At 36.0% G+C, this 138,020-nt stretch overlaps 4 protein-coding genes and 1 pseudogene across 4 annotated transcripts; all 5 read right to left on the bottom strand.

Moving 5' to 3' along the window:
• Positions 1 to 12,391: 12,391 nt before the first annotated feature.
• On the bottom strand, positions 12,392 to 13,982 carry LOC108679481 (luminal-binding protein 3-like). Its single transcript, XM_018168098.1, has 2 exons — positions 13,899 to 13,982; positions 12,392 to 12,769 (listed from the first exon to the last, which is right to left on the bottom strand). Exons 1-2 carry the CDS (start codon positions 13,980 to 13,982, stop codon positions 12,392 to 12,394), a joined length of 462 nt encoding a protein of 153 aa, XP_018023587.1.
• An 883-nt stretch (positions 13,983 to 14,865) lies between these two features.
• LOC108679483 (heat shock 70 kDa protein II-like) lies at positions 14,866 to 17,986 on the bottom strand. The gene is made up of 2 exons (XM_018168099.2): positions 17,924 to 17,986; positions 14,866 to 16,960 (listed from the first exon to the last, which is right to left on the bottom strand). Exon 2 carries the CDS (start codon positions 16,955 to 16,957, stop codon positions 15,101 to 15,103), a length of 1,857 nt encoding a protein of 618 aa, XP_018023588.1. The 5' UTR covers positions 16,958 to 16,960; positions 17,924 to 17,986; the 3' UTR covers positions 14,866 to 15,100.
• An 11,769-nt stretch (positions 17,987 to 29,755) lies between these two features.
• On the bottom strand, positions 29,756 to 32,911 carry LOC108679480 (annotated as a pseudogene).
• Positions 32,912 to 41,160: 8,249 nt separating this feature from the next.
• LOC108679479 (heat shock protein SSA2-like) lies at positions 41,161 to 44,048 on the bottom strand. Its single transcript, XM_047882373.1, has 2 exons — positions 43,997 to 44,048; positions 41,161 to 43,105 (listed from the first exon to the last, which is right to left on the bottom strand). The coding sequence occupies exon 2, from the start codon at positions 43,100 to 43,102 to the stop codon at positions 41,369 to 41,371; it is 1,734 nt and encodes a 577-aa protein (XP_047738329.1). The 5' UTR covers positions 43,103 to 43,105; positions 43,997 to 44,048; the 3' UTR covers positions 41,161 to 41,368.
• A 20,378-nt stretch (positions 44,049 to 64,426) lies between these two features.
• Positions 64,427 to 136,474, bottom strand: LOC108679478. Its single transcript, XM_047882376.1, has 13 exons — positions 136,277 to 136,474; positions 91,614 to 91,749; positions 90,559 to 91,478; positions 88,653 to 89,882; positions 87,201 to 87,352; positions 82,200 to 82,344; positions 77,658 to 78,136; positions 74,660 to 74,816; positions 73,197 to 73,887; positions 71,513 to 71,709; positions 67,303 to 67,509; positions 65,973 to 66,118; positions 64,427 to 65,669 (listed from the first exon to the last, which is right to left on the bottom strand). Exons 1-13 carry the CDS (start codon positions 136,356 to 136,358, stop codon positions 64,626 to 64,628), a joined length of 5,586 nt encoding a protein of 1,861 aa, XP_047738332.1. The 5' UTR covers positions 136,359 to 136,474; the 3' UTR covers positions 64,427 to 64,625.
• Positions 136,475 to 138,020: the final 1,546 nt, after the last annotated feature.

The following is a 138,020-nucleotide window of genomic DNA, read 5'->3' as shown; positions in this document are numbered from 1 at the left end:
GTCTGGGCTTGAGACTTCTTTCACACATTGTTAATATAATCCTAGTTGTTGAATCAAAGTGTTATGTATGGTCGCCTTTGTTTTCCCGTCTACCTTGAACTGAGGGAAGTGTGGCGAACCTGGAGTTTGTTTGCGGGAATTTTATTGTTGTTAATAATCTCAAAAGCCCGAATGAGCTATTTCAACTCTAGAAATAATCCAAATAACTAAACCAGCAGGAAGTTTCACCATCTAGTAATTAATTAAATATTGTTTAGAAAAAGCCGAATAAACTAATGTAGGCTCCTATTATTTTCGTATATTGCAACATTGCTGAGACTTCATTACACAATTCAAGGAGCTGCTATGAATGGGGATGAGATCGAAATCTCTAAAATTAATTTGTATGCAAATATTTGATTTTATACAAGAAGACATTATTTAAAGACAGCTAAGTAAAGGTTATTGACTACGATCAATGTGATCTTCTGATGCACTTGTTAATTAGGTTGAATAGGTGTGAGTCTACAGGTCAGGGGCTATGTTGATCTATTGAATACCAAGAATAAAGTGTGAGAACTCTACAGTAAATCAGAAAAATCATTATCCAAAGCATAAATCACCCAAAGGGGAAAATGTTTCATTAAATTATTTGTTTCATAGCTTCCTTCAATCAAATAGCCCTGAGTAAACTCTGAAATTTGATAATTTTTACCGGATGAAGCGAATTCCGAAAAGTTCTAGAATAGCTCGGAATGCCCTTGTAATAAAAAAGTTTAGAATGGTATAGGAATTTGCAGTGTAAGTATAGATTAAAATTAATCAAACCGCAGTTTAAAAGAAAAATGAACACTTTTAGATAGTCGCAGCAACAGAAAATGTAACAAACTATTGTTTTAACAATAAATCATGCACTTTAAGAGTCTAAGATATGCAGTGATAGAAAATATATCAATATAGTTTGAAAGAATAGGTACTTGCGATGAACACTATTAGGTGTGCACGCCTGCACGGTAACATAGCCAACAAGCTTTCAACAAGACAGACAAGCTTTCATTAAATCTGCGAATGTTGGGTTTTGCAAAACGGTTAGGTACATGTCGGCGAATGTGGTCGGTTGAAAATTTTGAGTTATCTTCAAAGTTCGAACTTCGAATCACTATAAACTTGCATAAAAAAAATCAAGCCATCACCTCTAAAATTATTGATATAAAATGATTTCATTTCGTGTGATAAGGGTGAAGTGAACATTGGGGATGATTGAATATCAGCACTATTGAGACATTGTCTTTAGGAAAAATTAAATTTATTTAAACGAGGCACGATGGAGTAAACCGTAAATGCGATACCACACCATGATATAATTTTGCTGAATAGGATATAAATTTTCACGGATTCACGATGAATCGAGTAAAAAATGTCGAGAAAATCTGATTTTACGTATACTATGGCTAATGATATGAAGCCATCGAAGAATCGAAGTTCGATAGTTATAATCAATGCAGAGCGCTGCAATACTGTAGTCTGAAGACTGAATAGAGCACCATAGCATACCTATTTAACAACTGAGTGAAGTCAGTACTTAACACAATCATAGACAGCATCTCAACTTCTCAAGCATAAATTAAATCAATTTCTCACATAAAATAACAAATATCTCTGAAAAAACTTACCCAATATTCTCGTAAACTTGACACAGATTTAAGAACACTCCACTCGCAGCCGTTCTTCTCTTTCAATGGCTCTCACAATCGTTGTTATCATGCCAGGGCTCAGGTTGCAGATGCCAGACACCACCACACAGAAACATATCACCTTTCACATTGAAATTAAATGATACACCTCGAAGAAAAATATCTCACAGACACACGATAAACTTCCAAGCTACTATTTGAGGTATGAAATACCGCATTGGCCTCCGATTAGCAAAGAAAAATGAAGTTATGCGCTTCTGTTCGATACGACAGCAATACGCGTTACAGACGAGTCACGAACGACGTTCAGTCCAGTGTGTTGCGGCTGCCGTCGCCTAGCGATGCTTGCATCACTGAAGGAATTTCACTTAATTATATCGTGTTATTGACCTCATGACTCGATATTTTCTCACTCTGATTACTCATAGTAATATTGATATAGTACTTTTCTTCAGGAAGAGGTTTTATTTCTGACAAAAGATTTGAAGCACTTGAGAACCACCATGAATGTGAAGCGTTCGATTAATGCCTTACTTCCAACATCCGACCAACGTCCAAATGCAGTTTATTGAATGCGGGATTTAAATAAGTTTCTCAAGCTTCCATTGATAATGCAGTTAATTACATGTAAAATTATATTCCTAATTATCAATGTGTCAAAAGTTGTCAGTCAAGTAATCGTGAGCAGAGGTATTATCTCGGTTTCATATTATTAGCATATCATGTCAGCGCTGAAGAAAATGCCTGATGTGCTGATGTGGACTTTCGCCTATTCTAGTACTTTTCGTATGTTCACAGGAGATCTAAATTCCCGCCCTGGGATTTTTTGAGAATTATCGAAGAAAAAATTACATGAAAATAAATGTTCTGTGTCCTAATATTTTTACTTTGAATTACTGAAAACTCTCCATTCTTCCATGAACAATAACACTATTTGATTATTATTGTAAATGCAAAATGCTTGTACCGGAGAAATAACTAGCACTTGATGTTAAGGTTTTAGAACATAATTTATTGTCAAGGATGTACTGAAGGACCACTCCACTTTCCTGCATAAGAACAAATACAAAGGTACAACATGAGAAAATGGTAATTAATTATTAGAGCAAACAGTATTTAAAAAGGTGATTTTAGATGCTGGTTTAATTTCCAGAATCTTCAGATGTGTGATCAAAATGTGGATCGAACGTCGCCGCCTCTGAGGAACCTGCAGGCTAAAGTTCCATCACGTCGAGAAGCTCTCAATAGCAGAAGTCCGTCTTTCGCTACTGAAGTTTGAAAGTTTATATCTTCGGATCTCAAGAAGTTGTGAAATATCTAAGACGACGTTTTTTTTCAAGTGGTAATAACATTATTTTAACCAAGGGTGTTGATATTTCGGTTCTGACCACGGTTATACTTCAGCATGATTCACCAGGTCGTCGCAACATTTCGGCTAAAGTTGATTTCCTCTGTTTCTAATAATAAAATGCGGTATTCGATCATAAATCTACATTTTCACACGTCTCAGGATTTTCGTCGCATGATAACAAAGATTCACATGAAGACTGCCACTTTTACATCTGCTACTTCTCGAAAAATACAGTAATCTATCAAAACCCCTCATGTGGCTTTGCCTTCGAAGTCGTTTTCTGCCAAGCTAAGAATGGCCAATTGGATACGTTTAAAGTGCCGCCGCCTAAATCAAACACCAGGACGTTCTGCTTCTGCTTCAAACACCACTACTTTCTTTTGATCGAAGCTGTAGGCGATGGCGGCAGCTGTGGGCTCGTTGGGACGAGACGCGACGTATTATTATGTAGTGTTAAGACATTTTGCGACTTTCATTTTGTAATAAAATTATGATTTACCTTTACCTTGGCAACACCAGTAGGAAGTTAACGTCGCGCACAGAATTTTCTCGTTAGTCATTATTGTTCGGCTGATCCCCGCTGCAGGTTAGTTTAAGCTNTTGTCTTGTCAAGAATAAAAGAGTGATCATTCATGAAAAAACTTCTAAATTTAATGTTGAACGTCGTAATGACGAAAATATTTACGGCCTGGCGCCGTAAATATATAAAGGCTATTAACTCTTAATAACTCTTAATATAACTATAACTCTTAAATACATATTTTTGGGTAATAAAATATTTTCAGCTGCATTCAATTAACCGGGAACCAAATTACTCATTTAAACTGGTACATTAACGCACATCCAAAATGGATCTTACCGTCTATTCCGTTGAAAACGATACACTTAACGAGATATTTGAAATACATCCGTCCTCAGGCTCAGAAGCTAACTAGAGTTTCAAAACTGATAAATATGATAAAAATAATAAAATTTATTATTAATGTGATATCCCTTGATGACTCATGCAGGGATTAATTAATGGGATTTTATCTACTGGAGACTGGACCTGACATTCAAACTCTTGAACATTCAAACATTCAAAACTCGAAATTAATATGAAGGGCGCACTGAGTTAACTGCTATTAATTCTCAATTATTTCATTAAATTTTGAAATTAGTTGAATTACATGAAATCAGAATACATCTGAAATGTAGAGAACAGATCGGACATTCTTCGCTTTAGAAGCTGATGTTTTATTACATTATAAATAACTGCTGGGAACATTTCACTAAAAAAACGCGTTGCTGCGCAAAGTGCAAAATCTGATTTAGGGCAAAAAAATATCAGTGTTTTGGCCATAGATATTCTTATTGCACCTTGTATACAATTGATTCAATTATTATTATTACATTATTTATTGTCAGGATGTAGTTTAAGTTGTAAGTATTCAAGACAGAGTGATGTCCATTTGCAGGTTCCCAGATCGGCGGTCAAGTTGCGCAACGCATGTCACCATCTTTGAGGAACTTAAGACAGAAAGTTACAGCTCTTCGACCAGCTCTCAATAGCAGAAGTCCTTCAAGGCTGAAGTTGGGGAGTCAGTTCATGGATCGGTTGGAGTTGAGCAGGTCTAAGATACCGCTTTGTCCGGGACTTACTCATCAAGTTGAAGCCTTTTTAGTGATGAGAGAATTCAAGTCTGGCTCCCATTTATTCGGAAGTAAATTTACGCTTTCGATGTTTTTTGCTAAGTGCGACTCGTAACTTTAAATGATATTGCGGTACGCGATGTCGAAACGATTTTCTAACATTGCGAGAAGAAGCACAGCCATTACTTAACTTCAAGATTAACGATTTCACAGTTTAAAATCCAACTTTCGTCTAGTGTTCTCCCATTCTTATCGCAAATTGATCACCAATCATTAATCTCTATTATCTCTAACCCGTCGGTCTATCGTTATCTTTACGGTACTTGGTCGGCGAACCGGAAGCCATTCCAGCTCGTATTCCGAAATCTCGGTGCTTGGGAAGCTCGCTTGCCTCAGCTGAGATGACAATTTATCTGTAGCTGATGATGCAATAAAGGTGATTATCAAGTCTTCGAGGGTGGCGACGTAACAACGTTGAAATTTATGCTCATAGTTTTGTGAAATTAATTGAAAAGACTAATTAAAACTACAATATCTTCGTAGTTTAGCTTTCAATATACAATAACTCCAAAGTTTCATTTAGTTTTTTCTTCATGATTATATTCAAATGGTAGCACTAATTAAAGGCTATGTTTATGTTTATAACTTTTTAGATGCATTCAATTTTGTTATTTACTTTCCGTTATAAAATGCGCGAAGATAAATGACTTTATAGCTTTATTATACTCATCTTAGTTTTAACCCGGACGAGCTAGAGCTTCGGATCATTCAATACTGTAGCTCCACTTAATTGTCACTTCAAATCGGAGATTAGGTGAAAATTTTCTACTTCTTGTATAAGCTCCAAACTAACTATGCAATTAAAAAACCGTAGAAAATGAAGTAGCGTCATGTGCTAATTATTAAGTATTGAGATAGTGTAATGCTTGCTGTAATGGTCAGCTAGTGTAATGTACTCAAGTCGCGCAAGATCTTTGAGTAACGTCCTGTGCTAATTCCTGCATTTGATATGCATTCCCTGCAATCGAACAGCTCCGGCATCAATCACAAGGTCTGCATGGAAATTGGATGGTCACTGTATGAATAATTTATTGGGCTCACTAAAAATAATACAATTTTCGTTTTTGTTATCTTCATACTTTTACTGTTGTAATCTTCTTTAAATTGTTTCTAAAACGCTTTATGAGCAGCAGAGTCAGTACTGTGAATATCTCTTATACACATCTTCGGGTNATCTGTCTCTTATACACATCTAGATGTGTATAAGAGACAGAGTCAGTACTGTGAACAAAAACACATTAACCATATCATTATTGGTATTAATTATTGTTAACTATTATTGTTAGGCTCACGCGATATAATTTTCTGGAATTCAAGATTTCACGTTGAGAATTACGAATAACTTGTGTCCATATTATACTCTGAAGTAAAAGATTTGGAGATCCGCGTAAGTGAGAATTTAGAGACACTCGGCCGAGTGAGTTTCGTAAACTCGGTGAGTCTAATATGCTTCTGTATTAACGTATAATAACTTCAAGACTCGAATTATCATTAATTCAATTTATTTCGAGGGAAAGACGCTAAATGTGTTGACCATGCTTTCTTACTTGACACTATAGAATTAAATATTCACGTCTAATCCACTGCAGCATTCCGGCTCACGTCGAAACTTTTGAGGAAGGCTTCGCGTTTACAGACAAGTCTGAATCGTGGTGGTTGTTCCAGCTGAAATCCATTTGAAAACTTGGGTGATAATTTATTCAAACGATGATCCTGAAATGTGCTCCATGCTTACCATTAAATCAGTTTAAAATGGCATTGTCTTTTTATCTAACGTTCTCTTTCAGATAGATGTTTTAGTTGAGGTATATGTTCAATGGTTCGTGATATATGTATATCTGGTTTAACTGCTGTTATAACTATAGAAGACGATGCACTGAGATTTTACTTTTGCTCAGACAAATAACTTAGTATTAGGAAGCACATTATTATTTACTATAAATTGATTTATGACCTTTGCCGAGTCGTGGCGGTGATAAGAAAGATAACGATTATAGATAAGATTTCTCAACTGAGTGATTATAAAACTTCTCACGGAAAATATTGTGCTTTCAAATTACTGAAATCGCTGTCAATTCCATCTTCGTGTTACTCACCAAACTTGAGCATATATCGTCATGAATCAATCACATGCTGATTTGATATAAATAAAAATCTCAAGCTTAAAAATTATTAGTATTACAAAATATTTCATCTGAGTATCTTGTTCATTAAATTTTCATATCAAGCTTTCAAGAATCTCAATTAAAATAATGAAGACACCAAAGTTAACCCACTGCATCTATTGTTCCCATGAAGTCTTAATGCAACTAACACGTTTGTATGATATAACTCACTACCGATTTTCATATCGTGTCAGCGCGTATGAAAGAGTTTATGCCGTAACGCTGATGATATATCTCATTATTTCAAGTGCGGATTTGGTAAGATCGAACAAACTTTACTTGAATCATCGATAGCAGAGTTGACATTGGATGCGTGTTGTGTCGTGTCGGTGGTCTCTGCTCTCAGGGCCGCGCCACGGCCGTAAGGGAGCAAATTAGCGGCGGTGAAGGCATTCACAAGATGCTAATGGGTAATCAAGGCAAAAAACTTGCTGCTTCACGGCCGTGATCAGCGATGCTGCGAACACGCAGCCTCTGCCTGTTACTACCTTGCCGTGCGTGCAGTCGAAGAGTAAAGTAATCTCCCAGAAAGTGTTCTGACACCTAACGGAAATTCGTTAATTATTTTAATTTTAAATACCATAGAAGCCGGAACAATAAAAGCTAAATGTGTGGTTTGAGCGAAACTTATAAAATTTTATTGAGGATTTTGCTCGCAATTAAAAAACATAATTGGATGCTAAAGGCCTGCTTAATTGGAAGCCTTTATTATTGTTCGAGCTTCTATAGTGTTTCAATTAAAATAATTAACGGATAAATGGTCACATAGCAACAAAAAGTAAGCCAAAATAAAACCGTGAACATTCAGTGTCGTCACATTAGCTGTTCTGATTGTTTCTGAATTGCCTATTGGCTAGACATTTTTCGATTATTCGGGATTTGACATCTTCGGACCCGATTGTTCTCCTGACATCACTGTCAAAAGAAACGTTTTAACCAATATTAAAATATGGGTTATGAAATATAACTAAGAAAAATATGATAGTTTGCTTAAAAATTTCTTTAATACTAATGATAATGTTCCATTTTACACCGAGCAAATTTTGCGCCAATTCGTCATATTATCCGACAGCATGATCCTGTTTTTAAAATGCTTGACGTTTGAATAATAAATTAATCGTGTTGATTTATTTGCATTCTGAAGCAAGAGAAACATGGATTGCAATATCTTCCTGATTAAGAAGTTATGAGATTAATAAATAAAAATTTTCTCTACGTCGTTGGGCATTTCAGAAGGCACTTGAAAAAGCCTACGACAACCACAGAGTTTATTCGAATATTCACGGGCATTGAACATTCATTGAATATAAATATTCAATATTCATATAAAATATATCCACGAATATATTTTAATTTTAAATTTTTCAAATTTTAACGTTATAGACAAAAAATAAAGACGTCAGTCTTCCTGTACCTCGTATTATGCGAGTACATGGACTCGTATGCCCCATTTGGGACGCATACATCGTCCCAAATATGGGCGATAAATTCGACTAACGGACGATATAACCAAGAACTCGGGCTTTAAGAAATTGGCCGTGTTCTCTGTCGGCCAGGATTCTTTCAAATCGCCGTGATGACTGCGCACTCGGAAAAAGATATGGCTCATATTGTCCAAATAGTGAAATATTTGCTGTGTGTAGCACTGATACGTCCTTTTTTCTGGCCAAACTGGTTCAAGATAACCACATGAAGGCAGAAGTTCAGCGCTATTGGGACAAAGTCTCATTAATTTCTCTGGGTGCCGATGTCGCATCAGCCACAAACGGCTGTGGTTGGCCCAGAAATTTCGAACAGTCATTGGTTAGTTGTCCTCAATTTGTTATTATCTTACTGATGGTCATTTTATGCGTTAAATACATATTTGGAAAACCTTTGCTCGGAGGCCGTTATTGTTTCGGAGAAGAAATTTTTCTTCATTCAAGCTACTAAGATAATAAAACGGGACAAAGAAATGAAGGAAATAGTAGACTCGATGAATGATTCTTCTAATATCTAAACAATTCTTTTGATCCTCCCGTTACGTATGTTCACAGCGACGGTTAAGAATTGCTCTATTTTCTGGAATAGGGAAGTCTCCCCTCGCTTTGTCCATCGAGTGGCTCGATGAGAGGCGAGTCCAATATCCAAGAGTAGACAAGAAGACGGGGCGCTCAAGTTACTGACGTCCATTGACATTTCACTCACGTTTCTTCTAGACAGAAATCACGACTACGGCGCAATGCAGCCCGAGAGAAATCCATACTTTTATGCACAGTAAAAAACAAATCGATTAACTTGAGATGCGGAATGCAAATCTCCGCCTCGGATTGTGTTCTCTCGTCCCACGTTTGTATGCGTTTTGGCCATGTGAATAATTAAACTACGGATTGTCGGATCAATAGTAATAGATTGAGCCAGAAACTAAAACAATGAGTTCAAACACTCATTGTTTTAGTTAGTGACGAGTTTTGACTATGAAGCATTTTTCACCTCAGGCGAGAAAAGATTGAGGACCTCTGCTTTAGATTCATGAAGCAATTTACAGCGAATTTTTCGTCACAAGAACCGGTAAATCGATTTGCGTATCTTTCAATGAGACTGTCATTCGATAGGCAAGACATCAAACAGTTGGTTGCAACGTTCAAGAAAGATATGAGTTTCTGAATTTTACCCATTTATTGGCAATAGGAGATCAGAATTTTAAGTAAAAGTTACGACTTTATTATGAAACTGCCGAAATATCATCGAGATACAGGCGTGCAAAACACACAAATAACGGCCAATTAAGAGTCGTCGACTAACTTGTTCCTTTCAATAAAACCTGCATTGCAATAAATTTAATTTATTTCGAGGTGTTGCTTTATTTAACATTCATATACGTTAATTTTGACAAAACTTGGAGTCAAAATAGCTNACATCTAGATGTGTATAAGAGACAGCATATGTTCAGTCTTAAAATGCCTAGCAAATTACGGACCAGGCAATAAGTCCAGCAGCTATCTCAATCAATCGTCAGCTATGGAAAGATCGGGTTCCAAAGGCCGGATCCCTTGTGATTCAAGTCACGAAAAATTCAAGAATCGGCAACAGGCCATGGGCCTATTTCTTCAGCGCCGACACTTCTATTCTATTCTATTCTACTTATGTCATGACCCTGACGGGCATGAGAAGAAACGTACAGTTGAAATCATTTTTATTTTACTCAGTTAGCTTTTGATGTAGGGCTTATTTGAAACACTATAAGCAACGGCAGCAAGTAATAAACAAGAACATCTAACGCTAATAAACATCAATATTCAATAGGGTAAAAACTACTTTTGACAGTTTTAATCAAGTGACTTTAATAATGGTCTCTTTTACAGGCCCAAAAAACATCAGAACGATTAATTCACAAATATAATGGTTATCTTGGGCAACCTTAAGATGGCAAATAGCTACTGTTAAATTTCTGGTTCTTAAATGCACTTTTCTTGTATATTTCGTTCGCCTGAAGCATGCGTGTCACAGACACTGTACTTGTGTTTTGTTTAATAAGCAACTAGCGTTTCAGTTTCGGTGTTTGCTGTAGGGAGAAGAGAAGGGAATGTTTGGTACGTGTATTTTAATTCTGAAGACCCGTGTGGCCATGTATACTTGATTTTTATCGCGTTATATGTTCGAAATAAATGATTTTCCTGCTCGGTCATACCTTATGTGCAATACAAACTTTATGTTACCATTTTCTGCCTTTGTATGTTATTTATCTTTCAGAAATTGATTTTATAAAGAAAACGGAACAAAAATCGCGTATTTAAATCCTTCGTAAAACGAATACTATACGTATTACGTAATAGTGACCTTACAGAGAAACAACTATATTCAGAAGTTGTGACCATCACTCGATGCATAAATCACAAAATATTACAATCTAAACACGAAAAGAAACTAAGAAACTTTACGAAAAATAAATATTAACAAATGATTCTTACAGATGACTGAACCGTATCGGAATTTATTGTATCTTAATAATTAAATGTTTCAATAGTGAATTAATAGCAATAGTAACCTGTAATAATAAATCAAGACATTAGAATATATTAATACAGCTGAATAAATCACTACATCGTAATAAACTAATACAGCTGAATAAGTCGGTACATCGTCACAAATTAATACAGCTGAATAAGGCGGTACATCGTAATAAATTAATACAGCTGAATAAGTCGGTACATCGTAATAAATTAATACAGCTGAATAAGTCGGTACATCGTAATAAATTAATACAGTAGCACTCATCATCTCCCATTGCCTCAACGAGTAAAGCGTGGCAGGTGGCAAATGCCAATAAATGAGACGCCTGCCGTCGTGCGTGGATTTCCCATTACCACCGATTCCGATCAAGCAGAGACACATTAAATTTGTAGTATCGTAAAATTAAACATTCTTAAATCTAAAATCTGTTGAACAGGATGGGGTTAAACTAGAGAGATAGAAATCATTATCTGATGTTGTTACTCTTTATTTACGGCGGCACAGAAAGAAGGTGCATGTCATTCAATTGACAGGAGATTTTCACACAATTTCCTGCTACAAAAAAAATGCTAATAAATATATTATGGTTAAATAAGCTTTCAAAATAAAAAATGTGATTATGCTTACAAGTTATATTATGATTGAAATAAGCGTCAAAATTACGATAAGAAAACTTAACAATAATTTATATGGTAAAGCAATCAGGTGCGAGGCACAGCATTTGGCTTAGACACATGCAAATGCTGTTCTTAACATAGGAGTTCAAGACAGCAAAGTCAGAACAGTTATCATCGAAGTAATTTTAATGCTATAAAATTTCTGTTTCGACTTTCAAATGATCAGATAAACAACAAAATGAAAGCAGGAACGTAAAATTTTTGCTCACCATTATTAAGAACTAAACTGATGATTTGGGTAGCATCGTAACATCGACAGTTCTATTTGGCCTTACACTGCGGCAAAACGCCTGGGCTTGTTGAAAGGGAAATAAGTGAACTTGTAGCATATAGTACTGGTTTGATAACGATGCAAGTTGAGTAACAATTGAGTTCATCCGAGTATTTAATAATTTCCCTTAATCTGACCTTAAAGCATTATTTCTCTGACCGAGTTGTCGACCAGGTGTTCTCTGACCGAGTTCGGTGTCCTGTAATTACAGTCTCTGGCTTCTGAGAATATTGTGCCATATCTTATTACATCGTAAGTGAAAATATTATAAATTAACGGGACATTCCTTATTCGTTTAAAATAGGAATAGAAATAAAATAAAATGAATTCCAAATAATATCAAGCCTGTGTCAAACTGTCAACAAACATAATCTATCTATTCTATATGGATCGGTCCATGAAAAAGTATTGCAATCCAGACAGTTTTAATAATAAAGGCTCAATTTGGACCATTAAAGCACAATACATTGCGGAGGATTTGAAAACTGTTAAATTTATCGTGTGCACGCAATTAAAAAAACAGAGGAGTATGACCCTCGTCACAGTGAAGAAACCTAGTAAGTTAGTAACTAAAGCACGCGCTCCTTGATTTTAAGAAGAGCGCTATGACGGGACCGATATTCTTCCTCTGCAGCCTGTTCGTTTTCGTCCAGCCACTCCTCAGTTTCCCTGCAGACACCCAAGAAGCTGACGAAATCTTCTTTTTCCAGAAGATTGTTGTTTCTCTGCTCGCTAATTAAGTCCTTTAGTTCAATACAGAGGATCTCAAGTTCGTGTCGAGAAGCTCGGAGTTTTTTCATATTTTTGTCACATTTCTCGAGTTCTTTTGCTTCAATGATCATTCGCTCAACTTCTTTCTTCGGCAGTCGGCCTTTGTTGCAGTGGATGACGATCTCTTCGTTGCTGCCAGTGGCTGCGTCCTCAGCTGTCACAGTCAAAATTCCATTCTTGTCGACATAGAATGTTACTAACTATAATGCTAATATTCTGACAACTATAACGCTAATATTTTGGCAACTGTAACGCTAATATTCTGACAACTGTAACGCTATTATTTTGACAACTGTAACACTAATATTCTTACACCTATAACGCTAATATTCTGACAGCTATAACGCTAATATTCTAACAACTATAACGCCAATATTTTGGCAACTGTAACGCTGATATTCTGACAACTGTAACGATAATATTTGGACAACTGTAACGCAAATATTCTGACAACTATAAAGCTCATATTCTTACAACTATAACGCTAATATTCTGACAACTATAATGCTAATATTCTGACAACTATAATGCTAATATTCTGACAACTATAATGCTAATATTCTGATAACTGTAACGCTAATATTCTGACAACTATAATTCTAATATTCTGACACTATAACGCTAATATTCTAACAACTATAACGCTAATATTCTGACAACTGTAACGCTATTATTTTGACAACTGTAACGCTAACATTCTGACAACTATAACGCTAATATTCTGACAACTATGATGTTAATATTCTGACAACTATAACGCTAATATTTTGGCAATATAATGCTAATATACTGACAACTATAAGCTAATATTCTGACAACTGTAACGCTAATATCTTGACTACTATAATGCTAATATTCTGACAACTATAACGCTAATATTCTGACAACTATAACGCTAATATTCTGACAACTATAACGCTAATATTCTGACAACTATAACGCTAATATTCTGACAACTGTAACGCTAATATTCTGACAACTATAACGCTAATATTCTGACAACTATAACGCTAATATTCTGACAACTATAACGCTAATATTCTGACAATATGTAAACCTGTTTTAATGAGCTAAGCAAGGGTCAGAGACACTTTTGATTCCAATTAACTTTGACCTTGAGGGACAAGGTCGTGAAATCAGCCGCAGTTAAACCAAAAATATTGACAGGAGCATTTCTTTGATTTATCACCTTATGGCAGCACGATGACTGCGTTAGCCTATATAATGAAATTAATAGCATGACGTTAACTGATTCATGTGAAGAGTAACTGGGAAGTGAAATAACTTATCGTTTATTCGACGTACTTGTAAATTATCTAACCCCAAATTTGAATACGTTTCGGTAAGTTCCAAAATATTGTAGAAAAGCTCAGTCCTGTCGGCAGTCATCGTAGATAAGAACTCTACAAGCGAAAGGAATGAAAAGTGAATGAATTAACGCCTGAAAAAAAGTATATATGTAATACGCGTCAATTGCATATTATAATGGTGGATATATGATCATGCGATGAGCGTATCATTATACGCATCTCACACGTTACTATACGCATCCCACTCGACATTATACGCATCCCACTCGACATTATACGCATCCCACACGTCATTATACGCATCCCACACGTCATTATACGCATCCCACTGACTGCGAAATAATTAGCGGGCCATCATTAAATATTTTACTAATTAAAACTTGTATAATAAATTTTGATTAACGACGTACTGCGTATGAAACGAAAAGTCTTTCATTCTGGTTTCCGTTTAAAAATAATTAAGTTTGAGCTCAAGGTATCGAACTAAATATAACAAAAAATGCCACGACTGCGAAATTTTTTCCACGCAAATATAAGAGGTATGAAAAAACTAGGGGGCGGCGCAGCCGTAAGCCACAAATTTAAATCGTAAATAATCCTTGGAGTTAACGCCAAGCGTCACCACTCAGCATCAGAGCCAAACCAATGGGGTTTGGTTAGGTCAGCTTTTGGGCGATGGAACGTTGCAACGCGATTAGGTTAGACCGGAGTAGGTTAGGCCAGACCATGCATGGTTGAACTATTTAGTATAAGGTTGAAATGAAAAGCTCATTTTTGCGGATGTAGTGTTTTTCGTTTGTGACGTCACTGATCTCAGTGACGTCACGGGCATTAACCAATCACCGAAATGCGATCAAACCGGTTAACCAATCCGTCATGAGAATGACGGGATTGTTTACGTTTCTCGATCTACGTGACGTAACAAGAAAGCTGAACTGAAAGACGGAAATCCTCGTGGGTCAACCTTATGTAATTCAACCATGAGGCCAGATGCAGTATGAACATGCTTAACTTAGCATGCTTAAGCGATGCTGTGAGTATACGGCCCTATGGGTTTAAGCACTTCATTACATAGGCGGCTATATATGTATATCCTCTAGCGTGCTTACATACGGAAAGGATATAAACTATAAAGTGTGAAGTTGGAGAATGCTATCCCCCAGCATGCGCCGCAAAAGCTCGAAACATCGGAGAAACCTAGTTACTAACCATCCGCTCTTTGACTTCAACTAGAGCATCATAACGGGAACGGTACTCTTCTTCCGTTGCCTGTTCGGCCTCGTCCAGCCACTCCTCAGTATCAGTGTAGACGCCCCAGAAATTGTCTAACTCCAAATTCTCAAGATCGTCGTCTCTCTGCTCGCTAATCAAATCCTTTACTTCAACACAGAGGGTCTCAAGTTCATGGCGAGCAGCTCTAAGCTTCTCTTTCTTGTCGTCTTCTTTCTGAAATTCTTTTGCTTCGGTGATCATTCGCTCGACTTCATGCTTCGGCAGTCGGCCTTTGTTGCAGCGGATAACGATCTCTTCGTTTCTGCCAGTGGCTGTGTCCTCAGCCGTCACAGTCAAAATTCCATTCATGTCGACAACGAAAGATACCTCTATTTGTGGGATGCCTTTTTTAGCTGGTTGGATATTTTCGAGAGAGAACTCACCCAGCAAGTTGTTCTCGTCACTACTGAGTCGTTCTCCTTCGTACACTTTGATATCAACTCCTGACTGATAATCGACCGTGGTGACATACTTCTTCATCACAGTCGCAGGAAGTTTGGTATTGCGAGGGATAATTGGGCTCATCAAGTTTCCAAGAACATTTATCCCAAGTGTCAGTGGAGCGACATCTACGAACTTGATGTTCTCAATTGTTTTGTCACTTGATATGGAGGCGGCATAAACGGCTGCTCCGTAAGCCACAGCTTCATCAGGGTGGATTTTGTGGTTAAGCTTCTTGTTATTGAACTTTCCTTGCAGGAGCTCTTGAATTTTGGGAATTCGTGTGGAACCGCCAGCTAGAACTATTTCGTCGATATCATCTACTCCCATTTTCGAGGATTCCAATACTGCTTCAACAATATTTATGGTTTTTGTGAAGAGATCAGAGCATAGTTTAGTCAATCGAGTTTGACTGAGGTTCGCCCGGAAATCAATTCCATCAAATAGGCTTTCTGAAAGTACTTCTGATTGTGTCGAAGAGGAAAGATTTCTCTTTGCACGTTCACAGGCATTCCTGAGTTTTGTTAAAATTTTTGAGCTATCCTCTTCATTCTTTACCTTAATTTCCTTGTCTGAAATGTCTTTATTGTGTTTTTTCTTGATTTCTTCAATGAAATGCACAACTAGACGTTCATCGATGTCGCTGCCCCCGAGAGAGGTGTCTCCACTTGTAGCTATGACTTCAAAGTCATTTTCTGTGATACTGAGTATGGCTACATCGAAAGTGCCGCCGCCGAAATCGAATACTAAAACGTTCTGCCTCATGCCTTTCTTTTGATTGAAGCCGTATGCGATGGCGGCAGCTGAGGGCTCGTTGAGAAGAGACACAATGTTCAAACCAGCAATCTTACCCGCATCCATGGTCGCTTGACGCTGGGAGTCGTTGAAGTAGGCAGGCACTGTAACTACGGCGTCTTTGACTGGAGAACCGATGTATGTTTCGGCAATGGCTTTCATTTTTTGCAGAATCATTGCTGAGATCTCTTCTGGGGAAAAATCTTTCATTTCATTCTTGTATTGAACGCGAAATCTCGGATGTCCAGAAGATTCGACAACATTGAACGGCCAAAGTCGAATACGATTCTGAATATTTTCGTCATGATATTTCATGCCCATGAGTCGTTTAGCATCAAATATTGTGTTTTTGGAATTGAAAATTGCCTGGTATTTTGCAGCATGACCGATGAGGCGCTCTTCTTCTGTGAATGCGACGCACGATGGGGTGATCCGTTTTCCCATTTCGTTTGCGATGACCTCAACACGCCCATTGAGAACAACAGCCACGCACGAGTTGGTGGTGCCCAGGTCGATGCCTATCGCCGGTGTCTGGACGTCTGACATCGTCTGAAAGTCAGAGATTCCATAGAAATTCTTCAAAACCTCTTCTGAAATGCTAATGAAATTTTGAAGTAAAAACAAGGGGATGAATGGATTTGACTGAGTCAGGAAAATTCGAAAATATTGCCATCATGAAGCATGTGTTTACGAACGCTCTACATTTCTCACTTCTGACGAATTTGAATATTTAAAAGATGACATATTCTTAATTAATGTTTTTTATAACTTGATAATGAAATAATGCTTTTTCAATATTTCTGCGTACTGTTTTGAATAAAAATAAGGAATCTGGACAAAATTTCATGTAATTTCATGACCACATTCGTGAAAATAGTTTCTGAGCAGCATAGAGGTTGTAATTTTGTACAATAAAAACTTCTCAGAACGATTTCTTCAGCCCATAAGGAAATTATCATACGAAATATAAAAATAACTGTCTGAAAAGAGATGAATCATCATCAATTACGATTGATTAACTTTACGATTGATTAACTACGATTAACTTTACTATAAAGTATTTTTTATCTTCCGAGCAGCACTACTGCACTGTACAGCGTTGACTATCGGCGCCGTAGAATTCATTTGGTGTTCGTTCATCACTCGGCTGCTTGCTACATATTGTACTTATCAGTGAAAATGTACAAGATTATCCATTGGAGATTTAGTGGTTCATTGGAACGTAGAGAAGAAAATTACAGAAATTATTTTTTATGGTTTAAGAAACAAGTAATATACTATCAATGCATTGCTTGTTTGCATCCCATTATCAATTTATCAGCAACCTTGGTAGCACTTTCACCGTACAGTAATAAAATCACAGGTAGAGATCGGCAACTGATAAACGGTAATTGTTGATGTTATCTATCAGTGTCAGTGATGGTAGGGACTACAGTGTGTACAATTTTTCCTGGACTCGCGAAAATAATCACACATCGATTTTATTCGAAATAATGAGTTCTGCATACTTACTATATAGGCTTCAGAAGCTCTTGCCACAGACTTTACGGACTTCTACTCCTTGGCCGTCACTAGCCAACAATGCGGTGATGATCGATGAAATGCAACGACAAGCTTCGGTTGAGGCGATGCTGGATGCCAAATACTACCACAAAATATCACAATATATCATTCTGGTCGGTAAGTTAATGCTCGATTAAATATGAGTATATGATAAGAGATAATATAAGTTTTAGATATGTTACTATATTTCTCAAAATGCCGTTATGTAAAAAATAAACAAACAAATGTGAAGTTATTCTGAACTAGACGTCGACTAAACTGGTTCCAAACGAGTCACGAACGTTCATCATGCACTCAAAGAAATGAGCGGGTCTGAACGTCATTCGTGAGTAAGTCACGACAGATATGCTTTTTCGATGTTTACTTCCGTATTATAACTCAACATTTAGCTTCAAATTTTAAATATGGCTAAAATTAGATGTGAACACCAAATTGTCTCAAGTCTACGTTATTTAGTGCCCAGATTTAACCTGACATACACATAGAATGCAATATTGACATTAGTCGAATTCAGTCTGTGGAAATGTTGATTACCATTGCTTCACCTAACATATTTTAATAGTTTGATAGTTTTGCTGGAGTTTTTATATATGAAATTACAGGCAATTGTTAAAAAAAACATGAATTCTTATGAACTTAGTAATCATCACTGCATCAACATATTACATACACACATTTATTTACGGTTATTCGAAGTGTAAATGTTACGAAGCTCGCACTATATAGAAATGAAAAATGAGAATTAATGTAACCCGACAATGCATACCATACATATAATGTATAATTAAATGCCGTCTTAATCGATTTAATAAATAATGTGCAACAATTTTCATAATATTGGCAACTATACAATGGAGAAATTTATCAACAAGTAGAAGCAAAAACTTAAAAAAACAACTAATGGAACAGTATTACCTGCCTATATCACTTTACTCCCACTCAGAGCAAATACAGTCAAAGCAGAGCAAGATTTCAGCAAGCAATGGCTTTGAAATGCACCATTAATTAGCTTTCAAAAATTGCGCTTGTAAGAGGATAATTGCCTACTTTTAACCAATATTTATGCGCTTGGAAAAGGATAATGAAACGCAGTACACCGATGTACAAAGTAGTTCTGAAAGACCGTAATAAGAGTAAATTTTTTTTAAAATTATACTTAAATTTTCAGAACCGTTACAAGACGTTATAATCGATTCATATAAATATATTATAGAGTTTCCATCCACCCAATATACAAGTGAGATGCATCTGAAAAAGCCAAGACCAGAAAACACATTCCTGTTGTGTGCGGAGTATTTTTTGAATATGAATTAATGTCTACAAATATAAATGAAATGATAATAATTATGAAAAGATAATCATGAAGAAGAGTTTTAGTTGGAAAACATGCCCAAAATATTGGTCAATATAATTTTAAAAAAGTTATTCCCATTAAAAACTTTTTTCCCAACTCATCAAGCGGTCTATAGTTTCCAGGCAGATCATTATTTATTCCTTTGTTTTTTACGCCATCGGATCATTAAATATCAGAAAGCTGTCATAAACTGGCGACTCTAGAGTGGTGATAAAATTTTGAAAATTGGTTGCAACTTTCGTTTACATTTTGACCATATAGAAAGTGAATGGCATTAAGGAGATGGTAATTAATTGGATAGATTGTTAATGGCTGATTCGCATTATTTATCTCACAAATATAACCTTTAAACGAGTCTAATAACGGCTTAACATTGAAGTAAATCTGAACAATAATATATGATTAATAACCCAGAGTAATATTTATTTCAATTTCAATATGGCTCGAATGATGATTTGTAACAAGAAGCGAGTAAAGCATTAGAGCATGTCGAGAAATAAAGAAAAATAAACATTTAACCTTATCATTATTAACTTTTAATTTCCTTGCTGTCATATCCAAAAAAAAATTCTAAGCAATAATCATACTCTGCTACTTGATCGAATTTGAACCACTGAAAAGATTCCAATCAGAATTTGTTTCAGATCTGCTGCAGTCTATCGCATATTCAAACAAAAATATTCTTTAATAGGACGCTAATACTCGGTCAGGACTGACGCTAATATCTCGACAATAGAGACGTTAATATCCCAATAGTAAAGTTAATATACCGACAATAGTGACGTTAATATTTTGACAAAAGTGGCATCACTAATATTGTGATATTAGTGATGCTCCTATTCCGAATATTGCTAATATTCTGACGATAGTTATGCAAATATATTGATGATAATGACGCAAATATTCGGGAAACAGTGACGCTAACATTTCGACAATGATGACTAGTGTGATGCTAATATTCTGACAACTGTAACGCAAATATTCTGACACCTATAACTCAGATATTATGACAACTGTGACGCTAATATTCTCACAATTTTAACGCAAATAATCTGACAAACTTAACGCAAATCTCTTGACAACTGTAACGCTAATATTCTGACAACTTTAACGCAAATAATCTGACAAACTTAACGCAAATATCTTGACAACTGTAACGCTAATATTCTGACAACTTTAACGCAAAAATCTGACAAATTTAACGCAAATATCTTGACAACTGTAACGCTAATATTTTGATAACTTTAACGCAAATATATAAACGAATGAAATGTGAAGCTTAAATGAATTAAAGCACGAATGATAAGTTGTTAATGTATCACGCGTCAATAGCATATTCTGGCGAATATATGATCGCGTGATGACTGTTTCACTATACGCGTGCTACGCGTCATTATAATTATATAATAAAATAATTATATGCATATCAAGCGCCATTAACGCATTTCACATCCCTTTATACGCATCCTACACGTCAATACACGCATCCAACACGTCATTATACGCATTTCACACGTCATTATACGCACTTCACACGTTATTTTACTCATTTTACACCACTTTATATGCATCCCATACGTCACTATACGCATCCCACACCCCTTTGAACGCATTTCACACGTCATTATACGCATTTCACACGCCAGAACTTGCATCTGCACGAGCAAGACGGCATGGACGGTATATTTGATATGCGACCAGTAGCGTTTAATTAACATTACACGGGCATTGAACTTCAGTGCAGTTCCACAGAAAATGGGTGGACATTTTTTTCGAGAATCCAAATAGTCAAATCATGGCCGATGTACCGAAAAGTTTCTGCGATTTTATTGACGTTTCTTTGGCATAAATTTTTATCGCGCTTGTGGGAGTTTGAGGGAGTTTGCTTGTGGCTGCGTGGCGAACGGACGTTGGTGTCGTGCGCGGTCCCGGTTACACTTAATTTTGCTGGTTTAACTCTGTTACTGCATTCTGTACTGCAGTGTTCCAGTGAATAGTCTGGAATTAAGTAAAGTTAGTAAAAATTGAGTGCGCGTAACAATTGATTGAAAAAAACTGAGCACAGTCAGTAAAAACTGAGTGCGGGTAACGATTTATTGAAAAAAAAATGAGTACGATTTAACTCCGTTGACTCATACTATACTGAAGTGTTCCAGTGAATAGTCTGGAATTAAGTAAAGTCAGAAAAAAGTTAGTGCGAGTATCAATTGATTGAGTAATCATGGCAGCGAAAGTCTGTGTTAGTAAACCTAACGGAGAATGTCTGGAATGCAACAAATGTAATTTTTGGACAATTGGCACTAAGATGTAACACATTGTAACCGGGTTACTTATTGAGTTTTATCGCAAAATAAATCCGCTCATTCATTATTTATTCATAATATCTTGTATCAATATTTTTGTAATTTAGGGTAATAGTTATCATGTATCATTTTAGGGTAAAGGAAACCGACTTCTAGGACCTTTAGTAAACAATCGGTCTTGTCATGTTCGGCGTCGCTGGCTAAAGTAAGTTGTTGGACCGATTGTGCAGAATAGGATTGGCTAGTCGGATTTCTTGAATTATTAATGTTTATTTAGCAGTTACCTATATCCAATTCACTATTTTGTTCAATACAAGTTTGTTTATGTGTCAATGTCTAGTTGTTGTGTGTATAGTTCAGTTATTTTACTTATTTTGTAAGTCTGATCACCAATACACATCTATCTTTCCGTGTTATTTATTCATGGCCTCTGCGCTAATAGTTTACTAAAGTTAGTTGCCTGAGAGACAGAAGTAGGTCACGTAGGGTTGACCTCACCCGCAAATGCGCCGGCAACAACATGCAGATAATTTTGCCAATGTTCACTACTTCCAGAATATCAACTTGCAAGATATTTAAAAACGAGAACATCATTCATGTGTAGAAAATGCTTTATGAGCGAGATGTGGGCGAAAGAAAGCGCAGAGATTGTGCTAGCAGTACAAGCGTTCGGGAGAACAAGGCCTACCATGAATGGGCCTCTATTCGACGACGACGCTGTTACCCTCAACTCCCCTCACTCCCTCAACTCCTTTCACTCCCTCTACTCCCTCCCCCGCATCCCCCACTGCTGCCCGACCTACCCCGCCTACCTCAACTCTTGACCGCAGCGTTACCCCTCCCCCCTCCTCTTTAAATGTCTCGAACAAGAAGCATTTAATTATTAAGAAACGCTTTTGCTGGAGATATCTTCAGGGCAAGTGCGATTGGGAGAATAAAGAAATTAACTGTAACTATTCTCATCCTGAGATCTGTCACAAATTTGCAACATTTGGAAGCAAAAACGAACGTGGATGCAAAAACGGGAGAACGAAATTGGAGAACGACAGGAGAAGACAGGAGAACGAAATTGGAGAACGACAGGAGAAGACAGGAGAACGAAATTGGAGTCATTCAAGAACTTCCAGGGGAGCGGGAGCTGATGAACATTGAGTTTGAAACACCGGATCTAGAGAGGAGGATCCAAGAATTATCTACGTATTCGACTCCCTGGCCAGATGGGGTCCCTGCAGTATTACTAAAAAAATGTGTCGGTGCACTAAAGGCCCCTCTGACTTTTCTCTGGAAAACATCATTGACAGAAGGAAATGTTCCAAGTGACCTAAAATTAGGGCTAATTACCCCTATCTACAAAGGAAGTGCAAGAGACAAACACCCAAATTACAGGCCGGTTACATTAACATCACACATGTAATCAAAGTATTTGAGAAGGTTGTTGTCAGAAGGTTGGTGCAGTACATGGAAGACGCTGACCTTATCAACAGACGGCAACACGGTTTCAGACGAAATCGTTCCTGTTTGTCTCAGTTACTGGAGCATCACCACCAAATCCTGGCCATGCTGGAGGGGCCGGGGTGGACGTGGTGTATTTGGACTTCGCGAAAGCGTTTGACAAAGTCGACAATGGAGTGCTCTTCAGAAAATTAAGACTGCTGGGAGTCGAAGGTGAATTGCTTGCATGGATCCACAGCTTCCTAACAGAAAGACTACAAGCTGTAGTTGTTGGAGGCTCGAGATCGAGCGTGGCTAAGGTGAAGAGTGGAGTACCACAGGAAACGGTACTCGGCCCAATCCTCTTCCTCATTCACATCGCCGACATAGATGTGGCTGTGAACCACGCCACTGCATCGTCATTCGCGGACGACACAAGGATAATAATGACCATAACGGATAGGAGGGACTGCGAGAGGTTGCAAGAAGACCTCTCTGCAATATATGGTTGGGCCCAAGCGAACAACATGCAGTTTAACGGGACCAAGTTTGAGGTTCTGATTTACAGAGGTAGCGGAAGAGCTGGTATGGAGCATCGCTACCTAGCACCTGGCAACTCGGAAATCGAAGAGAAGCGACTTGTTCGTGATCTAGGAGTGTTGATGAATACTCAGGTCAATTTTGGTGATCACGTTACGGCAATAACCGCAAGAGGAGGCGACAGATGAGGTCGATCAGGCGGACGTTCAGAACAAGAGAAGCGGAACCGATGATCACACTCTTTAGAGCCCTTGTAATACCATTTCTTGAATACTGCTGCCAGCTCTGGACCCCGTTCACACTCGGCGCAGTGCGGCAACTGGAAGGTCCAGCGAACCTTCACTTCCAGGATCAGAGGGATGGAAGAGTTGAACTACTGGGAGAGGTTGAGGCGCCTGGGTCTGTACTCACTGCAGAGGAGACGGGATGCATCGTGCATCAGGTGGCCCAAATGAGGGCGGATGAACGATAATCAGAGGCGGCGATCCATCGTGGCCTGGGACTGCTACGTCCCAAACAAGTACCAAGATTACTAAGAAGACATAAATTTCACACTATAGCGCTGATCGAATGTTTTGTTTGAGTAGAGGTAAATGTTTAATGGGTCGTGAAAGATATTTGGCTTAACTGCTGTTATAACTACAGAAGGCGATGCATCGCGATTTTACTTTTGCTCGGACAAATAACTTAGTATTAGGAAGCACATTATTATTTAATATAAATTAATTGATAACCTTTGCCGAGTCATGGCGGCGATAAGAATGATAATAAGATGAGATTTGATAAGATATGATTTCTCTACAGTGTGATTATAAAACTTATCACGGAAAGTATTGTGCACTCAAATTACTGAGCTCACTGCCAATGCCATCTTCGTGTAAGACTCACCAAAATTGAGCATATCGTCATGAATCCATGAGTCAATCACATGCTGATTAAGGATAAATTAAAATCTCAAGGGTCACATGCAATCTTTTATAAATTATTGGGCATTAAACAATATTTCCATCTGGGTATATTGTTTACTAAGTTTTCAAGTCAAGCTTTCAAGAACATCAAATAAATGAAGACGCCAAGTTGACCCACTGCATGCAACTATTCTTCCCATGAAGTCTATATGCTACTAATACGTTGCTATGGAATAACTGAGTTTTATAGGCATGTCAGAGCGTATGAACGTGTTTAGGATATAACGCTGATAATATATATTTTAAGTGCGGATTTGTCCGCACAACGCACAATAAATTGAACAAACTTGAATCATCGATAGCAGAGTTGACGTTGGATGCGTGGTCTGTCGTGTCGGCGGTCTCTGCTCTCAGGCCGCGCCGCGGCCGTAGAGCAAATTAGCGACTGTAAAGGCATTCACAAGATGCTAACGGGTAATCAAGGCTAAAAACTTGCTGCTTGACGGCCGTGATCAGCGATGCTGCGAACACGCAGCCTCTGCCTGTATTAGTTCTCGAGGAGAATTTCTCTGCGGCCACTGGCCGTGAATTGCTTGCTAATAACATAAAAAATATGAAATCCTGTTTAGCGGCGGGATTAAGAAGGCAATTACAAAGTTTCGCCAAGAGTCTTTGAGACGTTGATAACTCTTTAGAAAAATTATGTCATGGAGCTGGTGAGTCGTGAACGACTGAGATGCCCTTTTTTTGCCTCTTTACGTCTTTAAATCTGATTATAAAAGCCTATAGTTACTGTGGGCGCAACGACAGTTATTCAGCAGATATTTAGAAGCTTCAAAAGATCCCTACTCAAAAAGTCTCGCCATCAGCTTCTAAAATACAGAAAAAAACGATTCTTTTCGAAGAAGAACTTCAAAGAGATTATTCAAAGTGTTTTTGTACAATTTATTCAAATTAACGCAGATCAACATAGCGCTCATCGAAACTACCTTGCCGTGTGGGCGGTTGAAAAGTAAAAGAATCTCCCAGAAAGTGTTCTGATACCAAATGGAAATTCGCTAATTTTTTTAATTAAAACACCATAGAAGCTGGAACAACAAAAGTTAACTGTGTGGTTTGTGCAAGACTTAAAAATTTTATTTAGGCTTTCAAACGAGCCCGTAATTAGAAAATATAATTGGGTGCTAAACTGGCTAAATGGCCACTGACTACCGAGAAGTAAGCCAAAATAAAACCATGAACATTCGGTGACGTCACATTATCTGTTCTGATGTGTTTCTCAATTGCCTATTGGCTAGACATTTTTCAATTATCCAGGATTTGGCATCGATGATGCCAAATTTGATTTGGCATCGTAGGACTCTGTTGTTCTCCTGACATCAGTAGGCAATCGACATGTTTTAACCGATATTAAAATATGGGCCATAAGATATAACTCCGAAAAATACGATACTCTGTTTACAATTTTTTTAATACCAATAATGATTTTCTATTTTGCTCGCCATGTCCGTCTGTCTGCCTGTCCGTCCGTCCGTCCGTGACTTCACGTTTTCGTCGATGAGAAAATGCGCTGTCACTCACTGCAGTGAGTACTGAGTTATATTTTACTTTTTACCGTGCGAAATTTGCGCTCATTCTTCATACTCTGTTAGAAAAATTACCGTTAAGCGGTCTCACCGGCGGTATAGTGGCCGGCCGGTACGTGAAAAGAAACACCGTATGGCCGTTTTTATTCAAATTTAACACTAGAATCCCGTAAAACATCTAAAAAAAAAACAGATAACTGATAAACGGTTCATTTTCACGTGGCGGCCGGTCACTAGAACGCCGGTGTGACCATTTTTTTTACAGTTTTTTTCTAACAGTGTTTTAATCGACAGTTCCTAAATTTTAAATGCATGACGTTGGAATAATAAATTAATCGTGTCGATTTATTGACCTTTCTGAAGCAAGAGTATCAAGCTTGAATTGCATTAATCTTAATCTTCCTGATTAAGAATTTATTGATAAATAATCAAAATTATCTCAACGTCTGTGTACTTTCTGAAGGCACTCGAAAAAGCCTAAGACCACCTCAACGTTTCTTTGAATATTCACGGCATAATTTTGCGCATTTTTTATTCGAAAAATTTTCAAATTTCAACGTTATACGCGTAGACAAAAAATAGAGACGTCAGTCTTCCTGTACCTCATATTATGCGAGCACATGGACTCGTATGCCCCATTTGGGACGCATACATCGTCCCAAATATGGGCAATAAATTCGACTAACAGACGATATAACCAAGAACTCGTGCTTTAAGAAATTGGCCGTGTTCTCTGTCGGCCAAGATTCTTTCAAATCGCCGTGATGACTGCGCACTCGGAAAAAGGTATGGGTCATATTGTACAAATAGTGACACACTTGCTGTGTACTGATACGCACTTTTTTTGGCCAAACTGGTTCAAGATAACCACATGAAGGCAAAAGTGCATTGCTATTGGGATAAAGTCTCATTAAGTTTTTTGAGTGCGGATGTCGCAACAGCCACAATTAAACGGCTGTAGTTGGATCAGAAATTCATTGATTAGTCGCCCATTATTTGTTATTGCTATCTTTATGATAGTCATTTTATGCGTTAAATACAAATTAAAAAAACATTTGCTCGGTGACCGCTATTGTTTCGAGGAGAAAATTTTTTATCTTCATTCAAGCTAATGGGATATTTAAACAGGACAAAAAAATGAAGGAAATAGTAGACTCGATGAAGGGTTCTTCTAATATCTAAGCAATTCTTTTGATCCTCCCGTTACGTATGTTCACAGCGACGGTTAAGAATTGCTCTATTTCATGGAATAGGGAAGTCTCCCCTCGCTTTGTCCATCGAGAGGCTCGATGAGAGGTGACTCCAATATCCAAGAGTAGACAAGAAGACGGGCGCTCAAGTTACTGACGTCCATTGACATTTCACTCACGTTCCTTCTAGACAGGAATCACGACTACGACGCAATGCAGCCCGAGAGAAATCGATACTTTTATGCACAGTAAAAAACAGATCGATTAACTTGAGATGCGGAATGCAAATCTCCGCCTCGGATTGTGTTCTCTCGTCCCACGTTTGTATGCGTTTTGGCCATGTGAATAATTAAACTACAGATTGTCGGATCAATAGTGATAGATCGAGCCCGTAACGAAAACAATGAGTTCGAACACTCATTGTTTTAGTTCTTGACGAGTTTTGACTATGAAGCATTTTTCACCTCAGGCGAGAAAAGATTGAGGACCTCTGCTTCAGATTCATGAACCAATTTACAGCGAATTTTTCGTCACAAGAACCGGTAAATCGATTTGCGTTCATTTCAATGAGACTGCCATTCGATAGGCACAAGATCAAACAGGTGGTTGCAACGTTCAAGAAAGGTACATGAATTTTATCCATTTACTGGTAATAGGATCAGAACTTCAAGTAAAAGTTTTTACTTGCCTATGAAACAGCAAAAATATCATGGTGATGCAGGCGTGCAAAACACACAAATAACGGCCATGAATCGTCAATGAACTCATTCCTGTTGAAAAATCCTTTCTATGAAACCTGCATTGCTATAAATTTTTGCGAGCTTCGTTTAATTTATTTCGAGGTGTTTTTAGCATTCATGTACGTTAATTTTGATAAAAACTAGGTGTCAAAATAGTTTAGGTTACTTTCCGAATTCGGAGCACACAAACATTAGCAATACGTGGAAAATCTTAACTAAACAGTTCACATTTTAAGGTCGTGTGTGCCTGAGCAATAGTTTCAGGTCTACGATCGAATAGCGTAAAAGTTTATCTCGATACTCGGTTTAGTTTAGAATAATATAGTCTCACGTCCTAGAGAGATAAATGTTAATCTAATATAATGATGTAAGTTGAACATGTACAATGATACAAAATAGATGAATATTGTAAATAAATGTGCGTTAGTGTAAGAGTGCAATTGACAATGAACAAAACTTCCCCTGAATTAAGGAAACTAAAAGAAAGTTACTTACATAATCTGAAATAACGCAGCATTGAATGACAAACAAATAAAACAATATTATATTCCATTAATATCGCTGAAACGTAGGACGAGCACCTATCGGATGAAGTATAATGCCCACTAGTCAGCAATATCCCTATTTTGAATGCACGAATTATGAATGGAACGTACAATCACTTATTTTAATTAAGACGTTTATAAAGAATAATATTTAATCGTGGACTCTACTGACAGCTTAAATGTAGCTACTTAATTGTGACCCTGACGGGCACGAAAAATACGTGCAATTGAACTAATATTTGTTTTCAAAGTGCAGTTAGTCTTTGATGAAGGTCTTATTTGAAATAAGCAACGGCAACAAACAATCATTTAACAAAAACATATAACGCTAATAAACATCAATAGGGTGAAAACTACTTTTGACACTTTTAATCAAGTGATGATTATAATGATCTCTTTTACTGGTTCGAATACCATCAGGGCGATTAATTCACAAATATATTATATATCTTGGCCTTCGTTATATGGCAAATAGCGACCTTACCGAGAAAAACGATATTCATAAATAGTGAACATAACTCAATGCATAAATCACGAAATCTTACAATCTAAACACGAAAAGAAACTAAGAAACGTTTCGAAAAAATTTTAACAGATGATTCTTACAGCTGACTGTATCGTATCGGAATTTATTGTACCTTGATAGTTGAATACTTGAATAGTGAATAAATTGTAATAGTCACCTGTTTTATAAATCAAGACATTACGGTGCGTATAATAAATTAATACAGCTGAATATGTCAGTACATCGTAATAAATTAATACAGCTGAATAAGTCGGTACATCGTTATAAATTAATACAGCTGAATAAGTCGGTACATCGTTGTCTCTGGCTTCTGAGAATATTGTGCCATATCTTATTACATCGTAAGTGAAAATATTATAAATTAACGGGACATTCCTTATTCGTTTAAAATAGGAATAGAAATAAAATAAAATGAATTCCAAATAATATCAAGCCTGTGTCAAACTGTCAACAAACATAATCTATCTATTCTATATGGATCGGTCCATGAAAAAGTATTGCAATCCAGACAGTTTTAATAATAAAGGCTCAATTTGGACCATTAAAGCACAATACATTGCGGAGGATTTGAAAACTGTTAAATTTATCGTGTGCACGCAATTAAAAAAACAGAGGAGTATGACCCTCGTCACAGTGAAGAAACCTAGTAAGTTAGTAACTAAAGCACGCGCTCCTTGATTTTAAGAAGAGCGCTATGACGGGACCGATATTCTTCTTCTGCAGCCTGTTCGTTTTCGTCCAGCCACTCCTCAGTATCCGTGCAGACACCCAAGAAGCTGACGAAATCTTCTTTTTCCAGAAGATTGTTGTTTCTCTGCTCACTAATTATGTCCATTAGTTCAATACAGAGGATCTCAAGTTCGTGTCGAGAAGCTCGGAGTTTTTTCATATTTTTGTCACATTTCTCGAGTTCTTTTGCTTCAATGATCATTCGCTCAACTTCTTTCTTCGGAAGTCGGCCTTTGTTGCAGCGGATGACGATCTCTTCGTTGCTGTCAGTCGCTGCGTCCTCAGCTGTCACAGTCAGAATTCCGTTCTTGTCAACAAAGAAAGTTACTTCTATTTGTGGGATACCTTTCTTTGCTGGTTGGATATTTTCAAGAGCAAACTCCCCAAGTAAGTTGTTCTCGTCGCTACGGGGTCTTTATCCTTCGTACACTTTGATCTCCACTCCCGACTATCAACTGTTGTCACAAATTTCCTTGTTTTCATAGCAGGAAGTTTGGTATTGCGGGGGAATAATGCTTTTCGTTATATTCCCAAGAATATTTATCCCCAGTGTCAATGGGGTGACATCTACAAGCGTTATGTTTTCAATTGTCTTGTCATCTGATCTAGAAGCCGCGTAAAGTGCTGCTCCGTAAGCCACTGCTTCATCGGGGTGGATTTTTTTGTTTAGCTTCTTGTTATTGAACTTCTTTTGTAGGAGCTCTTGAATTTTAGGAATCCGAGTGGAACCTCCAGCTAGAACTATTTCGTCGATGTCACCCACTACCATTTTCGAGGACTGTAGGACTTCTTCAACGAGGTCAATCGTTTTGTCGAAGATATCAGAACATAGTTTATACAAACGAGCTTGACTGAGGGTCGACTGAAAATCAATGCCATCGACTAGGCCTTCTACGAGAACTGGCGAATGTGTCGCGGATGGAACATTTCTCTTTGCACGTTCACATGCATTTCTAAGTTTAGTCAAGGCCTTTGAATCTTTTGAGATATCTTTACGACTTTCGTCCTTGATTTTCTTCATGAAATGCTTGATCAGACGTTCATCGATGTCGCTGCCACCAAGAAAGGTGTCACCACTAGTGGCTATGACTTCGCAGTTATTTTCTGCCAAACTGAGAATAGCTACGTCGAAAGTACCGCCTCCAAAATCGAACACCAGGACGTTCTGCCTCATGTCTTTCTTTTGATTGAAGCCGTAGGCGATGGCGGCAGCTGTGGGCTTGTTGAGAAGAGATACGATGTTCAAACCAGCAATCCTACCCGTATCCATGGTCGCCTGGCGCTGGGAGTCGTTGAAGTAGGCTGGCACTGTAACTACGGCGTCTTTGACGGGAGAACCGATGTACGTCTCGGCAATGGCTTTCATTTTTCCTAGAATCATTGCTGAGATCTCTTCGGGTGAAAAATCTTTCGTCTCCTTCTTGTATTCAACGCGAAATCTTGGATCTCCAGAAGATTCCACAACATTGAACGGCCAAAGTTCTATACCTACGTTTTTGAACATTTTTGTCATCATATTTACGGCCCATGAGACGTTTGGTATCAAATATGGTGTTATAAGGGTTGAAAATTGCCTGTGCTTTAGCAGCATCACCGATGAGGCGCTCCCTACGCGTGAATGCTACGCACGATGGGGTGATGCGGTTGCCCATGTCGTTGGCAATGACCTCAACATGCCCATTGTGAACAACAGCAACACACGAGTTGGTTGTGCCGAGGTCGATGCCTAGTACCGGTGTCTGAACGGTTGCCATTTCTGAAAGTGAAATATTTCATTGAAATTCACTTCAAAAAAGGACGTTTGATAGTTTTGAAGTAGAATATTCCGAAAAAGTGTGAGATTATTAGCTATTATTTTGAAAACCGGAGTAGAGAAAGGCAATTGAAATATTTTACTTCTATAGCCAGAAAAGATGAAAGTGACTGCAAGATCACAATATAACGTTTATATCTAGGGTTGCGAGAATATTCATAAAACTTGTTTCAAACTAGTCCTTTGGGAACGCTTAATTGACTATTCCAAAAGAGGCATCATTGCGGGATAAAAACGAGTATACCATAACCGCATGACTTACGGTTTCTTGAATAAAAATGCAAAGGAAGTACATAATTAAATGTACATGGAATACCGAACGATGTATACATGAAATGACAATAAATAAACTAAGACAACTAAATAATAAAGAAACGGGAGATAATCAATAAAACCAGTGTTCAAACAATAATTATAACTATCCGTATACATAGCATGGGTCCTCGGGTACTGCATGCATATAGCCACTATAGGTCAAACAATGAATGCTGTGGCGCAGTTGAAATTAACTACATCTAGTGGGTTAATTATATTGCTGCAAATTCCAGTGAACATGGAAAATGGCGGCTACACAGTATGTATTGTAAAAGTTCACACAATTTACCCCAATTCCTACGACATTGAGGGTCTCAATCAACTCGATGCATACGAGTAAAGCTTTCCCTTAAGAAATACAAAAAAAGTAATAAATAGAATTAATGAAAAGAAAAACATAAAATAAATATTAGAAAAATAAATAGAATCATAAACAAATAAACATAAAATGAAAAAACACGAGCTTATTCGCTCACAGTGATACATTATCTTGTGATATAGTTATAAGGTCCGAGACATAGCGACCTACGTGTATATAATATATACGGTAGTGCGTCAGTAATTACGTAGTAGCACCTGGTAAGCTGAAGCGGCGAAGACGTCAAACGAGAAGCCAGAGAACTGCAGTTTCTGACACCGTTCAAGTTGTACGAGAATTTATAGCATAAATTGACAACTATTTTCCGTCATGGCTCAATTAGCATGAGGTTCTATCATTTCAACGCCATACTGCGGCCACAGCAGCAAGCTCGAGTAAAAAAATATTATCACCTTAGAGAGAATGACGCTTTACCTTTACTCGCATAATATACAAAGCTCTGACATGTTACTGGCTTAGATATTATTGACTATCACCATAATGATTTCGAGACGAAACTTAAAAGTTTCGAATATTTACACGCTTACCTTGTAACAATTGACAAGTTCCCATTCCTTGCAACACATAGACAGCAGTGTTATGGCTCAGTGCTTGTGATCACTGCAATCATGCAATGACTAACTCCAAGCCCCAAGGTCGAGGCCTCGAGGGCGAGGCTCGGAGGCTGTGGCAAGCCCTCGTTGCCATACACCGCCACATTATAAACAAACTCTCATTCTTAGTTGATATTTGAGAATGAAATTATTGTAAAAATACGATGAACATGATAAACCAGTTGTTATTATCACCTTTGTCATAAAAAATTTTCATCACTAAATACCAAATACTATGCCTCTGAACGAGACGTCGACGAGACTGGTTCCATACGAGTTGCAAACGACGTGCATGATCAGATGCTGAAAGAAATGCATAGGTCTAATTGTCCCATCATAGGTAGACGAATGTTCGGTATGAAAGCGATGCATCTTTTTAACTCATTGCAGTCAAAAGATTCTCTTAATTCTGTTGGACATGACTCAAATACTTTTTTCAAGGCGGTTATTGAAAGCCGAGATCGTCGAGAATTGTCTTCAACTTGCCCCTGCGCTTACCTCTTCCCTTGTCAATAATTGATATTCTGCCTTTGTTTTGATTTTATTTGCTTGAATTAAACTTGCACAAGTATTTTCTCAATAGAAATCCTTATCATTATATTATCGTATCCTTATTTCAGGAGAATCTTCGAGTTTCTTCGTTCACACCCTTAATTATTACTGGCCTCGAGCCAGGTGTGGGATTCCAATGGGTTTTTCGATCTTTTGTGTTTCATTTCATTAATTTGCTCCACTAAAGTATCGGAATCTGAAGGATAAAAATCAACTGCAATTATTCAGTTCAGCTTTATGGAATCGACATCTGAGGTCAAAATTTAGCAAAGCGGTGCGCCTCCAACGCTCCTAGTACAAATTCACTTTCAAAACAACTGAAACTGGGGGATTTTATATTGAGTGATAGACAATCTTGTCGGGCCTGTCAGCTGCCGCATCAGCTGAGGCACCGCATATAAGCCTATAGTGATCGTTCTTTAGCCAATTGCGTTGTTTAACTGTTGATTCTATAACCACGAATTTAAAAAGGGCACTTGCAGACGTTTAAGTTCAATAACTTTAATCACGAAGTAGGTTAATACAATTAATCACAAATCGGTACAACAGAAGTTCATTTAGGACTATAGCTTATTGATTAAATAGTTCGGACACTGGACACGTAAAAGGCTAGCGTATCAGGCTGCTATAGTAATCTCTGTATTCGGCGCCACGTGTCTCTTCCAACTGATTCTCCGACTATCCTCCCAACAACCAACAGTTTCCGTTTTCTAATTTTACAACACAAAACAAGTCCAGATATTTAAGCTTAATGAAGAATGTGGAAAATGCTTTTTCCAACATAGCTCCCCTCCAAGTGTCGGATACGGCACTGAACAATCAACACAGAGCATGATATGACTTTACATTTTAAGCAACGTATCTGACTATTAACCTATTCTTTAAAATTATTATATATACAGATCATAAGACGAACAGTTTAATATTTTACATGTATGCCAACATTACAGTCTACGTAACATAGACGCGTATTTTCTATAAGCATCATTGTTTAGACATTCAAAAGTTGAACACTATTGCAAATATATAGATAATACATTTTTCCGGTCTATTCAAGTTTGCTACTCTTCGCTTCGGTCTAATTCATTCAACAGCGGTTACTAAAGATGGTCTCTATTCAGAAAGTATATTAGAGGCATTGTCATATATAATTTCACACGTTAAATATTAGCTTATTAATTCGATTGCTGAAGTTTACGATACTCTAGAGTTTGCTTTTGGACGTTTGGTAACTCTGGAACAGCACCTCTTGAACGCAGGGCTCTAATTGGCGTAGAATCCGTAGATGGCTGTAGTCCTGATAGTTCAGTGAGTATGTCGGACGCTTCACTGCGCCACAGCGTATCCGAGACCCCTGTCGCACTACCTGTACTCATCCTACGCAATGTCTCGAACCGTATTTCTCGACTTCGTCGCCTCCTCTCCGCTATAAATCTCCTTGATTCTCCTACTAAATCCTTAAACTCTCTCAAAGCTGTACACGCCAGCGAAAAGGATGTGTCGGTTGCTCTTGGTCGAACCTGGTTGTTCATCGTCAGGCTCGGCTGTCACTGCACCTACTAGTCCAGGAAAAATAAGGTTTGACCCGGAACAAATTGCAAAAGAAATGATTTTTTCACCAATGCTCCAGAAGGGCATTAGAAACAACATACTAAAAATCCTCTAAAATGCAAGTAGTGGAAGGGTGTCAAATTTAAGATTTAAAAAATAACCGCCGAATGACAATATAAGCCCAATAAGACATTTTAAAAATATGACCGACAGTTATTTTTGTGACTGTATGTATGTTTTCATGTAAGGGGTATTCACTAATAATAACTATAATTCATCCAAGGTGGTAGCAATCTAGTATTTGCAAAAACAGGCACCCATAAAGTGAAAAATTGTGATTATATAGGCATGTGGAATAATGCCTATGATATATACAGGCATGCACATGGAGTGTGTGTGTGATGCAGGGTGAGTGTGCGTGTCTATATCATAAATGGTGTGTTGCTTGTAGTAAGGGGGCAGCATTGTCTAGAGTCTAGACCCTCTGGTGTAAGTTTTTAGAACATGACCAGCAAGAGCCCAGTAGTTACGGTTCAGAGTACCAAGATTGGCGCAGAGAGGTGCGGGTTCGATCCCAGCTCTGTGCGCCAGTTTCTGGTCAGAATCGGCGAGGAGGCCGGGCGGTTAAGCACAGCAGAATTGTAGCAGTGAGTTGCGAGTTCGAGACCGCAAAATGCTGTGAATGTTCTNTTGTGAAGCATCTCTGTGCGGTTAGTTCCAGTACCATTTGATGTCCACTTTGTGATTCTTGCAGTGCATTAGGGCTAGAACCCCTAGTCTTTGCGGCTGGTCGTTGGCATCTCGGTGCGGTTAGTTCCCTTACCATTTGCTATTCATTTTGTTATTCGCAGCTGTGTATTAGGGCTCATACTGTGTGGTTTTTCGGCTGTTTGTACCCCTGAAATGTCAAACCTTTTTCCGCGAACTTTTGGATTAAGAAGAATAGCAAATTGTGCGCCTTGTATGAAGAAACTTTTATTTGCCTGAAGAATACCAGTATACTACGAAAACTTCATAGTGTTCATTACTCCTTTCCACAACGCAAGGGAATTTAGAGCCGGACCAAAGAGCGACTCTTTAGCCCTTGTGTTTAGGATCAGAACGAAAGTTTATACCAAGTCGGCACGCTACCCGTAAATATTTTGACTTCGCGGCGGTGTTTCCGGTTACACACGGCTTTCAGGATTTTCCCGCTACCTGCATGCGCTACCTGCGTATGCACCTTGTAAACAATATCGCCCATTAACATAAATGGCATTACTGGCACAAAAATTTTTTGTACAGATTTAACTATTATCCCTGAAACAATTTTTAACGAAGATTTATGTCCTTTAAATTGATTTATGCACGTTCTCTTCCACTCGCTTACATGTACATTATTTGTCATCCTTTCTTTCAAGCATCTTAATGCAAAACCATTATTTTGTATATCCTTAATACTAGAATGAGACAGTATACATTTAACTTTAACATCATGGACAAAATCAGAAAATCACTATTTGAAGCATATTCATCGTTGCTGTCGATCTCGGTATCAGGTAACACAGTAACTAAAAAAATTACTTGCAAAATTTACACACGGGGACTGTTCTACTTACATTATAGAAGAATAAGTCACTAACATTCCAACTTATTGTAACACAAAAAATTGTCGCCTTCATCTTGAGAAGAGCACTGACCATCTAAATCAGTGGTTCCCGAACTTTTTCAGGCTGGCACCCACTTTGGCTCCCCAGTGAATTTCTAGCGAAAACAAACGCCTCTTTCTTGATATTTAGTACGCTGCAGTTTTAAAAGAGAACAGTTTAATAGAGAGTTGCAGTTTAAAAGAGAGAAAACAGTTGCAGTTTAAAAGAGAGAGTTAAACACAAATGTATATTTCACAAATAGAACCCCATTTAGTAAACCAATATATTTTCTACAGTTTTAACTGTTTTAGCACTATAAATTCAAGACGGCTCGGACAAATTTACGGCCGGACTCGTGGCCGGTCTCGCAGCCGGTCTCACGGCCAATCTCCAAATTCAGTGACCAAGTAATATCTCCCAAACTAATGAACGCAGCTCGATAAAGCTCGGAACACGTATACATTAGGACCTAACGGTGATGTTTAGCTCGTGAAAAATTTTAATTTAACCTTCATTCGGGAGTTATAAATGGTGACACGGGCCGAATTTCGCAGTGATCAAAGAATTTCTTCCAAACTACTGAACAGATTCGAACGAAATTTTGAATATACATAGCTATCTACCAAACGGCGATTTTTAGCTCGTGAAAATTATTTCGAGTATGAGTCATGTTCTGAATGTGTTGTGTACAATTCGTCAAACAAACGTACGAACGTCCAACTTCGGCTTCGCGGACTGCCGCCCCCTACTGCCCCTTTCTTCCTCACCGCTCCTCCAGATATTTCCACCGCCGATAGCGAGGCGATATCGCACACTTTGGGAACCCCTGATCTAAATCATATAAATCTTCATTCCATTAAAAATTCCTGCGAATTAAAGTCGAAAATATTCACAATTAGTTGAAATATTAGCGTCAGCTTGAATTAACAGACGCTCTAATTGACGAAACTTGAGGTAGACGAATCAATTATGAAAGTAATGAGGAACATGTACTGTTGCTGGAGAGCTTTCAACATATACAGCTATCGCCAACGCGATAGTGAGAGAGCGAGACCAAGTCAAAGTGGTGACGGCCAGGCCATGGAGTTTTATTTGAAAACCCTAAGAACCTGATCATAGAAATCTAACGTTATGCCAATACAATGCTGACTATAAATGAAGTTGAACCGAATTAAAAAACTATAGCACGAGACCGATACAAAATTTGGGATTTCTTATAAGCTGCAAGTTTTGACACCGCTTCCCGCTGACGAAAAGTCAGAACTCGGTTCGAACTAGGACGGCTGTCTTCAGATTAAGTGCCCACTTTCAATTGACACAGATTCATGTAGACCGTAGAGGCTCATCAGCTCCTAGGCGACGATATACGACATTCGGGAGTTTTCAAATCCTCCAAAAATGAGATGATTATCTCCTCTCAAACCCGAAGTCCCTCCGTCACCGATGAGTATGGAGCATCTTCTTGGCACACTAGAGTTTTTTACCCCACTGAAGTCCTTCGATTCAGCGACAGCTCGCCGATTATTAGATTCCATGCGAACCATAAAGAGATAAATGAATCAGATGCCCACGTCCACCTGCAATAATCGAACACAAAGAATGGGTTTAACGCCCAACAAGTACCAAGAACCGTCACTGAAGAAACACCATCAGAATGACGGATGACGACATTTATGAAATTTATTCCAACAAGAGGAAAGGCATACGAACTGACAAAATTGAAACCCTATCCATAGGGGGTAAACAGGAGGCAACCATAGAAACTAAGTCATACGAGTATACAACTTCCTTACCCGCCACTCAAAAATGAGGCCAAGACATAATTCAGCAGAAATTCACGCAACACCAACTAGTGTGCAACGAGATGGATAGCACTCATAGCAGCTTGTGATATTCTGGGCCAGGTGCAAATAACCAATTAAAAAAATAAGGCACGCGATTCAATGGTCGCTTCAAACAATGATCAGTAAAAAAATGCCCAATGCAAAGGCAGCCCGCCTCGCCCGTTACCAACGGAACCCTGGGCAAACAAATGAAGCCTGAGTTGCGCAGCTAAAGTACTATTATTTCTACAAAATGTTTCCAGTGAGTTACGAAAAACTGTTCCATTTCAATTGCTTCGATTAGCTTTTAAGTTCGGTTGTCGTAGAGCCTGAAGTCGAAAATAAACATCACCTGCAAGGCAGAAGGTCAAAATAATTAAGAATCATTCCTCAGCCACAAGGACCGTGGGGTCTCAAGTGGCCTGTCCGTTTAACAGACATTAAGACATGGGTCTTTCCTCGACTGCAAAATAATTAGCGGGCCATCATTAAATAATTTACTACGTACAACTTATGAAATAATTTCTGATTAACGACGTCACGTACATATAAAACCAAAAGTCTTTCATTCTGGGTCCCGTTAAAAAAATAAAAAAACGCTGCTTTCTGTTACAGCGCGAAGTAACAAACATCGGAGGTCATTGGTCATAGTCTATAAACTTTCTGGCAGATTTTCATCAGGATGAAGTTTGAGCTTGATGTATCGCACTAATATAACAAAAATTCCACGACTGTGAAAGTTTTTCTTATCACGCAAATGTAAGAGCTATGAAAAATTTCGTGGGTCGCATCCGTAAGCCACAAATTTAAATCGGAAATTTGCCCATTAGTCAGCGCCAAGCGTCAGCATGCAATAACTACACTCAGTATCCACGCTTGAAGCCGTAAACTACGCTAGTACACCGTAATCATAATCCATCACAGTGAAACACGGATTGAAAATATAAACGCCGCAGTTCTTCAGCCATTACTTATAGCATACTAGCTCATAGCAAGCAGTACTGCATTCGGCCTCACCTTCTGAGCCTAATCTCTTCTAGCCTTACCACGCTGCTAGCTGCAATGACACACAACTTTTTTTGTAGCTAATGACTACCGGTACCTCTACTGCTCACTTGCCTCGCCTCTTTAACTACCGGCAGTCAATGGGGTTTGGTCAGGTCCGCTCAGGTTTGTTTTGGGTGGATGGTCCAGGATGGATGATGCAACGTGATTAGGTTATGCTGGATGCAACATGACCATGCTTACTTATCATGCTTAAGCGTTGGCTTCAAATATATGGCGCCATAGATTTAAAAAATTGACTACATAGGCGGCTATTTATATATGTGCATAAGTCAGTCAATAGCGCGACGTTGTTGTAATTGGGCGACAAAATCGCGTCGCACTAAAGCACTACATTCTCCGTGATTAGTTTATACACAATTGTGCGACATGCTTTTTAACACCAACCTCGTTAGGTTATGGTAGTAAAAAGGGTTAGTTTAAGGTTAGGACTAACCCTACAGCAGTGGTTCCCAAACTTTTTCAGGCTGGCGCCCCCTTTGGCTCCCCAGTGAATCTTTGGCGTCCCCCCCCGACAGACACGTATAAAAACAAACGCCTCTTTCTTGATATTTACTATGCTGCAGTTTTTAAAGTGAAAGGTTAAACACATGTGTGTATTCCACAGATAACCAATAGAACCCCATTTAGTAAACCAGAATATTTTTTTACAGTTTTAACTGTTTCAGCACTAGAAATTCAAGACGGCTCGGACAAATTTACGGCCGGACTCGTGGCCGGTCTCACGGCCGATCTCCAAATTCAGTGACAAAGGAATATCTCACAAACTAATGAACGCAGCTCGATAAAACTTGGAACACGTATTCATTAGGACCTAACGGTTTTGTTTTTCTCTATTCGGCGAATTAGGCTTTTGATAGGAATTGAAAACTCAAATATCAGGTTTCCAAGGGACATTTTATTTGGGGTCATGGGTTCGAACATTGGTGTAGTTTGGCAGAAGTTGTTCTTTAAAGCAGGTTTCATTGAAGACCAGAGAGTATATTTTATTGACAATTTTCTTATTGTTTTCTCAATTCGCCGGATTAGGCTTTTGATAGGAATTGAAAACTCAGGTTTCCAAAGGACATTTTATTATAATTTACGACGTTTCGAATAGCAACTACATTCATTATCAAGTAGGGGGAAGAGTTTTACAGCACTTGAATTTGAAATTTTGAAATGACATTAGTACAAACATAGGGTATTATGTATACAGATTGAAATCAAAACTGGAATTACGAGAAAAGTTTCAACGTCCTGACAAATCCGGTAGTTTGTAAATTAATAGCTGTAGACTCATGCTTGATGATGAGAGCCCCAGCTATCGCCAGTCTTGTGGCGTCTGGGCATCTCATGACAATTCTGGTGTGGGTCTCCAATATCGTGCGAGTGAGCGTCTCATTATGAGCCATTCTCATGTGGTTCTTCGGTCCTCCGGTCTGGAGGTGGCAGAAAAGTTCTGGAGAAGTCTACAACCTTCTTCGTGGCAGGAATATTTGCAAATAACATTTGTTTCTTGTAATGGGCCCGACTTTTTGCATGGATTATTTTCATTAATAAATTCTTGAGTTTCATGTTTTTATGTTCATGTTTTTTTTATGTTTTATATATATTATGTTTTCATAGCATATATATTATTTATATATACTTTTGCGTTCTTACCCACGGAGAGGTTATGAACTAAAATGTGAAGTTGAGGAATGCTGACCCTCAGCATTCGCCCCAAAAATACGTAACATCGAAAAAACTTAATTACTAAGCATCCGCTCCTTGACTTCAATAAGAGAATTGTAATGGGAACGGTACTCTTCTTCCGCTTCCTGTTCGTTCTCGTCAAGCCACTACTCAGTATCCGTGCAGACGCTCGAGAAATTGTCCAACTCCAAGTTTTCAAGATCGTTGTTCATCAGCTCGCTAATCAAGTCTTTTACTTTAACAATGAGAGCCTTAACTTCCTGTAGCGCACCTGCAAGCTTCTCCCTCTTTTCTTCATCTTTCTGGAATTCTTTTGCTTCGGTGACCATTCGCTCGACTTCTTGCTTCGGCAGTCGGCCTTTGTTGCAGCGGATGACGATCTCTTCGTTGCTGCCAGTGGCTGCGTCCTCAGTTGTCACTGTCAAAATTCCATTATTGTCGACAACGAAAGTTACCTCTATTATGGAGATACCTTTTTTAGCAGGTTGAATATTTTCCAAAGAGAATTCACCCAGCAAGTTGTTCTCGTCACTACTGAGTCGTTCTCCTTCGTACACTTTGATATCCACACCTGTCTGATAATCAACAGTAGTGACGAACTTCTTCTTCTTAATCGCAGGAAGTTTGGAGTTGCGTGGAATAATTCGGCTCATCAAGTTTCCAAGAACATTTATCCCAAGTGTCAATGGAGTGACATCTACGAACTTTATGTTCTCAATTGTCTTGCCACCTGATTTAGAAGCTGCGTGAATAGCAGCTCCGTGAGCGACAGTTTCATTGGGATTGACCGATTGATTGAGCTTGCTCATATTAAACTTCTTCTTAAGAAGCTCCTGCATAGGAAATCTGGTAGAGCCTCCAGTTAGAACAATCTCGTCGATGTCATCAACAGTCATTTTCGCCGACTTCAGAACTGCATCAACGGGCTCCATGATTTTCTTGTAGAGGTCAGAACACAGTTTCATCAGACAATCTCGATTGAGGGATGACTTGAAGTCATTGCCATCGAAAAGAGAATCTACAAGAATGGGTTCCTTCTTTGATGAAGAAAGACTTCTCTTGGCACGTTCACATGCAGTCCTGAGTTTACTCAGGGCCTTTGAATTGTCTTTAATATCCTTATTATATTTTACCTTGATTTCTTCAATGAAATGTTCCACCAAACGTTCATCGATGTCACGGCCGCCAAGATAGATTTCATCACTATTAGCTATGACTTCAAAATCATTTCCCGCAATTCTGAGTATAGTTATGTCGGAAGTACTGTCACCAAAATTAAACACCATAACGTTTTGCTTAGTGTTTTTCTTTTGATTGAAACCGCAAGCGATGGCGGCAGCTGTGGGCTCGTTGAGAAGAGACACGATGTTCAAACCAGCAATCTTACCCGCATCCATGGTCGCCTGGCGCTGGGAGTCGTTGAAGTAGGCAGGCACTGTAACTACGGCATCTTTGACGGGAGAACCGATGTATGTCTCGGCAACGGTTTTCATTTTTCCTAGAATCATTGCTGAGATCTCTTCGGGTGACAAATCTTTCGTCTCATTCTTGTATTCAACGCGAAATCTTGGATCTCCAGAAGAAGACTCCACAACATTGAACGGCCAAAGTTCTATACATTTTTGGACAATTCCGTCATCATATTTACGGCCCATGAGACGTTTGGCATCAAATATTGTGTTGGTAGCGTTGTGCACCGCCTGTGCTTTTGCAGCAACGCCGATGAGACGCTCTTCATCCGTAAATGCAACGCATGATGGGGTGATGCGGAGGCCCATGTCGTTGGCAATGACCTCCACGCGTCCATTGCGTACGACAGCCACGCACGAGTTGGTGGTGCCCAGGTCGATGCCTATCGCTGGTGTCTGGACGTCTGCCATCGTCTGAAAGTCAGAAATTTCCTAGAAATTCTTCAAAAGCACTTCTGAAATGCTAATGAAAATTTGAAGTAAAAACAAGGGCATGAATGGATTTCACTGAGCCCGGAAAATTCACAAGATATATTTGCCATCACAATGCATGAGTTCATGAGCGCTCTACATTTCTCAGTTTGGACGAATTTACAGGTTTAAGTGATGAAATATTCCTAATTAATAGTTTTATATTCTAATAAAGAGATAGTGAGTTTTCAATATTTTTGAGTGCAGTTTTGTACAAATATTTGGGATTTGATGAAATTTCATGACACCATTCATGTAAATAGTTTCTGAACAGCATTGAGGGTATAATTTTGTGGAATAAAAACTTGTCACAATTTCGTCAGCCCATAAGGAAACTATCATGTGAATTATACAAAAACTGGCTCAGAAGAGTTAAATTATCATCAATAACTACGATTAACTTTACAATGCAGTATTTTTTGTCTTTCGTGCAGCAGTACTGTAGCTGCTACTTTACTGCTGCTTTTCAGCGTTGATTTTCGACGCCGTAGAAATCATTTGGTCTTCGTCAACTGTTTGAAACATATTCAACTTCTCAGTGAAAACGTACAAGATTGTCCATCGGAGATTTAATGGTTCACTGGAACGTAGAGAAGGAAGTTACGGGAATTATTCTTTATGACCGTACAGTAATAAAATCACAGGTAGACATCGGCATCTGATATAAGTAATAAATTATAATTGTCGAAAGTTGATGTTCTATCTATCTATATTCTATGTCTAGTTGAATTGTCTATCAGTGTTAGTAATGGTAGGTACTGTGCAGTGTGGACAAATTTTGATAGACTTGCGAAAATAATCACAGATATACGAAATAATGAGTTTCACTCTTACCAGAGGCTTTAGAAACTGTTTCCGCAGATTCTACACACTCCTTCTCCTTGACCGTTTCTAGCCAACAATGCGGTGATGATCGATGAAATGCAACGACGAGCTTCAGTTGGGGCGATGATGGATGCCAAATACTACCACAATATATAATCCTGGTCAGTATTTTAATACTCAATTAAATACATGTATATGATAAGAGATGAAATAAACTTTACATATGCTACTACTTTTTAAATGCCGTTAGATTAACGCATAAACTAACAACTGTTAAGTGATTCTGTACTAGACGACGACGAAACTGGTCCCAAACGAGTCACGAACGCCGATCATGCACTCAAAGAAATGAGCGAGTCTTGATGTCGCACGTGAGTGAATCACGACAGAGATACTTTTCGATGCTCACTTCCGTATTATAACTCAACATTTAGTTTAAAATTTAATATGGCTAAAATTACGAGGGAACACTAAATAGCCCCAAGTCTACGGTATTTAGTGCCCAAATTTAACATGAAGTGCCCATAGAATGCAATATTGAAAGGTGTCAAATTCACTCTGCAGACGTCGATTACCATGACATCACCTAACATATTTTAACAGTTTGATTGTTATGCTGGAAGTTTTCATAAATGAAATTACAGACAATTTTTCAAAAAACATGAATTATAATGAAATTAGTAGTCATGGCCATTGCATCAATATATTACATACATTTATGGTTATTGGAAGTATAAATACCACGAATATATTGTGTAAGTGTAAATAGTACGAAGCCCGCACTCTATAGAAAGGAAAAATGAGAATTAGTGTAACCCGACAATGCATAATATGCATATAATTTATAATTGAATGCCGCCGGAGTCGATTTAAAAAATAATGTAGAACGATTTTCATAATATTCGCAACTATAATGGGGGACTGTATCAATAAGTAAAAACAAAAACTGGAAAAAAATTAACTAGTGGAAAAGTATTACCTGCCTACGTCACTTTACTCTCAGTCAGAGCAAATACATTCAAAGCTGAGCAAGATTTCAGCAAGCATGGCTTTGAAATGCACCATTGGCTTTCAAATATTGCGCTTGTAAGAGGATAATAATTGACTGCTTGTAACCAATATTTATTCGCTTGGAATTGACAATGAAACGCAGTATATCGATGTATAAAGCAGTTCTGATAGACCGTAAAATAAGTACGAATTTCTTTATAAAATGAGACTTCAATTGTCAGAACCGTTATAAGACGTTATAATCGATTCATATATATTATAGAGTTTCCATCCACCCAATATAAAAGTGATATGCTGTAGCTGCGCAGTTCCGCAGGCATTTGAGTAAACCAGTGATCGGCTGATTATTAGTTGCGGGCTGGGTCGGGTTTAGTACGGGTTTTTCTTTTGTAACCGGACCGCGTAGCAGAAAGGTTGTCCCGTTCTGTCGTCGTCAGAGTTGGTGTTTCCGGTTGGGAGCGCAGCCGTGCACCACCAATTTTGTGCACCAATAAGCCCTGAATCGAACGCCTTGGATCTCTCCGGATATCCACCAATCAGCCGTGCACCACTCTGCTTTGTCCTCTTCCGGCCTTGACCACCACCTGCCGTGCACCACCAGGCCGCGGATCGAATCTGACTTCCAGGCATCGTTAAATTACCTAATTTTACATTCACCGCATCTGAGGTTAGGTTTCAGATAGCATAGTTCTGTTCCAAAATTTTGAATGAAGGCCGGAATCATGATGGTCCATTACATCCAGGGCAGTGGTGGTCTTCGGCCGGCGACCCTTTCCGGTTGTGAGTGGCGGGTAAGGCTATGGACTGAGAGTCTCCCTTTACGCTGCCTATGGTTTCGGATGCCTAGTGTTCGTGTGAAACAGTCGTGTTCGAATTGGTTAACCGAAAATGCCTAAACCTATTCTTAAATCGTGTTTAGGTTGTCTTAGTGAGTTTTGCTCATTTTGTGTATTGAATTATTACAGGTGTTGTGGGTACTAAACTTGGTATCTATCTTCTGGTGAAGCAATTGTTGACACACAGCGGGGAAGATAACAATCAAAACCAGCGGCGCTTTATACGTTTTGGTGACGGGCAGCACCTGTGGAGTAGCCTAAAGGCCCGTTCACGGGCATCAAGCGCCTCACCGCCCCTCTACGTGCGCTTCTTGTGGGCAACGAAGCGATTGACGAGCTAGCGATTCACAGTCGCCCTGCCTCGTGCAACACAAGCGCCGCACTCAGTGTACGGCTGTCCGTGGTCTAGCGAGGTTGTCTGTGTACGCTGGTCCTTCACTATGGCAACAACGACACACTTATTGTCACGACACACTCTCTTCTTTGCCGCCAATTTTCCACCCAAATACGGCGACGCCTACATCTTTTCTTAACAGCAGAACACCCGAGAACAATGGCCCAGAGCTCAAATTAGGGTTATATCCATCTCCACTACGTCTTATTAACTGGCAACTAATATTCGAAGCGCGCGGTCTCGAGGTACCACATACAAAATTAAGTGTGAACAGTAGTGGGCGGTGAGGCGCTGCAGCAAGCGCCTCACCGCCCATGTCGTTGCCCCTAATGTAAACGGGCCTTTTTAAGAACCCTACCTAAATGAGCTACATCTTCTTTTGGAGAGTTCAGACGCCAATGAAGCGATCTGCTTGTCATTGATTTGCCACCAATCATCGGCGGCAGAATATGAAACCCTGGATTGTTGAACCCGGTGCCCATAAGCCGCGAGTTTTGGAAATTCCGAGGAGGCATACAAGTGATCTGAGTTTCAGCATCCATCAGAGAGTTGAGTTTTTCGTTGAGTTTTTTTAATTACTTATTAGGCTGTTTGTATTTGGATGTGTGGGGCCCCGAATCCTTGTCAGGGTGGTTCCTTGCAGTTTTGGGAAGGTTCTTACTATATATGTGCATTGTAGAGTAGATAGGGTATATGGGTTGTTATATATTTGGGTTATTTTAGTTTCACTGGGTTTTATAACCGCTTGAAAGTGGGAACTTGTGTAATAAAAATTTAAGAAGCAGTTTTAGAATTTACTTTTTTACTTTACCTAATTTTTTTAAGTTTCCTCACCATCAAGTCCGAAATAGGCGGCGATAGCTAATATATGTTGATGATCTCCCGCAACAATGCAATATTAAAAAGGCAAGACCGGAAAACACATTCCTGTTGTTTACGGAGTATTTATTGAATATGAATTAATGTCTTCAAAAATAAATAAAATGAATATAAATATGAAAATATAATCATGAAGAAGAAATTTAGTTGGAAACGTATCCATTATAAGTTTAACAAAGTTATTCCCATTAAAAAAATTTTCCTGGCTCAAGCGGCCTATAGTATCCAGGCAGCTCATAAATTATTCCTTTGTTAAATTAAATTAATAACAAATTTATGAATAAATTATTCCGCCATCGGAAAATTAGATTTCACAGTAAGCTGCCAGAAACTGGCCACTCTAATTTCAAATTTTAGAAAATTTAAAAAATTAGTTACAACTTTCGTTAACTCTTTGATCATAGAAAGGGAATGGGATTAATTAAGGAGATAGTAATAAATTAGATTGTTAAAAGCTGATTTGCTTTATCTCTCTCACAAATATAACATTTAAATGAGTCTAGTAGCGGCTTAACACTGAAGTAAATCTGAAAAATAATGTATTGATAATAGCTCAGAGTAACTTAAATTTCAATTTGAATTGGGCTCCAATGATTAGCAACTACAAGCGAGTAAAGCATTAAAGCGTGCGGAGAAATAAAGAAAAATAATCATTTAAACTTAACAATATTAACTTTTAATTTACTTACTGATATATCTAAAAAGAATTTCTAAGCTATAATTATGCTCTCCTACTTGATCGAATTCGAATCACTGAAAAGATTCCANCACGTCATACGCATTTCACACGCCAGAACTTGCATCGGCACGAATAAGACGGCATGGACCGTATATTTGATATGCGACCAGTAGCATTTAATTTAACATTACACGGTCATTGAAGTTCAGTGCAGTTCCACGGAAAAACGTTCAAGCCATAGATCGTGCGTTCCATTCAATTAGCCGGATCGTCATCCCAGAATGCAATATGCATACGTAACTCAACCATTGAGTGATTAAGCAGGTGAAAATGTTTATAAAGTGCTATTGCTGGAAGCCTTTTTCATTCATTTGATCTTCTCAATTTTAAAGTTCCACAGAGCGGATCGTATTGCAGTGAATAGTCAACGTAATTAAAAGATTGGCTTTGAGTTTCAACGATAAATTTGGATGAGCACAATGAGCTTATTATTCGCTCGGCACAATAAAGGAGCAGGGAATTAAAGAAGCCATTACAGAGACTCTCAATGGAGTGCTCGTCCGGCCGGAACTTCGATGATCGCCGGATGCCTTACATGGTCAGGAAAAAAGATTTTTTTCGTAGGCTGTGAATTTTTAGGTATTTTAGTATTCTAGGTGAATATTATTTTGGGGATTCAAACAGTCAAATCACGGCCGATGAACCGAAAAGTTTCTGAGATTTTATTTATGTTTATTTAATAAAAATTTTTATCGCACAAGGAGACACAAATTTAACACTATAGCGCTGATTGAAGCTAAATTTCTGTTGGAATTAAGAATATAAGCATTACAGAGGAAGCGTGATGAGAGTTTTGAGTTTTGTGTAGTTTATTGATAACCCTTTTTTAGTTTATTTCAGGTTACGAAAATTGACAAAGACTGGCAATGAACACATGATTTCATGTGTATATGAGATGCTGCCCGGAAATTCATGTTTAAATAAGCTTATTATTGTTTATAGATTTCCGGCATAAATATTTCCATTTATTCAATAAAAATTTGGCTACATGATATTGAAAAGAAAAAAAATTAGTTTTATGGCAGCCTTTGCTGTGCAAGAAAGTGAAATAATTTCACAACTTTTCAGAAAATTTCGTCGTCTGAAAATTTTCAAAAAGGCAATGCTGCAATAAGAAATATAACCTCATCTTTGCATTACTGAATGATGAATGCAGCCCCCATACTTCCTAAAGAATGTTCACGACGCCTTGGTGAAAGTTGTGTATGATGGAAGTACACAGGATGAATTACGGAGATGGAGTGGGAAGCTTTTCAAAAATTAAATATAATATTCGTGAATTTACACGAGTCATACCTATTTATGAATCGAATTTGAGATCATTATATCATTAGTTGAGTTGGAGCATTACACCGATTATATAACAAAGTATTTTAAATATATTTTATTTATAAGTATACACTTGCGCTTAGATATGCTACACATGATTTGATCTTTAAATTACATGTATGACTTTGGTCGTAAATCTGCAACTAAGAAATTACATGCAAATGCTAATGAAAAAAGCTGTGATTTCGAGCTGACTGCTGAGACACGCACCAGCCTAAGCAATCCATCAGCCAGCCGGCGACTCTAGAAATAAAGGTTTTTGTCCTGTGAAATATGGCCTCAGCTGCACTAGAATGCGTAGTGAACTTTTATGCTTGCCATCTATTTACGCTGCCATAGATCCTTCCCGAGCCTATGTGGCAAACTCTTTCCTAATTTCACTGAGTGGCTTGAAATATTAAAAAATACATTTTCAACAATTCATATAAATCTAAAATGAATGAGAAAGAAACTCCACTTAGGTAAATTTATTTGTAATAAAAAAGAATTATTTATTCTTTTCGTTCAGAAAACAAATTTATGTTAATCATCGCAATTTTGAATTTCTTTAAACTTTAAATTCGAAGATGAGACCAGAACAATTTATCATTTAGGCTTGTTGAAATTATTTTCCCGATAATTCCTTATACTTCAAGATTCCTCAAAAAGTTAAAATTCAGTTCTATGTATTATAAAATTAGCTCAGAATGCTTCCCGAGCCACTGCTCTTTTGGCCGCGAATTAACGAGGTTCTCGGCCATATTAAGGCACTTCTAAAGCCATTTGATGGCCGCACGACCATGCAAGTAAGGCCATTGCCACCGTCATCTTCGAGTCCAAGGCAGCCTGTAAAACACCTTCGACAAGCTGCTTCAAAACAGCTCATGTAGAGATGAGTCGTCCTGGTGAATCATAAAGATGAATATAGACCATGTAGTACGGCACTGAAATGTACGAGTACTATTTTAATACTTATATAATGAGTTTGCTTAAATAACAAATTCGTCATATCTTCAATTTCAGTTTAGATCGAATGTACATTTAAATAAATATTTTGTACTTCTTTAGTTAAATATATAATAAATCACTGACTGCAAACATGCTGAAACACGGGCAATTCTTATCACCTTATGAGACATGTGCATTGGTCTGGTCGTGGCTGAGTTACATTGTGTATTATCAATCAAGAATCTTCTTGGTCAATTTTGGTTATCCATCCTATTTACTTGCATCTTTTAGGTAGATTTTTATTGTTCGTACTGGTGATGTTGTTTTAGCAATTGACGGATGTGTGCGTAAAATAAACGTGTCATTATTGGCTGAGAAAAATTGCGGCTTAATTCACAAGTTAAAACACAGAAATTGGCCCAAAGAACCAACAGTACTGTAGTCTGGGAGTTTTTTTTTGTACAAAATGAGAGCATGAGCGTTATAATGCTTTTATGTTTCTTTTAGAACAATTTTCCTAGTTATGTGATTGGGTTGAGAAAACTATGATAGTTGAATTATCGCTCCAGTCAAAATGTTTACAGTCGATAAAAAGGTGTTAATTGTTCTTTGCATGAATAAAAGTTATTAATAAGACGAGTGGATATACAAAAATTGAATAAATTTCCACCAGTGCTATGTTGTTTGAATTTTCGTACGTTTTTTTAACTATTGGTGGTTTTAAATTTCATTTTATCAGCTGAAGTAATTCTTGATTTGCTGACGCAGTTATTGACGTAGTTCTGCATGTAAAGACGTTCACTTGGATGGTACTTACGATAATTGTATCAATCGCTGGCAACATTAGCGGCAGGATCAGCGATGAAGTCAATTAACTATGAAAATGTGTCAGGGGCAATTTTCGAAATTACTCTTTAAAAAAAAAGAAGTTGTGAGATTGTTATCTCAAGGTTCAATAAACGTTCAATATTACTGGGTTTTATAAACAAAAGATCTTTACAAGTCTAATTATCCTCACTATCAAGCCGAGAGGCGCATAAGAGTTATCTGAGGGCAATAATGAGAGTAGCGACGTAATGAGAGGAGTCGCGAGAGGAGAAGGACTCCGATGTGCCCTAGAGGACGGACAACAATACTAACAATTAACACAAATGAATGAATAATCTGACTATACTAGCACTATATAACCTTCACTGATAACAAATATAGAAACAATAGTTAACCTCGTCCAACTCATACCTTAGAGTCGTGCTCTGCAGCCTAAGTAGCTCAGACCACCTCGCAGGGACATACAGGACGATGTGCTTCTAATTCTATGACTAGGCTCAAAGAAAGCTTGCAAGCCTATCAGTAGTACGGAATGGTCTGGCGAATATATGATCGCGTGATGACTGTTTCACTATACGCGTGCTACGCGTCATTATAATTATATAATAAAATAATTATATGCATATCAAGCGTCATTAACGCATTTCATACCCGTTTATATGCATCCTACACGTCATTACACGCATCCAACACGTCATTATACGCATTTCACACGTCATTATACGCATTTCACACGTCATACGCATTTCACACGCCAGAACTTGCATCGGCACGAATAAGACGGCATGGACCGTATATTTGATATGCGACCAGTAGCATTTAATTTAACATTACACGGGCATTGAAGTTCAGTGCAGTTCCATGGAAAAACGTTCAAGCCATAGATCGTGCGTTCCATTCAATTAGCCGGATCGTCATCCCAGAATGCAATATGCATACGCAACTCAACCATTGAGTGATTAAGCAGGTGAAAATGTTTATAAAGTGCTATTGCTGGAAGCCTTTTTCATTCATTTGATCTTCTCAATTTTAAAGTTCCACAGAGCGGATCGTATTGCAGTGAATAGTCAACGTAATTAAAAGATTGGCTTTGAGTTTCAACGATAAATTTGGATGAGCACAATGAGCGTATTATTCGCTCGACACAATAAAGGGGCAGGGAATTAAAGAAGCCATTACAGAGCCTTTCAATGGAGTGCTCGTCCGGCCGGATATTCGATGATCGCCGGATGCCTTACATGGTCAGGAAAAAAGATTTTTTTCGTAGGCTGTGAATTTTTAGGTATTTTAGTATTCTAGGTGAATATTATTTTGGGGATTCAAACAGTCAAATCACGGCCGATGAACCGAAAAGTTTCTGAGATTTTATTTATGTTTATTTAATAAAAATTTTTATCGCACAAGGAGACACAAATTTAACACTATAGCGCTGATTGAAGCTAAATTTCTGTTGGAATTAAGAATATAAGCATTACAGAGGAAGCGTGATGAGAGTTTTGAGTAGTTTATTGATAACCCTTTTTCAGTTTATTTATGAGTATACGAAAANGCTGCAGGATACATACTGAGCAGGGCTGCAGGATATAAACTGAGCAGGACTGCAGGATATATACCTGTCTCTTATACACATCTAGATGTGTATAAGAGACAGGTTCTGCATGTAAAGACGTTCACTTGGATGGTACTTACGATAATTGTATCAATCGCTGGCAACATTAGCGGCAGGATCAGCGATGAAGTCAATTAACTATGAAAATGTGTCAGGGGCAATTTTCGAAATTACTCTTTAAAAAAAAAGAAGTTGTGAGATTGTTATCTCAAGGTTCAATAAACGTTCAATATTACTGGGTTTTATAAACAAAAGATCTTTACAAGTCTAATTATCCTCACTATCAAGCCGAGAGGCGCATAAGAGTTATCTGAGGGCAATAATGAGAGTAGCGACGTAATGAGAGGAGTCGCGAGAGGAGAAGGACTCCGATGTGCCCTAGAGGACGGACAACAATACTAACAATTAACACAAATGAATGAATAATCTGACTATACTAGCACTATATAACCTTCACTGATAACAAATATAGAAACAATAGTTAACCTCGTCCAACTCATACCTTAGAGTCGTGCTCTGCAGCCTAAGTAGCTCAGACCACCTCGCAGGGACATACAGGACGATGTGCTTCTAATTCTATGACTAGGCTCAAAGAAAGCTTGCAAGCCTATCAGTAGTACGGAATGGGCTTACAATACAGTCAATACTACAGAAGTTAAATGCCACAAATCAATCAGAATTAATATCAGGTCTTGCACTACTAGTAGACAACATAATCCAAGATCCTAGAAGCGATTTTAAATCTACCTAGAAGCGATTTTAAATCTACCGTCCGTAAGGCCAGTCTAGTCAAGAAAAGTACAAGAATCGGCGACAGGCCTATCCAGGCCTATTTATTTAATGCCGAAGATACTATACTAAGATCCATGACTATTATTTTTACTCAAACATTGTAAATAATGTAACCGTAACCTGACAAGACTCAGGCAATAACCTGTTCAGCTTTAATTTGTTTTGCTTTGATTTAACATTGGATAGTAGTTTGAAATATTATAACATTGGGCAGTAGTCCAATGAAGTATAACTGACACAAAACTTAAAATTAAATTATTGATAATCGAAGCTGATGCATCTTCTGTAGTTTTGGTTAATTATTAAATCACATAATTACGGTACTTTTTCAATATCAATCACAATGAATTGATGGATCAAGAACTCTCTACGGAAAATAAACTGATTTCTTCTTATAAAATAATTAAACATCACTCGCGCTGGCATTAATATTCTCAAATGATAGAAACGAAAAATGGATCCATTCGAGCGAGTTCACTTACCTACTCCGGAATAGTTATCTATTTTATACATCAATATAGGCTATAGCCTGGCGTTGGCCGCGATCATTCTGATATGAGAATTCAGTTAAACCAGATCTTGTCATCACGAATACGGTCATCCCGAACCCCGTCATTTCTAATCAAGTTAATAATTTATAGAAGTAAATTGCCATAATTAATGAGAGGAATTCAAACGATCAGCAGAGGACTTCCGTAGAGTCCAGTTTTGAAAATAAAAGGATACCTGACTTTTTTTATTCGAGATACGGTAGCAATACCAAAAAGCATTCAAATTTTTTAGATCTGATGAACACGAGGCCTCAGAATGAATAATGTTTTATGCGTCTCCAAATTGAATTTTCAGTATTTTATTGCTCATTAAACTTTGGCATCCATTATTTAGAAAATTACATAAAATCATCATCAAAGTTTTGCAGAAAATTCACGCTAGATGAAACATGACCTGCGATTGTTATGCATTATGTTAACTTACGATGAGCACTGGATTTGCTTCTAGAATAACCTTATCTAAACTTGAAACCGATAACGCATAAACATCAAAGCAACGCCAGGTTAACCTGAGAATCTCGTATATAAATTCTCGAGACTTCCTTAGCTTGTGTTCTTGCGACCCGACACTCAAAAATATACGTGGGGCTGTTGGTGCATAAAATTAAGATATTTTTCGTGTTGGGATATTACCGGGACCCAACATTTTGTTGTTGGTGGTGGAGTGTTGAAGCATAGGATAACTGTAATATTCCGACACCATAAATTGTGGATATGTTTTCGACCGGCCCCTATATAGGTATTCATCCTTACGGTGGCAGGTTTCAAATACAAACTCAAGCAATCTTTGACGAAATGTGTTAGATTCGATGAAGTTTAATTTAGTTGATATATGTAAAATTTCTTTTAAATTTTAAATATTAAAATTTATACGTGTTCGATATTAAACTTTTCCTACCGTGTTCAGGTAGGAAAAGTTATTTCAATAATCGTTAACTTTGGTTGAAAATTATAACTCGGATTCGGGATTATAACGGAACTCCGAATAATGGACACAACCCGAGCAACGCCGGGCTCCACTGCCTGATATTTATAATTAAATTAGTAGAAATCTTCAGTTCGAGGAATTCAAGAAGAGAAATTGGATTTACCATGATTACTCGTCATGTATCTTTGGCAGCAATTTTTCAAACATTTCAGTCATAGAATTTTGATTCTCTGTTGTTGGATTCGGTACTCCTCGCAGAACGGCGAGCAAAATCTTTCGTGGTAAAAAAGTTTCACTAAAATTTTAGCCAAAATATCCAGCACAATCTCCGTTTCTCAAGTCCAACCTTGAAATCTTACGCAGTTATTTCCTAGAGACAATTTCCGGAATCTCCATCGCAAGCGAAAATTCAGCGCTTGCAGTACGACAATGGGAGCTTTAGAACGGCTGCCGAATGCCCAGATAACTGATCCCTGCTAATCTCTTGCAGCGTCTAACGGGGCTCGGTTTCACTGAGAAATTATACGGTTAGTCTATGACCTGTCTCTTATACACATNACGGTTAGTCTATGACCCTAACAGTGCTCGGTTTCGCTGAAAAATAATACGGTTAGTCTATGACACTAACGGACCGTTGTCGCTGAGATATAATACGGTTAGTCTATGACCCTAACAGTGTGTCGCAGAGGTATAATAGGTTAGTCTATGACTTAACGCTCCTCATTGTCGCTGAGCAATGATATATATACATATACGGTTGGCCAATAACACTAACAGTGCACGGTGTCGCTGATGAATAATACGCTTGTTCTCTGAAAAAACGGCCCGCGCTGTCGCTGAGGAATAATGCGGTTAGTCTATGACCTTAAAGGACTCGACGTCTGTCCAGCCCTTTATGGACCACTAAAACAACCTCTGATAGCGGTATCTCTTATCACATGTGCTTAAGGCCTTAGTCGTAAGTCCGCGGCAATGCGAGGTCGTAAGTCTCCGGCAATGCGACTAAGAAACTAGTAACTTATCGTGAAGAAGCAGACACTGGTTCTGTTCATGATTGTTTCGCTGTCCCCAAACAGTTTAACTTCATCGCCAGCTAGTGATGAAATTTTGACGAAAATTGCTTCAGTTCGGCGAAAAAGTGCCGTCAAAGTTTGCAGTTCAAATTAACAGTTCAGTTTGCACCTAATTAATTTTATACGGCCATTTACTGAAGAAACAGTATCTGAACGAAATTGAAGAATTCGTTTGATGGTTTTTAAAGTGACATATCTATAATGCCGGTTGCTTCTGTATAACATTAAATTCCAAATTCTTATCTGGCACGTTGCATGCCCGTAGATATTATCCAATGCTCACTTGCATTATCTTGTTGATTAAAAATCACAAGGAATAGAAAAGTTTCCATCCATAGACAGCCAATATTTTATATAATATATTTTTTTGCAATTTCACCTGTCATGCAGTTGTGCGTAGGTGTTCCAGCCAATACAAAGAAATGCTAGTGCTTCGTATTCGAAGCAAATGTTCAGAGCATCTGCCTTTAAACGATCTCTCTCTCCTCCGCATGCACTGCAATGCCGCCGCTATGACGACCAAGAGTGCAAGAAATCGAAGCATTAATCCGTAGATTCATGATTCACTGTCCTCATATTTTAGCCCTGCATTGTTAGCATTAGAGTGCATTAAAAAATATAGCACGGGAGATAATGCGCTTGGTGTACTGCGCTAACGACCGCAATTGGGAGATCAAAATTAGTTTTGCATGATTATTATGGTAAAATTGTTTTATATTTTCCTATTGATTTTAACCGCGCATTTGTAACATGAGAAATGCACAATTGCGCAAAAATGCAGATTCAATTAGTGAGTTAATTAAAGGGATCATTCAGATGATATAAACATAAAAACTTTAATCGAAGTTATACAGTAAGTTGACTTTTTTTAGAATATGAGGGGATTTAAGCGTATTTGTTTAACGGATGATTCATTGTAAATGTTAATGGACAGATGATAAACGCTTAGAAAATACCACATAAAGCTACATCTTAATATATAATTGAGCATATAAATTAAACTTTTTTATATGTTTCCAAACTGTATTCTTTATAATGAATGATTGTCATTCACATTTTTGAAGTCAAATATGAACTTTACAGAATAAATTATTGGATCGATCGATGTACTACCATATCAATAGATGAAATACTAACTGGTGATGTAGTTATGAAGCAATAATGACTAAAGTAAAATGAAGCATGAAAAAGTTATTATTTATTTATGTTATTCATTGCGCTCTTATTCATGCCGATGCCATATTGATTGATAAAATATTTTTCAATCAACGTCCCAATAGAAAGCATAGAGGTAATTGCATGAGGCAGAAAAACCTAGCTGAAGTTAATTGAATTCAAGTTAAAATTGCCTTGCAATAGAAATTATTAAAAATTATTAATTAAAAATTTCCTTACAATCGAAATTATTATTAAAAATTATTGAGAAAAAATTGCTCTACAATCGAAACTAATAAATTAATCATGACATTTAGAATAGACGAAGAAAAAATTAAGGCCGAGCGTAGCATATAAGAGCGGTTTTGTTTATTCATCTTCCTGTCTGGTATAATTGCCAACGCCAAGACAATAAAACTTTACAAATAAATTCTTTACTCGGCCCTATGTCCCGCTCCTGGATACTGATGTCCTCTAATAGACAGGAAAAAACAGACTTGTATTGTAATTGCTTGTATTGTAATTGCTTGTATTGTAATTGTATTGTAATTGCTTGTATTGTAATTGCTTGTATTGTAATTGTACTGTAATTGCTTCCGAAAGTCATTAGGTGAATCCTTGTATTTTATCCGTTCACAGCCATCACAGGAGTTAATTAATGGAGTTATTCATGGGTTAATAAAGCCGCGACAAAACGGTCAATCATTTATTCAAATCATAATTTTTTGCCCGTTTATTGTGAGTAATCTGACACTGTTGTGATGCGCTCAAGCGTACTCAATAGGTTGCGTCGCTGGTCACTCCTTGCAATAATTAACTTTTTTTAAATTTGATGTTTAACGGCATATGTGGCGTACAGGTATAATAATCAAAATAATTCATGGTTAAAATATGTAATTGATTGAGTAATAACTGAATTAATGCTTGCGTACTTAATAAATTGATGAATGGGTATAATAACTAAATTGATGCTTGGGTAAAATACTTAATTAATATAATTCATGAGAAAAATATGTAAATCAATGTCAGTTACAATAACTTAACTGGTGTACGTGTAAAATAAGTAAATTGATGCATGGTTAAAATAACTAATTGATGCATGGGAACAATATGCAAATTAATGCCAGTTGCAATAACCAAATTTATGCTCTAGTATAATAACTAAATCGATGATTTGGTATAATAACTAAAATGATGCACATGCACCATACATAGGTAAATCGATCTATGATAAGAATAATTAACTGATGCATAGATACAATGTGTACATTAGTGCATTGGTACAACAAGTGAAACTAAACAATAAAGTTAGCATCTATCGCAAGTTGTGTACAGTGAGTTTTTACATAATGAAATAGCGTATGATTATTCCAATTGTTGAGCGAGTACTAAAAAGTTTTATGCCCTGAATGAAAATTCAGGTAAAAAAATTAACAAGAATTTTCAATTAGATACTTGGATTGTGCACTTGAAAATATTCACATTACCAAAATAGATATGGAAACGATATTATCAGCCATGGAAATTTCAACAGGGACGACATTAGACTTTAAACTAAATGCAAGGAAGTTCACGAGTGCAGATAATTTACAGACATGATATACATATATGTACAGACATTACAAGGTGGTGAGTCAGGCAAAGGTAGGCTGCCTACTCCCATCACTTGCTTCTCGAGAACACTATCTACTCTAACTTTTTCTCCTTAGTCTGTGTCAGAGAGGTGCGGCGGCTGAATAAAACTAACAGCGTTTTCAGCGCGGCCAAGGCTGGCTCGCTACACTACGATTCCGGACTTATTATCCTTTTAATTAGAATAAAAATGTATGTTCAAGAAAAAAAGACTGTCGACATAAGAAATGATTACTTCAAATACACGAGCGTTTGATTACAGCCATAGCACATGCCGGGAAAAAGTAAAAGTTTACGTACCGAAAAATTGGATATCTTATATTTTCTCTTTAGCAATCTTAACAATGCAAATATGATTCTACAGTTCAAAGAGGATTTTCCAAAGAAACATACCTCAAAATTTGTACCCAAATTTTCCAGGAGTATTCTGCAGCAGATGTTCATTCATGTTGTATAAGTTTCGTAATTCTGTAGTGCCGCTGAACCGATGTCAGACGAGCAGATTTTTTGCTCGAAGAAAAACTGAAGCACGCTGCTCTGGCCGCAGAAAAAATTGCTCCGTCCACGGAAAAAAATTACGATGACCGCAGAAAAATTACGATAAGTGCGCGGCGTTAAGACGCGCGTCCATTACCGGCGACCTGAAAATTTTGACGTATGCCCCACAGCATTGTACTTTGTTGGGCTTATGGCTGCAGTATACATACTGAGTAGGGCTGCAGTATACATACTGAGTAGGGCTGCAGTATACATACTGAGTAGGGCTGCAGGACATATACTGAGCAGGGCTGCAGGATACATACTGAGCAGGGCTGTAGGATATGTGTTGCGCAGTGCTGCAGGATATATACTGAGCAGNGGGCTGCGGGATATACTGAGCTGGGCTGCGGGATATACTGAGCTGGGCTGCGGGCTATACTGAGCTGGGCTGCGGGATATACTATTGATGGAGGGAAAATAGAAAACTTTTAATTCATTGGAATAATTTTAGTCAGTTAGCCTTGGGTGCCGGAATCTTGAACTCCAAGGAGAATGTTTGAACTACTGTCGTTTGAATATCACAAACCCCACCAAACTTCCGTTCAATGAAGGACCGACGTCGCTTCGACGTAGCATGCATCATCTTCAAAGCGAAAGCATAGCAGCCAGTTAGATCAATTAAAATCAGTTCATCATCAGTTTCAGAATTCATCATCTTTATTTTAAATTTAGGCCGTTAAGCGGCATAGAAGTCCTCTGACCCAAAACATCGTCCAAGACAATAAATTGCGCATTTCTAATTGTCGCACTTAAAGCGTAAGGCCTGAAGGCTTGGCCCCAATGGATGATTCGGTCCGACAATAGGCAGGGTGAGAGGTCCCGGGTCCCGGGCAGCTGGTGTAGATTGGATCATGGTAAAACTGAAGCGAATAGGATACTACGGATAGGAGACGGGAATAGGAAGAGGGACATCCACGAAGGTGCAGCAATCATTCGTCCCGGTACTTCATCGCTACATCACCAACCATCTTCTCCAAATCATCAACCGGCTTCACCGAAAGAGAACGAAGAATCTATCTCCCGCTGACTGCTGTCAGAGCGTTGTCATGACTGTCGCTGCTCTGGGGCTTTTTCTTAGAATTTTCATTAGAAAGGAGGACAAAAATCAGATGCTAACAACCTACAGTCAAGCATTGGTCTTGGGTCTTAGGGATTTTGACGTGATTTTCGGACTTATTTTACGTTTAACGAAGGAAAATTTAATCTTAGCTCGTCATTTCCTACATAACCCTCGATTATTGAGATATTTGATAACTAAGCAGGGCTGCATTATGTAGTGGGCAGGTCTACAGGGTAAATATTGAGCAACCTAGCTGGATTTAAATGGTGTAACAGAACTGCATAGACAACTTGTTTCTATTCGCCAGCAAAGCAAAAGTAGTGCAAGGTGACAATGTTAATACCATTAGTCCCTGGAAATTTTGATCATTGATATTTTCCTTGTTGAAAGATAATCTCCTTCATTGCAATATGTTCATAAACATTTCCATGTTCGCTTTCCCTGTTTATCAAGTCACGGCATTGGTGACGTCAAATAGCGAAGCTATATAAGCTCTGTCTCGAGGGATTAACTTCAGTCTTGGGAGAGGACGCTGACGGTATACCCCGGCCTTTGTTCCTGTCCATGTCAACCAGGACAGTAACCCTAAATTAACGTCTGAGTAAAAACGACCAAGCGTCTATACTCTAGACATATCTGTATTTCAACTGGACGACAAAGACATGAATATTGAAGCTCCAACTTACAAACTTTGGTCATCCTAAGCTGTAAACTGAACTTTTATCCTGAATATAACTAAAGTATTAATGTCACTTATTTGCTTAAATCGCAAGTTGACTAAAAATTTAAAAGCAAAGACTTCAGATTTGCGTATCTTAGAATCATTGTACATTTTTAAGCTTAGGTCCAGTTTAAATTCAGCTGTGAGCTCCTATCCCCTTGAAATTGTGAATAGATAGGTTTTTATGCCCTATTACTTGTAAATTTGGGTTCTAATTGTGTTTTGTACTTTCAATTGTATTAACTTGTTACTTTCTATGTATGTTCTAGATTCTACGAACTGACGATGGAGCTGGACTCCGAAACGTTTTCTATAAAGATATGAATATAACTAAATAATCATTTACGCTGTTCCTCAATATTCTCGGATCACGCTACAACTGGACCAACCCTCAAGTCTTACTTAATTACCATTCATATAAGAGGTTGCGCAAAAAAGTAACCTCTTACAGTAGAAAGGGTCAAATTAATAGAGTTGTGAAGTAAAAGCAATCTCAAAATACTCTTAGAAGTTTTAACAAAAAATCGTAGTCAGGAACAAGTTCACGATAATTTTATATTTTCGAAGAATTTCGGGTACCNCACGAGCCTGTCTCTTATACACATCTAGATGTGTATAAGAGACAGTGCTTATGGTATCCCTGTATAGTTAAATGAATACTGCTGGATACCTACCAATACTAGAAGTGCAAGATGGCTCTGTTTCATGGTATCCCTGTATAGTTGAATGAATACTGCTGAATACCTACCAATACTAGAAGTGCAAGATGACTCTGCAATACTAGAAGTGCAAGATGGCTCTGTTACATGGTATCCCTGTATAGTTAAATGAATACTGCTGGATACCTACCAATACTAGAAGTGCAAGATGACTCTGTTACATGGTATCCCTGTATAGTTGAATGAATACTGCTGAATACCTACCAATACTAGAAGTGCAAGATGGCTCTGTTACAATTTTTTCATTTAATTTATTTTAAGGAAATACTGTCAGCTTAGTGCTTAAAAACTGTCAGCTTAGGTGTTTATAGTTTTTATAGACCCAATGTTTCACATTTGTATGCACTGTTATATTATGTGCAAATCGAATAATATGCTCTGAATGTGCTGTTATTTTTATAAACCAAGCTTTCTTGAATATAGTAATGTACAGAACTTTCTATCTCAATATTTACAATGTCAAAAACTCCACTGAATAAAAGTATTATTGAATGACCAGACAAGATTTTTTGTTACGATGACTGGCAATCGTAAATTCGATAATTTAATGCAAATCACTGTGACTCGTAGATTTGTATTAGCATGAATAATTTTTATTTGAACAGTAGCACCAGCCGATGTTGATTCCCGCTGAAATGCCTTTCATTATACAAGAATTTTTGCTGCTAAATACGAATATATTTTAGCTTTTGTGGTAGAAGCTAGATGAGTAGTAAAGTAACAGTAAATGGTATGAATAGTAAAGTAAAGTAAATAGAATAGTAAAAATAAAGTACGCTTTCTCCTTGTAAAATCATATTAGAATATTAAAATACATACTATATTGTGATGACACTCGTGTTATGAAACTTTCATCCTACATATACGTATTATGAATTGAACATTTTAAATTCAAAACATATATTGATTACGATATTTCTCTTTAGTTTTCTTGTGGATCAACACAATCCAAAATACTGTTAAGGATTTAGTTTCGGTGATACACTTAGCGGAGAGATCATCGGGCAGAAATTCCATTTCCGTGCGGTTACTGTAATAGTTTAGGTAATTTTGTCTAATTCTCTCAAGTTTTATTGATCAGGTTACATCATTTAACTTCGAAAAAAATGCATCGAAAAACGGAGATTCACTCCGCGCATATATTCATTCATTCAACATGCAAATGGTTACCATGAGTAGTATGTAATTTGCCGATGAATGATGAATGTACTGTAGATGTACCATAAGTGTTGAATGGCAAGAAATTTCGCAGCACCATGAATGTTGACGTACCATGAAGGTCGATGTATCATGAATGCCAACGTAACATGAATAATGGCTATTGATTTTGTCTCCAAGTCGACAAAATGGATGAATTATTTTGTACCCTGTTGAATCGACCGGCTACTAGTTTTAAAGGACAGATAATTTTTAGTTTACATCGTTATTTCATTCGTTCAATCGGCGACATAAATTTTCACTGCATGAATTTGTTTAGATATCATTTGAAAAATAAGCGCAACTCCTACAATAAGCGAAAAGTTTTGACAATTGACCGTTTGACTGATAGATAATTAATAGTTATATTCCAAAGAACTAACTTATTACGAATATATTTCAGTCCGTAAATTTGAAATATTGAGACTTACTTATCGAAACGGTATCTTTTTCTCAGTAGATGAGCGTCTACTCGGGCCAAGCCATAAATTATAAATTTTTAATTATATTTAATCTCAGAACTGCAGGCCAATTATCGAAATTAATTTGGAGAATAATAGCTCAGCCACCACTCACTGCGATATCTTTTCAGATGAATTGGGCTTCCAGATATCATTTTTCAGCTTAAGTCGCTCGTCGCAGCTCTTAAGAAGTTAACCATCCCAAATTACGTAATCTAAATTACCCCAAATTATCTTAATACTACCCCAACACTTTATTCAAATACAAGCTTAACAATAGAAAATCAACAAACGGTGGGAAATTTCCCACACAACTCCTAGAATAAGCGAAAAGTTTTGCCAATTGATATTTTGACTGATAGACAATTAATAGTTATATTCCAAAGAACTAACTAGTTATGAATATATTTCAGTCCGTAAATTTGAAATATTGAGACTTACTTATCGAAACGGTATCTTTTTCTCAGTAGATGAGCGTCTACTCGGGCCAAGCCATAAATTATAAATTTTTAATTATATTTAATCTCAGAACTGCAGGCCAGTTATCGAAATTAATTTGAAGAATGAAAGCTCAGCCACCACTCACTGCGATATCTTTTCAGATGAATTGGGCTTCCAGATATCATTTTTCAGCTTAAGTCGCTCGTCGCAGCTCTTAAGAAGAAGGCTCATACTATTAAATTAGATTAAAGATTAACTTAGGAATTGAGATGACGTTTTACTTTTTTAGAACGAATCTCAGAATTGTTTCTATTCATTCATATAATAGAAAATTTCATTTGAGTTGGAGAAAACCAATATTCCTACATCCATATATTTTTTGCTTTCATCTGCTCTTCAATGTGAAATTGTATGAAAAATCGTTGTTCATTTTGAATCATTGTTCATTTTGAACAATGCTATGATTGAATTTTTATATTCTTTAATTAAGCTAAGTTAAAATAGTCCGCTTTTAAAATTTCTCTGAAGAATTAGCCGGAGAATGGCGTCAAGGCCCCTCTCGTTTAAAGCGGCGCATTAGAAGGTGCAATTAAGATGAACGATGTTATTATAAACCGTTTACTGCGCGTTAAGTTAGTACAAAGAGGTCATACATCACAAAATAGACGCGATATGCATCTTGATAACGAAGAAAACATCCACTGATATCGTAAAGTTAATTACAGATAGAGATCACATCGGACATTGAATAGAATAAAGCGAACAGTAAGAAGTCACAATTGAAATAGAAGAAAAATAGAACATTAGCTACTAACGTCATTGATCTTGCCTTTCGAATTGTGAAGGAGGAGGAATTATATTTAAATCTTCTTTTGGTTCATTATCAACATTAAATGACGAGGTATTAGTTATAGAATCACATTGATTTGGCACAACAATGGGTTGCAGCATACAAGAATTTGTTGGATCTTGGTCAGGACATGAAGCAGCAATAACTGTGCCTACTCGGTCAATAATCAAAGTCGATGCTAATGAGGTGTGAACACTACTAAATATTGGCGAACTGAAAGTGCACGGTGCTCCTAAGGTGAACGATGAACCTGCTTCTACATTGTTTGTAGCTAAAACATCATTTAGCTCTACGATAGATTTGATTTCACTGCTGGTCCATGCATTCATTGCATTGGAAGCGATGTCATCAGGAGATCTCGCAGGCTTCCTAGGAGGTCTACAAGAGTTGCACGGCAGCAGCGTCTTCTCGCTGGCTCCGTAACTCTTCATGGAAGTCGAGGAGTAATTTGGCATGGGCCTGGAATGACAGTGCGAATTGTCCTCCGGAATCAAAGGTGAAGGAAATGGCAGCGGAAAACTTGTGCAGCCCTCACGAGGGTGGCACACCTCACACAGAGGGTATTGTACACAATTTCTAGGAACTGAATTTGTTCTTTGCAGCGTCGAAAAACACGGATTTTTGGTTATGACATTAGTTGCTTCTATCAAACCAGTCACCGTTGGGAGATGATCGTAACTAACCGAGTGATGTCTGGAACAAAGCAGTGTAGACTCGTGGACTTCTCTGTTTTCGTTATCACCCGTTCCGGTACATTGGCTTTCATCAGATGGAGCAAACTTCACGGTCTTTTGATTGAAATTTCTAGGTAAAGAATGCATGTGTGATGAGCCGGTGAGCAGTGAAACAGATTTTGAGGGACCAGTTTCCAGGGAATAGTTCAAGGAAGTTTCTTGAAGTTCCAGCCCTTCGTGTTTTCTGGAAGCACTCAGGATATGTGGAGGACGCCACATAGCGGCCATCGTCTCCGATGTTTCTGATGTTGTAGGAGGTTGCAGCCGAGCGTCAATCTGGGTGAATAAATACTTGCAAAATATCTCGAAGCGTTCCAAAAACATTATCTATAACTCTAAGCAAAATATCACCTGTCTCGAAGCTCTCAAGTCTAAATAGTTTATTGATATTGTTTTTCTCACTAACCATCAATGTAAAAACTATCCCTCATGCTTTTTATGCTATGAATTTCTCCTAACAGCCCACGTTAATTAAAAGTCTTTTGATGAATTCAGACATCAATTTACTCCGTATATCGAGAAAACGAAAGTCTGATAGAAACTCTCGACTTTTTTTTTGAGAGCGCTGTCCACACTCACCAATTTTCCAGTGACTGAAGGCGCGTTATTGGCTTCATTTGAGTTCGTGGCAGAATGAGGATTCGACGAAATGGATTTAAGGATCCCTTTGGTTGGTGACGTCACCGTTGGCGCCGAGTCGTTTATTAACTTGACTGTAGATCCCCCTGTATGCAAACAACCCGAAGGTTTTTTAAGCATTCCGAATGTGTTATGTTTGATCAAATATTAAAAGTAACGTTCAAAAACAACGAAGTCTATGTTTAAAGTACTTTGACATCCCCACTTATTTTTACCTGTGGACAACTCAGAGGTGAATCGGGTGTTAAAAATGTGTTGTACTGATCAAATATGAAAAGTAACGTTTAAAAATCTAGAAATCTATCTTCAAAGCATTTTGAAATCCCAATTATATTTTTCTCTTGACAACTCATAGAATTATCGGGCATTCAAAATGTCGAATGTTTGATCAAATATGAAAAAAGCATTCAGAAATAACGAAGGCTAATTTCGTTACATGTAAAATTTTAAGTTTTTTTTACGTTTAATTCGTGAAAAACCCGGCAACATTAGAAACGATTTTTTTTAATATTCTATGGCATTAAAGAGATAATCAATAAAAAATCAGATCAAAATATTTATAAATATATTTTTCTGTCAAATTTAATACTCGTTTTCGAACTTAGAAACTTTGAAATATGCATGTAAGCGTTGAGTCATATAATTTGGGTCATGCATTAAATATAATGTAATATATATAACATACTGAAGCCTCACTGTTGTATTATTAAAGAACGCTCCTACATTAATGATGCTTAATTGAAGGAGAATTAATTATTGACGACTGCAATTATTAAACCTTTGCCCAATTGGTGCCCTTTAATTCTCTATTTAGAAACTTAATTGACGTTCTGTTATAATAGGAAACTGATGTATTTTTAATATATAATTGTGATAGATTATTGATGACGACACATAACACTTTGATAGCACTGCTCGTGTTGTAAGTGAATGAGCTCAGATGCATTTCGTTATCCACTAATTAGTTGAATTATCATGCGACTCGTAAAATAAAGTGTGCGCCAATTGTACTCATTTTCAAAATGGGTAACTTAAAAATTAAGTCATTATAAATTCAATGAAAAACTCGTTTATTCAATATACCTGAATCGTTCGCAGTATCTATGGCAGCGATTATAGCAACAATAAAAAAAGATTTTAAAGTACCTGAATCATTCGCGGTATCTATGGCAGCGATTACAACAACAATAAACAATATTTCAAAGTACCTGAATCATTCGCAGTATTAATGGCAGCGATTAAAACAACAATAAACAATATTTCAAAGTACCTGAATCGTGCTCAGTATCAACGGCAGTGTGGCTGGCTGTGTCGTGTGTGAGGGCGACGCAGGAGTGGGTGTCTCTGCAGAGTCTCCGCGCTTTGCGTCGTCGCACTGCGGTCGCCGCTGCAGCTCCGAGGCTTAGAAGCGTCAGTAACACCACGCACACGACGGCTAGTAAGGTCCACCGCCACCACGACCATGTCATGAACACGCCTCATGAAACATTTCAAATATTGTATTTGAAAACATTTGATAAAAAGAGCATCTAATTGAATTATGATAGATTGAATATTTAGAATGAATTATTAAAAAACAGAGTATATAAGAAACTATGATAAAGAGAATATATAACTGAATTATGATCTATCAGCGATTGGCCAGACGCAGATATCAATTATGAATGATTTTAAAATAAATTCAGGAGCGAATTCGGTTAAAATTTCCTTACATTGAGCAGAATGAACAATACGACCTACATAAATTCATGATAATTATTTGATTAGTCAATATTATATTGTATCCTAATTGACCATTTAAAGCCGGAGCGATCATTATAATTGAAAGAATGAATGGAAATATAAATTTTTCCATGAAAGGATCTTTTTCACCTGGAGGTCATCAAACCTTGAACTAAATGGATGCAAATTGTTTGAAATATTTTGAAGGGATAGAAATGTCAATAATTTCATTTGTATTTTTTCTAAGAATTGTTCTGATATTTCATTTGCGTAGAATATTTTTCCAAGGGAAGTCTAGATTGATTGAAGTCATTTTAATGGGGACATTTTATGGAAACTCTCAAATAGATCAATGCAGTGAGATTACGTACACATGCGTTTGAAAGTAGATGTCATGATGAATTCAAAATTAGAGATAAAACTTCCGGGTTTTTGAAACAATTTTGTGTAATCCGTGTTTTCGAATAAAAATAATTTCGTTTTCCTGTAATCGAAAATTTTTGTTAGAATCGAAATCGCACAAAGTTACAGCCGAGTTATAATTTATTTCCGACAGAATTTCCAATCGCTAAAGCTTCAGTAGAAGTTAATAAAATATTGATACACTGTAAAGAAAATTTTCTCCAAAATCAAACTAGAAATGAATGAAACTTGAAAAACTGTTTTTCCTATTATAAGATAGAGTGTTCCTGACTGATACCTGTCTAATTAAAGTTCATAGTTTCATGTAGTTACAACAACACCTGTGTCTTTGCAACACAGGTGTAAAAGGAGCCAAATGTTAATTACAGCTTTAAAATAATATAAGAAATAGACACGTGCTACGACTGTAATTATTCAAAATTCTGTAATTTTGAACAACGCGAACATGGCTATCAGACGTTTGTCAACTTTGAAGGTCTTGAATAATTGTATAGTACTGAAATCTTTGATTGGAGTCCGGAGACTTTTCGTATAAATTTATTAATAAATATAATTGAATAAATCAGAAGCGCCTAGACAATAATTTTACAATTTCATACGCTATAATTAGGATTGAGGAGTCTCAGGCCTTATTTTGAATGAAATATGATGTAAATATGAATTCATTTCTCAGTCCATATTCCAACTCTTGCTGCAAACGGGAAATCGGAAAAGCTGGTGCGAATTACTTATTCACCGCGCAGCATTACGCAGACTAAGCACCACAACGAGGAAGTTAATTTAAAGGGAACATGACCGGAAATAAATTATATATATAATATATGGACATTATTGCAATGAAATAAAAAGGTCTGCATAGTCGGTTCTTCCCGGGATATTTTCGAAGAAATAACGGGGGGATAACGTAAAATAATTGTACGCGTTTAGTGAAATATTCATTTTTAAATACTGGCTTAGGATATTAAAGGTGTCGTATATGATATTTAGTAGAAAAATTTCACATATCCCATGGGTTCTGCTCGCACGGAGAGCTACAGATTGAAAATGTAATGCATTATCGATCAAATGGAACTTTAATATTAATGTCCTGCTTATACTTCTAATTTACCAAAAAGTTCAAACTATACCTACCAACCACTTAAAGTGATGTCATATATCCCTGGCTTAAATTATTATGTCAAATTTATTCTATCTAATATAATCAACTACGTCTTGCGCATGTATAATAAATTGCACAAATGATTTTCAATGGCCTAAGATTTTCACGAGTAGACAAACAATAGTTGTACTTCGCGGAAATACGGAACTCGTTCTTCTGAAGGTAAAATGATAATTGATTTCGAAGTCACGAGCGGATCAAACTTCCCCATGGGACATTAAAACTTTCCAGATTACTTGACGAACAAATCATTGTGACCTCAAGATTAGAAAAAATTAATTTCCGTTTTCCCTTTTAGAGCAATTTTCCTCTCTTGAAGTTGGAGACTGGGTTATCGATCTGCTTCTGCTTGTATATTTTAAGCATGATATTTTTCATGGCCAGCTATTAATAGGAATTTTTGTAATTATAACTAAAGACAAAGTCAGTAGTTGGCGCTGAGTATGGTACATGAATGTTTACAAAACTTCTTTAATTAAGCTGAATAGTATGAAGAAAATGACTTAAAGCGGCACCACAGTGACTATCTTAGTTAGTCAGTCTTGACAAAGATATTTTTGACAGAGACAGTTAGTCAGTCTTGACAAAGACTTAGTCAGTCTTGACAAAGACATTTTTAACAGTGAATTGCAATGAAAGTTTATTCAACAAGTCTGCTATTTTATAGCAGACTTGTTGAATAGACTATCTTACAAAGGAAAAGAAATCTTACTCACTTCATAAGAACTTATTTAGCATTATTTCAAAGGCAACTTAAATTTTAACACAAAATGAGTTTGAATCTTTTGGGAATACTTAAGTGTTTGGTTGAATTTTCATCCATTTACATTTTATATACAACTTTACAAGCTGTAGTCAAGTGTTTGCTCTGGCAACTTAATGTCAGCGAGTTCATGAATTTGAAGTTCATCAATTTAAACCAGCAAGAAAATTACTCTTCATTAAACTAAAATTCTTAATTTACACTGTAGACATTAGAAACTTCACCAATAGACCGAGGTTCAGTGCTTTCGCTTTTTTGAACATAAAAGTATAAACCATCATGCAAATTGCTAGTGATCAACAAGTTAAATGGGAAATAAAAAGCAATGTTAGAAAGAAGCCTTCGATAGCAATGAAGCTCTCAGCATTTAGAGCTCAGTGCTGATGCAAACTTCTTCAATGAAGCGTCACACGTAAAGATTTTAATGTTTTAAAGAAAGTCACTTTGAAGAACAGCTTTGCTAACGTAAACTGGAACTCTAGTGAGTAAATAAGAATTTATTCCGTTATTTGAAGACGAGCGCCAAAGTTCAAGTTATTTCAACTGAGTCTCGTTATTGATGGTCGCCTTTAGGGTGATTTTAAACAGCAGATTTAATGGATGAAACCTTTTTTTCGTTGAAAACATCGTTGGCCCTTCTATAACGATGGCAGTAAAAGAAGCAAACACCCCAACTTCAGAACGCCGCAAACTCTTTCCTTTGCTTGGAAATATCAAAGGAGAGAAACTTCGGTAAACTTTTTCTTAGATACTGAAAAGCAAAGCCTGCACGGGCGAATGTGAAAGGCATGACCGACACTCGCGACTCGCAAACATGGAGGTAGTCTTCTAAAACGGATTTAGATAGGTTATATTGAATTTGTTGTATTCATACACTGAAACGATTGATGGAAGTAAAATTGTGGATAAAGGTCATAACAAATATATTTTGATCACTATCATGATTGTTATAACCAATATTGCGTTCCCATTACGATTTCGGGAACTACATTTTTTTTTTTAAACTTTTCCACTTTTTGGGATTGGCGTCATTGCCTTGGATTTTCCTGGATTTTGTTGCGGAAATTGGGTTTTCCCGTTTTATTGGGATTATTTCTTTCCAATTTTGATTTTATAGGGTTTTATTTTTTTTCACCCACTCTTGACTAGGATTTTTTGCATTTCATTATTCGACCGCGTAAAAAACATATGTGGTAGAAACGCATCAAAATACATGTCACATAGAAAATAAATGATTCGAAGAACATCTTCACAAATGCACTTTGCAATAAACACATCAGTTTAAGTGCTTACACAAACTTATTTTTTAAACTTAGTCACTATTATTATTGCTTAGTAATTATTATTCAACACATATCAGTTTTAATAAAAGAAATTATAAATGTCTTTAAAACATCATTTAGCCTTTCTCACCTTTCACTTGTTTGTTATGATCCTTCACAGTCCCAGGCATCACATGCATGGGTTGTCCCACAGGGTCCGCATTCTGTACGAATTGCACAGCAAAATCGACACTCGTAGTCAAGTTTCGACCAATCACGGACCAGTGTAAACTTCCAAGCTCCACGTTATCCAAGCCAAGTATGCTCGGCTTCCAGTGGAGAGTTGGACTAAGAGAGGAAAAAATGCTCTTTGAACTAAGGTCGGTAGACTTTATTTGCAAAATTTTACTAGAATAGTATTAAAATTTTTTTAGGTTTTTGGTAACGGAATCCGTTGCTTGTCCCAGTATATTGAATGTGTAAAATTAATACTTTGCAGTGTTGTGTAAATGATAATTGCAAATATTACAATAATATTGTGTAATTAGTGATATTGTGCAAACAATAGTTATAGTGTAGTGAAATAAAAAATATCCAAGATTTTTGTGCAACAGAAATCCCGACGATGATTTAAGTTTACCGACGTAGAAATGAATTTTGATTCCAATGTTCATGAAATGCTCCCATTCTTTCTTGTTTGAAATTTAAAAAGAATAAGCTGGCATGGAAAGAAAAAATTAAATCTGACGAAGAGATCTAATTTTACATTACCTCGTTAAGACTTTTCTATTATGAAATGCTTCAGAAAGTCAAGACAACGAAAAGAAACGCTGCTGCATTACAATGCACTTACATTGAGAATTCCAGAGATTTGTGATATAAAATTTCTGACAACCTGTTGGAAATAAAAAGTGTCTGTTTTTAAGTCACATTGCCATCGAAGTCAATCATAAGAAAAGTAAATAACAGTGCACAGCGGATCGAAAAAAATGCGTTGAATTTTGCCCTCACTTTTTTTCATCAAATAACGAGTGCTTTGATCTTAATAAAAAAAAAAATAAAAATAATTTTCAGCTTTTTGCCTTTCGTTGAAGTTATAAAGAAATGTAAGCGAGTTTTTCTGAACAAACTGCATACGCTTCTTAGCATCAGGTTAAAAATGAAATTTTTAGATGAAGATCGAGTAGTTCAAAGAAGACTCTGATTCATTTTTCATGACTCTTGTTACGGTCTTGCTGAAAATGAATGAACTCATGTTAGAGGTTAATTTGAATTCAATTGCGTCACTCGAACAATATGACTGTACCGTTTCGTAAGCTGATTAGAGTCAACAAGATGAGCCTTTCAACCTACTATGGCTGGTACGAATGAAACATACAAACGATTTTGTGAGGTAAAAAAGTATTGTGTGATATGACAATTATTCAAGCTGCGGTCGTAGGTTGTTCGTGAACATTAAACAGTTTCGTTATTCGAAATTATCATTCAACTCGTGTTGCCCGATTCTCTCTAGCCTGAACTTGAACTGTTTGATCCTACGATTTGCTTTTATTCTACTTCTCTACGCTGTATGGCTGGAAGACTCTATGGAAGAAACATTTATAAAAAATTGAAATTATTTCCCGAATTATTTATTCTCCGTCACGACCATATTTTTTCTCAATTTTTGTAAGGTTTGCATGCAGTTTTAGGAACTGGGCAATAACAGTATAAATTCACAATCTTGATCTATTCTAGGAAACGATCCAAACTGCATCTAAAGCCATCCAATAACCCTTCTTCTCCATCGGCCAGGAACTGCTCTATAAATCTGGTCTGCTTTGCATTTCCCTTACCTGGAAGCGTTGACCACCAGCGAATGGTTTCTCCACCCGAGCAAGACAAATGAACGCAAGGAGCGTTTTGCCTCTCCATCCATCTGGCACGTCACTTCGAAGCTCCCAGTGGCAAATAATGCGGTGGTTGAGCAGTTTACGAAGCTCTTCGGTGACTCGGCTTCATGGGCTGTCAGTAAAGACAGTGGCGGAACTTCGGCTTGTCGGAGCTCTATGCGACACGGCTCCATTTGAACACCGACCGAATTCTTACCGCGGCACAGAACTACAATAGAGTCACTAGTGAAATTCAGAACAATTTTTAAAACGTCTTTCCTCTCAGGCAGTTGATTCTGGTTAAATACGTGAGATGTTTGAGGAGAAACGACGTTTGTGGTCGAAACTTTCGATTCTTTCAATGATTTCATTGGCTGAGTTCGATTGTTTTTCATTTCTCTCATGAACCTCAATTCTCCGGAATCGGTTCTAACGAACGTTTTTCTCGAAGAAATATGGAGCAAGTTCTCCTTATCAGGCTCATCAATTTCTCGCTCCCGAAGATAGGTTTCGGTGCCGTCATCGTGTAGAATATTCCATTGAATATTTAGTGGCTTGAATGGAAATGCCGACACGTGGCACGTCAAAGACGCTGTCTCGCCAGGAACTGCTGTCTGAATGACGCTCTCATGGCCTGCCAAGCAGCGAGGAGCGTCTGAACGATAAGAATATACACGTGTTATTCCCTCTGAAATAACCGTAAAGATTTCCGGTTTAAGGAGAGTTCCTAATTCTTCTCCGTTACGGAAAATTGGGTGGGTAACTTATTAATAGAAAGATATATTATATTAATAATTAATATAATAATAGAAAGACATATTATATTGGGTTGGTAAGGTATTAATAGAAAGACATAACATACATGTCAGGTATCAAACGATCATACCATGAAGCAAAATTCTCTCATTCTGTTCAGATATTTACATAATTGATTACATTTTATCAACGGCCAATGGGCGCTATCCAAACCTTTAGTCTATATTAATAGCAAACTTCTTTAGTGATGTCAAGCGTGGATCAAGTTGAAGACAGCAGATTTATTACTGACCGAGCACTGGATCAAGTTAAAGACAATAAATATATAAATGACCGAGCACTGGATCAAGTTAAAGACAATAAATATATTACTGACCGTGCACTGGATCAAGTTATAGACAATAAATATATAACTGACCGAGCACTGGATCAAGTTCCGCGCACTGGATCAAGTTAAAGACAATAAATATATTACTGACCGAGCACTGGATCGAGTTAAAGACAATAAATATATTACTGACCGAGCACTGGTTCAAGTTAAAGACAATAAATATATTACTGACCGCGCACTGGATCAAGTTAAAGCCAATAAATATATAACTGACCGAGCACTGGATCAAGTTAAAGACAATAAATATATTACTGACAGAGTTTGATCGACAGACACTCACATGACACGGACAGTAATAGAGGGTCGCTGGCCCCTCTGCCCACGTCATTGGTGGCAATGCAGACGAAGCGACCGGAGTGTCGCGGGCCAACGTCACTCAACGTCAACGTCCGGTCCGCTATTAGGAAGCCCGACGTGTGGCTGGTCAAAGGAATGTCCTGGACACCGAAGGAATTTTGCTTAGATTAATTTTAATCACCATTATTCCCCCAAGCGAAAATACGAATATGAAAAGAAGCACACAAAAATTTCTTAAAAGAGAATTATAATAATTTTGACGCGAATTGCGAGCTGAAATGAAGGTAAACTTTTTCATCAGGAATCGTAAAGAATATAAAATATTTCAAAAAATGAGGTAACAAATGAGAGCAAATGATAGTGATAATTAATAAGAAGGCTGAATTATTGTATATTAAGAAGCATTAATCTTAAAAAAAACATTAAATTGTACGTCGGTAATTTGGAAGTGGAACAAAGCTCGTTGAATAATAATTTATGCATGAGTTATTGTAATAGAACGTTAATTAATGTTTACTAAAGCTGTTGTAGGCGGAGGTGTGTTGTAGATGGAGCAAAATGAAATGTCTTCTATTTTATTATTTTTTTTTGCTGGAACCAGGCGGTTTACTTAATGTTAATATAACATTGGGCTTTTCATAACAAATTTACAATAGCCAAAATTCAAATTGATTCCTAGCTCCACTAAGTTTTCATACAAGTGACTAACATTAAGTTGAAGATATATTTTTTAATTGTTGCGAATCGAGAATATTGTTGTTAAGTGTTACTTGTTAGCGAATTTTCTCATTTACGGAAAAAAATGCACTATATTATGCTCGCCATGTCCATCTGTCTGTCTGACCAGTCCGTCTGTCCGTCCCCTCCGTGACCTCAAGTTTTCGTCGACGAAAAAATGCGCTCTCTGTCACTCACTGCAGTGAATACTGAGTTATATTTTTTCATATTTATTCGCATGTATTCATTGAAATCTGAAAACTTTTTGAAAAAGTTATTAACATATGTTTCGCTATCTTTACATTATTAACATATTTGCGTTTGAATTAAATTATCAATGAAAAATGTTGCATGCACAGACGGACAGACGGACGGACGGACAGACAGACAGACGGACATGGCGAGCACAATAGTGCATAGTTGCATCAAGCAACTAATATTTTCTGGAATTTAGATATAAGATATTCATCATTTCAAGGCATAGAAGTAATAACGAAACCATGACAAGTTGGAAAAAATTTAAACATTAAATTAAAAATAACAAACTTATGAGTGTCTGGAAAGATTCTAACTAACTGGTCACAACCCGACAGACATTCACCAACTATTTTGTGGCATCAAACCAGCAATTCATACTTCGTTAATCAAACTCTTTTGCCCGCCCAAAAATACTTCAAATGCAGCAATAAAACTTCAAATGGAGGTATCTATCCGTCCAATAAATGAGATTTTTAACTGGTCACAACCCGACAGACATTCACCAACTATTTTGTGGCATCAAACCAGCAATTCATATTTCGTTAATCAAACTCTTTTGCCCGCCCAAAAATACTTCAAATGCAGCAATAAAACTTCAAATGGAGGTATCTATCCGTCCAATAAATGAGATTTGGTGCTGGACAAGCGTAAATAAAGAAAATTATTACAATTTGAATCACTTTACTATGATGAAACACTTCTCATTATCATAAGGCCAGTGGAGTACATATTCACGCAACTCTTTAAAAGCACTGTATTTACATTTCATTTCTAACTACATATTCAACACAGAAGTTCAAATTAATGAAAATGTTCTGGTTTACTTCATATTAATAAATTGGTTATTATGAACAGTAAAGCTCGAAAAGTCTGAGAAATTAATTTTGAATCCTTTTTTATATGCATCTGACTGCAAACTTCTATTATGATTATCGTCCGGATACTGCGAGCTCTAATGGTTTATTCGATTATGTATTTGATGAGAATGCGCAAGAAATTTTGTGTTTACTTTACGTTAAACAATAACGGTAAAAACGTTTTGCGCTTCTCGAAGCAGAATTCTGAAGATTTGTATTGAAATTCTGGAAGATTCCATAGCGAGTTTGCATGAATGACTTCTTGATAAAATTATATCATCTTCAGATGAAGATCACTCAGGACAGCGAAGTATGCGCCATTACTTTTTTTCTGTGACTTCTCGGGATCATTACCTTCTGTCTTTTAATTTTATGATCATTACCTTCATTGTATATGTACTCTTCATGATCATTAACTTTGTAGTCTATTATTTTTCTGTTGACCAATACCTCTTTGGTCTATTGCATCTCGAAACAGTTACCTCCTTTACCTAATACTTCTCACTAGGATTTCTTATTTATTATATAATTTCTCGTAACCATTAGCTCTTCTGTCTATTACTTTTCATGACTATTACTTTTTTCTATGTTTCTATCAGTCACCATTGCAATTTCTTTCACTTTTGACTGCATGTTATTTTCTCAATTGCCTAGCCAATGCGTCATTTGTCCATTATTTCCCGTTACCATCACTTCTTTCGTCCAGGTGACGTACTAACCATCACGTCATTTGTCTATTATTTCCCGTTAGGCAGTTACCATCACCTCTTTCGTCCAGGTGACGTACTAACCATGACGTCACTTGTCTATTATCTCCAGTTACATCACCTCTTTCGTCCAGGAGACGTACTAACCATAACGCCACTTGTCCATTAATTCCCGTTACCATTACCTCTTTCGTCCAGTTGACGTACTAACCATCACGTCATTTTTCTATTATTTCCCGTTACCATTACCTCTTTCGTCCAGGTAATGGTAACGGGAATCACATCATTTGTCTATTATCTCCCGTTACCATCACCTCTTTCGTCCAGGAGACGTATTAACCATCACATCATTTGTCTATTATCTCCCGTTACCGTTACCTCTTTCGTCCAGGTGACATACTAACCATCACGTCACTTGTCTTTTATCTCCCGTTACCGTTACCTCTTTCGTCCAGATGACGTAGGACGCTGGAGGCATGGCGTCCACCACGCAAGTGAGCTCAGCGGTCTGGCCCTCCGTCAGGTGATGTATCTTATACACCCGCTGGTCCCCGTGTCGGGACGGCGGATGAAGTTCTGGGTGTGTCTGCCGCAGCTCAGTCGGTGTATTTACCACATCCGTCTCACTCTGACGCAACTCCGGGTACATCTCTGTATATTTTCGCGGGACTTCTGAGTCTTCCATGTGTATTTCTGTCTGCGTTTGGAGCCCTTCTTTCTTCTGTGTTAGCTTTACTTCTGATTGCTCGTAGTTGGTTTCCGAGTCTGTTTGATGTGCTGAGTGTGTCTTTGAGATTTCCCGGTATGGTTGTTGTGATTTTTGGTGTATTCGTTTGCGGCTTCCATACGCTTGTTGATGCGTGTGTTTTGAATTGGGTTGGTCAAAGTGGGAGCTGAAAATAATTTTCACGGTTGGAGGGTCTGAAAATAGAAAATTTAAGGTTAATTTCAGAAGAAGCAATTCATTTATGAAGATAGACTAATATTTTTACAGTATTGAAATAGCTAATGAATATAATAAATATTAATAGAGGTTTTATGTTCATATTGCCACTAGATTTCATGCGTGCTGTATGTAAGTCAGTGCTCTAATTATTTACGAACGTAATTAAATAGGTTGGCATTTTGAAATATTCCTGTTTTATGTTGTATAGAAATCAATAAAGGTGTTACAATGAAAATAATACAGGCATTCATAGCTATTTAACTCAATTAATAAAATTTTGTATGACTCACAACCCATATTATTTAGAATTTGTTTGGCACTGTTTGATTTGTAATTAATTCCTTAATTCGCGGATTAATTAATTCCATTAATTAATGCTGAGAGAAACATTTTCTTCGTTTTAGTTTCTGTTGAATTAAAATATTAATTATGTTCGCTAAAATGAAATAAACATTTTGAAACCTTTACGACAACAAGTTATTCTTAAATTTATCAGAAAATAAGAGCTCTTACGGAGCGGAGGCTATGACGTCAGAGGATTTAGAATGAAATTGTTTGTTCATCTTATAAAAGATTCACTATAAGTAAACGCAAGACATCCTTCAAACAACTTATGTTGATTATAGATACATGCTGGGGAATCAAATTTGCATATTCTATGCAATAATATTTAAAGACATAGTTATAATGCTTTAAATGATCAAAGCTCCTGTCAGTAATGCACTGATTTTTACACTATTAATTTGAAAATAAAGCTCAGCAAAAAATTGCATCGGCTACAGGTTTACAATTATGCTTTAGATATAAAATATGTTAATTATAATTATTATATCTCAAAACAAATAAATTCCCTAACAAACAGCAGAGTTTGACCTATTTTCTTAATAAAAATGTAAGTCAAGATGCTATATTATATCTTCGTATTTGCTGGCACTAATCCAATACAATTGAATTAATTGTATGGGTTGTTTGAGTTCCTGTGTGTTGAATCCCAACACAATTCCTGTGTAATTGTGAAAGTTCTTTACACAGATACCGATACTCGGAACATAGCTACATTACATGGCGACTAAGTTTGTATCTCTTTTGTATGTGATGCCGCGTTTGATATTATAGGATATGTTGCCAGTTTGCTTTGACCACAACTTTTGCGAGTCTCGTGTCGCCTTAGGTAAGTGTTCTCCATTCGTCTTTTCAAATGATTTGACAGATCCGGAGTGCGATCATGAATAATGAATGAGTGTGTGTCGCGATCAAAATGAATGCTGAATGTGATGGCACAACCCACAGAAGTTTGCTGTTTGTGTGAGGTTCGTATTGTGTTATTCCCGCGAAGGTTTGACGAGTGATTCTCAATTTCCAGTAATGTTGACTTTGCTAAAAAGGTACTTAATGTATGGATATATCCGCTTAAATATCCGATAGAAAAAAATTAATCATCAATATAATCAGATGCTGTCGTCACTTTGGATATAGTGAATTGTAACGCGAATATTATATACAGCCCTTTAATAATTAAAAACGTCTGTTGATGTATTTAATGGCTATTTTGCGTTTTAAATAGTATTTTTAGTTGAAAAAAACATATATAGACAATAAAATTTAAATTAGATTACCTAATCATTAAAAACAAAACTTGAGTATCATTTTTGGACATCATAATAAAGAATTGCGCTAATTTCATTCTGCAATTAAATATGCCCACATGGCGAATGTAATAAAAAGTCACTCTTACGCAAGAATAAAAAAAATAGAATAAAATGAAAATAAATGTGTTAGATGCACCAGAACTTAATGAATTGCAAATAAAAAAAGAATCTGAAGGGTGAACATTCAGTTCTAGAAAAAAACAACTATCAAACATATACTAAGAAACTGAAGCAAATAATTCTATTTCACATTTGTCTCTAGTTCTGTTTGAAAAGATTGTGTTCTCAATCAAAAATGCAAACTGCTGTTATCGTTTTGGGAGATCCAGTATTGTATTTCTGTGTAGTTTTACGTGCATTGAAGTTTTCTAGAAACTCTATATTGATTTTGTATAAAAAAGTGCATACGTCGGTGTAGTAATAACCGATTTGCCATCATCGTTTTTATCGTACTAAACTCAACTACAAACAAAAAATTATAATAATTTAAAAATCCTCCAGAATTATTTCATTATAAATACAATAATGTAATTTTTTTAATTAATTCGCTCTCCTTTACAATTGGTTTATGAAAAATCTGTAAAATGTATGACAAGTCGAATATAAATAATAATAATGCCTCTAATTTCATTATGAAATCTAGACGTTTTGTACTGCTCTCTTCCGCACCTTATTCTTCACAAAATTTACACAAAATTTTATGACTTAATGACTTAATGTTTAATGACTTAATGTTTTAGGTAACATTTTTAATTGCCATTTGGCACTCAATAAATTTTCAATTCATTTATTGCTGGAGTTTTTGTTGTGCAACGTTGAAATTCTATAAGACATTTTTGAGGAATGTTTTCAGACCTGAAAGTTGCATGATAAAGTTCACTAGTGGAAGGTAATTAAAAACGGCGTTCTGAGAATACCATGATACTGTAAGATTTTTGGCATACCATAAGCTATTAAAATTTTCAATTCCCTTTTAATTTTTGACTCTAATTGTCAAATGATGATACTGTCCCCGAGAATTGATGATTTTTCACTGTATGAAATCCACAATAGGTGTTAGTGATGAAAAATAGTCATTTTTTGCCAACAGCTTACGCTTACTGAGAAATGAGTATACATATATGACGAAGGACGAAGTCCTCGAAATTCGGGAATCATTTCATTATAAAACATTTAAGGTATACCTATATAGTTTACAAATTCATGTAGTAAAAATTATGCTCAATGAATTGTACCATTTGCTCAGTTTTAAATCTCACCATCGCTTTCTATTACGATTATAAAAAACACCGATATTCTTAAAGACAGTGGTTTTCATAATATATTTCATAACATAATTTTGCATTGTTAATGAAATTTGCCCAAAGGCTTAGAATTTTTACATTTAGACAGAAATATTTTTTAAAATTTTTTGCAGCTCCAACGTACGTGGGCGGTATTAAATTCATGGAGCATACAATCTTCGAAACCGTATTAATTGTATATTGGGCTATATGATTTGTGTTTGGTTCTATATTTAATATTATATTGTAAGCTATAGAACAAAAATAAAATATTATTATTATTATTCAGATTCTGCCAAGTATATCAGTGCGTTCCGGTGCAGCTCCACGACAGACCTGTCGGTGTTCCCTCGTTTCCTTCCCTCACTTTATCGAAAAGATTGAAGGCCGTGCGTGCTCTACCAGGCATTCTTAGGCTCACAGATATTCTTTTACGCCAACTTATGGCTTCCATGTAGACAATAGATTATTTATAGCGCGCCTAGGATGATAATATTGCAAACATTGATGTATTTTTGAGGGCAGAGTGTTGACTCTAAATTTTATTAATGTATAATGAAACTCGAGTTATGTTATTATTCATCTCCTATAATAATTCTGTTATTTAAAAATTCTTTAGTGGGGTTCTGCCGTTATTCGAATATGATAAACATTTGCAGCTTTGTTTAATGATGAAACGGCATAGAAGCCTATATTTAACGTCTAATATTAAACAGACGAAGCCAAAGAAGGCTACAAATTTTTATGAGTAAATGAAGTTAAAAAAATTGAATGGGTAATGTTGTCCAAATATCTATGCACTTTGTCGCCCATAGCCCTCACAGCTTACAGACATAGCAATTGTTTTTTAGGGCCAAACTGGGTCAGGACGGCCCGTAAATGGTGTTATATGTATTTAGGAAATTCAGAAATTGTAATATGTGTATTAAGGAAATACGGAAATTGTAATATGTGTATTAAGGAAATACAGAAATTGTAATATGTGTATTAAGGAAATACAGAAAATGTAATGGCATTTGGACAATTACCCTTTCATTTATCTGAGTAACTTATCTGAGTAACTCAGATAAGTAACTTACTCGGAGCATTCAGCAAGAGAGACTTACATGCTACGCGCACCACAGCGCTCGTCGTTATCGTTGAGTGTGGGAGCTCTTCGTTAGCAGCGATGCAGGTGACGTTGCTGCCATCGTCCTGACGACGAGGCTTCAATATCGTCGTCACGCTGCTCACGTTGCCCCCGTTCGTCACCTGGGTCATGAATAATTATATATTTAAAAAGATATGAATAAATAATGGAGAGAAATTCTTAAAATATGGAAAAATTATTTACTTTGTCGTTGCCTTGCCGGTATTTGCGGAGGATATTGCGAAGACATTTAGTAAGGCTAACAGACATTACGTTCAATATTCGAGTGTTTTGTTGAACAATTCTACGTAAACAATTTTAATGATTTCATTTGATGGTTTGTTCTCAAGTTGGAGGCACTTGATTTGATTCTTTTCGCTCAAATTTTAATTAACCCGTAGAGTTTTAGATGCCCATTTGTGCTTATAGAAGTTGTCACTCTCGACCGAACCAATTGCACTGGCAATCCCCGTGAGTTTAATTAAACTCTTTAATAATGAATTTACTTGCAAAATGAGGTTATAGACAGTGTTTCCTCACTAATTTTTAAGGGTTTACACGGGAATTTCTGTGTTAGGGTTTTCGGCGCTCGAATTTCAGCCCTATTTTGAGAATGCGCATTTTTTCACGGGGGACCCTGGAATACGAGCAGTTCTTGTGCGAAAAATTTGTTCATTCTGTGGTACTTTTATAGGAGTTTTGCTAGTGGCAGTCGCACAGTATCGGTCGTAACGAGAACTTATGTCGTAAGGGGTCAAGCACGAACAAGTTACGATCGAGAAGCACGTCGAGCTTCTATAAAGCGTAGCATGGCAAAACGAATCCGGTAGAGAGCGCCACTTCAGACGAGTGTAACGAAGATCTCCTTCATCTCTCCTATGAGTCTTTTATTCCAATGAGCCACAGGACTCTGGCCCTGGGCCTGTGTAAGAATAGTCCTTCGGGGCCACAACCTCATAACTTTCCTTGATGAGGCCCCGTGGCCGCAGAGAGGCCACGGTCTCAGTAACTCAAGTCACCGGCCTCTGATATTCATCGTCATCGGAGGTAAATCTCGACGACTGAATTTTTACTCCGAGGCATCAAATTCCACTCAATAGAGGCAAGGAAGGAGATTGCGATGTTGATTCTAATGATGAAAACTTGTTGACTTAGTTTCTTTCTGAAGGCCACAGGGGATTTTGGCTCGGGTGGACCACGAAGGGATCTCGGGTGGACCAACTCTACTGGCGATGGAATCGAATATAGTGGTGGAACAAATCGATTAGTAATACAAAGAATAGAGTGGTGCTGGATAAAGTCGTTGACTGTGCATCAAATCGGCTGTTTGTTTACCGAATCGCCTGATAGAGGAGCAAATAGACCGGTGTTAGCACAAATCGAGTGGTGGTTCAAATCGATTACTGCATGGTGGACCAAAGAGACAAATGGTGGAACAAATGGACTGATGGAGATAAAATGAGATTAATCGGTTGTTGACTGACTCGATTGATCGTGGACCAAATAGACTGGTGGTGGAACGAAATTTTGTTTGTGGCTGTACAAATCTACGGGAGCTGGACTAAATTGACCACCACTGACGACGTGTCGAAAACTACACAGTACATATTTTTCTATAAAAGGAATTGATTTTATTGTATTATAGGCAAATTTTATTCGATGTCCTCAGGAAGAATTGTTTTGTAAATAACGATACGGATCTTTGGAAGCACAGTAGGATAACCAAACAATCCTATATGAATAACGATACTTATTTTCAAATACAATTATTGCAGGCTCTATTGAAGGAAAAAATGGCACACTAAAATATTCGGAACTACTTTTAGCAACGCATTTGGCGCAAAAAGCATCAAGAATATCCTATTAATAATTAATATTAGCATAGCATAGCATAGCATAGCATAGCATGAATCGACGCAGATGATTAGGCCGACGAGGGCCTGTCGTCGAGTCTCGTCGTCTTGCATTCAAACAAACTGCTAAAAAAATGGCCACGTGGCCACGTCAAGTCAAAAAAATTCGCAACGTGCGCTCCCTAAGAGCGCCCAGTCCGATTGTCCAGTGGTCGCACTCTGGTGGGAGGCTCCTCCACACTGAACATATAACTTGTCTGTCTGTCCGTCCGTGACTTCACGCTTTCGTCGACGAGAAAATGCGCTCTCTGTCACTCATTGCAGTGAGTACTGAGTTATATTTTTTTTACCCTGTGTTTGTATGTAAAACAGAGATAAAGCGAAACATATTTACGAACGGAACTGAATCTCGAAATAGTTATTAATTGCAATTGTGGCAAGTAAACTGCAGAGACACTGTAAGTCTGTGATCGTCCTGGACATGTGCAAGCGATGTGAGTTTGAGACAACGCTTTAATCATGGAAGCGGTTTCGTCCACAAGTACGCCATTATCTAACATTATTTATTACGGTACCATTGGAGTAGAACGTTCGGTTCAGAAGCTCTCGTCTTTGCAGACAACCACCTCAATCTGTTCAGTGCAATTATCTGCACTGCACCTATGGGTAATTTAAAAGCAAAAAAAAAAATGCCCGGCGGATTTATTATATTGAAACGTTCGAAACTCCGATTGAAACATTCGGAGACCGTCTCCCTCGTTCAATAGAAAAGAAATAGAAGAATAACAGAAAATTGCTTTTCAATAGAAAAAAATAGCAAGAAGTTCACTAGAAAAGAAGAACAATATCAGTAAAAATCAAAGTATACACCAAGAAACTTATGAGTATATGCGATGTTAGGGGATCAAATGTTTGATTAAATATAAGATCAGTATTTCTCATTTAGATATTTAGTCACAGAGACGTGACCTCGAGTAGGAATGCGTTATACAATGTCATTCTGATTTGTGATTCCACCACAGATCGAGGTCAATTAGTTGTGTTTACTTCTGTGTTTGTCTGACCCGTTTTGTTCAGTGGTGTTTTAAGCGATCGTGAATATTCTCTATTTTATTATTCTTTTCTTGTGTAATCCGTGCTGGATTTGTGTTATGTTTGCTTTCCCAGAAAGCTATGAAACTCAGATTTAGATAGATTCACGTTTAAAGTCGCCCTCAAGTAAACGTACGGTATTTGTATTTTTGGTTTTGCACTTGAAGTTAGGTTGCTTGAAATATTATTATTCTATATTCACTCAGTTTTATTCATCATACTCTTTGATAGCAAGATTTTACCATTCGATACTTGACGAACTACTGCACTCCTTGGAGCATTGCATGCTGCATGAGTTAAACATGTTCAATTAAAATCAATTGCATTTCTAAAGTGACTATATTTCACTTTGTTCCTGTTAAGTGGTATATCTTTGGTTTCCAGTAAAAAAAATGATACGATTTAATCTTCCATCTTTTGCTTGCAAGATATGATATTTTGCAAAATTTATCGGAAGTGGAACTTGAGAATTTATTTTTCCTCTTCACAATGTAATACGACACATCTTTTCCATCAACTAATACATCATTTCCACCAGATCAAATATTCAAATTATAGGCAATTTTACCGGTTTAAAAAATGAAAAAAATTTTATTTTTCTCAGAAGTAATTTTAATTTTGTTCAAATGGTTTATTCGATTTTTTCATGTTCATAAACACAAAAAAGTAAATTTTTCAAACTTCTTTGTTGAGTTGCACATGTTAATTTCAATCAGATTCACAGTGAAACAACAAAAGAGTTAATATTGCCACACCACAAGCAGCAGCCATTCTTATTCCATGCATAAAGCAACATAGGTAGTGCGTAGCTCATTAATGCAGAGGCGGTCTCCCGAGGCTCCCCGAGGCTATTTACACTGGTCGCTTTCTGGTTTCATTAGAACTTGGGAAAAATTTCGAGGTTTTAATTATGAAGAAGTCATACAATGAAACTCTTGGATAAGATAAGCCATAAAGCTGGATCATCTCGATTTTAATTAGATGACGACTGAATAGAAAACGTCGACAGGACATGCTTGTTTTGCTCAATGAACCCAAAAAAATACGAAAAAATATACGATTTTTCAAAAGACGTCATTGGGCTCTTTTACTTTCGGAAAATAAGAATTAACGTGTGAGATAGTCGATTATTAAATAACTTACTGTAATAGATGAAATTAACGGAATGAGAATTAATTAATATAGTTTGAATTTCATTTGGCGAATTTACTTACCGATTCTTTTTCGACGATAAGACACTCCATATTTAGTGGATTACGCATAGAACATATTTCTGATTTATCCGGTGGAAATTGTGATAGTGAAAATTTCACATGTTACTCAATCAACCCTCATATCTTGAGATAACTAAGATATCAAAAATCAACCAAAATCACTTAAAAATCAAAGAAAAAAATGATAACCATTGTATTTTGCATTTAAATTAAAATTAAATGATATGATGATCTCCGGTCAAAATCCATCAAAATTTTCAATTTAAACTGCATGAAAGATTTGTTGAATTGCCTTTGCACTTGGAACATATAAATATAAACAACTCTGATCATCCCAGGAAGCCTGTAGATTTGTTATCTCGTTGAAAACAGTGCTACTCTCAGATGGCATTGTCCCAGTAAGTCCTCAGAACTGAGTTATTATTACTCATACATATTTAGGTAGGGAGAAATCGTTTAAATTGTTATTTCACTGTTTAATGTTGACATACTATTACTCACTAATTATAATGATTATCATAGTAACTATAATTTACGGTTATAATTGTTACTATATTGTTAAATAATTTACTACATTTTGCGTTATTCCGCTGAGGCTTTTGATAAAAAAAGATGAAATGTAACATTACTACATACCGTTTGGTTGATGCTTGTTAGTCTTTCCAATTAATGTAGGAACAGAAGCATTACTACTCACAGTTCGGGTGATCCTGGTGAGTCTTTTTAATTAATGTCGTTACAGAAGCATTACTACTCACAGTTCGGGTGATCCTGGTGAGTCTTTTCAATTAATGTCGGAGCAGAAGCATTACTACTCACAGTTCGGGTGATCCTGGTGAGTCTTTTCCCTCTCCAGCGCAGGGTCAACAGCGCTGGTGGGTGGGAGCCCTCAGCCGTGCAGCGCACCACCACCTCGGTTCCCTCAAGGACTGGATTCGGAATTTCGTGAAGCCAAATTCTCACGGGAGGCACTGATGACATGCGCAGAATTTTTAGAGACCATGAATGAATTTACACGAATTTTTTTCATAATTACAATCTTCCGTATCGGTAGAGGAGGTGTTGTTTTGAGGCATGACACAATCGTATAAATGGTTAATTAAGGTTTTGTAAGCGGTATCTAAGCGATAAGCAAGCGCTTTTTATTTTCATAGAAATGAACGTGATATATAAGTTCATAAACATTCTTCGTATGTTTATGAACGCAGGTGCCAAATTCTGGCGTCAGGCGCCAAATTCTGGCGTTTAACATAATTTGGATTCAGAAATTAACTTAGGAGTTTTAGAGAGTTTCCATTTATTACGCATATTTTTAAGATAAAGTTTCGCAATTGTCTCTCGGACATAGCTGGGCATGGCTTGTTTGTTTGAAAACATTTGTTATAAAATGATATACGGTAGACTTACAATCAAAGTTCACTCTAGGGTGTACCATTAATGATTAAAAGTGACTCCAACCACAAATTCTGTTCGATATGTTAACGGTTAATCAAATTTGTATTAAATGCACACCAATAACACTTACAAAAATTCTACGATCAAAATCTACGCAAATATCCATTGCTGTCTTAAATCGAGCCTCTGCTAAAACCGAAGCAGGATTGTGCGCCGCAAATATGGAGTCAGCCGCCAATTTTTTCAAGTAGGTATGCCAAGCAATATTGGTTGTGGACTGACGCAATGAGGAGAGATTTTATTTTCTTACTACACGAAAAATTCTAAATAATATACTTTCTACAATTCTATGCTTGAATGCCCTTTTAATAGAATTTTTGTAGGTCACAGGATGAGTTCAGATATCAATACTTTACTGACAGCATGTGGGAAAAATTCCCGCAATTTTCATAGAATGATTCATTGCAATCGGTATCCACATTGACAGTGTTCAATGAAACTCAATTTCTTTTTCATCTTTTTTTTCTCATTCACATTCAATGCGTTGAGTAGATGGCATTCGCTAATCCCTTTATGATTTTTAAATCAAATTCAGGAGCGGCGTCCGCTATCGACCCTCTCACAAAAAATTATTCAAGTCCACACAAAATCTTAACTGAAAGCGAAAAATAATGTTTATATAGTGTCAGTATTCAGCAAAATTTTTACGTCTACACACAATATAACCCATCAACAAACAAATAATACATCAAAAAACATTTAATCGATACCCAAACTGGGTATCTATATTATATTATATTATATTATATTATATTATATTATATTATATTATATTCATTAACTATTTGTCTCAGCTAAACAATTCGTAAGACTCACGCGTGATGTTGAGCACGACGGCCGTGGTGCGGCTAGGGACCGTGACGGCCTGTACAGGGGACGGTGTAGACGCTTGGCAGATCACCGGCACGTTCAGCATGGCGCGGTGGGCGACCAGCGTTATGGTGCTGCTGGCGCCGCCCCTCTTCTTGTTTTCATCTAGAGCCTCGGTTTCATTTTGGAAGAATTTCTTATGAGCGAAAGCGGAGACATTTGATTTCACTGAAATATTCGTTTGTGAATGAGATGGAGTCGGATTTGAGGTTAGTTGATGTTTTGAGCTGAAAGTTCGTTCAGTAAAAGGGTTATTAATAAAATGAGAAGCGATATGGACTTGAGAAATATCATTTCTCTTTACTTTGTTCTGGTTCGTTGGATAGCGTTTATCGAGTGAGCGTAAAACCCTCTTTGTTTGAGAATATTTCTTACTCCTCCCACTCAGAGTTCTTTCACCATCAATTTCCATGAATTCATTCGGTTTTTTAACAGTAGAGTTTCCAGTGTCTCTCTTAGTAGTTGCTGTATTAATTTCGAAGTTATTATATCTGGTATGTGGATCCTCTATATTTCTTAAGTTTGTATCATCCTGTATTTTACCTAACTCTTTTTCCGATCGCTCATCTTTATTCAAATGCAAAAAACTTGCTTGTCTTTTCTGATGATGAAGTGGTTTTTTGCTTGCATAATAATTTCTTTCCTTAGAATCTAGACTTTTTGTGGCAGACCGCACCATTTTACCACCAACTTTTTTAGTTTGGGCCATCTCATTTCTATCGTCCAGGCGCTCGCGGTCTTCATCAACGCTGTTAAGGAACCTGATGTTATAATGTTCATCTGGTTCACTATCACCAGCATCATGAAAAAAATCAAGACATTTCTCAAAGTTCTTCACAGAGATCATGTGAAGTCCTCCTATATTATGTCCATACATATCACTGTTCCCGGTAAACGCTTCATCGTTCAACGCCACTTCTCCTACTTCAGATTTATCAGAGTTCCTATTGAGACGCGAAGCATTTCCAGGCGCGACAGAAACTTTCTCGCCTTCGCTGAAGTCGCCGGCATTCGCCTGCAGCTGTTTGCCTGCTCGCCACCAAGATATGGAAGGGGTCGGTCGCCCGCCTGTCGCCTGACACGTAACGTGTACGTAGGATCCTTCCTTCACAGGACCTAAGATCCCTGAGCTCACTTCTTGGCCTCTCCAGAGCAGGGATGGCGTTTCTGGTGGCACTATACAATGATGAAGTTAGTAATGGTAATGGTAATGGTAGTAGTAATAGTAATAGTAATAGTAATAGTAATAGTAATAGTAATAGTAATAGTGAGAGTAATGGTAATAGTAATAGTAATAGTAATAGTAATATTAATAGTAATGGTAATAGCAATGGTAATAGTAATAGTAATAGTAATAGTAATAGTAATAGTAATAGTAATAGTAATAGTAATAGTAATGGTAATAGTAATAGTGAGATTAATGGTAATATTAATAGTAACAGCAGTTATGATGACGGTGTTGATAAGGCAAAATCTAGCCCAATCAATCATTTCTCCAATTTTGATGCTCCTAATGTTTTTTTCAAAAGAACAACCATGCTATTGATAAATGAAAAATAGTGGGTTGTCATAAAAATATTTGTTTGTTATTAAGCAGGAAGCATCATCGATTCCGGAGTTTAAAAAACAATCAAAACATAATGAATCAATCAAGTCCTTATTCCGAAACTAATCGCCAATAGCATTTTTGAACTTCATTCTATTTGGAATTTTTCGAGACTTAAGAACATGCTATATTACATATTTTCAATCCCTAAATCACCGTGCTGATTTATACACACCAATGTATTGGTGAGTGCAATATATTATATGCACAATAGTTATTCAATGCACTCGTATTTGGAATACTCACGAACGACGTAAAGTTGTACTGTGCTGTAGGAAGTAGGTGCTCTACGATATTCAACCCTGCATGTGAATGCTCCATGATCTGCAGATCGTACGTCAGATAAAACCAGCGCCCCCAAAATGTTGCTATTGTCATACACTTCATTTCCCTGGATCTCGGCCACCATCCCTTCCAATATGAAATTTTTGTCCCTCGTAATCGAATGCCCCATTCGATTTTCAATGGAGTGAGAATCCAAGTCCGATCTACTTTTTCTCTTTCCCGATCTTCTTTTTGAGGGACCCGAAACACTGTTCGAACGAGGTTGCGTATTTCCGACCATCGAGGTAATGTTGGTCTGTGGTGGAGTTTGGCTGAAATTTAATGCTTGTTTAGGTTTGTGGTAATCACCGGATTGAGATACGAAGCTTAACATGTGCGGTAAATGACGAATGTGCGCGATTCTTCGATGTGCATTTAACTGGAAGAGAGTATGGAATGGAGGAAGTGTTGTATTTGCCTTCTCAGGCAAATTTAGGCCTTCGCGAACATTTTTTCGATTTGCTGGAAAAGTTTTGCTGTGTTTTGAAGTATTTGCAAAGTCATCGTCGTAGCCAATTTCTTCTGCAATGAATTTACTTGTATCGCCTTGCCCTTCAACATTCGCGCCTTTCAGACGCCCAAGATTTCCCTTGTAAACACTCGATGCGTTATTGATACTTCTATTATCACCGAAAACTTTCTTTCCAGATACCGATTTCTGGTAACTCAGCTCTAGCTCAGAATTTCGAATTGTTTCTTTTTTTCTTCGTCTTTTGGGGACTGGAGCCGCAGTGGTGACGAGGCCGGGTTGAGGAAAGACCAAAAATTTGGCTCTTGGTCCCAAAATGTCGGAATCTTTCCAGTGCTCGCCGTCCAGCCAAGAGCCGTCACGAGTGTCGTAACTGCAGGCAAAAAAATCAGAAAATATGTATTATCAAACTGATACCCAGATGTTATGATAGAATTAACTCAATGGATTGTTATGGGTGATTGCACTTACATTCCTACATTAATTCTGTGGTTTTCATATCATTGACCTGTAAACGGGTTCGGTGTAGCTGTGTCGGTACCACAGCAGCAAGGTAGGTTGGTCGCCGGAGATCCTCAAACCACCGCCGCATGGTAGCACCACTTCGCCTCCTTCTTTTGTGTACACAATTCTTGGGCTCAGGCCTGGCAAAGTAAAATTGTTGCTGTAAGAAATTTTTTACGGAGCATACTTCTCCCATGCACATCATAATATTTGGGCCTGTTAGGTAGAACCAGAGTGGACGAGCTTAGGCAAAACTCAGCCTCTAATCAGAACTCGCCCTAGATTGTTCACCAATTTTAAACCAATACAATCATCTCCGAGTTTTCATTCCAAACAGTCCTCCGAACAAAGAGCCATATTCTGTACAGTTGCCATAAAAATCTATGCACTCAGCTGAAGATATGAGTTAAACTTAGTACAAATACCGAGGACCCTCTGCTCCTTATGTGGGTTATCCTGACCCAGTTTGTCCCGGAAAAATAGACGAGCTGCATTCACTCTTTGCTTGTACAGGTGGTAAAAATGTGTATCGCTTTTCTGACACATGACCAATTAATTAGTCTGAGTGTGTAATTTTGAACATTAAGAGGTCAATTATTCGCAAAAACAGCTTGTCTTTCAATATATTTACGGCTTTTAATAGAACCTTAATGTAAGCTTATAAATAATGCCAATCAGAAAGAAAATCCGGAAACGAAGATAATTTTTTAAATGAAACTTTCTAGTTAAAGAGAACATAGGAGCATACACAAATAAGAATGGTGTATTAATTGATAATGTAACTAAGTTGGGCAACTTGTTAGGCAATGATTCTCAGGCTTAATTTTGTTGAAGATAGTTCTAATTTGAAGTATTTTACAAAATGTATTTGATGAAATTCATCACCTTCGCTGTTTAAAGAACTTTAAATTTCAGACGACAAGATATCCAGATTTTGAGTATTATTTTTTTCAAATACATGCGACATTTTGCAGATACAGAAAACATTTTTACTAGATTACTGTAAAATGTTATTAAAAGCTACAGTGTCATGTATGAATTTGAGATTTGCTATTTGCATAGCAACTATTATGTATTTTAGAATAACAAGTTTAACACGCCAAAGAAGCTAAGGAATTTTTTCTTGAAACATTGATTATGTATTTTCAAGTATATATTTTTAAAGCACAAATCTCTTTCTAAATCATGCACACTAAAAGAGAACTTTCGGACCTCAGTTAACTTCATGGTTTAAAAATCAGTCTGCATAGACATAATTATTTATTACACAGCTTTTAATTTTCTCATAGCTCTATCCAGGAAAAGAATGTTGCAGATAATAAGAGCAGCGAAGCGTCCAAATGTCCTGTTTGAAAATTATTGCCAATCAATGACCTGCAATTGTCGGCCAGTAATCGGTCTTTCAGTTGCCACCTCAAAGGTTCATTGCGATTGGAGGGCACCATTGAAATGCGCGACTACTTCGTAAATTTGAAACACGGAAGCGACCCAGCAAATGGATTGCTTTTTGCTGCAATAAAATGAGTGGCAATCAATATTCCTGCGGGGAGCTGATTTGCCGAAAGTTTTAAAAAATTTGCAAAATACGGATCGGGAAATCCACACTCCGCTGTAAATGCCTGGATGTCGAGTAACAATTCGAGAACAGAGAATGAAATTAAAATATATGAAACACCTGGAGTGTAATCATCAACCCGGAGAGATTACACATTGGCAACGATTACATGATGTGTTAACTATACTGTAAACAAAAAAATTTTATGTAGAACCTATAACGAACTCCAATAAACCTAATATAATGAACTTAACTGCATACAACATATGTACTGTTACGTGCATGCCACCTTGACTGACCAGGATAGTGCTTGCAGCACTTATTGATCTCGACGGTCATGACGATGTGATGATAAGCTGACATTGATAACTCTGTTTACTTTGGTGAATAACAATGCTTTTGTTTCTGGCTTGACTTTCGCGTGTAAGAACAGTGAATGTAAGCACGGCGTTTTCAAGTCGTGCACTCTGAGCTTAAATAATTATATTGTTACGGTAATTTAAAGTTAAGGGTTTACGGTTGCAGATAAACTTCACTTTTGTCCAAAAATTTATGGAATATTAGTCGATGTTTCAAATTTCAACCCCGAGTTCTAATAACAGTTACAAATTAATCGGTCTTTTTAGCGCATTTTCTGGTTTATGAAAAAAATGCCCTATTGTGCTCGTCATGTTCGTCCGTCTGTCCGCGACTTCAAGTTTTCGTCGACGAGAAAAGGCGCTCTCTGTCACTGCAGTGAGGACTGAGTTAAATTTTTTATACCTGCATTTTTTCAATTTTTCATTTAACATGACTGGCAAAAAACAAAAGATTTCGTCTTCCAAGCTGTAATTTTCCAACGCATGAGTATATCACGTTAACTCAGCGTATAACTACAGAATAACCATATAACACTATCTCGCTTTTTATGTTATTGACATATAATAAAAATACAAATATAACTTCAGAAACGATAGCGGTTGTGCTCGTAGTGTTCACAGAGACGCTGGTTGCAACTGTTCGTTGTTCAATATTTTCGTATCTTCACTAAAGTTTCTCTGGCGTATTTTTTTCGGTATTGCTGCCTTACGCACAAAGCCGTCTGAACTCTTCCCTTCCTCCCTTTGTTTTTTTAACTACAGTAACGAAGATGTTAAAACTTTGTTGCAGTCGGCGCACGTGGAGTCTCTAGCTTTTGATTTGAGAAAGATTCTATTTGATTTGACCGCTGCCATAAATTCTACATGCGCTCTATATGTGCTTTAAACTATAAATGTCTTTGTTACAATACGCTTATAATACGCTGTTTGATAAGCATCAACGTACAAGGCATGATTAGAAACGATAAAAACAATCAAATTCTTAATTTTAATGATGAGCTGATGATGCATCAAATACCATCAACAAGTATTTTTATCTGAGAATGCAAGTGGTATAAAGAATATACTCGGCAATTAAGTTGATTTCTTATTGAATTATTTATTTCCTTAAATAATTATTCTGATCGATTATAACTGGCAGATGTGTTCCGATTAATTAGTGCGTTCATTCCATAATATTTTAACTCCGCTATTGCCAGCAGATCTTTCTAGCACGCCACCACGATATTTACTCGTGTAACAAGTTTACTTGAATACCACACTACCCAAACAAGAATTTAATAGCAAAGGCAATGCCTAGTAAATTCACGATATATTTCTTGAGAACGTTTAAAGTGAAGAAATTTTTCATCAACTCATCTTTTTCTATTCTTATAAATTATTGGTCTGCAAATTAGTCTCGGGGAGTTTCCGCTTCTGCATTACCGACGCGGATCGGTGTCGCCAAGAAAGAAATTCGGTGTCGTTGATAGTGATTGCTGTGCTGCTGACAGTTGATTGGTGATTACTGTGCTGGTGGCGGATTATTGGTGATTATTCTGATGCTGGCGGATGGAAAATAAAAATATTAGCTGGAGTCCCTCGTAGTTCTTAGGTTGCAGAGAACAGAAACGATAACAAATTCTCCTCCTGGACCGGAATCCCAGAAATTGTTCACCTAGGTTTCAGGATCCCTGCTTATTTGCTCAACATTAACTACGGTATTATCCTCAGTTCATTGTTTGTTATAAAAACTTAGGTTAAGCTATTACTTAGGCCATCAACGTGACTCGAGAATTTGGAACACGCAGCGTACTGTTATTAAAGAGGCTAAGTATTTACCAATAGAACAAAGACTTGGAAGAAATAATTTAATGTAAAACGAAAATATTCCTCAATTAAATAAAGGGACAGAGGAAATTTACAAAACAAAGACAAATTTTACTGGAAATCCCAAAGAAAGTGAAATTATTATTTATTTTCACCCATGTACCTCCAAAGTTTAATCAAACGAATTATTATCTCAGGGAAAATTCAAGTCAATAAGGAGAATGCTCAATGCATAGTTAGCTTTCTCCATGAAAATTATTTGAAAATTGTCTCCAATTTCATTTAAATAACTTAAAAAAGTTTAATAGTTTCGATGCAAAACTTCGAATAATCATTTGAGTAGAATATAGAAACTGATTTGCAATTAATTAACCAAAAAAAAAAGAAAAATGACTTCAAAACACAGTAAGATACATCTAAATTGAATCAAAACCCTGCAATAACGACTCCTATTCAATTATTCTGAAAAACTGTTGCATTCAAGATTAACTCTCTGACACGTGCATTTAAAAAATACTCTCACTTCCTGAACCGAGAATTAAATTTCGAATATTGACGTGCAGGATCGGAATTTCCAGACCTTTTTATTAGAGATTTATGTTATTGAAGCGCCGATCTACGGAAAATAATATAGTCATTAAAGATCTGTGAGAAATGAAGCGTGTGATTAATGAAGACAAGTTAATTAGCCCAGCCTCGACCTTTTGAAAATTTTCTGATGTTTTCATATACTTTTAAGTTTTATTATATTACAACCGCCCACATGCGCATCAATAGAATAATTCAAACGAAATGTTGTGCAAAATCAGTGTTTTTTCTTATATTCTTAATTTTTCCAGTTGATAATATCAACATTATTTCTGTCTGCATGTAAATATTATAAACATTCATAATTCAGGCATGAATATTGAATAACCATTGATGCATAATGAATGATTGCTCATAAATTCCCATATTCTTCATTTATTTGTTGGTTATATGGCTGTTAATTAAGATTATTATTAAAGTCTTCAGAACCCGACAATTGATTTATAAATGGGAAACTAGTGGCTTTCAAATTATAATGTTGCATTTATCGAATTAATTTTTACATTATTCCTAAAAAAGCATCGTCTTCCAAGAAATGTGGGAAATGTGCATAAAAAAATTTGTATTCAATCCTCCAGGACGATAGAAGTTTAGAAGTTACTGTCAAAATTTGACAAAATAATTTCATCTTACGTGTCAGATTGAGTTAACTCGTGCCGAGAAGTTCCAGCCATCACATAACTTTTGGATGTTAATCAACCGCTAAAAGTTTAGTTTACCAATAACTCACCGCAGGTAGCAATGTAATCTCGAGGTCAGCGATAAGTCTGCAAGTTAAGCTAATTACCGTCGGGCATCAAATTCCTTCCAAATTTCTTTCTTTTCCAACTTGCTTCTTCAAAATTTTCAACATGGAGCAAGGTCCAAATAATAAGCGTTTTTTAAACTTAAATCTAAAGTTGGTGATGTCGCTCAACTGCTATACAATCTCGAATGATAATTTTAAAGTTCTCAGTTTTATTCTTTTTTTTTTGTCTTATGATATTAAGATATTTACAGCGAAGAAAGAGGTTATCAGGGCTTACGAATCGTACATTCATCAATGAAATGAAATACTCGTTATTTGATTCCGGTGTAATTCGGTGCTTTCTGTTCAACAGCATTAAACTTTCCTTTTGAAGGAAGAAGTTGTTCTCTATTTATCAGTAATTTAATTTGGATATCATAATGGTTTCCGAAAATATGTCCGATTTTCTTAACACAGCATGCTAATTTCGGAGCTACAGACGCTTCGTTTCTACGAACCGATGAAGACTATTAACTTGAACGCGAACATCAAAGCTCTTGGCGCTCTTAGCTTGCTTTGCGATCAGCTTACTTCAGAAGCTTCCGGAACTTATTAATCTCCACCGAATTTTAAATTTAGGAGTTTCTTCCTCACTCACTTTCTCTCACCAAAGTTCTAAGGTAAATTCATTGTTTCACATACTCCTAACCACCGTACAAAAGTTTTCGGTTGCCTCAGACGTCACCAAATCAAAACCTGGTCAGAATTCATGTAGCAAATACAACGAAGCTCACACTACGGGTTGCTTTATCATCAACTCGACACTGACACATGGGCTTTAATTTCGGGGTCTAGCTCTGGTGCAGTGTATAGATCCTTGATAATCAGGCTGCCATCGATGCAACTTCTGATGAAGCGCGGCAGCTTTAGCTCCGCATTACGATTTTACATTATCAGGAGTTGGGTATGAAATTGTGCTTCCATTTCATCGGGTGAAGCGATTGGTTTTATATGGCTATAATATTCTCTATATCGATGCAGGTGAAACAGCATCTCATACCGCCTAGTTATGTCAATAATGAATCTGAGCTGCCATCCATAGAATATATGTGATTGACAGCTTATATGCATGTACTTGCAATAAAAATTTGTCCGGGCAAGTGATAAACCTTTTTTCAGATAAGGAGAATTTAAGTATGAGAATTTCAGTTCAAGTAAAAAAATTTCAACTGCGCCCTGTCTTATGTTACGATTCTAAATTTAATTAAAAAATAATTTACCGATTTAATAGGTACACGGGCACACAATAATTTGATGAAGTACTAATAGATTTATTAAGAATATGAGACGTAAATGATGAAGCCTTAATCGCTTCTCGCATTAAGTTTGAATTAGAAATTTAACAAAATTAAAAGTCACAGAATGAAAACATTTAATTACGAAGGCCAATAACTTTGCAGTCTTTTGTGAAATTTGTGAAATTGATGCGAGCTGAATGTGTGAATCAAATTGTGAGGGAATTTGGTTAACCAATTTTTAATTGAGACCAATTTGTTCTGTTTCTAACGTTTTGTCCAATAATAAAAGTAATAATTTAAATCGATCAATCGTCAGTTGAGCCACAAGTGCTGCCTCATATTTTCCCCGAAAAAATCACACTTTTATCCAATTTATCCAAAGTAATGTCAGGTTGCGGGCATAAGAAACCATACGTAGGTATAACGAAAGTAAATGAAATTTATTTGACAGGGTAACAGCATCGTGAAAAAAATTCTTTCAGAGCAAAATAGGATGAATGCAGAAGCACCTCGTATGGCCAATTATCATAGATAACGTCATGAGAAGCGGCGAGCATCCGGGACGAGTTTTACGGACATGTTACCTCACCACCTGACCATCAAGAGCTAGTCATAAAACCTCGTGTTGTGCCCGCGTTGTTCGGTCGCAACTCGATTTTTTTGCAGTGAAAACACTGGAAAGTTATGGGCTGGAAGATGAGCCCGTAAGCGCGTCACGGCCCTAACTCGTGTTTTAGAGGAAATAATCCAGTCAGGTGTGACACTTTCAGAGGCCTCTTTGTTGCTTCAAAAGAACCTTCATCTCACCCAGGGATGCCATCTTCTGCTCCTCCTAAACATTGAAGAAAGTAACGTAACAAGCCTCACTGGAATTTAACGTGACATGCGTTTCTTAGAGCCAGGTTGTAAAGTGAATACAAACTGAATGAAAATTACTAAGCGCTCCTCAGAGCGCACATAAAATTCCGAAGGAACTGAGCTAATTAAACTTTAGGAGGCTAAAATAAGATTTATCATGTAAGTTCAACTTGATGACAAAAATAATGTGCATGCTAACTCAAATGTAGAGGCTCTAAAAAGCTTCAATATATTTGCTTAAGGCATGTCTGCAATCAAACGCCAGCAGGAGTTCTCTGGAATATAGGACTAATTAAATATTAAGCGTCGCTGTCTGAGTGCCATGACCGGGCTACGTGTCAGAGTAATTAGTAATAAACAGACGAGACGCGTCTTTTATTTTTGCTCATTGTTTGAATAATATGTATAATCACGGAGCCTTTGAGTATTATTCCTCGGCAAATAAAATCTTAAAATTTATATCAGTTACTATATAGAGTTTTAGTAGGAAATTTAAGTGGCTTGATAATATAGGAATTTGTTTTGTTATATAATAATATAAAGTAAGAAATGCATGTACTGGAAGGCAACAAAGAAAAATTATACATAAATTTTTCTTCGAATTCGCTTTCAAATCGTTCAATTCGTTGTAGATTCGTAATGGTACTTGTAAGGGCATTTCAGTACCGCATAAGAGGACGCGGTTATGCAATTTGCAAAAGTGTTGGCTTTTCCCAGAAATTGCCTATGCAATTGAAAGTATTGCTCTCTTATTGTAAACTTTCATCTCCTTAAAGGAACGGAGTCTTCAATATACTGTTCCGAGTTATCATTTTCATGGACTTGTTTGTGAAGCATCAAATCTTTGTGTGACAATCTGGCTTAAAGGTTTCGACTCTCACAGATTGCCGTGAAGTATCGACTCGTCGACAAGTCTACATTAAGTTTCACTGTAACTAGTAGGTAGTTTCGATACCTGGTCTCAGAATCGGTATTTGAAGTACGATATTCAAATAAGTTTCTGGTCCCAGTTAATTACATTTTATAATTATAAGCATCATTCGCTAAATTAAACGACGGATGAATAAATTTCATGAAGATTTAATGATCATATAGCATTTGACCTGACACATGACAATGCATAAATTAATATGAGATACGTCATACCTGGTCCGATGTTACTTAATTTCGAAAGCTTAGAAAAGTTGATGCGAAAATCTACAAAAATTGCATGAATAAACAGTGATCTCGGAGAGGTTCTATTCTGAATCATGACAATAATCTTGACTGGAATAAATACTAATGTAAGATTACGCTTCGGTCCTGGAGACTGCCTTTCTCCGCTTATCATAGCAGGGCATTAGGCCACGGTCTATTTGCCTTGGACTCTTTTACATCAGCAAAACCACAATATTGAAACATAATTTTTGCATTAAGATGTCCATTATCCAACACTTCTCCGTTTACTGATGTTCAATGAATTAAAGTTTACCTTCTTTATTTTATTTCAAATAAATGTAAGTTGGTTCCAGCGTTTGTTGTGATGCCCGTGAAAATTATCAACGAACGCAGGTTTAATTTAACACTCAAAATAGCACAATAATGTCCCTATAAGCATAGTTCCATCACTTGACTCTAATCGGGAAATAACAGAGACAACAAAAAAGTCATAAAAAGATGGGGTATTTATAATAACTCACAAAAATATAATAAAGTTTATTCCACATTTTCTCACCTACGGCAGCTAAGGTCGATTTTGAATTGATCCGAGGAAATTATTGGCTAGCGTCTACTAATATTTGGACCCTCATTAAATTAGGCTGGAAGACGAACGTGATCAGGCGCTGCTTTGCAGGCGAGATTTCTGCTGAATCAGCGCCAGATTAACAACAGGGGGGGCCAGCAACTTACAGTGCTGACCACGCGTAATACTTCCCATACTTTTGTCCTTAATTGGAACCTGCTTAGAACTTGAACTATACGTGAATTTACAAGCTACATGAAGCTAATTAGAACCTATTAACGGTGCGATCAGCAAACTTAATCCGATGCAACTAAAGTTCGCATCGGAATTTTTTAAATTGTGTATAAATGCAGCTGAATAATTTTGTGTTGAAGAGATTGTAAAGATATAATTTGGGCATATAGCTGACAAGGACAAATGAGCCAAAGTTACTTTGTCTTGCGGCAAAATCACTGAAACTTAAACATTGAAAAATCTTTAAAATTAATAAAATATTTTACTGGGGGACCACGTCTGTTACAACTCGAGCACTGTCTTGCATATTTAGTATGTATAAAAGACACCGATTTTTCGCACATGTATTACATACACCGGTTATTTGCAAATGCACTGTGCCATGTAGTCTTCTCCAGTTTTACCCTGAAAAGTGAATGAATAAATCACAGATGCTTACATCTCCTAAAGTGCTGAAAGCTCTAAATCACAATGTAAAGATTGTTACGATTAAAACGATAATTACTGATTTGTTTGAATTGATGCTGTTCCCTAACAGTTGAATTTCAAGTTTCAATTGAGGCACCTATCGAATTATTTTCTCCGTGGTAAAAAATGATTAACTTTAAATTTGGTGGCCTGTTGGCAATCTCGAGGACAGCCATGAAATTTTCAATTTGAATAAATATTATGCAAATAACTTGCATCGCATCCGTTCACAATTGAGTTGTTCTTAGAATCTCAGAGGCTATTGCACGCATTTCAATAAACCTGCGCCTCGTACATGCGATTTAATAAACGACGTTGAAGGGGAACTGAACGGTCCTACAGCTGCCGCAGCGGGCACGCGCAGCAGTTATCCTTCTCCAGAATATCTGACATCGAATATTGCTTAGGGGAGGGAACTCGGAGGAGTGATTATGAAAATATTCCCTATTAAGAGTAGGTCAATACTGAGATTTTTTATGAAAGATTGGTAATGAAATTCGATCTTATTAAGAATGCACTTGTTTATCGTCGTTGTTCGCCGAACTCTTAGAACCCGTGCCTTTAAAAAGTATCGTGGTTTTTCACATTCTTAGAAACCTTATTCTTGTTTTATATCATGGTTCGTCGCGATCCGATTTTTTCTCAAATGACATATGCAAAGTTTAATTATTCGTTTCAACAGAAACTATCCATGTAGTTCACTAACGCCGAAGCTAACAGTTTCGAGGTAATAGATACTGCTCGTTTATCCTGGGCCTCCTCACAATGTTCAAGTGGGTAAATATATTTGAATAAATTTGTCGTTGAAAAAATTAATTCCGCCAAACTTGGTTATTTGTTATTCTAAGCGCTTTATGAGCTTTAGTATCGAAATCTTTGAAGCCGGTCTGTGTAGTTTTTTACTTCAAGTCGTTCACAATAGGTACACAAATGTAGCACATGCAAGTTTTTGCGTATATTTATATGTAATTTTGACATGGTATATTTATTTGACAGTGAATTATTCAAAATTATTGAAGAGATCGAGAATTTTTAAGAAATAATTATCGATTTTCAGTTGCAGGCTACTTTGTTTTCGTAATTGTGTATATTGTCTCTCGTATTCCAGGGTTTGTTTTTAGTATAGAATGTACATAAATTATTTAACTTGTCCGATGCCCATTTTACGTAGGTACCTTTTAATGCTGTTAACGTGCCGAAAGTTTCTGTAATTTTGGACAAGAAATCTTAAACTTATTTCTCAATTTTCGTTTCTGGGGCTGAAAAACTAAAAAAACATGACAACAACCCTGCACTAAAATTCAGGTCTCTCTTCGTGCAAAATCCTGGTAGAAATAAAGCTGAAAATTCAGTGACCGAGAAGTTTTTGATCGGATTGAGCGGCGCGGTTTAAATAAACTCACCGGATGAACCTGTTCGCTCCCGTATATTTTCCCGTCTAAGCTGGTATTTTTCCAGCGTTGGATTCACGGAACCGTTTATTATGATCTTATGAGTATTAGAAGTATTAGAATAACATTCTACATAGGAGCCATTTATTTCGACTCTAAGTTTTTTCCTTTTATTCAATTGTAAATATACTGCACTCTAACAGACTAAAATAATACTCATATTTTCAATTACATTTATTTATATAAAGTTGCTCATGCCTAAACTTTAAATTCTTGAGTTTTAGTGAAACTGCTGCACATGTGTAATCTTGTAATTTATATGTGATTTCTGTTTTATAAAGATCTATCATAAGCGTTATCATTTCCAGATAGAGAATTTTATACTTACTTTAAACAGATTTTATTTTGAGCTCCAGCGCCTGCAACGAATTTGTTAAAAAGAATTTTCCGCATTTATTCCATTTATAGTTCAATTTATTTGACCATGCAATTATTAGAAGGATTTTTACTTTTTAATGTGCGCCCAATTTTGCTGAAAGTTGGAATAATGCTGCTTAAGTTGAAATTGAATTTTCTAGGATATCTTTGTCAGTTTATCCTTATTATTATATGCAGAACTCGTTACTAAAATGGAAGAAGTGCATAATATGAATTTCAACCTTAAATATGGGTTGAACTGTTTCCATTTTTAAATTATTCACAGGTACTATTTTCAGTTCCCGTTCCCGACAGAGCCTGCAGGAGTTATTGTTGTTTTTCCAGTTCAAATCCTCGAATGCAAATCCCGGCAGACCGCGCGTCTCAGGTATATATATTATCCAGCTGAGATTCTTATTTATATTGTTCATGAGCCTGTCTTTATGAATAAACAGAACGGACATATATTCTCTTAAGGAACTGTGTTCAAAATATTTCTAAAAATATATATATATATTTGCGGTATAATTACAGCAGAATGTACGTAATACAGTTGAGAAAATTAGACATCATTTAAAACAGAATAAATGATTTAAGAAGTGAACCTTGAGATGATTTAAAGTATTTTTTAAGCGATTCTCCCGCTAGGTTTGTGCGATATTATATAAAGCTACCGAATTGCGTCGAAAATCGACTCTGTATAGCTAAATTTTTCGTGGCAAAAACCTAAAGGAATTACTTTTCAATTCTGGATATAAAATTTAAAAATGTGCTAATATCAACTTCAAATATCGTTTCGGTAGCAGAAAAACGTAAGTATCAAAATACTCAATTGTACCTCAAGCAAATAAATCGAAGCTTAAAAGTTAAGCATAAACATGATTGCACAATCATAGACAAATCATTCCATCTCTGCAAGCCAGAATTGCTGCCAAAATCCACAAGGAATCAAGACCTTTAAGTTAATGACATGGAAATAACTCTTTACTAATTGATACATTGCCCTGCTTATTAAGACAACATTGTGAATTATAATAGATGTTGAATAAACAGCTATGTAAACAAAACGCTAATGTCGAGAAATAAAATTTTAAGCGACTGAAAGATTTTACAGGTCTTTTTGCAATCTATTTATTACCTAGAGAAATATTGACTCGCTTTCAAGATGTGTGGTTAGTGGATGAATTTATTGGCAAAAAACAGAATGAACTGGCGTGTAATTAATACAGTCATTACTTCAATTTATTTGTGGATCAATAGTATGAAGAAAAACAATTCTTGATTTCTAAAAATATTCGAATGAATTGATAACGGTTATTAAGTTCATTCCACTACCATTACTCCAAACACATCGTGTCGACAACACCTTGGTTATTAATTGCAGGTAATTATATTAATGAATCTAGTCTTAATTAACTTAAGATATTCACTGACAAGTATTGCAGGCATTATTCTAACGGCTAATATTCCTAAACTATTTACTCTGTGGAAATTACGGAGATCATTTAGTTGTGGTCGCCTAATGGAATGACTGTGGTAGCGTAATTGAAAGCACAATGCAGATGAGGCTGACCAATTCGGTGCTGCGGAAATGCTGCTGCGGAAATGCTTCGTTCCGGGTACACGTTGCATTTAAATGTGGCTTCACGGAGTTCAGTGCTCATGCTATTAGTGAAATATTATAATAAGCCTTATTTTATAACGTAAAATAATTAATTGGGGTCAGAGAAAACTGAAATCTATTTCATTCAGGTACGAATAGCTGAAAAAAATATCACTCAGTACTCACTGCAGTGAGTGACAGAGAGCGCATTTTCTCGTCGACGAAAACGTGAAATCACGGACAGACGGACAAATGGACAGACAGGCGGACATGACGAGCACAATAGCGCCTTTTTTTCATAATTGAGAAAATTCGCTAAAAATGGGAAAAAATATTATTTCTGCATCTTTAAGAAACCGAGGACAAATAAATGTTTTTTTTAAATGTTTGAATCCAACAACAATGAACTAGTATTTTCTCTTGATTATACGTGTACTTCAAGTAGACTTCTCAGTTACCTTTTATAATTTTTTACAAGTAAGTTTCAAATACTTCCATTTGCCTGGATGTTTAATAATTTTAAACGGATGCAAGAAACCTTTATTCTCTTACACATTTCATGAACGGATGTTAACAATTTATACCACCAACTATATAATCTGACAATATTATCTGTTCGACTTTTAAGATCACTGAGTTTTCAATGCTTCAATGTTTAATTCACTCACAATGATCACTCACAATGTTCAATGTTAAGCTCACTGAGTTTTCAATTCTTCAATAGAGTACGGTAATGAAGAATTGCCATTATTTTAAAGATTCTTGCCTACTAAGTAAAATTGGATTTGATTGCTGAAGATTTCCATGTTGCAATAATTATGATGATTAGCAGTTTAACACTCTCTGTATTCAATAGCAAAAGTGTTTTATTTTAAAGATTATTGCCTTCTAGTAAAATTGGACCTCATTGCTGAAGATTTCCATGTTGCAATAATTATAATGATTATCAGTTTATCTCTCTCTGTATTCAATAGTTAAAGGTTTTCATGCAACAATAGCTATGCTGAACAGCGTATATTTTGCACGTTGATGCGCAGGCGATAGAGCTTCCTGATGTCCGTAGACTCGTGCTCGAGCAGCGGCTTCTGCCGACGTCGAGAGCTTCCGCAAAGAAAAAAAATCCGACTTCTTTTTTCCATTAATTATCTGAGTTTCCGGGAAATTTTCGAGGTTTTTTGTCTGCAATTTGCTCTCAAATTTCTTTCTTAGTGAGTTATTCAAAATTTTCTTAAGAAAATGAGCGGAAATAATCGTAATTTAAGTTTCATTTTTGAGAACAAAAATGTCAAAGGAAAATGATCTCCATGCAATGAAAATGGGAATATATTTAGCGAAGTAGAAATAATTGTTCTCATTTATCCTTTCAGTTTTAAAGCTTCATTCCAACTATCTTCAACTCTAAAAACCTCGGCTGCAGAGACTTTATAATCCATTCACTTGAGTCTTCTTGAATATAATAAAAAATCCCAATGAAAGCAATGATGTAGTAGTTCATTCATCAAATAGCGTGTTAAGATATTAAAATATTCGAAAATTTTGCTGACGAATTCAAATTTTTAGGCCGTAAAATTATCTCTCGTTTCCCTGAAATAAAATTGAGTTACGCGAGATGAAATTGTAAGCTCGAGATAACGAGATGCTGTGTAAAGAAATTATGGCATAAATTGAGTTTTTTATCCAACGCTAAAATTCTTATTCAAATTCTGGAGACGTAAAAAGTGACATGCCATTAATCATTTGACGTACGTTGATGAAACTTGTATCAACAAACAACGAAGAAAATGCTCTGGAAAATTGTTAGATTCCCTAATATAGTAAGTCAGTGTTTTAACAAGCTGCAATATTTTGAAATGATTCTTGGGGATCATTTGAAAAGAAATTTTATGCAAAGATGTTTCGTGGAAAAAAATATCGGTGCGTCTGGAATATTTGTTTGATCTAGCAGTTTGACATTTCCATTTTGAATGATATTTCCATCATGAGTCTAAATAGAAAAAAAAACAGAAATAAAGAAGCCAAAATAAACTTTTTTATTGATTCAAAACCGACTTTCGCACAGTATTGATATTCGAAAACTATAAATGGTCTGAAAGCTGAAAACCCTTTGACTCGAGTACAGCGTGGGACGAGAAAAAAAGGTAGGAGCTCCTTTTATTTCTTTTTAGTGTTGGAAAAAAATATTGTAGCATTGGATCAATTCAAGTGCAGAATGATAGTAAAAAATTATGAATAAATTGATGGTTAAAAAGTTGTTCAATACTAGAACTCAATAAATACAAAAGATAAACTTGATAATAAATGTAGTACAACAATAGATGGCGATCATATTGCCAGAGTTAATGTTTCTTTGTCTTGCATGACGACTCGGTCGTTCTTCATCGTCTTTTGTTCACATAAGACGAGCTTCAATAAGTGCATTAATGGCGTAAAACTGGAATGTCTTTATTCCTGTTCCTAATACGCTCCTTTGTACGAACTACTTTGTTAGGACAAAGCTCGTTGCGCCATATTGCGTCATCAAGTGTTTTTTTCTGGTGATACATTCCTGTGATTGCAACTTGAGTGAGACGAGCTGAATTGTCGGTATCCAGGTTATTTGTTTCCAAGAAGTGTTCCTAGTAAAGCTTATTGTTAAAAACTTTGTGACGTCTGGTATACGCAGAATGGCGGGATATATTCTATACTAGAATAGTGTTAATTAGCATGTGAGAATGGAAACTTCTTTGCGTATTATTTGTACTTCAAGTAATTCAACAATTTTTGTGTGCTTATATACTACTTGTGTGCTAATATTACTGATAACACTGAAAAACCACCATGGTAATAAAGATCCTCCTCACTCACGAATTGCGATGCTTGCCTTATCAATTTTAAATTTAGAAAAAAATATCCTGGTGACAATTCTGCCCACACTTTGCTACTGTATTAAGTTATTCAGAAACTGTCCCTCCCCCTCAACCAAAAAACCAAACAAAATTTTAAAAGAAAAAATCTCATATCCGTGGCAACTGTGGCAGAGCGAAAACGTCGTGTCGCTCATCCTAAGTAACGTCGAGCACAATCATTTCTTGCGAAACTGTGCTCGTAAAAAAGAGGAAATGTTGGGTTAGACTTGCGCGCACTTTCAGTTGGAAGATTTTGACGAGATTTACTCGGAGCTTGTGACGCAAGTAGGCAGCGCATGTGGCGTATGCTTTCTGTGCGCTGTCCTGGACTCCAATGTTGATGTGACACTCCGAACAGCCGTGTAAAATCGCGACACGCGGGTTGTTTTTCTCAGAAGGAAAGTTAGAACGTTGAACAAGGAGGTAGGGGAGGTTATTTATTACTATTTTTGATATTACTAATGTAATTTATTTTTATACTAATAATAAATATAATAATATTAATAATAACAATTATTATTGTTATTATTAACATTATTAAGGCTAGTATTCAACGAACCTATTGTGGTAACGGAGAAAAATGACTATGCGCAACATTCATGAGCTCAACGAAAAATTGAGGCGTCGACGAAACAACGGCAACGAATGAGCTAACCAATTAATGATGTTACAGGAGCCGGCAGTCTGTTACATGTTCTGTCTAGGTTCGTAAAATATACAAATTTGTAAATATTTGTATATTTTAAAAGCTCTTCTATTTTTATTTTGCCTTAGGTAACTTATGGAGTCAACAAAATTTGCGATTTTTGATTTTTTGTGGTATCAGAGATCATTACCAACACTGGCCATGATATAAAATCAATTATAGTAATACGGCATGACGATATTACATTACTATAAATAATACGGCATGAAGCTAATACATTACCAAAGTAATACGGTATGAAGGTAATACATTACTATGGTAATACGGCATGAAGATATTACATTACTATAGTAATATGGCATGAAGATATTACATTACTATAGTAATATGGCATGAAGATAATACATTACTATAGTAATACGGCATGAAGATAATACATTACTATAGTAATACGGCATGAAGATAATACATTACTATAGTAATACGGCATGAAGATAATACATTACTATAGTAATACGGCATGAAGATAATACATTACTATAGTAATACGGCATGAAGATAATACATTACTATAGTAATACGGCAGAAGATAAAACATTACTATAGTAATACGGCAGAAGATAAAACATTGCTATCAAAATAACATGTCAGTACAAGACCGTGCCATTTAATGTCTTGAGTAATGTGCTTGAGGTACTTGAACAACGCCAGAGTACAGAGCGATATTCGAGGATTAAAGCTAATTTTTTAGATATTTATAAGATAATCTCACAAAGTTTCATAATAATCTCAGATTTTAATAATAATCTTCTTTCGGTATTTAATTTTTTTCTCAAAATATTGTGGTTCAAATTCGGTAAGTAGTCGAGTAAACTTAGCAGTTGTTTTTAAATTGTGTACCTTTTTATTTAAGTGAGGATAGCAACAGCTTTCTTTGAAAAAAATGACATAAAAGTTGCTTCAATATAATTGAATTGCAAGCTTTTGCCACTTGCGATTGGCCTCAGCTAAAGACACGTGCACGCACAAACCAATACAATTGTGCAAAAATTGCCATTCCGCTCTATTGGCTCAGCGTTGTCGATAGTTCTTAAAGTTTCAGAAGAAATTACCCGAGCAATCTTACCAGTATCAGGTTTCTGGTCAAGATATTTTCATCTTTATTTCATTGTTGGTAATGTAACTTGGATAGTTTTATATCACGAATGGTTCTGCACGCAAGCGTTGTTTTTCATACACTATAATGGTTCCCATTACATTCAATGATCACATAGAATATTATTAGTAATGTTTTAAATAAATTACCGAATAATAAATAAAAGAATAAGGAATTAATTGCAGTTTGAATTATGATTATTTATAATATTTCATATGAGCATCAATTCTTTCTGATAACATTACTTTGATTGCTTTTATTATTCGTTTAATAATGAACTCGGTAGAGTTTTTTAAATCTTCAGCAATACCTTGTTGTAAATTCAGTTCATTCCCAAAAATTTTTCATCTCAAGAAATTTGATCGTACACAAGTAAAAAAGTCACTAGATTGCTTTAATCGCAGATTCACTAGAAATTTAAAAGCGAAGAAAACACCACAAAAATTTAGCATATCTCTTTTGAAAACGTTTCGGAGACCAGCTCCATCGTCAGTTCGATAAATCTAGAACACAGATAAATGAATAATAAATAAAAGAATAAGGAATTAATTGCAGTTTGAATTAAGATTATTGATAATAATTCATATGAGCATCAATACTTTGTGATGACATTATTTTGTTTGATTTTTATATTCATTTAATAATGAACTTGGTATAGTTTTTTTAGATCTTCAGCAATAACTTGTAAATTCAGTTCATTCCAAAAATTTTCAATCTCAATAAATTTGAATGGAGTTAATAATTTATTTCTCACTTCTGCATCATTTTTCACAACGTTTTGTTTTATTTTTCCCCACTTGAGAATTTTTTCCAAAACTGAAGTGAACTACATGCACGCTCTTTGCATTCCAATAGCCACTTTAATCCGATAATTCGATGTGGTATTTACTATGAAATTGTATTCGCTTTGTATTTGAAATAAAAAGAAGGGCCGAGTCAACGCTCGACAATTAAACAGTGTGCTAAAAATTAATTCGTATATATTTTAGTTTTTTTGCACAGGCAATTTATTCCAGTTGTTTTATTCACAATATCTCTAGAGTAACAGCGTGTGAATGAATGTGCATAAGATCACCGACAGCACAAGATCAAGTACTTCTACAAGCGTATTTAGACAACAAGTCTTCGCGGCAATTTACGCTCTAATTTTAGGCAACGACGCCATAGCTGCTCTTCTACAATTCCGGGATCGTTTTCACTCTACATTTCCTCCTTTTTGAATTTTAGTTCGGCTCATAGGGGGTCAAAAGATGGCCGATGATCGGCCAGCGATATATAAACCATTTTTTCAATTTAGGAAGTAGCAATGTTCCAGCCGCCCTCAGTAATGGCGGGGAAATTGAGTTGGAATTGATGAAGTGGATCTTGCGCTACACCCACTGAAGCAGCAGCAGCAGCAGCAGCAGCAGCAGCAGCTTCTCACTCCATTTAATGAAGATATGACAGTTCGCTTCCGACGAATCCTGTGAACATTCTGAATAGATTTGCTCGAAATTCATCGCGCACGTCAATGTCTATTCGAAGAATTGCATATATGCAATGCACCTCTTTTAATTCATTTCGGTACACTTTATTTCGATTGTCTCAATTAATGACGGGAGCTGCTCGAATTAAGACGTTATTATTAATATATTAATGATAATCAAATAAAGTTTAAAAATTTCGGTGCATAGACGAGCAAGATTAAAGCAGGCCAATGAATTGCTAAGAAAGAAGAATTAATTATAACAGCGCAATTTATAAAATTAACTTCAACATTATAAATTTTGACAATGTGTTGAGTATAAATAGCGGCAGCTCGCTTCGCCAGATTTAGGATCAACCGTTCAAGAAACCACTGTAGTATCAAATTACTAAATTGACAGCCGGGTTATTAGAGGGTCAATTGTTTTTTTTCTTTCATGGACGCTATGCATTGCATTTTTCCATATGTTTTCTGCCAAGGCTAGTTATTACACCCAGTGTAAAATAATACTTTACACTGATCCAATTAACCAGCCGAAACAAAGGTACTCTCTTTCATAAAAAATTGTTCGCGGCTTCTACATGTTGAATTATAAAACTCTTAACTATCCCGCAATATCCCAAGTAGCGTTTACTGGGCCAGGCGTCCTGCAGTGAGACCAACAAAGCCACTCACAAGAGAACGTGATGGCAGTTTTTCACCTTTACTTTTGGCGAAATAAAAGTGCGCTCAATTACCGAGGAAACCGCTAGTGCCAAGATCTGTATAAACTTTCATGAAAAACCGGATGGGTGTTCCGATGTCACGGCCCTGCAGGGGCAGCGGAAAGACTTAATGTAAAAAAGAATGTGAAGTTTTTCAAGTGGCGAATTTCCTGTCGAAAAAGAGTGACCCGCAACGGAAGCCGGAAAACATTGTTTGATTTCCAGCACAGAATACACAGATATGTTCACAAGCGCGCAATACAAAGTAAAATAAGATAAAAAATCGAAGTAAATTATTTCAAGTACGTACACAAAGTAAACAAACCAAGTATCTGGAGCAAGTGCTGAGGATAACAAACATCAAACGAAAATGTACATAAATGTTCTGAGCTCCAAAAAAAAAACGAATAACCCAGTGGAAAATTCACAGCACGCAACTCAGTGGGGATTTTGTAGCGCATAACTCAGAGGAGAGTTTACAGCACACGTCTCAGAGAGGGGTTTACAGCGCACAACTCTGTGGGGAGTTTACAGCGCACAACTCAGTGGGGAGTTTACAGCGAACAACTCAGAGGGGAGTTTACAGCGCACAACTCAGTGGGGAGTTTACAGCGAACAACTCAGAGGGGAGTTTACAGCGCACAACTCAGTGGGGAGTTTACAGCACACGACTCAGAGGGGAATTTACGACGCACATCTCAGAGGGGAATTTACGACGCACAACTCAGAGGGGAATTTACGACGCACAACTCAGTGGGGAGTTTACAGCACACGACTCAGAGGGGAATTTACGACGCACATCTCAGAGGGGAGTTTACAGCGCACAACTCAGTGGGGGTTTACAGCGCACAACTCATTACAGATTTTACAGCGCACAATGTAGTAGGGATTTTGCAGAGCATAATTCAGTGGAGAGATATAGACTACACCGGAGTTTAAGGACCACAATTTAGTAGAAATTTTACATCGCTTAACTTTGTTGCTCAGAGCACAAATGAGCAAAAAGCATTCAACGTGAATCACCGTCGAAATTTACTGTACGTTACAGCGTCGGGTGTCAAAGCAATATTTTACAAATAATATTCTAAGCCAGGGAATAAGAATGCCGTGTCCTCATTAATTTATATTCACATGTCTGATTTATTGATACATCGCGAAATTTTGTGCGAGATACATCTATGGCCATTTGAGTTGAATGCAGTTTTAACTTCGAAAATCCATGGATGTAGCTATGCAATTCGCTAAAAGTTATGGGACAGATAAAGTAACCATTCGCATTTGAAAACTTGAATAAGCTAAACGAGATATTGCGGCATGAACTTTTCACGAGAACTCGACGTGCTTTAGGCTGTATACATAACAGCAACTTTGAGGTTACGTACGAAGAGGCACAATATCAGCCAAGTTTGTTCCGAAACACTAAGTGAAAGAAGAAAATCTAACCCATGCACGAAATATAAGGGGAAGCGAGATCACGAGTCTAATTTTCTCTTCACCTTAATTTTTCTAGTAGTATCGATAACCTAAATTAATAGTAGGATATTGTTTTCCGATTACGTACTCGTTTCGGCAAAAATGAAAATGTTCTGCATTGCTTTATCATTGAAAACTTTAACGTTTTCTGCACAAGGAACTACAAAAAATACCTCATGACTCATTTAATTATTAAGTTTAAAACCATGGAATTGGTGCGAAGCCAGAAACACTTTAATATATTCAAAATCGATTTTTCGCAATCTTCTTGGAATAAATACATACATAATTTTGAGCTTTCAGTGTCTGTTATGCAGTCGGGAACAGACAGCATATTCACATGCATGGCAAACGAACCGTACTGAACTTGCCTAATTTAGTTTACTGGCTCGGTATATCCCTTTGTCCTCATTTCTTGGCAAATTTTCCGCAGTTTCGTAATGGCAAAGAAAGTCTTTGTTTATGAGGGAAGTTCATAAGGTGCGCGTGCTGGTCGTGAGGGAAAACTTGGTTATTCTGTTACTGCTGGACACATCTCATTATTATTATTCACGTGGTGTGATAATGTTACGAGTATAAGGTTTTCATTGAGTTAACGTTTTATAATATAAGGAAAACCTTATATTATAAGGCTTTCATTGAGTTCATATAAGGTTTCTAACGATAACAAACGATGATACCAGTGGTGAAACGGCCGGCAGAACAGACGGCAAAACGGATGAAACAGAACTATCATGCTCAACTTTTAGCGGCTTCTTGCATTCTGAATGCTTAATGAAATATTATATTATAAATATAAATATTAAAATATTAAGACTGTCCAGGTCACGAGATACGTCGAGGTCAGAACAGCTAAGACGTTGGAACGCCCGATTGTACGTTCACTTAATTATACTTGAATAGAAAAGCTGAGGCTCTAGGTGCCGTCGCTTGAATAAAAATTGTCTGAATAGGATTATATAATCAATTTTTAATGTGTTCCGAATTTTATGTAATTTAGTTTCATTTCCATTACTGAGAACTTATAAGTATTTATTGGTATATCAAACAGATAAAGTCTAGTTTTGGAAAATTAACATCGTTATTTAGTCCTATGAAAATTCAGATGTATTCACAACTCCGAATGACTGAACTGAATTTGACTCGGAAGTTTATCTCTGGAAGATATCTCAAAATCGTACTTGAAATTAAAAAGTAATGTTTTCAAAAACATTCTCGTCAGATCAAAGGAACGATTTAATTCACATCACTAAATAATTGAAATTGAGTGATAGTTATAGGATTATGTCGAAAACAATCAAAATTTTAGGCTCCGATGTTTGAAAAATGCGAAATTACATTTGTTAAACTTGCTTCGTATTGCTCCCACCAATGTCAGTAAGTTTACAGAGATAAATTCTTGTGGAATATTTAGTAAATGAGAACTGACATCTGCATTAATAATTAAAACACTTGCACTCGTAGTATGAAGAAAATTTGAGTTAATAAATGTAAGTGTTATTATAATTATACGTATATTACTTTACAAGATTTTAAGCGAAGATCAAGCGAATATGAATGTAAAACAATTCGTTAGAACTATGCGTGGACGAAATACACATTAGGTTATTTAAAAACATAAAAATACTACCTAAAGTATTTCTCCACTTTAGTGTAGATGTTGTCTGCAAGATACTGATAAACTTGAACGATAACGATGAGTTACTACCATGACACTTGCGTCTATATAAAGACACAAGTAGCTGCTAAACCTACATTAAATCACTTTATTATCTATTGATGACAAAGATAAGTATTCAAGATCTGGTCTAAATCTTTATGGAGAAATAATATGGTACCGAAGCTACAATTTGTTTCAATTTGTAATCAAAGAATTTTTAGTAAAATTTTAAAATTTCTAAGCCTCTTAGAAGAATGAAACCTAAATAAGGGCATCACAACCTAGTGAGTATTCGAAAGGCATCTAAGATTCAGCAGTAAAAAAAACTTACTACACTGCAGATGCGACCATACCGGTTGCTTTGTTGTCTGTCCGGTGTTTATACGCGCCAAAGCTCCAACACAATGCTTTAAAATCGCTAATTGCTCGACTTCTCGCAAGTTAGGCGCACTTTCATGCGTATTTTTGCATCACTTTACTCGTAACTTTACTCGAGACAACAAAACGCTCGGCAAACTTCAGTAAAACAATACTGTGTTTTGCACGTTTTTTTCTAGAGCTGCGAAACCAAGTTTTCTTTTTTTGCCAAATTTTGGGGTACGCGGTTAAGGTCTCCCGTCTCGTGAGTTTCAGTCATCTCAAGATCTGCGGCAGAAGCAGATAAATGAAATTTCTTGGCTTAAAAATCCTTGCCTCGTTCCAACAGAAAGAACGCAATAAATAAATGAAACCTTTGCTTTTTCTTCTCAACAGACTTGCCGCGTCCATTCGAAAGCCATTTGCGTAAAGCGATGTTTCGAGACCAGCAGCGCATGAGGATCTTCTAGAAATGCACTTTTTAAGTATCTTTCTAAGAATGGTTCAACTTCCTGCTGGGATAAAAGGGGATTTAGGAAAAGATTTGTCCATCGCTTACAGATTTATCCGTTCCAAATACTAGTCTCGCCTGAATTCTTTCCAAGAATAGCATTTAAATTATCGTTACAAGACGAGCGCAAAGAATCAAAACAAGAGAAACTAAAACGTAAATAATGTGGTCGGTAACAAAGAGTTCGAAGGATAAAGTTCGGCTTTGCAGCCGACAAACTTCGATACAAAATTTACACGAACCCGAGTTTGAGAATGATTCTGTCTAGTAAAATAATGAATGAATGGTTCTGCTGTACATTTTATCTTTGATGTATAAATAAACGTTAGAGTGTGAACATGAATAACAGCATAGAATTAAAAATGCGTGCTATTCTATTAAACGAAAATGGAATGCGTCATTTGGATTATTTAAAGTACATCTGACTCCATCAAGCAATTGATTGTCACCTGACAATTGAGCAGCTCTGAGGAAGACTTTTCAATTCAACACTCAAAAAATCGTCAACAGTGAATACAGCGACCTAGCCGGAATTGCAACCAATCATTTCAGGTGATGACGTCTGCTTTCCTCGATCGGATTAAAAATTATTTTTAGAGTTCTACTCCCAAACCACAATTGATTAAATAGATTAAATAAACCTGCTGCAGGTCGAGAAAGTTTAGGTAAAATTAATCACCTGCTTTAAATACCTAATTATTTCCCGGTATACTAATGACTAAAGGAATATGCTAGGGTTCAGGTGAAAAAGACATGAGAGGATTAAACTGAAATTAAAAAGTTATTTTTCGAAATTAATTCAGCTTTACAAAATCTAGGAAATCTGTTAAAACATCGGGTGAAGTTTAGGTGAGAGGAATACCTGCAGAAAAATCACTTTTTAAAAGCACTGCTACCTAAATTTGTTTTCCACTTTATTTTATGTGTTTGCTGTCATAAATTAAAAGCCCTTGAAGAATGGATAAAAAATTGACTACGATTATTGTCGAACGAGCAACGTTGGTTGTTACGTATATGCACTAGAATGTCTTATTTTTAGATCGCTCCATTCGAAACTCATTCATCGACAGGAAATTCACCTCAAACATTTGCTCAATTCTCTTTTCGAATTTTGAAAAAAAAACATTGCATCATTCTGCAACTATCGCAGATCCTCAACTGATTTAAGTTCCTAACTTAGAATCTACATTATTTTCACAATCTTCTTCTGCTTTTATTTGAGCTTATGGTTCGGTATTCTGGTACGAATCTCAGAGTATCCAACAACGTTCTGTCATATCGTGAGAAACTTTGTAATCCTCTATATTATTTTTAGACTCGAACAAGACATTGCAGGCTGCTATAACAACATCGCGATGTTGACGCTACAGCTTCATCTGTGGTACAGCATATGTAGATGATGTACAGCATACTATGTTGAGGTACAGCATATTATGTTGAGGTACAGCATATTATGTTGAGGTACAGCATATTATGTTGAGGTACAGCATATTATGTTGATGTACAGCATATTATGTTGAGGTACAGCATATTATGTTGAGGTACAGCATATTATGTTGAGGTACAGCATATTATGTTGAGGTACAGCATATTATGTTGAGGTACAGCATATTATGTTGAGGTACAGCATATTATGTTGAGGTACAGCATATTATGTTGAGGTACAGCATATTAGATGAGCCAGTAGAATATTCAAAGAATATTACTAATTAAGATGAAAATCGAGTAAACTATAAACACTTTACTTTGATATAAATGAGTAGTTGAGAGTTAACACGTGATCAAATTGTTTGATTTTCCTTATAGATTAACAGTTAACCGGCATAAGTATTACCTGAGTTTTTTAGTTCTCTATAGCTCAGCTTTGAGACCAAATATTACAATTAAAAGAAATTTATATTTTACTCATGAAAATATTCCAGGTTCTGGATTTATTGAACGCTTTATTATCCGCAATATTTTCATTGTTAAAATTGTACACGGAGCTCGTAGGTATTATTTACATACATTTCTTTACGAAAGAAATACATTTCTTTTGATGCATAAACCTCATGAGGAATAATATTGACTACACTTAAAAGTCTCCATTGAGGAGCCTAATTAAGATTCGCATTCATTTGATTTGTTTCTCTTTTCCTCTCATTGTATTTCAGTTCATAACCATACATTGCTTCATATTCTGATTATTTTGTGATTATTCCGCAGAATATTCGAATTCTGATATTACAAATGAAGAAAATAAAGAAATCCTTTTTCGCAATTCTTATGTACAAAATTCTTGACGTAGATAAACGATGATTGATATAATTATTTCGTTTTTATATATTGATTTATATTTTAAAAGATAAAAACAAAGTTTATCAATTTCAGTATTGTGCTCCTGCATTTGCTCGGACCGACCTGGACCTATACTTTCAAAAAAAGTTAAGAGATCGTAAGTTCATCAGCCAATCATTGACGGCCTTTCGAGCAAAATCCACCAATCATAGACAAGAAACTAGAGCGTAAGTACTTACGTTCACTTAGCGAGTTTTGAAAGTATGGCCCCAGCATACGTTGACTCTAATGTCAGAACTCTAGAACTAACGCTTTTGCTGCTCATTGTTCATTGACCTACTCATATTGTTGACACTAGAACTAACGCTTTTGCTGCTCATTGTTAGTTGACCTTGTTATATTGTTGATGAGCGATTTTAAAGGGAGGATTTTATTCTCAAATTTTGGAATACATTGTTGGCGAAAGCTCCGAAAAATCAAAGTTGAACTTAACATAAATAGATTTTTAATAGGAAAAAGTCCTTTCGTTCAAGTCAAGTTCAAATATAAATTAGATTTCCAGCACTCTAGTTCATTATTTGCATTCTGCTTGTTCATCTCCATGAGCAATCTCATTTAAAATTTACTATTTCGAAATAATTTATTTGATAAAAAGAATAATGATGTTATTACGATGCGTGGGGTATTTGCTTGCTACTAAGAATGTTTTGGTTGTCTCACAAAACGCTTAATTTTAATTGGTTCTGTCAACCGAGGAATTTTTTTTTACTCATAGAAGTGAAGCCAATACAAAACGCGCTGCCGTCGAAAGAAATTTTTTTTTTTTTTTCAGAGAGGGATTCATAATAGAATTGGACTCAGAATAATTAGGGAAATTATAAATGGACAGACGGAATTCCTCATTCGGAAAAGCTTTGAATATATTTAAGTTATTTGAGTGATTCATTTGAACTTTTTTTTTCTTATTCTTCCAGCTTTGACAGAATAACAAATACTCATCGAGTCAATAATTTGCAATGGAGGTTTTATTATTTGTAAATTTTTCTTAAATTGTGAGGTAATTTCCAAAAATATTTGCATCAACAGTAAATATTTTGACCCTGAACATTTTTTCCCGCTCATAACAGAGTTGATAAAGATATTCATCATATTATAATAACAGAGGCCAAAGCTACAATGATTTTTTAGGTATACAAATTGATGAACTGTATGGATTTCATTTACGCTTGCAAAGATCTTTTCGGTGGAGAATTTACAACGAATAATATGAATTTTTAGCAAACGCACTGCTCAAATTAAATATAACGGAAATTTATGATAATGAAGATTTACTTACAATCAATTTAGGGTTTAAGAATTACAATCATTTACTAAAAACTACAAGTCTTCATTTATGTTGACATAATCCATTTGTCTTTGATGTTTCAAATTTAAAGTTCATATTAAAAAATTTAGAATATGTCTGCATCAACGAAGGCATCATTCTTAATATTCAAATGAAGAATAAAAGTGTTTAAATACAGTGTTTTTATTACAACGTTTATTAATTATCATTTAATACAAAAATATTTATTTATTCTTTCTCTACTCTAAAAAATGGGTCTTTTTATTTTTATCATTACAAGTGGGTTGTCACTCAGAAAAATTAATTTGTTTTATTTTATGCAAATAGTGACACACGTTCTGCACGCAGCACTGATACACTGTTTAACGGGGAAGACCTGTGTCAGGATTACTCACAAAAAGGCAAAAATGTATCGCTCTTGGTCAAAAGATCACTAATTTCTCTTAGTTTCGGCCTAAACACGTTATTTTAGTTCTTCACCATTAAATAACACCCTTTTAAAAAGAGCAATTACTAAGTGTTACTCATTTGTATGAGTTGTAATCCAGTCCTCTGCTCAAATATGTGAATTCTTTTTAATAATAAATAACATTGTTTCTATTTATTTACTATTAACATTTTTGCGTCAAATGAAAAATGATATTGCTTTCGTAATAGTAAACTTTTCAACGAGAATCTTATTAAAGATCATAAGTCGTTAAATGACAGAAAAATTGATATTTAACTCATAATGTGGTGACGCCGTCTATATAGATTTTGCACAAAGCAAAATAAAAAATTTAGATTTTTTTAATGGGGCTTAAAGATCACACGTTCTTCACCTTGTAACATTGCAATGGTGTTCCTTTACATTCTTAACAACGAGTTGCAGATAAGAAAAAAATTCTCCATTTTGGAACTTGTGTACATGTAAAAGTGCACAAAATATTTACACTAATATGTCGCAAGCTTATTCAATTTACTCACAAGCCTGACTGTATCGCAATAAAAACTCTCAATACCAGAAATTGTTGAATGTTTTTTCGTCCCTAGACTGCAGTCAAATTGTATAGCCATGTTTGAATTCAATTAAAAATGAAGCAAATACTTCATCAATTGATGATTTTTTCGATTAATTTCTTATTAATCCGTAATGGCTGCATATATCAGCATAAATCCCAAATTTAATTAGTGAAGGGTAAATTTAGTAAAAATCATCTCCTGAGGATACTCATGCCTTGAGGGTACTCTCATGCCCTGAGGGTATTCTCATGCCCTGAGGGTATTCTCATGCCCTGAGGGTACTCTCATGCCCTGAGGGTACTCTCATGCCCTAAAAGTGTATCGCTCCTTTGTCAAAGCATCACTAATTTCTCTTAATTTTAGCTAAACCACAGTATTTTAGTTCGCTACCAGTAAATAATACGCTTTTAAAAAGAGCAATTATTATGCGTTACTCATTTGCATGAGTTGTAATCCAGTCCTTTGCTCAAATATGTGAATTATTTTTAATAATAAATAACATCGTTTTTATTTACTTACTAGTAAAATTTTTACGTCAAATGAAAAATAATATTGCTTACAACGTCCTTTACAATTTTTGGGAATTTTTTTCTAGTCTTCTCCCATAACATTTTCTCTGTTTTCTAGTCTTCTCTTTGCCACAAGCAGATATGAAGCAAGCAGAATCTCTACATATTTATTCTGCGGCACAATTTTGCTGTTTATTGAAATTTTTGATTTAATTGTTTAATTTTGTATATAAAAATTTGCCACAAGCAGATATTTCTTTATGGAGAAGCAAGCAGAGTCTCCACATATTTATTTTGTGGCACAATTTTGCTGTTTATTGAGTTTTTTAATTTTGTTTAATTTTCTACATACAAATTTGCCACAAGCAGATATTTCTTTATGGAGAAGCAAGCAGAGTCTCTACATATTTATTTTGTGGCAAAATTTTGCTATTTATTGACTTTTTTAATTTAGTTAAATATACTGAGATAGTTCTTGGACGTTCTTATTGCTCAATCTTCAATCATTATTATGTTTGTTTAGATGGGAAATCAACGAAAATTTCTGCCTCAAAATTGTCACCAAATGGTTAATTGTAGTATTAATAGAAATGAAACTCAGGAATTTTCTACATTTAGGACAAACTTTTCACTTCTTTCCCCATTCAAAACAATTCAAAAACTTATTTTTGAAGGCAATTAGTGATTCACGGTGAACTATAAACCAGTTTATGACCGCTTTTATTCACTGGTAAACAAGGGGAGGGTTGTAAGCAAGCGGCAAATCCAAGCAGGTCGCTGCCAAGGCGCCTACTATTCCAAATCAGTCATCCTCCTCCCCTCGTAAATCTTGATGTCATGAAAAACTTAGACTGCTGCTCCGGATGACGTGACCCACTCCAATAAATAAATAAATCTTGTCAATTTTCTCGGGCAACCTTATATATTCTTTACGACGTTCGATTTAAAAAAAATGTGTTCGGTAGGAACTTTTTCCCCTCCGCGTATTTTTTATATAAATAATGTAGTAGAAATTCTTCAGCTGGTTTCTGCAGTTTAAATGAAAGTAACTGTGAGACGGTGAGATAAGTACAACATTTTATTGTTTACAACGTATTTGTTTGTTGTTAGTCAGGACCTTCATTTGAATGAAATAGACCATTAGTTCAAGTTGAGGATTTTGTAATTTCCTAGACTCAATTCAAAATCAGATTTCCGGTAATAACACGGAATTAAACTTAAAACCCATGTTAAAAATTTTCCGTAAATACTGCTAAATAAATTGCTTGCTCTTTTACATGAAATTTTACATTAACTTAACATACCGACTACTTCGATAATGGAAAATATGAGCACACAAACACATAAAGTCCCTGCCCTTGAGAAATGTTTCATTTTTTACTGTAAAGGTCACATATTTCTCGTCAGGGAGACAAACTGCTCCCTGCACGCACCGCGACTGACGCGGGACATGGACGTCGTACAGATAAGATTTACATTTTGTTATCAGAGATGATCGGTGGCACGGAACAGCCTTCAAAGTAAAGAACATCCAATTAATAACCAAATTCTCTGTAATAAATTTTAGTAGGAGCTATTTCAAAGTCGCATGTAAATTGTACAAATTGTAAATGTAAGTCGTTATTGCTAAAATTCATCCGAGGGCATAGTGTTTTGAAGGAGGGCATTTGAGAAGATTAAATAGATAATTCAGTAAGTAGAATAAAACATCAACCCATCATTCATTTCTTGAATAAATCTTTATTATGAGAAACAATATCTGTTTATGGATTATTTGGAGTGCGTCCGATTATATGAAAGTTTCTCAGCGCCTTCAGTGCATGCATGAAAATAAGTTCTATTATGACTCTAGATTTACGATAATATAATTCTATTGCTTCATTTAATGAAGCAGTAATAACAGCAGCTTTCAATCACTTGAAATAAAAATTTAACTGGTAATTGCTGCAAGAAAAAGACGAGAAATTTATTTTTTGGCTTTGATTGGTTGATACAAAAAGTCAAATTTATTGGAATCGGTTTATGTTAAAAAGGGAGATTTGTGAGGCTGTCTTTCGCAATTTTATTTCTTTTTCAATATATACAAATATTTTATACCAATTTTCACTCGCATGTTAAGTTTCAGCTAGAAATTTCTTGCAATTTAAAAAGTTAAAAATTAAAATATTTTGTATTGAATTACTAACGCCCATTAAAAAAAAATCTTCAGTCACCACCACTGCGCGACATGACATGAGTAGCCTGTTCCTGACATGCTCAACTGATGGGTTTCTGCCGCAGAGAAACATTTTCTCGAGGGGCACAGAAAAGATCTCGTTATCTCAGGGTTTTCATCTGCATAGAAGGGGTTTAAAAGATATTAGAAAATGCTGCAAAAAAAGGCAATAAGCAAATGCTGCTTCATTAACTTCTCTTTTGGTTGCAGCAGAATTTTTTCAGATGTGAGTGACATTTTGTGGTACAATTTAATTGAATGGAAACATGACTTCAAATTATTATGACTTTTCAAACAGTAGTAAGCATTTGCAGTTTTCTAATGGTTAAAAGAGATTCACTCCGCTAGCTGCTCTAGATTTACTGAACCTGAGAAGCCAATGGGTAATATTTTCAATATTTTAACTATTGAAAACATTGAAATATATTATATATTGAAATAATTTTATTTTCAACATTTAAATTCGCAGAAAAATAAGTTACAAGCATTAGTAAAATTTGAACATTGAAAGAAGTGGATTTAGTGGATACTTCTTCTCAGAATTTGGACCTAAAATTATATTCATGTGTGATATCGGAGAATGGTTTAAAATCTTAGTAGGAGATAAATCTTCAAAATAATTCGAGCGATGATAACGGCTGTTAATAAGCACATTAATGTTGTAACGCTGCACATGTGGAACGCTACCCTGCAAGTTAATTGGCTTAGACGAGTGTCTAAATACGCTTTCTTGGTGGCGGTGGCAGTGTATTTAGGCTTGTAACGCAATAATCGGAGAATTTTCAATTGCTTTTAATGAAAATTGCTTCATATTTGTGAATATATTACATATACAACTGTGAACAATGAGCGTTTCGAACTAAAACTTTATTAATTTCATTGATAATTAAAATGTTTGGACAGAAAATCAGCTCAATTTTCATAACGCGTGAGCCCATATTGATATTTAGCAAAAACAATCGAATTCGTCTGATCAGAAAATCCGAACAAATATACAGAGAACACAGAACTTATTATTAGAAGACCAGCAGGGTTTAAATGCCTTCCTAGATTTTTATTTATTTAAATTTAGAAATTTTATGGGTTACCTCTGGAAAATTGCGAAATAATATATGTGCAAGATCCCCTGCATTTAAAATTAACGAATTCAGTGAATATTTGAATCCCAACGTGGGAGTGCCAGCTGCTGGATGAAAAAGTGCATTCAAGTGCATGGCTCTTGTGAGAATTTAAATCGTTTTAAGGCAGTCATAACGAAAATCATTAAATAAACTTCAGACGTAAATTCACTTTTTAATGATGGAGTTTCAGGCACTCGTGAAAAATATTCGAATCATTAGAAAGACTCTTTCAAAACATATAGTAGAATTCAAAATTTAACTGCTGAAAATTAGTAAAATCATATTTATAAATGTAAAAATAAATCAATAGTGATGTAAAAAATAAACCAATAACGTCAGAGTTGATTTTGAATTGATTGAATTTCATCTGCTATGTTTTTATGACGCCGGAGGAGCATTTTCACGAAAAAAATTGGGCGCAAACTGAGTGCGAGATCCTGAATATTTGACTCTGCAGTTTGCAAATACTATGCGAAATATTAAAGATGCAAAACAGAAAGCGTCATTATTATTACTTCAAGGCAATAAGGAGTAATTGTTTGGAAGCATTTCTTAATTTGAGGCGTCGCCAATGAAACAAATTAAAATTATTTTTTGCTGTTTTTTTTTGAATTCATGTTAGTAATTACGATATAAGTTAAAAGATAGCTTTTTCTGCTATATTAAAATAATTCAAGTGCAACTCGTTGGTTTTTCAACGGTTTCTGTTTGAGAGATTTTTGATGACAGGAAAATAAACAAATAAAAAATAAAAAATCTGGCACAAAGGATTTCTAATTTTGTATAACGTTTTCTTTACAGATTAGGCACGAACACAGTACCTACCGTAAAAAGTACCATATTATTTTTTAGAAAATATTCCCAATTCCCCAAAAAATTCTACTATCAATCCTCGACATTGAATCAATCCTGGCCGAACAGACAACCGTTAAACCTTGAGATTCGGCCAGCTGAAATTTATAATCTTCCAAAGTTACCATCTTCCTAAAAAATACTGTAAACCTTGCATAAATGGAGTAATTTGGAAACAAATCCCTACCTCTTCAAGTCTGATCAACCCGTTAATTAGTTAATTAATTAGATCGAAGAACTATTGTGGGATATTAGTTTCTTCTAGTTGGTATTTTAATCCAGGAATGATTCAAGATATTATGATTACATGGCTCGGTTTATGGAGGACAGAGTCAATCCGCAGCTGATGTGTGGAGTCACGCAAGGATTATCGGCGTTACAATCAATGATGATTGGTGTCAAAAAGCAGTCCATGGTTGTGCTCTAAACTAAACTAAGTTGAGATCCGCCTATAAATTATAACTTCGCACGATAATTAACTTATTGTTAGAAAGGAAGGGTATTTTTTCGTATTTCTGAAATTCGGGTAACGAAGAGTATTCTAACTAGACCTACACGAGTCATTTTCATCTTTTTTTTTGTAAAAATTTCAATTTTGCGGACATAATTATTGAAAATGAAGACTATGCAATTATAATTGATTGATGTTGAACCACGGAGTTATCGATTCGATTGGTTATTAAAAAGTTACATTTCACGTATCTCACGCAAATGGCTTTCAAACAGTCGTGTGACTAAAAAGCAGCAGCATCCAAATTTTCTTATGATTAGTTTCTGGGTATCCGCTAATACCTAAATCTTAAAAGGTCTTTACCACAGCAATTTTGTTTACCTTTATGCTGATGTATAGTTGCTGGTTGGGAGCAGCTTTAAATAACATTTAAGCGAAAATAATCCGTCAGAAATACAAGAAAGAGCTCATATATGCACTCGAATCCACAGATATTTAATCGGCTCCATTTACAAGAATCTTCGGGAATGAACATCATGAAAAATCATCTATTTTAATCTTTTTCATTTTCATTTGAAATAAACTCTAAGCTTTTATCTAAGCAATAGAGATACGAAAGAAAAAGATTTCTTTATCCTGACATAAGAGGGTAATTCTAAGGGAGTATTTCAAGGGAGCGTTTTTAGAGGCTGCAATTAAGCGGGACGGCTACGTCTACTCAACTGAAAAAATAGACGAGTTAGTGCTCCACGCCAAGAATTTCATCGTTCATGCGGCTCTGATAAAACCGTTTTCGTTTACACATTGCCTTGTTGGGGCGTGCAGGCTAAAAGAAAAAAAAACGCAACGCAAGTAAAAGGAATTTAAGAGAAGTCATCAGAATGCGGATAGGGAGCCCGCAACAATGCTGCTTGGCTTTGTTCGCTTTGGAAATTTTCTATGCTGAGTTTCTTTCNTTCAGTTCATTCGTGTGCAAAAAATTATATTACTTTTGTAAAGAGTATTTTCAAGTCAGAATGATGAAAGCAACCTTAAATTTGTATTCAGAATGATGAAAGCCACTCTTAAAATGTATTAAATTACTATTTAATATATTTTTATTATGTTTTTTTGACATGTTTCAGGAGAAAATTGTATTTCTAGGTAAAAATTGGCAATGTTTCCTAATAAATATATTTTTTAAATTAAAACTCAGTTTAATTTCTTTTGTTATATGAGCAGTAAATAAATCTATTTTAGAGTGAATGTTGTAAGTACAACAGAACTGTTCTTTTAATCCCCGCCTCATGTTTTTTATTATAAGTATTCAGCCATATTTGCAGTTTCATTGGTTTAATGTGTTCGCTACCCCGCGTAAAATCTCATAATTATTTACAAAAAATTCGTTAGGCTTGCAACTATTCGTGGTGGCGTGAATACTTAAGAGCATTAGTTAGGATGCAGGTCAAACTGCTGTAGTTGGAAATTTCACCGCCTAAATAGTTTTGGAGGAAGTTGATCAAAAGTTCTTTTAAGCCTCGAGCTTCAGAAGGATCACCCCGTTGCAGAGACGCCATAAGCTCCCCTGTTTTATAAGCGAAAAAGTATTTACATCTTCTTTGCGTTAAAGTTTAAATGCCAGACCAAACGAAATGTTCATCAAACTCGCTTCCATTTAAATCAAATTCAGAAGCCTTCGCTCTGTTGTTCTGAATTCTCGCGTTATGTCTGTGTTCTGTGCCTATTTATTTGAAAAGTACGGCAGGCTTATATTCCTCCCATTGAAATTCGGAAACAGCTTTAGATAATACTTAGAAATTTAAAAGCAAGTAAACCTGCACATAAATTCATCTTATCTCTATTGAAAACGTTTCGGACTCCAGCTCCATTGTCAGTTCGACAAATCCAGAACACAGATACAATCAAAAGTTAATATGGTCGAAATAATAAAAAATGTAGGACTTTAAACCTAAACTTACAAACTAAAAATACAAACAAAGTAAGAAAGTACGAAAAACACTCAAGACCTATCTATTCACAATGTCTAGTGGATAGGAGCTAAAGACTGTATTTAAACTAGGCCTCTCTTTGAAAATATACAATGATTCTGAAATGCGCATATCGGGAGCACCAGAACTAGAAGCTAGAACTTTGGTGTTCTTTTCGAACACTGTAACGGTGCACTGTCTGTGTGAGTACGCCCATCAGAATGAAGGGGGCGCGACAGAAACTGCCCAGTCCTACAACTCCTCCCTCTATGCTCAGCGACCCTAGAATAAATATTGCGTGACATCATCCCAACGTACGCAGATCTTGCATAATTATTTTTATAAGGTAGGGACGATCGCATATGAAAAGGGAGGATGTCTTTGTACTTAAAAAAATAACCTATTTTAAAATTGTTCACAATAAACTATGAAGATTATTGTTTGGTAAGTATTTCATAGGCAAATATTTTAATTTTCTCGACATAGCTTCGGAAGTATGAAGCTATGAAGTCGAAGTATGGAACGGAACAATAAATAACGTTCCTATTGTCGGGCTCTGGAACAACTTCACTGTATCGTTTGGACATGAATTTTTTAATTTGGGTAAACGCCAAGCCAGAAGGAAATCCATTAAGCGAGAAGATGTTGCCCAAAATTTAAAATTCACTGTTCGTGGCATGGAATGTATAACATATATGAAAGCTTCGGTGTAATAGTGTTTGTTCAACTGAAATCTAAACTAACAAAGTCAATTTTCGGAAAACAGAAGTCCGAAAACGGAAATAAATAAGATTTAATAACATTTGCAGTCGAAAAGGGTAAACTATTGTTAGATTCAAGTTCCATGGTAAATTGAATAAAATTATGTCGCAAGTTTAGGTAATGAAAAAAAAATTACATACGAGAGGAATGCTTGAAAACAAGAAAAGTGTCATCGACGCATCTTTTATATAGAATATTGGCTTAAAATCAAGAGGTCGATTGGCCATCCAAGAAAAAACACAAAAAAACATAAAATATATGCTGGACTTCGAAACGTTTTCAACAGAGACATGATGAATTTGTGGGGAGTTTTCTTCGCTTTTAAATTTATAGTGAATTTGCGATTTACGCAGTCTAGTGACATTAAATCTCGTAAATTAGTTGTTTTCGTTTCTTTAAAGTTGGTTTTAAAATAAATCAGAAGAAAGAGAAAGAAGTCAGATAACTCAGAAAAGAAGTTGCAATGTACAGTTCACGGCGTGTTGGAATCAACTCTCAAGGGTAATTTATTGTAGAGGAGTGAAACCTATACTGGGAGTGAATGTCCTATTGAAGGAGTGAATGTCCTATTAATAAATAAAGCAGACGCGTTCGTCGCGATGTTGCCAGATTGACCCTGAAGTCCTGGGCCTATACTTTCAAAAAAAGTTAAAAGATAGTAAGTTCATCAGCTAATCATTGACGGTCTTTCAAGCAAAATCCACCAATCATAGACAAGAAAATAGAGCGTTATTCGCAACGTTCACTTAGCGAGTTTTGAAAGTATGGCCCCGGGTTAGTAGCCACTAATACTCTAATAGTCTTATTCTGTTTGCGCCACCGCAGGAAACAGGTGTGTACTGTGTTCGTATCATGGAATGTATAACATATATGAAAGCTTCGGTGTAATAGTGTTTGTTCAACTGAAATCTAAACTAACAAAGTCAATTTTCGGAAAACAGAAGTCAGAAAACGGAAATAAATAGGATTTATTAACATTTGCAGTCGAAAATGGCAAACTATTGTTAGATTCAAGTTCCATGTTAAATTTAATATAATTATGTTGCAGGTTTAGGTAATGAAAAAAAATTTACAGACGAGAGGGATGCTTGAAGCAATAAAAGTGTCATCGACGTATCTGTTATATAGAATATTGGCTTAAAATCGAGAGGTCCATTGGCCATCCAAGAAAAAAGACGAAAAAACATAAAATATAAGCTGGACTTCGAAACGTTTTCAACAGAGACATGAATTTGTGGGGAGTTTTCTTCACTTTTAAATTTTTAGTGAATTTGAGATTTACGCAGCCTAGTGACATTAAAACTCGAAAATTAGTTGTTTTCGGTTCATTAAAAGTTGGTTTTAAAATAAATTAAGTGAAAAAAGTTGCAATGTACATTTTACGCCGTGTTGGGAATAACTCTCAAGGGTAATTTATTAAGTAAATTTGAATCGTACTCAAATTGAAATCTTTAAGTCTAAGAAAAGAAAATTGTTACTACAAAGTCGATAATTTTTTGCCTTTTAATTAAAAAAGTCATTCCACATTATACAACTGTTTTAAATTGAGCTTACAATGCTGAATAACCCTAATAATCACGAAAAACAGACTTATACGTTCTATTTTCCACTGTCGACAGGAAACCGTTTAACTGAGGCCTTGAACCCAAATTATCCCCAATTATTCTTCGTCAATCCTTGAACTTGATTAATATTAATAAAGTCCTATTAAGCAGGAATATTTTTATTAAAATAAATTGTGGCATAAACGATGTCGAATTATTTTTATTGAATTCAATTTTGATAAATGAGTTACGTTCTATATAATTTTTTATATTTCTGCAGAAGGCTTTTCATTTTCAGATCGACGAGCAAACTAATTTATTGATATTTCAGAATTTATATCCTGAGAGACGATTCTCATTGAAGTTCTGACGAATTTGCTTGATGATTTCGTGACAGGTTTTAAAATTTTTTGTGTGATGGAGCTGGCGCAGCCAAAATTGTATTAAAAATTGGTAGTATTAATCTTTAATTAATACTCTCCAGATTAAACTCTCGTATGAATTCAAGTTTAAAACCACGATGCAAATTTTATTTTGCATTTAATAAAAAAATCGAATCAAAACTAACTAACTTTTCATTATTTTATGGTAGCTAATATTTTGTGGAATATATCAAGTGACAATCGGAATATTTATTGAAAAGTCATCGTTAACTAAAACGTTTGGATATTTTTGAATGACACTAAAAATTGAATACTAACAACATAATAAAATATACATCAGACCTTGCATTCCAAAAAGTGGTTTACAACTTTTAACGAATTCATGTAGCAAGTTTAGATATACAACGTAATTTGTATTACTCTGTTTATTAATAATTCAATTATTTCTCTTATAATAATTTGATATTTAACACTCAGATAAAATTTAGACCTTACGGTTGTAGGAAATGAATTCTCTCTTGCTCAGAGTTTTTGTCGAAGGCTGTTGACATACACAGCATAGCCAATTTTGCACAGTATACATTGAATCTCTCATGGAGAACTATAATACTCTAGGTTTTAAACTAATTTTGAGGCTGGGTTCTGCTATAGCAAGAAGAAGATCTGCTACGAATATAGTCCAATCTAATGCAAGGCAAACTGCCACCCAATTTTACGAAGAAAAGGATGAACAATTTTTGCGCTAAAGTTTCCCCTTACTTGCTCGGACAATAAATTAAAACAATTTGAAGAAATATCATGTACGACCAACCTTAATCACCTCTAGTAAAGCAAAACACACTCTTATATTAAATTACCATCAATACAAACTAATTAACAAATGTCGGATACGTATCCCAAGACACAGATCAATCAAAGCCTATTCCCAGGCTCAGGTCAATAATATTTCCATCGCGATGACTAATTTTCCAAAAAATCTATATCAAAATTTTTGCCCTCATCAAACTGGCAAAATTTGAGTGAATATAGATATAACTAAATTCGTTATGGTCAATGAATGATTACATCCATCAGTTTCAATTATCTAGCCAATGCTTAAAGGTTAAATAACTAACATGAAGAAAAAAACAATCTGTATTAATGATTGCCAAAATATCAATACACATTTACAAATAAAAATATATCTAAAAAAATGTTTATTTGTGTGTTTGAAAAAATTTCCCGGGTGTGAAATTGTGGAGTTTTGTTAGTCTCTCATTGTAATTCTTGTAGATAGCTCTCATATTATTCGAATAATTGATATAATAAAGGGCCAAATAATGTTTTATGCCTGAATTGTTTTATAATTGATAGCGCAAATTGCTTTCATCCTACGATGACATTAACAAACCCTGGCTACTCCTTCCATTGTCCATAATAACTAATACATTAGTACTGCCATTTAATTATTTTTTAAATTCAGTAGCAAAATTTTTACTGTTGTAAATGAAAATAATTTTTCAATAAATAGTTATCAATAATAATAATTATAAATATGTAACTATTATTACATTAAAGTACTATTAATTATTATTAAATATAATAATAACATTGGCTATTTGAAACATGATTGATTTAATGAAATCTTGTTCAATTCTATTCAATTGATTCCAGCCATCGATACTTGGAATATAAAAATACTGAAAATCATTCACGAAATCGCTAGGAAAGCCCTTTACTACCCAAAGGGAAAAATTCAGTTCCAAATATTCAAATTGTGAAAGCTACCTGAATAATACCATAAATCTTGCACAGAAGGCAAATAAGACAATCTCTGTGGCTGTCTCATAGCAATCGACCGTTGTTGCAACGAAGACTCTTCATTGTCGTCATTTTTCAGCATAAATGGCGCGCTCTCTCGCCCTAACCGAGGCTTTTCTTTTTTTTTTAGAGAAGACGAAGCACTGGAACATTGTTTTTGGAAAGAGAATAACTTGAAAATTTTGCTTTGGACAGCTGGGATACGCATGGGCTCAAAATCTTCTTAAAGGTTTTGGCACGAATGGGAAGGGCTTCGATTTGTGACAAATATGCTTACTCTGGCGACTGGACAAGAATATCGGTAGAGCTACAAATAAAAAATATAGTACGTGTAGAGCCTCTTTTAAAATTGAAATTTTTTAAGTGTTTAAATATATTTTGCCGAATAACTTTGCCGTGAATTTCAAGACAGATGATTTATATTTGTCGAACAATATTTTCTGCTTACGATCCAAAATTATTGACAGAAGAAACTATTTGGCAAAATAGGTTTGCTTTGTATAGTCAATATAAGTGGACGTTCATGATCCTTAGCTTGATCAAGACAACGTATAGCCCGATAAACTCTTGAATGTTTATTTAAACGTGAGTGTTCATAAAAAAATCGCGATACGTGAATGTTTATTACAAAAAATCTCGAATAAACTAAAATTAATTTATAAATTTAAGAATATATTTTGTGAAGTACAACATTGAGACATCTCTCTTTGACATTGAACAGGACAATACAAAGCTAAATCATTCTATCACAACACGCGTATTTTCCGCGGCGCCAGCAATCCTATTACGTTTCACAATTTTGACGTCATCATCAGCTCTTCCTAACAGAAGCTCTAGATTAGTTCTTGTAAACAGACCATCAGTAGGAAAGATAGAGCGTAAAATTACACTCCATTATGGGCAATCTTTCATCTTCAAAGAATACAACATGTCACTATATACTACAATCAGAAAAGAAATATTCTGGTTTATTTAGGATCAATTTGTGTAATATCATTCCCCGGAAATGAACGTTGAATAACTCATATGAGGTTGAGATAATCAATTATAGAAAATACTGTTCATTTTTTCATAGATTGACAAAAATTAGAGGCTATGAGAAACGATATACACTTTTTACTTGTGCCATATCGACAAGGAAAGCATTCTAAGTTTCTACTCAACGAATGTAAGCCATTGGCAATTGCATTTTCAAATAACAAACTCAGCTTCTATAAACAGGCTATTGTCTCTGCAGGTTTGGTTTATAGACCCCTAATAATTGATTAAAATAGAAACAAAAGATAAATATTAAGTTGACTTCCCAAGACGTCTTGGTAAAAGCTGCCTCGGCAGAGATCAGAGTTGTTTGGTTAGGCAAGCAAAAGTCGGCAGCTTAGCATCAATAAAGCTATCAATAAACAACGACGGCCGTGGTTAATGGTGTCCATATAGTAGAGACAGACAGGCATGCTTCGGTGGGAACGGAAACTGTATAAAGATTATCGGAAAATTTTCTGCAATGCTTTCTGAAAGTTTATATTTTGAGGAATAATGATGGTGTATTACATCTCAATAGTCAATACCCTGTATATATACTATCAAAATGTGGCATTGTATATAAAATCGTGAAGTTAAAATTGAATTTGAAAATCATAATGTTTCCGAATGAAAAAGTGTTTTCAAATTAATATAAAAATTCTGCGTTAAGTTATTTCTGTTTTCCCGCCTGTGATGGCTCGAGTTTTTTCCTTCCCATTTCTAGCTTGGCCAGGTCAGATAATTTAATTTGTTCCCTCAGTTTTTACCAGACTTTCACTGTTATTCATTTATTCAGCTAACCGAGGTCCCAAAAAATACAATTAAAAAAAAGAAGTTATCCTTCATATTAGCAATTTTCATGGCATGTGAGCTGTAGAGATGAGGATCTTACCTGTTGAAATATTTGTAATAATTAACATATTTTACTAATTGTTTTGATGCTTCCATAACTCATTTCAAATTATCTCAAAATAATAAAGATAAACCTAACCGAAACCAAAATATCTCAAAGGATTTTTTGCTTATTCATGATACAATTATATGTAGTATTTAATGAATTTTATACCAGGTAACAAATTGAAACAATTACTTCCAGAGTTTCTCGGCATTTGTAATGAGGAATAATAAAAAATCAATGGAAATATTATTGTAGAGTATCCCGGCGCAATAATTTTTCACATATTTTTTTCTCTTTATAAAATAATATTTTTCAGCATTATTAGTAAGATGCATCACTCACTCAATAAATGAACGTCTCAAGTGTGTAAATGAATGTACTTATTTTGACTGGAGGCTACATTTTTCGAGCATACTTGTGAAAGAACTATCTCAAAAAGTTGTAGCTTTATTTCATTTAAATTACTCTATTTAATTCACTGTGCATATTTTTGTCGGAGGGCTTGTAACATATATAAATTTTTTCTAACACTTGCTTACTTTTTCTCATGCAACCCAGATTAATCTAAAATTTAAATGTATTAAACAATATTAAATTTCCTTGCTACCATTGCCCTTCCAGTTCTAATAAATTATTCACGCTGGTATCAGGCTTAGGAATTATTTATCAATAAAACTTGCTGCAAGAATATACTGAAAACCCCTATTTGGTAAGTACCTTCATTGCTGTACCATTGAGGAAAAGCTGACAACTTTAAAACATGGCAGTTCATTCAACTTACATTCAACCAATATTCAGTTCATTCGTTTGCAAAAAGTTTTATTACTTATGTTAAGAATATTCTGAAGCCAGAATGATGAAAGCCACCTTATATTAGTATTCAGAACGATGAAAATCACTTTAAATTTGTATTCAGAATGATGAAAGCCACTTTTAAAATATATTAAATTACTATTTAATATATTTTTATTATGTTTTTTTGACATAGTGTATGCCTATGCAGCTTTCTTTTCAAATAAAAATTTAATGAAAAAAATTATGAATGAATAGGTAGCTTAATTATTCCTATTGACTTTGCAAACTAAGAGCAAGTCCTCGTAATAAGTAACAAACTTTGTTTATTCATAAGATGTTTGATAGTAAATTTGGAAATTTGCTCTTAGCCAACTCATTTTCTAACTTAAATTCTAAATTCAAAATTAAAGTTGCGAAAAACATCTCAAATTTTCGCTTAATCTCTTCATAGCATTTCTTGGTTGCATTAAGTGAGCCAGAAAATTACATGTGTACTCGTCTCAACAACTCAAACCATTAAAAATTCAAATACTTTACAGAAGTACTGACAAAAGAGGATAAAAAATTTGAAACTCAGAGGACATTTCAAGTTTTAATAGGAGCAATATATTCTCTAAATTGGATGCTCTGCCGCAAAGTTGTGAAGTGCAATGAGAGATTTTATTAAAATAGGCAAATGTCGCCCTGGATTTTTATGTTAACCATAAACATATATGAAACCGATTTTTTATCAGTGTCTAGTGGTTGAAAAACATGAGATTTCTGCTCACATATTTTTCACAGTAAACCGGTGCTAATTTATTCCAGCTGACGTCTCTAAAGATTTTTATTCAATTTAAACAGCGACAAAATTACCAGAAAGTTGTAATGCGGTATGCTGGCAACAAGCTCATTTATTTATTTAGCGTGTGTATGCAATTTGCTGGCTAATAGAATGCCGGTGGTTTGGAATACGCGGAGAGGAGTTACGAGTGTGGTTAAGCTTAGTGCGATTTACACAGTGTGTACAGAAGCAGATTTTATTTTCATTTTCAATGCATTAGTTAGTTAAATAAAACCCAAATAAAAAATTCGTATGTATAATGTAAATTAAGAAAATTGATTTATTGTGATATTATTTATAATTTAACTTTTATTATCGTGCAGAGTATCCTAAATTTTATCGGCAATAAGAATAATATTCTTAAAAAATTGCTTTTAGTATTCTAACAATTCTCATTAGTTAAACACTTCAATTATTTTTCATTTTATTTTCGATATAGTTTTTCTCTTTAAAAAATGTTTCATAAATTTCTGGTATATTTTGATATTATAGTCAATTCTTTTTGATATTGTGGTTAAATTGATAGGTAACAATTAAAATTATCAAATCACTTATTTTTAGAGCATTTTCTCATTTATGGAAAAATGCACTATTGTGCTCGCTATGTCCATCTGTCCGTCCGTCTGCGACTTCACGTTTTCGTCGACGAGAAAATGCGCTCTGTCACTCACTGCAGTTAGTACTGAGTTATATTTTTTTTGTATATTAATAGCACAGTCACGTGAATTTTATGTCATGGATTTGAAAATAAAGAAGTCCAGTTTCAATCCAACTAATGATACTAACCATTGATAAATTTTAGCCATGTTAATAAATATTCATAGACGTGGATAAAAGTCACATTTTACGACGTCCAATATCAACGCAGCTTTCATAATCTTCTATTGTACTAATTTGACAGCAATTTCATAACGTTACCTATACGGAAACAAAATAAATTTGTTGAATTCAAAATTATATTTGAATTTTAATGGATTTATTTTAAATTTTAAAAATTAAGTGTACGTTTGACTCACCAACAACGTGGGCTACGCATACGAAAGCCAGCACTGCGACACTGCAGCAAGCAGCATGAATCTGGGAGCGTCTTGCAGTCATGACCGTCACTCATGCTGATGCGACTAGAGTGACTTTGGGAATTTGTGTCTTCATTCCGCAGACTAGACTGAATTCGTGAACTTTTGTACTCATTCTATTGAGAATAGAGTGACGTCGTGAATTTGTGTCTTCATTTCGCAGACTAGACTAAATTCGTGAACTTTTGTACTCATTCTATTGAGAATAGAGTGACATCGTGAATTTGTGTCTTCCTTCCGTGAAGACTAAAAAGACTACGTGAACTTTCGTTTTCATTCTGTGGAGTATAGAGTTTATTCGTGAACTTTTTTTTTTTTTGAAACGAGATAATTTTATCCCAATCTATTTCTTCATTCTGCTGCGTCTAGGTTAATTTTATCAACATTTTCCTCTTTAGCTGGCAGTTTTCTCAGGCCATTTTTAAGTAACTTTGCTGCTAATTTCGATTTAAAAGCACACGGATTTACTACTCCTCTAATCATTTCAACCTCTTATCATTAATTTATCAAATCATTATACTCACGTATCCTGTCCACGAAAATGTATTGTATTGGAATAACTTTGAAAACTGATGGTGACTACGAGCAAAATTTGAGTTTGCGAATGTTACAAATGTATAATCATCATTTGCTTAGCGTTCGCAACCGTGCTCTTGTCTTCAATAAAATTAATCATATTAACAAACATACAAATTAAGATAACAATTAAATAACAAAACAAATTTTTCATAAAATTAATTTATTGATATTAATAGTAATTTTAATAATCGATATATTTTTAAGGAGAGAATGATTTAATAAAAATAGTCTTCTTTACTGGTGCTCCTTCCATGTTTCACAAATAATATTTTTACACACTTTAATAAATTTAAATTTTAAATTTTACACCGCTCCTGTAATGTTCAATTTAGTTCTTTCTGGTGAAAGTTGGACGTTCGTTTTGTAAAGTTGATTCTTATTTGGAAAATACGAGACGGAAAATTTATTTTAAATATTCATAAAATAATTTTTTGATTTTAGGATGCTTTTACAATCGAGTAATTTCTTCATTTAAATACATAAAATTTCACTCAATTTATATGTATTCATGCTATGAAGAGTTTGCTAGGAAGATAAATTTCATCAACGAGAACTAGGTTCTCTGCTATTGAGAAAACATTCTGATATGTCGAATACTGTTGATTCTTGTCTCGGTGAAATTCGCGATATTTTCCTATTTTCAAAATCAAAATTATCGTTATTATGTGTTTTTGTTTTTTTAAGAATGAGAGCAAAATTTGCTTAAGTAATAAAAGTTCAAGGAATTAACTACATGAAAAGGTTTTAACTTCGGCAGTTAAGGGCATCTTAGCGGTCAAAATTTGATTATTTTCCATCTAAATTGAAAACAGAGCGCGTAAAAAGTCGACGTAATGATCACTATGCCGATTGTAATTCACTGCAGCTCAATGCATCCGTAATTGCAAAAGTTACGTAAATTGCACACCGCTAACACTGCGGCGACTAATCACTTAAATGTGTTTAATTGCTGCAATAAAAGGCCATACTAAATAATTATTGCTCAAAGCATTGCAGGGATATTTTGTTATTCACTTCATATGATAAATTTATGGAATATTTGTTGCCATTGAGTATAACGATTCAGGCCGACGTGGTTCACTTAAAATTGATAAATCTTATGTTT

This window comes from Hyalella azteca, unplaced genomic scaffold, assembly GCF_000764305.2.
Source record: "Hyalella azteca isolate HAZT.00-mixed unplaced genomic scaffold, Hazt_2.0.2 contig10310, whole genome shotgun sequence".
NCBI lineage: Eukaryota > Metazoa > Arthropoda > Malacostraca > Amphipoda > Hyalellidae > Hyalella > Hyalella azteca.
The sequence above is the reverse complement of the archived record's forward strand: the minus strand, read 5'-3'. Positions and strand labels throughout refer to the sequence as shown.

Coding starts and splice junctions, on each gene's coding strand:
- LOC108679481 (XM_018168098.1), bottom strand. CDS start 13,982: ATGACTGCCGACAGGACTGAGCTTTTCTACAATATTTTGGAACTTACC. Junction 12,770..13,898: donor TGGGGTTAGATAATTTACAA/GTACGTCGAATA, acceptor TATGTCGACAAG/AATGGAATTTTGACTGTGAC.
- LOC108679478 (XM_047882376.1), bottom strand. CDS start 136,358: ATGACTGCAAGACGCTCCCAGATTCATGCTGCTTGCTGCAGTGTCGCA. Junction 71,710..73,196: donor CTGGTGGTCAACGCTTCCAG/GTAAGGGAAATG, acceptor TTCCTCTCTTAG/TCCAACTCTCCACTGGAAGC. Junction 67,510..71,512: donor TCATAACAAACAAGTGAAAG/GTGAGAAAGGCT, acceptor ATGTTTCATGAG/GCGTGTTCATGACATGGTCG.
- LOC108679483 (XM_018168099.2), bottom strand. CDS start 16,957: ATGTCAGACGTCCAGACACCGGCGATAGGCATCGACCTGGGCACCACC.
- LOC108679479 (XM_047882373.1), bottom strand. CDS start 43,102: ATGGCAGACGTCCAGACACCAGCGATAGGCATCGACCTGGGCACCACC.